Source organism: Cyanistes caeruleus, chromosome Z, assembly GCF_971803275.1.
Source record: "Cyanistes caeruleus chromosome Z, bCyaCae1.hap1.1, whole genome shotgun sequence".
Lineage (NCBI taxonomy): Eukaryota > Metazoa > Chordata > Aves > Passeriformes > Paridae > Cyanistes > Cyanistes caeruleus.
In genome coordinates, this window is record NC_141732.1 from 24296905 (window position 1) to 24414820 (window position 117916).

At 38.0% G+C, this 117916-nt stretch overlaps 2 protein-coding genes across 2 annotated transcripts; one reads left to right on the forward strand and one right to left on the reverse strand.

Moving 5' to 3' along the window:
• Window positions 1–7293: 7293 nt before the first annotated feature.
• On the forward strand, window positions 7294–77882 carry SRFBP1 (serum response factor binding protein 1). Its single transcript, XM_023944364.2, has 8 exons — window positions 7294–11059; window positions 33393–33481; window positions 34435–34507; window positions 55004–55075; window positions 74324–74405; window positions 75280–76018; window positions 76420–76457; window positions 77161–77882. Exons 1-8 carry the CDS (start codon window positions 10652–10654, stop codon window positions 77349–77351), a joined length of 1692 nt encoding a protein of 563 aa, XP_023800132.2. The 5' UTR covers window positions 7294–10651; the 3' UTR covers window positions 77352–77882.
• A 3454-nt stretch (window positions 77883–81336) lies between these two features.
• LOX (lysyl oxidase) lies at window positions 81337–94368 on the reverse strand. The gene is made up of 7 exons (XM_023944365.2): window positions 93552–94368; window positions 93113–93221; window positions 91641–91778; window positions 89282–89438; window positions 86798–86893; window positions 86529–86644; window positions 81337–85050 (listed from the first exon to the last, which is right to left on the reverse strand). Exons 1-7 carry the CDS (start codon window positions 94273–94275, stop codon window positions 85044–85046), a joined length of 1347 nt encoding a protein of 448 aa, XP_023800133.2. The 5' UTR covers window positions 94276–94368; the 3' UTR covers window positions 81337–85043.
• Window positions 94369–117916: the final 23548 nt, after the last annotated feature.

The following is a 117916-nucleotide window of genomic DNA, read 5'->3' on the forward strand; positions in this document are numbered from 1 at the left end:
GGCAGTACCTTTTTGTGTATCAAGAATACATAGTCTTTTCTCTAATATTCAGGATGCAGAAACAAACCTACTGAAAATATCTAAATTTTTAGAGAATCAGAAAATGAGAATATGGCCCTTAGAAATAATATTACAAGCATAATCCACCATACACAACCCAAATCAGGGTTCTCAGGTGGAGCACACATCTTATGAGTCAATTACAGAATCATCCTAAGCAGCACACACAGAAGAAATGGGGATTTTTCGCCATTCAGACATCTGTTACAAAACCAATGCACTTATACAAGGGCTGTAGAGAAACTTCTTTGACTAAAGAAGTCATAATTTATCAATAACTTTTCTGCAAACTGTCAGACAATAATACAAAGAAAGGTACAGCAAGAAAATTTTTCTTTTCTAGATGTTCTTCCAAATGTTGTTCTACAGAATAGGAAAGTTGGTTTAAATGGTAAGTGGAAAACTGGTGCAAATAATCATTATTTTAAATTTACATCCAAGTAATATTGAACTTTTCCTTCAGGTTTCTGGCTTGACACCAGGGCACAAAAATGAATTTTTCAGAGAGTGCTTTTCAAGCTCTGTGTGCAAGGTGAATGTCCTCATTCCTCTTGTTGTACTTGCACAGTTCGTGGATGCCCATGTATTACTTTAATGACTATATAAACATTCAAAAAGCAGTGTGGAAATTGGCTTCTGGTCTTTTTCACCAATTTTTCATTTTAATGGTATCATAAAAGACCTCATCATCTCTGAAAATATCTCCTTGTGGTAGTTGAAAAATCCCCATTGGTCTGATCATCATAATGAGACTAACCCTGTGCCCATCCCAAACCCTTCAGCTCCACTCTAGAGTAACCTTTATTTTTGAGCTTTAATGAGACACTTGAATTTAACTTGCATAAAAAAGATATGGCTAAGTGGATGAATTACTTACATGAGCTGAAGCCAAACTTTTTATGTGTGAAGCCTAGGCACAAAGGTGCTTTTGCACAGCAGGTTTCCAATATGATTTCAGCCTAGATTTTCTCGTTCCCAGGTGAGCTAGGCTCAGCAAGGAATTTTTATCAGTTTTGAACATCCAGCAGCCCTGCAATTGGCTTTCTTGACCTTCACATAAATTTAAGCATTGTAATAGCCTGCTGCCACCAGCTGCAGAAAAGAATTCAGTGGCTAACGACCATCCTGACCTCACTTCTTTCCCAAGGAGCTCCCATGTCAGGGTAAGGAGTACAATCAGAATCCATTACCATTAATTAACCCTCAGAAGCTATGCAGAAAAGTCACATGGAGGCCGAGCTATCAACTTTCTATCTGCCTTTCAAAACTATTGCACTACACAAATGTCAGGTTTTCACCTATCAACAAAATGAATGAGAAATCAGAAGGACTGACATAACCCTTCCCTTGGAAACCAGAGCCTAAAATGTTGCTAATGCAGTAGATAGGCCACAAAGCTAAAAGCATAAACCAAATTTATTTCCTTGCTTGATAGAAATTTGAGCAAGAATGTTGAGCAAACCAAGTTTGTGAAGTCTTAAAAGACCTTAACATGTATTTTATGACAGTCTTTCTCTCTGAAACTTTTCCAGAGGTCAGTATTCATCATTGGGCATCAAGAAATCAGATGACAAGATTAATTTCACAGAATTTTTTACTCGTATATTCACTTGAAAACTGCACTTTAAACAAGCTTCTCTGCGATTGAAACATCATGAACACACTTGTTTTTTTCCAGGCATGATGCCATGAATGGAAGAATTGCAATTAGGTATTGATCAAGATATTACTAAGGGTTGTAGAGATTTTGTGCATTCAGTGGAAGAGAACTTAAAAAGTTCTCTATGTACATGCATTTCTTCCTAAAATATCTGCTATTCATTCAGAGTGGTAATCACCCCAACTGCCTTCCACTTATGGATATTCACTTCTGGTGACCATTTTCAGAGGAATCAAATACAAATTTACTTACTGTATAAAGCCAGTCATCCCAATAGAACACCAATAAACCCCAAAAATACTGTGACTGAAAGATTGCCTGACACTGTCGTCGACACCATTGAGAGTTTTCTATTGCAACAGATTCAACAGAAAAGCCAGGTTATTCACCAAGCTCCTTTTCTACTCTATCTACTTCAAAAGAAGCAAAATCTGTGAAGAGCTGTGTCTGCACTAACTAAGCCATGTAGAGGCTGTTAATTAGTCCTATGGAGGCCTTGTAAATGAATTCCTTTAAATTTATCTTAGCAGTGCAAAAGGCTTTTCTATTTATTCTCTTATGCAGAATCAAACCAAAGTCACAGATCCACAACACACATATGCACACACAGAAACACACAGAAACACACACAAATAACAAAACAGTAAAAAAAAACCCTACTAATGTTTTATTAGCAAGCTAAAAAAAATTTCTACTGCTAAAAAACAAATAAAAAGGCAAAGAAGAAATGATAATATTCTTCCTACTGTTATAATAAATTAAAATGCAGAGGTTAATAAAATTGCTGGAGTGCTTATTAGAAACACCAATGAAAAGCAAGAAAAATTAAGAAGTCCAAGCCAACAGACATAATTACTTTCCTATTCTGTTTCACAGCTTATGGCTTCTAAGACAAGCTTTTATTTCAGAAATGGAAGTTAGACCAAGAACTGATGTATATAACTCAGACAGTTTGAAAAAGACAGGAAGAAAAAACAGGAAGTACCTGACAATCCCTATGGTGGAATCCTATTCAAAATAGTTTTCAGTGGACTGAAAAGCCAGGCCTAATTTGGAGACTGTGAAGAAAACCATACCAGGTGCCTAATATATTCATGCAGTAACAACATCCTTGAGTCTTACATGTTCTAGCATATTATTATTTTGCTACAAAAAAGAAAGTCCACCTTCCTACAAAATCACATCAGAAAAAAAAAAAAAAAAAAAAAGGAAAGCTTTTTTGTTCAAATCATTAAAGTCTGTTGGCTAACATATTTTCATCACTCTTGCACTGTTCTTGTGACCAAAATACAAGATTCTACCATTAATGTGTCCCTTCAAGATATGACAAATTTCCTGACAAAACCCGAAGAACTGAGATATAAACATTGATCAGTTAGGAATGGCAGACTTTTCTTCTCATCACTTATCTGTATCAATATAGAATAATATACACCAAAAACTTGCTTTTACACCAAGTTTTGATATTATTATCAGTTTGCACACACTGCCTCTTGTCCTATCACACAGTCATTGGCAAGATCCCCCTGTGCTTTCTCAAGGCTGAGCAGTCCCAGCTCTCTTGCATGCTCGTTGCTGATATGGTCCCATAGTCATCCTCCACTTGACTTGATCCAGGATGTCCACGTCCTTCTTGCACTGGAAAGCCTAGAGCTGGACTGACAGTTTCAGATGTGTCCCACGTGTGATAGAGGGCAAGGAACACTACCCTCAACCTTCCAGCAGGCAACGTCATTCCTAAAGTAACCCAGGATATCTTCTGGCCTTCTTTGCTATGAGGGTGCATTCCTGGCTTATGGTCAACCAGTGTCCATCAGGACACCAAAGTTGTTCCTGCCAAGTTGCTTTCTACCATGTCAGCTCCAAGTTTGTAGAATTCAGAAAATTATGTTGGTTTTAGTGCTTTCACAGCAAACATTCAACAACAGCTTTGACATTGGAAAGAGACCAGATTTTCTCCATCATTTTGTTGCTTGAAAGCTCAGTATGTGTAATCTTTGCCAAAGCATCACATGTTATATAAACTCTGGGTATATCACATAATGTACTCTCTTGCAATGACATGGAGTGCTTTTAAATTAAACACTTTTTACTGTTTGTGCTGGTTCAACAACCTTGTAAATTAAAAAGACTTATTAATTTTATCTGTATTTTTCAATTCCACTTTTAAAAACGTTGAAATGCAATTCTGCTAATGGTGCTGGAGCTACAGATTCATTAGTCAGAATTTTCACCACAGACTCTTACTCTCAAATTTGCATCATAAAATAATGTCTAAGTATTAACATTAGCCGTCTAAGACTAACTGTAAGCTAGTTCTAAGTCAGGAGCACATACCAAAAAAAAAAATTAAATAAAAAACAGCCACTGTCCAACTTCCAACTTTAAAGCATATAAGTCTCTCAGCTTTTTTTGTATAAAACAAAAAATCAGCCTGTTTCATAAGCCATATATTGAAGAGAAATTACTGAAAATTGTTTCATTTTGATGGAAGAAACAATGCAGTTATCCTTGAAAACTTGATGCTACTAATGAGTATCCATTGATTGGACTCCCCTATGTGCAAGTAGATCTTTCTGCTCTCAAGTTGTTCCAATCCATCTGTTATATTATATGTATCCTGAAATTAGCCAGTAATGTCCTTTCCTATTCAAAGATGTAACAGATTGTCAGGTGAAGATACATAAGGACAGCTTTTGAAATATATATGAGATCATAAAATACAATATGCACTTAATATTGCAATGTTTACTCATGTTCTTGGCTACCCAAACTTTTTAGAACTTCCATTAGTTCTACAATCATGCTCATAATCTAAGTGACAGCAGCTGCTTCTTTAAAGTCAGAAGACCAGTGACAGAAAATTGGAGTGTTCCAAAAACTACTGCGCATAACTAATTACTTTAAGAAAACGTATAGTGCATTCCAAACTTTTGTTTATGCTTTGCTGATTTTCATGGCAACAAAAAACAAATTTTTTTCTAGAAAAAGATTACTTTAAGAATAGGATATGAAGAAACAATGCCTTAAAAAAAACTCAGGTTAAAATACCACAATCTTTTCCTCATTCTGGTAAAAATAACTGTTAACTAGTAGCCTGAAAGAAATTCAGAGAACTTACATTGTTAAAATTTGGTTTTGTATGTCTTTTGTCTTTCTCATATATCAAAACTATTAGTATCAACACTGAACCATGATTCTCATTAATCAACACATAACAGTATTGTGTAAATATGCAATTCCCAAAGTAGTACTCTTTGTACTTTATTAATTTGATTTACCAAACTAAGCTTCATTTTAGAAGTGAGGAAGCTTCACAGATCACCTTCTGATCTGTGGAGTTTGATGAGTTCCTTGGACTGGATCTCCTGGAAGGAGGAATACTACCTGAATTCTGCTCAGTTTCAGACTTAACTCCTAGATCTGTTCCAAAAGGAAAAGAAAACAGAGAGCAATCTTGATCAGTCAGGTGCCAACTCAGAATACACCCAGAGACTCCAATTCCTCAGCTGCTTTTGTACATGAACCTGATGAAAGATGACACTGACTCAAAGGCTTTTCATTACTGCAGGAAGCACTCAAGAATCACCTGGTTGTATCTGGAGTAAATCACATCTGTTTATGATTTCAGACTTAGGAAGACTGTAACTACAAGTTTCTCTCTCTGTATCTCTGAGCTTTTCATCACAAATACAATGGCATCTGTGCCAAGAGTCATCCTAACTAATTTTTAATTCAGGAACTTGGGTTAAGAATCTAGTCACCCTAGACTTCTGTTACCTTTAGCAAAACAAGATCTTATATAAGTCTTAAGTGCTCCACAGAAGCATCCCTGTGTCTCCCTCTGAAGGGAATGGAAGTAACAAATAATCCTGATTTGACTCTCCTGCCTGTTAACACTTAGTCAGGATGTGTCTGGCGGTGAAAAACTTTGGCCTTCAGACTTTTCTATACAGAAAATTTATACTTACCAAATCTAAATTCTGGAACAAAAAAAAAAAAAATCTGAATTGTCAGAGTAAAATGAAACAATGCTTTGTTTTGTATTTTGACATAAGTACCTAAAATTATTCTATGGATGCAAAATTGTCTTCCATTTTAGCCATGAAGTTTCTCCTCTACTTGTCTGTTCACACCTCTCCATTAGTCCCTGCACCATTTGCAATAAAGGCAGCAGACAGTCACATTAATCCCATCAGTCACTCCAGTACTATCCCATAGGCCCCCCTCCCCATCCATTTCTAAGCTACATCACCCACTTCCAAATTCCTTCTCAGAGTCTTGGTACAAGGGCTCATCCTACAGCTCTAACTGTAGACATCATGGATGTGCACTCCCTGTGCGTCATTTACTGTGAATTCCAGCAGCCTCACTCTGTGAATGCGTCAGAACCCACTTAATTCCCATCCTTCCCTGCACATCTGTTGTTTGAGAGCCATGACAAAGACCCACTGTCCACCATTTGCTCATGTGATCTCTTCAGAGTGCTTCTGCAGTTTATTTTCAAGTGTTCCTCCTGCAAAGCATCAGAGGAAGCTTGGTCTTTTGTCTTTTTCTCCCCCTGAATCTTATCTTTGAATGGTCTTTTCTGCTATCATAAGTTCAGCAGTCATCTCTGGACTGAAACATAGAGGTGTGTTTTTTCTGCTCCAAACTCACTGACCAGGTTGTAACAATCTTTGGATATGGAATGTTTTGAGTTACCCACAACAATTTAATGGGATTTTTTTTTTTTTTTTTTTTTTTTTTTAATTCATATTAGTACTTAAGGAATCTAGCAGATCTTAGGATGTCATTTTTACTTAACACTTTGCCTGTGGGTAATAAGAGAAAATTTTGGCCTCATACAACAAGTAACTGAAATAATCAGCTGAACTACTAGAACTGCTTCTTAAAAAAGAAAAATGTAGGATATAGGAATAATTAAGTGATGCATTTAGTATGGGTTGTAGAAGAAAACAATGTGCTTTACACATTTAAGCTTAATATCCTAGGCTGAAGTTCACCACAAAATCTTCTTTCTAAGCACTGTTTTCATACACATTAAAATAATCATTAAATTCAGGTATTTTTTTAAAATTTAAATTCTAAAAGTGCCACTGAATGTTGAATGGATTCTAAGTAGGAAGGAATCTCAATGTTAATTCTGATTTAATCACAGAGGGATTCGACTACTTATGATGTAAATATAGTGCATTTCAGCAAAGTGTGTATTCTAATGCGTACATAAAGACGGTAACACATGTAAGTGTGTATGAAGACTGAAAAGTGAAAAAAGTAATAAGGAAAATATCTGCAATAACAAGAGCAAATTTTTCTATTCTATCTTAGAAGTCAAAACAACTCATTTCATAGAACATGTTTATAGAGGATGAAGGAATGTTTTACTGTATATTTTTTCAATACTTTTCCTATGTAAATAAGAATTCCTATCTTGGGGAAGAAGCTGACACCATTTTCCCTTTGTCTCCCTACATGTGGTCAGCAGCGGGGGCCACCGTCTTGGGAAGGGGCAGTACTCCACCATTTTAAGAGTCTCCCTGTTCCCATGGGGTTAGCAATTTTTCTTTGTTTTTTTTTTCTTCTTTTTTTTTGCCTGTTGCTGTTTTGCATGTTAGTAAACCACTGTTTTTTATCTTATATCTACTAATATTTGTTGCTTGTAGGTGGAAAGGGATTGGTTGAAATTAGGGGGAGTTAACTCATTTTAGAGTGTCCACTTCTTTAAGTTGTCATGATAAAAAGAAAGGGAGCAAGCTCAGAACAGATGTCTTGGTATCAGTAAAAAGAAATTCCTCTGGTGAAAGTCAAAGCACAAGCTGCAGGAAACAGTAAGTTGCAGAAAACCTTCTGTTTTTGCTGTCCTCAGTGTCTAGTTAGCATTACTGGCACTTCTGTCTATGAAACTTCTTAAAGTTTAAAGCTGATTCACAAAACATTAAAGATTAACAGAAATTTCTAAAATTTACTTATTGGCATTTTCAACACAAAGCAAACTTCACATATATTTCATTACATCTGTACTGAGCATACAGATGCAAGTGTCTGCAATAATCACATATTTCAGCAAGTATTCCAAGAACATAACTTATAGGCATTGCCTCCAGGATCAAGTTGTAGCCACAAGATGGTCTTCACAGCTGCTACCACATCACATGAATCTGGAGAGTGCCAAGATAAAGGGAGAGAAATAGGACCCAGCCATAACCCCCTCTTTCTTTACATAGTTTTCCATTTCCACTCCCTTGTATTGTTCTGCAACATCGTATGTTGGAATACCCCAAGAATCACACTACATTCCTTAGAGCATTGTCCAAACACTTATGGACTTCTGTCAGGCTTGATGCTGTGATCACTTCACTGGGGAGCCTGTTTAGCCATCTTCTGGGTGAAAAACCCTTTTCTAATGTCCAACCTAAAAAACCACACCTTCAGGCCATTCCCTCAGGTTCAGTTACTGTCACCCCAGAGCAGAGACCAGTGCCAATTCCTCTTCCCCTCACAAGGAAGTTGTAACTGCAGTGAGGTGTCCCCTCAGACTCCCCTTCTCCAGGATGAACAGACCAAGTGACCTCAGCTGCTCCCTGTATGGCTTACCCCTCTAGCCCATTCACCATCTTCATAGCCCATAAGTATATGCTGCCCTGCAATGCGCACATACAGACAGTTTTTCTCAAAGGAGAGAAAATAGCTCAGAAAAATGCATTCCAACAATGAGAATATGTGCCAAAATACTGCAGTGAAATACTGACATGACAGAAAGAAATGTCAGAAAAAAGCATCAAAGTATATAAGTGTTATATGGGGCAATGCCTCAAAGAATCCTGGCTGTGACAAGCTGACAAGAAAATCTTGACTTAGAATGCATTTAAGTAAAAAATAGTATGACAAAGGGCCAACAAGGAAGCTATGAGGCACAAAGATTCTTAACTCTGGAAGGCCACTGAGGTTTAAAAAGGGAAAAGGGAAAAACCACCTATCTTCAGCAATAACTAAGTGAGAATAAAACAAAATCATTGGATGAAGAAGGGCCAGAAGTATGTCATCAGGTCCTAGAAGACACTTTCAAAGAAAGTTACTTCAGTGTTCAGAGGAAATGGAAAGGAAAATTGAAGTTATGACCCAGTAGGCAACACAGACGGATTGATGTGAGGCCAAGCTGGCACTGGTTGGATTCACAGAACCAGAGCTGGCTCCCTGCTCCTGCTTTTCTCTTTGCTAAGATGCACAATGGAACTTAAGACTGGCGTATCTAGGGATTAGTTTTGCATGAAATATCAAGACAAAAGGAAGGAGCCCTTTATTTTCCTTGAAGATCCTTCCTTCAGTTTTTTTTTTTTCATTCAATTTTACACTCATTGCAAACAAATACAACCTAGGTGTAAGATTATATCCAGTAATTCTTAAAGACATATTGACAGCATTGTGTATATCACATCCAATACTAATCTATACTCAGATATAGTGAAATTCACCTCCTCTTTCTGTAGATCACTATAGCTGCCTGACATTGGTGGTACTACAAAGCAAAATTCATTCTTTGATGGTTGGCTGACTTTTGCTAAACTGGATTTAACTGCCCAAGCCAGAATTTTTATGAAGCAGCAGCTGTGATAAACACCCCACATCTGCAGTGAGTCGCAAAGCAAACATATACTTTAAATAAAATTCAGCTCCTGTTGGTACAAAATTCCTTTACTACAAGATGAAGGGATGAGTTTGAAGTATTTCCAGTTGGCTCTTTACACATCCAGATGAAACCTAGACTGCTACTGAACATCCTGCACCACCTTCAGAAACATCCTAAATGGAACTCAAAAGCAATACTTTGAAAGGACAAGTTTGGCCTAACCTCACTTGCACATAAAGCATGAAAAAAAGTGCAGTCAAGGGTGATTTTGCTGCAGTTCACTCACAGGAGATGCCTAAGCACCAGTTAGAAATCAAACGCTAAAATATAACAAGATCCAAATGCTAGGTCCTGCAGATAAAATACATTACAGAGACAGCTGACAACAGTTGTATTTGTTTAAATATTCAGACTTCAAAGCAGAATTCTAGGCACAACAGTGCCATCCAGGGGTCAGTTAATTGCTGGTAAACATCCAAAGAATTTTCTGAAATTGTTTTTGGTTTTTTGGTTTTTTTTTTTTTTTTTTGTTGTTGTTGTTGTTGTTTGTTTGGGGTTTTTTTGGGGGGGGGGTATAGTTTTGGGGGTTCGGGGGGTTTTTGTGGTGGTGGTGTTTTTATTTTTTTTGTGGGTTTTTTGTGGGTTTGGTTTTGTTTTTATTGTGTTTGGGTTTTTTGTGATGTTATTGGTTTTTCTTTTTCTTGTTTTTTTTTTTTTTTTTATAAACAGAACTCAATTTGTTTAAAATTATTTACCCAAATATTTTCAAATATGATCTCAGTTTTTTTGAATACTGCAGAAAATAAAAGGGAATGTGGAAAAACTCCAGTTCATTCTCTAGACATACCAAATTTTGCTTACATTTAAGCAAGTTTTGCGAAAGTTTCAGTACAGTATTTGTAGCAATTTAAATCACAAGAATTTCTAGCACAAGAAACTGGCAATGATAAGGAAAGTTCTGATGAAACTTTGCCCAACTTTTCAGACTAAGACATCACTCAGTCCAAAACACATGCTCAGTCATGCTTCACCGAAGCTATTTAAAATGTATTATGTATATAAAATTTCATACAGCCAAAGCTTCAGAACGTACAGTTTCTACCCAACCCTAAATCTTCCTACTGCAGAAATGGAAAACACAATCTGAAAATTGTAAAGCACTTTGAAAATGGAGGATGTTTTGTCATTGTGGGGATAGGGTAAGTTCTAGAGGTACGGCAGCGGTCTCGGTTTACTCCTGTGACACTCAGCAGCAACAAGGGGACAAAATAAACTCAAAATATTCCTAATATTATAAACTAATGGTGGGGTCAGAGACGACTTCAGTTAAAGGATTTACAAGCGTACATCCCTGCGGCTTTCGCTTCAGCCGAGCACGCCATCCGCGCCTCAGCACGGGCCACAGCTCCCACCCTGTGCGAAGCTGTTTAGGAACGGCCCAGACGCCTCGGGGTAGGCCGGGTTCGAGACCCGCCCCCTGCCCACGCCGCTCATCACGGGCGAGCACCAGAAAAAAGCACCCAATCAAAGCTCCTTCACCCCATTTCTGCAGGAGGGTTCCGGGGCGGGGCAGGAGCGGCCCCTCAGCGCTTGCGCGCGGTTTCGGTTCCTGCGGTGGCGTGGGGAGCGCTCGGAGCGGCCCGGGCACGGCGGGGCCTGCGGGGCTTTGCGGCGGCGCCATGGCTCCCGTGCTGAACCTCAACAACGAGGTGAGACACCCGCGGCCTCGGGGCGCCGGTGGAGCGGGCCACGGGGGCTCGGGCCGGGAAAGGCCCGGCGGCTTCCGGGGGAAGGGCCGGGGCAGCGGTCAGTGGCGGCGGATCGCCCTTCGAGCGAGGCGGCTCGGGGCCGACCCTCCCCGCAGCCGGCGTGGCTGCCTGGAGCCGTAGGGAAGGCCCCAGGTAGGTGCCGTCGTCCCTCGGCGGTGAGGGAAAACATGGGCATCCCATCGTGCTGGAGCTCAGCTGTGATGAAAACAACGTGAAGTTAAGGGGGGGTGGCACTCGATTTCGACACGTGTGCCTCTGTGCGACGTCCTGTCCCTAAGTGTCGTTTCATCAGCCTATCTTGCTGTGTTTGTGTTCACACCGAAGTTTTGCAGGTGATCTGGCGGACCCACCAAAGCCGCAGCTGCCTGTCTCCTGGATGACAAAGATACTGCCTTATTTTCTTGGACACTGAGGGACTGAAAATGAGAATTTAATGGGTTACAGCTAACTATTTCCTGTTCTGTAAGAAATCTGGTGTTTCATATTTATTTCGGTATATCTTTTTTCCTCTTTATAGTGTGAATTCGGTTATGAGTGTTTCACTTGTGTTGGATTTTGGTTACACATTTGAAAGTCATTATGCAAAATAAGCCTGACACACCTAAAGTAACCTCTTTTTAGGTGTTGCACCAACAGTTTAGAATAGCTAGCAGTTCTGCTCAGCTTGTGTGGTGTGAGCATCTGCACTTGGCACTATACACTTACATAATTCCTACATAATTAGCAGCTTTAATTGCAGTTATCAGCAGAACAAAAATTTCCGTGTTTTACACATATAGTAACTTGAGAGGGGTTGATTTGCAAGTTGACTTCCTGGTCAAGAATTTAGTGAAGTGTAGCCTCTTCACCAGGAAAAATGTTTGATAGTACATAAAATTGAGATATTTACTCAGTGATTTTTGGTTCTTACTGTTAACAAGTGTAAGGTCAGAAATAATTGATTTGACATTGAAATATATCTGTAAATTGCCAAGGAAAGAAGAGGGTATTTAATTCATTGTTGTAGTGTGGAGTTGTGATTGATTCGAGTTCGGGTGCTGTTTCATAGTCCTTCATCACAAAAATGCCAATATAACGAGGGATGAAAACAGAAGCATTGACTGAGGAGTTCTTCAGAAAAAGAGTAACACTAAATTTCTGTACAAAAGATTTCAAAAAGGACACTGAGAATGTCTTTTCATCTTATAATTCAAACATAACCTTCTCCTAAGAGGAAACGGAAAGTTCTGGAGGAGGTAGTTTTTACCAGTTTCTACAAAAAGTAGACACTCTGTAATAATATCTGAGATGTAAGGTAGGACAGAGACCGAAATCCTGGATGCCATCTCTTCAACAGGGACAGAAGGTCAGTCTGGCTTAGAGTAGGATGGAGACCTATCAAGAATAGATTAAAAAGTGTTTTACATTTCTATGCATATGTCCTTTTGTAAGTGTCAGAGCTGTATTAATAATTATGGTGTTTGGTTATGAAATGTGAAATAAATTATTTACCAACACCTGGATATTTCATATCTCTGTAACATATATCCTCTGTGTATTTGTTACAGAGATGCCCTTGTAAGAAAGCATTTTAAGAATAAAAATTGTCTTCCTCTAATAAGCGATGAAGTGAAGGAATTTTATTAGGACCATGTTTAAAGGAATAATTTTTGAAAATGCAGTCTATTAAATAATATTTCTTGTGTATTTTTCCAATTTGCTCAGGGAAAGCAAATTACAGAGCAGCTCTATTCTGTTCACTTCAGCTTTTTGCAGTTAGGCAATACTAGGGATCATGTGGGTTTATCCCCATTAGGCCATATACAGTAGGCATGAAGGTGTTTGTTGCAGAGACAACCTTGTGACCCTTATATGTCTTTGCTGGATTTATGGGAGTCCAGTATCTGAAGGGAGTCTACAACAAGCCTGGAGGGAGACTTTTCTCAAAGGCATGTAGAGATAGTGCAAGAGGGAACGACTTTAAATTAAAAGAAAGTAGATTTAGATTAGATATTAGAAAGAAATTCTCTGCTGTGAGGGTGGTGAGCCATTAGCATGTGTAGGCCTGTGAATATGTGGATGCACTGTCCCTGACCAGTCTGGTGCAGTGGAAAGTGTCCTTGTCCATTACAGCAAGGCAGGAACCAGGTGGTCTTTAAGGCCCCTTTCAACCCAAACCATTCTATGAAATTCTGTGGTATTATATTTATATACTTCAGGTTTTAATTCTAGTAAACAAAGAGTTCTGCTTTAATTAACAAAAAATACCATGTGCTGCTAAATGGTGGAATCTTAAGGCATTCTTAAATGATAGATTTCAAAATTTTTTTTACCAATTTATGTTCTGTTTGTAGGAAGAACAAATATTCTTAAGACCAGTGTTTCTCAGTGATATGAACTGGAACTTATCTTAATGTTAATTGACCTTTATTTTAATTACTTACTGGTTTATGCTGGATTTTAGTAGCTAACAAATAGTTATAGGTGTCAAAAAACGTACTTGTTCTGCAGTGTCTACTACATGAGTTGTATATGTGCTTTGAAACTAGAGGACATTTAATTGTTTGATGATTGATGATGATTAAGAAAATCCTCCAGGGAAATGAGACAAATAGTGGACTGTGATGCCTGTGTCCATTCTGATAGCTTTTGAACTCATTGGATAATTTCAAAGAAGTTGGAAAGGAGTGGAGACCTCAAAAGTTGTTGGGCTTTAGGGTTTTTTAAATGATGATTTCGTTAAAGAAAACTACCTCCCATAGAGCAATATTGTCACAGCTGTTCTGATCTATAAGGAACAAAGAAGGAAAATGTACTGTTTAGGTGACTGTATGAATGAGAGATTTAAGGTAGCTGTACAATGTTAGGGACCCAGGATGAAAAGAAGAAATTGCAGTTGGGATGAGGTGAAAGACAGAAAATAATAAAAAACCAATCATAATAAATTATTCACAAATAATTAGGTTAGGGATTTCATTAATCTTTCTTTTCATTGAAAGTTTCTACAGCAGTGTAAATGCTTCAGAATGTCTCATTATTTCCACGTTAACAAGTAGGACTTGTGCCAAAATTGTATAAATGTTTGCTTTATTTTTCCTAATTGAATATATACCTAGATAATAAGAGGAAAAAAGCAAGGTCTTGGCAGAACCCACAGTGAGCAAGGTCCAGTAACTGTAGGAAGCCATATTGCTGCTGGTAAATAGCATGGAACAGTTTTAGTGTTGCTGCACTAAATTGAGATTAAGAAGGATTAAGAAACAATTTTTTTTTTTTTTTTTTTTTTTTTTGTAATTTGGGCATTGTATTACTCTATAGGATTGCTGCCTTTTGATTACTGCCCAAGAGGGAATTGGGCAGGAGAAGGAGAGAGGATGGGTGCAAAGGAAATAAAAAACATAGAAAAATGGAACAAAGTGAAATAGTGAAGACTAGAGTTTTTGGGAAAGAAGAAAATGCAGAGTTTCTTACCATTTTCTACTCATTGAGTTCATTGAAACAAAGGAAAATGTAAGTCATAGAATGAAAATTTCAGTTTTGCAATTCTATATTCACTGCATATATGGTCTTACTTTTGAACGGTTTGTATGTATTAAGCCTGGTTGTATTCTCCAATTGTGCTTACTCTTACAAGCATGCAGGCTGAAGGAATATTTTTAAAAACCTGTTGCTGTCTTGAATATGTTTCCTGTTTCAAAAAGCTTTCTAAGACATTTCAGGTGTCTTGCCACAGAATAGCTTCCAAAGTTAAACTTTCTGGAAACATTTGCTAGATGGCAGCACATAATCGTCAGCTACCATGGATATGGGCAAGTTTAAAGGGAGATATCTCATGTTTAATGTGAAAAATTATCCTTGTTAATCAGCAGTACACAGTAGTGTGAAACGGGGGCTGTTGAATGGGAGCTCTACAGATTTATAGGGGTTTTTTTTCAGAACCTGTGCTTCTTAAGCTATGCTTTTCTGTTTTCACTATCATAATCTGCTATCAATATTGTATTATTACAACAAATACAGTTATATTCATACCTTTTTATTTTGAGTAGTATTCTGTTTGCAGATGAATGCAAACAGATGCATTGAAGTATGTATAGTTTTTTTAAAAATAAGTGTTCTAATATGTACCTCCATGAGTGCTGTAATGACTGAAGATGAATAATAGTAAGGCATCATATTGTATAAAGCAAATTCTTAAGAGTTGAGACTCATTTCTGTCTGTGGGACATGTGAATCAAATTTTCTAGGCTTGGTTGGATATTGAAACTTTGGTATCAGGTGAATTTTTCTCTTACATTTGGAATAATTAGTCACATGCAGACAAAGTAATTTTTCTCTGCATTTATAAAGCTACAGGTTTTAGGTAATAAAAACTGATGGCTGCATAATGCTTGTCATCCATGTTGGGCTTGTTTGAGTTTTTTTCCTAAGAAGGTAGAACCAACATAAAACCATATCTTTGAGAATGATGTGTGTGCACAGATGTTTTTCAGCCTGCTAAGCAAAGTCCAGAATTAAAAATGTTATGTTGGGAGCTTAGTAATGAAGCTCAAGGTGATAAATTCCATTTATAATGTTTTGGGTCCCAGTACTCTGTGTTGTGATGCTCTGCATGGCAACACTCAGGTCTTCTACTCTTTAGATTTAGGGCTGACATTCTGACCTCAGGTTTAGCTGGGCAACAGTTTAGGTAATGGCATGTTTAGAAAGCAGTCTGGATATGTAAATTAAGAATTTAGTTCAGTGTATGGCAAAGTCAAGTATGAGTAGCATGGCTGATAATGAAAAAAAGTCAGATCAAAAGCCATGTGGAATAGTCTTAGCTTAGGGAGAAAGACTGACATACACTCTCTGGAAGTCCAAAACTGCAGTCTTGAGTTTTAGCTGTAGTTCAGTAATTATACTATATGATAGTATAGTATATATCTATACTATATTATGAACTATATCAGTAGTTACTTAATCTTTTTATCACAGCACAAACGGAAGTAAATGTATATGTGGAGGTGCTTATATAAAGGCTGAGTTGTCTTGGTGTAGCATGGGTATGTGTTGCGTTTATCCTTAGGTGTTCAGACACAACTAAGATAAAAAACAAAAAGGAGAGAGCTATTGAAATTGCATTTATACATGCGTTAATTCACAAATTGAAGAAAGTTCAAGTGCATCCTTTCATAAGTAAAAATTTTTGGGTACCAAAAATTTCTGTATAGCAGTAAAGAGAATGTTGTCTGAACGGAAGATCAGGCAAGATTAGGGAGGGGGGAATTTTAGTGGGTTATTCATTCTTCCTGAAGCTGAATTGATTTCTATAACCAAGAGCTGCCTTTTAATTTTTGTAGGGTGCACTAGATGTGAAAGATCTGAGTATTTACCCATTCTAGTTCTTAGTGTATTATTTATTTCTAGTTTTTATACATTACGTCCAGACAGTTGAATAAATATTTCTGAACTGATACAAAATAAAATTTCCATGAAGTTTTTTAGTCTTTGAATGGTCACCATTTTTGCAAGAAGCATTCTGTACAAAGTGAGGTTTAAAACTTCACCGTGTAATATCATCCTTGTTTTCAGCTTTCTTCAGCATTATGTATGACTAGCTTGTAACTCAGATGTGATATACCTCTCTTTTTATTGACTTAGGCATATATAATAATTTATAATTGATTTTTAAAATTATATTATTATTATTATATTACTAATAATTATGATAATGTAATATAAATTAGACTAATTCATGTAACATAATTCAAAATCTTGTTTATTTGTGGTCTGGTTTTTCACACGCATTCTATTCTATAGAAACCAAAAGAGTTTTTAACATTGAAGTGCCTTTCATATAAGGCGTTTTGTGGAGAATTGCTTTGCAGTTCAGACAGATGAGATGTGCCCTTGAAAAGGTGTGTGATTCTCCAACTGTGTTTTGACAAGTATTTGGACTTGCTGCTTCTGAGTCTGGGGCTTCTCATTCACCCATTCCAGCCACATGGTCTTGCTTCACTCTTCTGTGATCATAAGAAACTACTAGAGTAGTTTTCTACTACAGATTTATGGTAGCAGGGTCTTAAAAGCAATGGAATTCAGCAGGAATGTGGGATCTGAGGTGAGTGGAATGGGCACAGAGGTGGAAAGATGGACTATCCCACCACAGTGAGTGAGCTGTTTGGTTGGCTGATAGAGCTGTGCTGTTTTTCATCTCACTTACGTGTTTCTCTTTAAGCACTGTCTTTCTGTGAAATAAACATAGGCTTTAGGGAGGGTATTGAACCAGAAAAACTTAAAATAGGGTGACATATAATGTGCAGTTATGTTGTCTGGCAGGTGTTTGTTACAGAAGTTAACTAGTGGTCAAAGCTGTAGAGGCAGGAGAATTAGAGGGTTAAAAGGGGAAGTCAAAGAAGCTCTTATATTTGTCTAATCTTGATAGCTTTACATAGTTCATAGGAGACTAGTTAAAAATCAGCTTGAAAGAAGAATCTTAGCATTTCAGTGGTGTCTAGGTATACAGGTGCCTAGGATGCTCTGTGGTCAGAATTGAAGCTGTGGCTGGATAATGGTGCTGCCAAGATCTATTTATCCCTGACAATTTGTGATCTTAAATACTTCCTTGAACCTGGTCATACAGTCTCTTTATTTGTCACTAGGTTTATATTCACTTTTTGGGAATGTGACTAAGGGTGAAAAAAAGTGGTCTCTTACCTGTTGCAAAAGACCAAGTTGCAGTCCGGTAATAAGTAGAGGAAAATGTAATGTTTGAGTTGTATTCCCAAAGGTAATTAAGAAATTAACACTTGGGCCTTCATGGGCTCTCATTCAGAATGCTTTTTTCTATCATGGGCAATTTGATGTGTGCATTCATGTTTTTAGTGTACTAGATCCAAAGATCCAAATGGCTTTTATTACCTAAGGTCAGTTACAATATTTTAAAGCTATGATATTCTTAAGCCTTCCTTACAGTGATGAAAAAGAATCCTAGATAGGAACTTACAAAACAACACTGACAGAGTGCTGTAGACGCTACTGTGTGTAAAGCAGTTCAAAATACTGGGCAGCCAGTCCAGTGCAGTGATCCAATGTCTCACTGAAATAAAGTACGTAACCCCAAAGATCTCTTTTTATGCTGTCTCCTGGCTATGTGGTGATCAAGGAATCCCTTAGGGCAATTCAGTATTTGTGTCTGCTCTCTTTATATAAAGAGGAAATGAGACTTGAGGTGAGGCATCTGACCAGTTACCTGGTATTGGACTGAGCTGTGAGATGTCTTAATGCTCATAATTCAAAATATAGTCTTGTCCTTTAAGGCATGAAGCTGTCTGATGGAGGAAAATGTTTTGTTTGATGGCTTAGTTGTTATAAAGCTTCCCAGTAATTGAGAAAGCTGATGTATAAGTTCCCTCAGTCTGAAGTGGGTTGAATCCCGTGAATCTCAATGACCAGCAGAGTGCACTAATCACGGATATTAACAAATACTGTTGCTGGGCTACTGTCTGGCAAGGAAAGGTGATTTTATGGAATGAGGGGAGCCTGGTCATGTATTTTACCAGTGGGAGCATTTCCGTAGGAAAAGTCCTTGACCGTACTCCAAGGGCTGCTTATCCAACAATTAGCATAAAATACTTGAGCTCCCTGAAAGGAAAAACTGGAACTCAGAACTCCTGAGAAAATTCTTCTTGCTTGTCTATAGATAAGTTCTCTTTTGCTATTTTCTCTGTGGTTTATGAGCTGTATTTCATCCAGCACCTATAAAGTATGCTGGCCAAGCCATTTTCTTTAAGTAGAAGTTTTTACCCTAGACTCTTACACTAGGTTTTTCAGTACTTCAAGTGCCCCAGCATCTAGGCTCTTCCTCAGATGGTGGACACCAGTTCTTGTACTCTTCTGAGCTATCTGCCAGTATGGTTTATATGTATCACAGAGTCTCTGTCTCTTGGTCATCTTAAGCTGGCTTGAAGTTCATCTGTGACCACTTCAAAATTATTCTTAAGGTAGAGTGGCTAGCACTTGGATACTTTTGAAAAAGTATGGGTGTCTAGGATGCTTTGTGGTCAAGTTGGAGCTGTGGATGATTATTGGCACTGCCAAGATCTGTGTATCCCTGGCTCACATAGGTCTTAAAGGCTTCTGTGAAGCTGGTTCTGCATTCTCTTAAATGTCACAAGTCAGTCTAAAGTCTTGGAAAGGCATATAAACAAGTTATGAGAACTGAGAAAAGATAAATTTCTGCACTATTCAAAACTAAATAGCTAATCTTTTCCATCAGTTCATTTCTTAGTATATTGGCAAATCACTACTTTTTTTCTGTATGTTACAAGTCTATGCAAAGTTGGAAAGCAAACACGGGTTTCTTTTTAAACTCTGGAATATTTGGCAGCAGTCATTTTAGCTCTGTGGAAATGCAAGTAAAAATTCTTGCATTAGTTGTGTTACTAATAAATAATTGTAGGCACAACAGTTTCTTGAAGAAGAAGGTTGTGCTACACAGGGCTTGATTTCTGCTTAAAACGGTTCAAGTGTTAAATTGCTGACATTCTTTTACAGACCATGTAAATGTCCTAAGGAAAAAGTCTTTTGAAAGCTATGAAATTTCCAAACTTATACTCTGTGAGATAAAATTCTGAGGAATTGTGGCTTTTTTTTTTCCCTAGGAACACTTCCAGCAGCTGTTTCTAAAGTTTCTAGAGTTGCCACATCATCAGTTTTACTAATATTAGCAGCAAATTCTGATCTGCTTGCTCTTCACACAGTTTTTCAGCAGATTGCTGAAGCAATTAACCAAGGCTAACAAGGCAGTTTACTTCTGACGGTATTGTATACAGCCATTGTTGGACTACTGTACTTCAGGACAGTAATGAAAACTTTTTCTTAGCTCAAATGGTTTATATAAAGTGTGTGTGGTAGGCCACGTAGGCTAGTAAGATGCTCTCATAAAACAAAAACATCTGTGGTTCCTTGGTGTGGTAGTGTACAATAATGAAAAAAACATGCAAACTGTCATGGGAAACTTAGTAACTTTTACTTTAAAGGAACTGTGAGGTACTTGGAGTACACAGTGTAGTTTTTTTTATTAAATGTAATTTATGGCTATATATGCCTGAGTAAAACACAATTTAAAAATGGTTCTGTTACAGTAAATGTGCATGCATAATTGCTAACTGCTGTCCTTGCAGAGGTCTTTCAGCAGCCTTTACATTGCTGGGTCTGGAACTCGTTGCTAAATGAAGATGGGAGGAAGGCTGAAATGGGTGTAAAAGGGAAGGTGTGCTGTTAGGCTTTTTCATAATAGAATTTGGAGGCTTGGGGGAGGAGATGTTCTTAGAAGGAGAATATTAGTCAATTGTGAATTCGTTGCAAATTGCATATTGGTACACAATGATAAAATTCTCTGCAGTTTGTCTTGTCCTGCAGAGAGGTCAGTAGTAAAGAGCAATTAACAGAGAAGTAAAGTGACCAAGTACTAAATTTAGTGAATTTGAATGTCATTCAAGTAATATAAAGGGATTTAAATTTCCTCTATTGATTTTATATTAAAAAAAATGATTTCCTTTGCAGAGAAGGGTCACAGTGATACCTGTTTATTCATATGGCATTTAATACCACAAGAAACTGTGCATAGAAAAAGAAGCTGAGGCAGACTGCTCTCTACAGCTACCTGAAAGGAGGTGGGGATTGGTCTCTTTTCCCAAGTAACAGGACAAAAGGAAGTGGTATCAAGTTGTGCCAGACTGTCTTTCAGGGAGGATTTCTTCACCTAAAGTGTTGTCAAGCACTGAAACAGGATGCTCAGGGTAGCGGCTTCATTCCTGGAAGTATTTAAAGATGTGTAGATGGGGCACTTAGGGACATGGTTCAGTAGTTGGCTTGGCAGTGTTTGGTTTATGGTTAGGCTTTGTCATCTTAAAGGTGTTTTTCAATGTAAATGACTCTGTAGATCCTCTTTGCTGTTTTATGAAGACACATATGAGAAAACATAAGGTCATGTACAGGAAGAGATGAACAGATAAAAGCTGTTTTCAGGAGAGGCTGGTAAGAACTGTTTCGAATAGCAAATGGTTCAAAGGAATGAATGGTGGATTTCATCCAGAGGCAGGTGTCATTGAGGAAATGCTGCAGAGGTTGTGAATAGCACAGGGGAGCATACCTTACATGGGTAAGGGAGAAGTTCTAAACAATAGAAAACAAAAGGGCAGTTAAGCTTGCTCATGCAGGGAAGGGGAGGAGAAGGGAAAAAGGAAAGACGGAGCTTGTAAGCATTTAAATATTAGAACAGACAAAAATGATGTGTGTGTGATGAGGGGTTGAACAAAATGAAATAGATTGAGGAATGAGGAGGTTTATAAGGATGGAAAAGGGGAAATCAGTTTGATAAGAAAAACTAGAGACTGAAGAAGGAGGTACCAAGCTTCAGAAGAAGAAGACCTTCTAACAGAACCAGCACTTGGTGTGGAAGAGAAGTTGTCAATGGCTGGATAGTGAACATACCTGGGCCACAGGTGAGAGTACTTGTTCTGTCATTACATAGAAGATTCTGCAAGAACCTTTTAGCATTGCTCCAAGTTGTTTGTAAGTAATACTGGGATAGTTGTGTACAAATCTCTTGTAGATTTGGCATCCTGGCAACCGATGGAGGACAACTTGTGGAAAGGTACTTAAATTAATGCATAGATGTCAGACATCTGGCAGGGATATTTTAAGTGCTTTATTCCTTCTACTTTTCATATTTGTCCTTTTCCCCATTTGGTATTGATGTCATGAAGAAACTTTGAGGAAGAATGCAGATTATTAAGACTTTTGGGGATTTTTTAAACACTGACTTTCCTGTGTGTTTGTGTTTATGAATAATTCTCATCATTAATTTTATTTTTTTTTAACTGATACGAGAGAATGAGGAACACCAACTGGTGTAGCAGGGTAATTCTCCATTCCCACTAGCAAGAATTCTTCTCATCCTTCTGAAAAGACTGAAGACTACCTTATATGGTAGTACCACTTAATTTATTTTTTTTCTTTGCATTAATCTGTAACGAATGACTGAGAGAAAATTCCCACAAAAAATGTAAGTTGTAGAGATGTAATAACAGAAAGCACCTTAAGAGTTCATCAGGCCAATAATACTGCAGCATGTTTGAAGTGAATGGAAGTTTACCTCACATTCTGGTGATGTTTGTACTCTTTGGCTGATCATTGGTCCTGTTTGGAGGTGTAATTCAGAAGGATCTGTGATGCAAATTTGGATTTCCTTTATATGATGTTTTTATCAGGATGTGTTTCCTGAGACCATGGCTTCTGCTGGTCACTGGCATATCCTGGGTCTGAACAGGGGTTGTGTTTACTTGTGCTCACTGGATGCATTTTAATACTTTTTATATACACGTCAGATATCTCTGCTAGGGGCACCGTAAGACAGACGAAAAGTTAGACCTGATAGTCTATTAGTAAAAGTTTCATGCTTCTTCAAAGAAATTTGGAATTGGTAGCATTCTTCTGAATAAGAAGGCAGACCTTTGTTTAAAGGAGAAAGGCAGAAGTACCAAACACTTTGAAATTCAGAAAGCACAAACACATCTTTTCTGTTCTTTCCCAATTTTCTTCTTCTCTTTTCTTTTTTAAACAAAGGATTTTTTCTTTTAAAAATGTGGATACTATATCTTTATTATTTGTTTCTCAATAGCTTTTTTCCCAGGCATAAGAAGAAAGTGGTTATGGTTTTTTCAGGGGCCAGTTTTTTTGGGTTTTCTCTTTGGGTTTCTTTTGTTTGTTTTGGTTGGGGTTTTTTGGGGGGTTGTTTTGTTGTTGTTTTGTTTTTTCCTCCTGAAACTCAGCTCAATCATTTATTCAGTGTTTTGGACTTAACATCATTCCATGTTTTTCTTATTGTGCTGTGTAATTCCATGACATACTACTGTACTTCCTTCCTGTGTGAAGATTTTTGTTACAGTTTTGGGATGCTATTTATATATCTGATTTCTTTCTAAACGTTATACATATCATATCAGAACATCAGACAAGAAAACACACTCCTGGAAGTTACAGATTAGAGACGAGAAAATTCTAGTGTTAATTTAAAATATACTTGCACAACTGAAATTTCTTAAGGTTGTGAGGAGAGTGTAATGGAGGAAGCTGCTGATCCCTTCAAAATGTATCAATACTGGTGATGTTTACTTTTATCTTGAAAATTAGCTGTAACAGTTACAAGACATAACTTGAGGCCTGGTTTGCTTCTGTCTAGAACACTGACTTCTGCATGAGGAGCAAAAGTTGACAGCTGTTCCTTTTGTTCATAGTTGACCATTCCCTTTTTAAATGGGAATTTTCACATATCTGAATAGCCTTCCACCCTTTTTCCAGTACTTAGGCCTCTTCTTACTTGTGTTGACAAAGGACAACCTTTACAGAGGAGGAGTTTGAAGACAAATAGTTTAAAAGTTATTTTTCTTACCATAGGAAGATAAACTACTTTTATAATGCAGCCTAAATATATATTTATTGTCAATCTAAAAATTGTTATATTTAGCTAAAATTTTTATTTTTCAGATTTAGGGAAAAATGGAAAACGTTTTAATAGCTGTTTCTTCAACTTCACCACTCCCCTCCTGATGCTGTTTTGCTTCATTTAATAAACTTGAAGAAATTTTTCCTTAATTATTCATTTATGCATACATAATAATAACAACTATATAGTGATATTGAAATACAGATTTTGAAATGGATGAGTCTTACTACAGAATGAGTGTTTGTGTTGAATGGCAGATAATAATAATAATAATGATGATACATTTCCTGGTAATATTAAAATACAAATATTTGTCAAATATTGTGATGCTGTAACATTGCATAGGCTTCCCATTTTTTTCCTGGCCTCTTGGTGTGTGTGACAAGTGCAAGCTGAGGGCAATTGAAGTAGCTCTGAAAGTATCTTTTTTTAATGAAGTGTCTTGCACAGAAGCAGCTCTCTTTCTTCTGTCCCCTTCAACAAGTTGTCAGTGTTCTAGTTTTCCTTGAAGTTTCAATCACCAGATTAAATCATCAGTACAAAAAATGTGGTAAAAATAATAAAAATTATGTGTGTAAGTTGAGAACCGGTGATGCCTAGCATGTTACAGCTTTGAGTCCAGTATTCCATAAAATTTTATATAGATATCATCAGTTACTCCGCTCTTTAGTTTTCAGTGTGTTATTCTTGGGGTTACTCTTTTAGAGTAACTTGGATCAGTAACTTTAGAGTAACTCTCAGTAACTATAGTTATGACCTATGTTTCCTACCAGTTTTGATAGTCATGAGAGGGTGTTCTGTGGCTGGTTCAGAGCCACATGTGCTGGCAATTGAGTATGCAATCAAAATGGAAGAAACTTGGATTCTGCTTGTGTATTTCTTCCATGCTAGCCATGCTGATGTTAGTTCACAACTCCTACATGGCTACTAGTTTTCACAAAACATGTAGGGGCTCTGGCCTGTGATGATTGGTCAACCTTGATTTCAGTTTAATAAACCCAAAAGTTACCAGAGATGGATACTGACAGACAAACTGTATGCCGACAAACCTAAGCCTGAGAAACCAGGCTAACAGATATAATTTCAGAACACACAGTTTTGATATTTCTCTAAGAATAGCTGAGAAAAGTTGCAACATACTAGCACTCAAGACTTGGAACGCAGTGACTTAGGAGGGTGTACCACCGTCTCTTAATCCCAACTCAAAGCAGTCACGTCATCAAATACACTGCCAAATTAATACTGGAATAACTGTGATTGAATTTCTTTATTTGTTATGGGGAAAGATTCTTACTGAATTTTGACACAATTATCTTTTCATGATGGCAGTTGAACTCTACAGATTTGGATCATGTTTGTGACTTTATAATTAATGTAAAAAATTACAGAGATTGTTTGTGAGTCATTGTAGTCAAGCTGTGGTGTCATGCCTCAGATTATGCAAATAATATAGAGATCCCTAATATTGCCTTGTGATCTGTGCTCTTTTCCAGCTGCTTAAAAGGTTCACCATTTGAAGAAGGGTAAAAGCCCTCAGCGCTCTTACTATTTTTTCATGTGTGTTCACCCTTGTAATTCTTAAGTCACTACTAGAGCTTCTGCTGTTACTGTCGTTCTATAAAGTCAAAACTTAAGGAGTCATGAAATTCACATGTGACTTCTAGCTAGAGCTCTGGTCTAATTAAGAAGTCCTAGACAACAAAGTCAATTGATAAAAGCTTGTCTGTATTGGATGCCTTGATGACATCCTCCTTCAACATTCCATGGAAATACTTTTAGCAGAGTGATAGCTGGGGTTTTTCAGACTTGTATTCAGCTGATCAATTAAATACAGAGTTAAAAATTACCTTGAGGTAGTCCTCTGTTTTGGAAAACATGTTTAGTTTCTACTTCCACGTGGTTATATATGCAGTGATATGTCTAATATAGCATCTTGAGGCTGGTTTTTAGCAGTTATTATCTGGACATTTACAACTACTAATGTGTATTTAGGGTTTAGAAATGTGTCTAGCCATCTCATGATCCTGGTTTGGACTTGAATGCCTTCTGAAGTACTGCATAGAGTCTGACTCCATCCAATGAGACACTGACTTTGAAGCAGCAAATCCATTAAATTTTGGTCTTTGGCAATGATCAAGTAATTCTAGGCTAGCCTTACTCCCTCCCAACTTTTTTCAAAACCTTTAGATGAAAATCATCTTTTCGAGCATTTCTGAGTACTCACTGTGGTTTCCACTTGGAGAAATTACGCTAGAAACGACAACTGTTCTCCATGCAGGAGGAAATACAGTGCTATATTGAACAAAGAAACTCATATTTCAGTGTTTTGGTGGAGAAAGTACAAAGAAAGCAGCATGGGCAGACTGTGGAGGAAGGGTGTGACAGTAACTCACAAGGGATATGTGGATTACTTTTCCTGTGAGGAAGGTGGAAATTCACCCAAGTGTGCAGTGTGCTTTTTTTCATTCATCCTTAGCAAAGCCCGTGGGAAACCTGACATAGTGAGTACCCAGAGGCCTGAGATGCTGCAGGTGTTTCGCTTTCTGGATGCTCCAGCTACCGATATTTCTGCCTGCTTTGGGTAGCTGCATGCAATAGTTCAGTCCATAAGAATTTACCTCATGTTTCAAGAATTTTTGTATGTTTTGGTAATTGTATTGGGATAGAATTGAATCCACTTGATTCAAACCTGTTCTCATGTAGCTGCAGATGGCAAATGCAAGATTAACACCATATTGGAATGGCACAAAGAGTAACTGAAAAACTGATTTCCTTACCACTTTCTATATTGGGATTTGATCTTTATATTAAATAAAGGGATAGCTCATTTATTGTAGTCTGCTTTGTTGTGGTCCATCTCTCTGTCTTCTGTGTGTACTTACTTTGCTCTTCTGTGCTGGAACTAGCTGACATTCATGTGACCATAAGGGAAAACAGTTCAGGAAACTGATCTGGCTGAAAATTCACCTTGTTTTGGTTTTTATATATATTCTTTTTTGCAGTATATATTTGTACAAAACTGTTCCAGAGCTGAACACTGATATTCCACACAGGTGTGTTTATGTTGTTTCTTGCTGCTTTTGCCACCCTACTTAGATATGTTTTTATAATGCAGATGCATGAAGCTGTATTAAGTCTTTCTGCCTATTTCCATGTATTTTGATATGTATAAAATATATATTGTCATACAGGAATTCTTTTTGTTAAAAGAAAGCAAATTGCCAGGTTTCCTTTTTTCCTAACTTTTCCTAAAAATCTAAAGATCATTAGATCTTTGAAGCTGGCATTCCAGATAATAGAGAAAAATATTTGTAATGACGTTCCAGAAACATTTTTTCACTTAGATTATTCACTCAAAAGATTATGTACTATTGTTAGTTCTGGCTAATATGTGATCCAACTGCAGGTGTTTCAAATTTTAAAACTCTTTGTTGCCAAATAACACCAAAATTAACATTTAGAATACTGTGTTACCATGGTGATTTCTTGGTTAGAAGAATGCCAAGTAACTATAAAGTGAAACCAATGCTTTTGATGTGCCCTAAAACGAGGAAGGGAAAAGAGATCAGTGAGAACTGAAACATTACTGAGTCCATGATTTTTTTTTTGGTAGGTATTAGAGAGACCCTGAATATTCAACTTAAACACATTTCACTTTGTTTTTATTGTTTCATTTGGGTTTTTTTAAGATGGATTTCTTGCTTTGACACTTGTTGATGTGTAATTTAAGCACTTAGAAAAAAATTTGTAAAAATGGCCACTGTGCAAAGCACAAGTGATTTTGTTGTATTTTAGTGACTTCTTTCCTTTCTACTTTAGCAGCACTATTCAAACTTGACCGATTCAAAATTAAATCTCTTGCTGCATTAAAATCTAAAATCTATTGTGTACCTATGGGCATATATTAATAATTTTTTCCTTTTGCTTTGAGCCATTTTGATCCTGGTAGATCAGGCTCTCATTTCAACCTCCTAGGCTTCTCTTGGCATGAATGGAATGTATGAAGACTGAGGTATATCCTGTACCTGCAATTTCATATTTTTTCTGTCATTCATTCACTTGATCCTGTTGTATGGTAGTTTGTCATTAGCAATATGGTAGGCTGTATTTAAAATAGACTCTTCCTGGGACAGAATTGACAGCCTTGGTTCTTGATGTTTTCTGTTTGTTATCCCACTCTAACGTGTGACCCTCGTGTCAGATAAATCCTGTTAGCCTGGAGAGTACAGGAAGAAACTGAAATGGAAAAGTAAGCTCAGAATTATCCTCCTTTTTTCCAGGCATCAAGTGATAGAAAAGATATAAGAAATCTTTATTGCATGGTGGATTTGGATGTGTCTGCATAAAATTACAGAACATTGCTTTAGGAACATCATTTTCAAATTGTGAAAGAAATATTTTTGCAGTTGTGTCTGCAAAATTGTCTTGTTGAAGACAGTTTTTATATAGGAGAGACCTTAGCATGTTCAGGAAGAGGCTGGAGGCCTCTGTTCAATGTGTGTGTATTTGTTCAACGTTATGGATATTTGACAATGTTACAAACATTCAAGATTAAGTTCTTTTTCACTAGATGAAGTTAGATGTAGTGTCCTTCCTTGTAGAGAACAGATGACTTGTCTTTTCTGGTTGCTTGTACCAGAATTAGGAGTAGACTGTGTGCTGGCATTAAGCAGAAGTGGATGAAGAAATTCTGTCTGTCTAGTGCGGGTTGTTTAAGGATTTAATAATTTAAGTGCATTATTGGGTCAAGACCAAAATATTCAGTACCTCATGGGCTGAAGCCCAAGAAGAACAGTTGTATGTGCTTCAGACTGCTCTGAAGAAAAGGACATGTCAATCAGTTTATTGGCTTTAATGCATTTTGGATAGCTGGGACAGACTCTGTAAGTTAACTTCTATTACCTTTAGTTAAGAAGAATTTAAGACATTCTAGGTCCTTCAGGTATTTTCATATACAGTATTAGCTTTTGTATGTGGTAATGTAAAAAAATCCAACACTTTTTCTTCACAGTTGTTCTAGTATTTCGGTGTTTTTTTGAATAAAATGCATTCAAACAAGTCGTAAGCAGAAGCATATTAGTGCTTCTCTTAATCCATTGGATTTTTTTTTTTTTTTATAATTGCTTGGGTTTGGGATTTTTTTTTGTCAAGTACAGTTGATACTATAGTTCACAGTAGACACGTACCTCTCTTGATACATCTACAAATCTTTAGTCACACTTTCCTTTTTTTTTTTCTAATTGGCTGAACACTAGCTTAGTTTGGAGTCATGTTGCTTGTACAGACCTCAAAACAAGTTTCAGAAGTGGCCAAGTATAACATTTTATTCTAATGTAATGTTCGTTTAAGAACTTTGCTGCTGTTGTCTTTAAAAATGTGAAGGCAAGTATCTTTGACTAGTCATGTGAATTTGAATGTATAATTGTACCTACACTGTCATTTTATTCACATTCCTTGCTGTGTTTTTCTTGCCATCTCTAATATGAGGACTGTTTTGTAGTAATATAGACCTTCAGAACCTAAACTAGACTTCTTGATATTGTTTTATCTAAAAATGCCTTAACGTTTCTCTTAAAGAAACTTGAAAATTTTCAAGCAAGTTTTTTTGGAACAGCTTAATTATGTGGGAGGCTCTTAAAATAACTTTTTATTCGACTGCACATGTGTTTTGTCTTGTGCTATGTACAATAACAGTGTCCCATTAATTTGAAAAGGATAATGTCTGTGATCAGAAGCCGTTTCCAGACAGTCTAATACTGATTTAGGAACTGATTCAGCCCTTCCAAGACTTTTGTTAGTCTAAATTAATTTGTAACTATGAGTGAAATACCAGTGTCAAATCGGAACTATTTCATGAAAAAGACCTAGAGATCAAAGGCACAATTAAGTAATCCTGTGTCAGTTTCTTTCTGGGCACGGGGAAGGCTTGGACATGCTAAGGATTGGAAAGGTCTGATTGGACTACCACACAAAAAGGCGCAAATCTCTGGGAATGGCTGTTAACCCTTTGGAGCCAGCTATAACCTGAGATAGAAAGGCAAAGTAGGTGAAGCTATTAGTTTCTCCCTTTCTTAGCTGTGAATTCTGGATTAAATACAGTTCTTATGATGTCTTTAAACATACATCTGTTCTTTATTATTTGCTAGAAATCACCCTCTTGGTTTGATATGTACCCTCTCTGGTGCCTTTGTACTGTGTCAATAGTACCCATCCATTAAAGTTGGGGTTTTTTCGTTGCCAGGATTGGACTGGGAGGATTGAGCTAAATATCACTTTAATGTAGTCTGTGCTGAAGACAGCTGTTCCTATTACAATCTCCCTCAGTAATGTGCACTCCGTGGAAAAGGTGAATTCCAGGAGAGTTTCTAGATCTTGTCTGGCTTGTTATTTGCTAATCCTGTACTGTGCTCTTTGTTTGACCTTTCTGGAAGGGGAGCAGCAGCTGCCATCTGCCTGTGGCTTGTAATGGTTTATGTGCAGCTGGCTGGTACCTGCCATGGTTTGTGGCAGTGCTTGCTGCAGGTGGCAGGCTGTTGAGTTGATGGATGCCTCTCTGTGGAATCCCATCAGCTAGGGAATTTTTCAGGATTTCATCTTTGTTTAGCATCAGTAGTAATACAAATACAAATAATTATAAAAATTCTGTGAAAAGGCACAATGCCAAATGGATGATTTTTGTTCATAAGCATATCTTTTGAAATATGCTTATGTGCATTCATGCTAGTATATGTTACTACCTAGGCTTGATTTCAAAAGTGAGTTAATTTCTTTAATTTTTTTTTTGTATTTAATAATTGATATGTAGTCTGTTCTTACTTTGATATTATCTATTATTAATAATTTGTGAACACAGACATATGGTAGCATTAATGAGTAGGAATGGCTCAATTGTCTCATAAATAGTATTTCCCAACAAAATAAAGAAGTCTTTTCAACAAAGGAAAGCATGTCTCATTCTTTGTTCAAAGAAGTCCTTGAAGTGGTTATTTCCCCATAAAATTGCAGACTTCCTTAATTTCCAGGAATCCTAGATCCTATTGATAGAAGAAATTGTTTGGTTTGTGTTTTGCTTGTTTATAATTATTCTTTTGTGCTTACTGTGACTGCTGAGTAGATTAAAAATCCTTATTGCCTAGCAGTAAGCTATTGACCAGACTTAAAGCATAAAGTCTGATTCTGACTTATACTTCAGCCTTTTTATGTTTCAGTGCAAAGACTTCTCCTTTTTTTCCTGTCTTTTCTTGAACTATTTATAAAAAATACCTTATTATGAATACATATTTGTTATTTTTTGAAAGTCATGACTATTCTTGGTGGGGGGTTTTTTTGTTTCGCTTGGTTTAGTTGATTTTTTTTTCTAGTGGTGGCAAAGTTGCCTCTCTCACTTCATCATACAAGAGACCAGGGCCTACCCTGGTGGTCTAAACCCATTGTTTAAGGCACACTGTAAATCTGAAGCTAAACTTTTTTGATTTCTTTCCCGAAGAGCTGACTGTTTTCTTGAGAACATTATGAGTACTTCCAAGAACAGAGTTGATGCATACTGTCCCGTGTGAAAGAAGTGACTGGATTACATAAATTGATACTCCTAGTCTGCCAAAGAGCAAATACCTTCCCTCATTCCTTCTGTCATGTCTATACAGCCTTCATTGGCTGGCAGCAGAGGAGGCTGAAGTTTGGCTCTTGTAGGCCCTGGAAACATGCTGTGTGTGCATTAATATTTCTATTAAAAAGTACCTGACAAAATATTTTTGAGAGAAAGTTAAATATACTTAATGTTTGCGTACACAGTAACTAATATGTAAAGTATGAGTTACTTAAGTTCCAGTATGTTTCTAGCTTGTGGATGTTTTAAGTAGTTATTAAAAAAAAACAGAGGATAAAAAAACCCAAACTCAAAACAATCTCCCCTCCCCAGACATTCTAAGAAGGCATATCAGGTTTGCATCTGACATTCCAAACTCATTGAATGTACATAGTATCAAAGAGGAGTTCAGTCAGAAGCTGCATTATTTTCTTTCTTCCTTTTAGAAGACGATGTACCATAGGGACCTATGATAATCTCATTCACTGTCTTATAAAAAAGAAATATCTGCATGCCTTGATGGCAGGTGGTGATGTTACGGGTTTTGTCCTTAGCATGTAAAGACTTGAGCAGTGCTGCTGTGTAGCAGAAACTTGGCACTTGATCCTTTTGGCATGTGGTTTCTGTTGTTAACTGAGGTAGAATGCTTTTATAGGTAGACCTGTGTGTACAGTTTCTTTTACTAGGGTAACTAAGGTAAGTACTGACCTTTGCTGTAACACTTTTTGGAACAGGAGACCACTTTTAGGTCAGTTGTTTTTGGCCCAAAAACCTTTACCTTTCTCTTTCTCATAGTGCAAGTGACTAATCACTGCTCCCCATACATGCCCCCTTCCATTGCTTCTCAGAGGAGTACTGCTTCACATGTTCCTTTCCTTGCCTGGCAGAGGTCAGGCTAACAATCAGCACATGCCCCTCTCTAGCAATTGTTTTGCTCAGATTCAGCTTTCATTTAAGCCACTGCTGAATACAGTTGAGGGCTTAACAACTTGATTGAATCAGTAACCTAAGCTACAAACATAATCAGTTATGCAAAATATGTGTTCTGCTTTTCTTTTTTTTTTTTTTTTTTTTCAAGCTAGATGTAGGTTTGTAGCACTAATATTCCTCATTGACCTGACTAGGTGTGCCATCATCATCATCAATCTGTTACTTTTATGTTATCTCTGAGAAATTAGGATAGAAATCTGATGTAAAGAACTTTATTGAGAAAGAGGTGCCAACTTAATTTTGAAATTTATCCCACTTGATAAATTTAAGATAAATTTGGCTTTTGTCTGGAAGGCTGATTTTTGTTTTGGTATTTCATATTATTCAAAGTTTAATTGTTAAATACAAAATCTTAACAGACGTAGTAAGATATACATGAATAAGTAAGGAGGAAGTTGAGTTGTAAAAAAAAAGGGTCGCTATTGACTCCCTGTATCTCTGTGTCCTGGAGTGATGTTCATCAATAGACAGCACCTGGGTTTTCTGTTATGGAATTTAATTGTAAAAGATTGGAAAGATTTCTTTGTTCATCCTATCTTTCTAATAATAATAATAATGAGAATTCTCTTTCTTTGTTATTGGGGTAAGACAAAAATATCATTGCCAGATTTTCTTTAAAACTGCCTGCTTTAAATTTGGGAGCACAGTACTGGGTAGGATGGCAAGTTGAGACAGACTATAGTGAGTTAGAAATCTCTTGGATTTTTGTTTTCAACAAAAATGAATTCAAATATATGAAAACAATTTAATATCTCAAATTCTGCTCTATAATAATGTTAATTTTGAGGGTCGTTCCTTAACACTTCAAGATGTTTCATTATGAAAATGCTTTTATGTATTATGCACCAATGGGCATAATGTACTGCTGGTGTTTCAGTGGGACAAAAATAAGCTAAGTGAAGGCAAAAGGTGAGACTTCTCAAATCTCTAGCTCAGTCTTGCTCTAAGAATAATATTAAATGGCTAGTTAGGAATGTCTTGTCTTCTGTTTAGACCTCACACATTTTTAAGCTGTTGGTTGTTCTTCCTCTGATGCTTATGGAAGCAGTTTGATTTTAATGGAAATCTGAATTCAATTGAAATGGGATTTGGTTAGCAGGGAAATGCACTCTATTTTCAAAGTAGTTCTCTTTGTTCAACTAATTTCTAAAATTTAAGTCAATATAATGTATTATATATGGAATGTAATTAAGGAAAACACTTTATAATGTCTTCCATATTTCTCACAGGTTGTGAAGATGAGAAAAGATGTGAAGAAGGCCAGAGTCCTCACTATTCGCAGACTAACCAGACACATCGGGAAATTAAAATCAAAAAAGTCAGTTTTAAGTAATAATTTTTTTTTTGTGGTTTATAAATGAGGCAGTATTTTAATTGTTTTCACAAAAATGGAAGATGGGAGAAAAATGTACTACATTTAAAACTTGAGGCACTAAAACACATAAATTCTATTTGTCTTATTTTTACATCATTTTAGACTGAAAATACTATCTAAAAGGAGTTCCATAAAACAGAATTGGGGTGGCTTTTTTTAATGGGATATAGTGTATTGGAAGGTAATCTGAATCAGTTACAGAACATTTTACAGCATGTCTGAATGTGTGAGTTTTCATCTTCTAGGTTATTCTGCTGTTGAATTTAAGTTACACCAAGTTTTCTCACTGTAGCTGTCTTTCAGGATTGTGTAGCAAAAAATACTTTGTTTGCATAGATACAGATCATACTTGATTTTTAGTAATTACTATTAATTAATTTTTATATGAACAGTTTAAACAATATTTTGTAGATTGTTTTTAAAGATTACTGGCCTGAAATAACATAGCATGCATCTTAGAGATGGTGTGAGATACATATGTTACTGTGTTCATAGTGTAAATTGAGCATGCTCTCACAATTTTAGCAAGTTGTCCAAAATAAGAAGCAAGCCCAGTGAACTGCCATATTTAAATATTACAGATCTTAATATATAGTTATATTTGAGGCACTCATGTCACCTATTCTTTATATGAATTGTGGTTTAGTATTTTCTAATACAGTAACATTTGTTTTTCACATTGTTCTGCTAAATCCTCAGTGTTTCTTCTGCTGTTCAGTATACCAAAAAAAGGATTAGGCTATGTTCAGCTCTTTGCTAAAACATTCATTTGCCAATAAAGTATTGTGTTAATGAACCATCTCCTGATATTTTTAATTTTGCTGCTTATTATTGCCAGAAAGGAAATAAAGTAACTAAACTGAGATTTTCTTAATAAAGATAGATTTCATTTGCAGGGGTTCAGAAGACTTGAAATTAAAGAACCAAAAACGAGTTGAGAGATTGATAGAAGAAATCCATGCCATGAAGGTAATTCCGTGTTTATATAATTCAATATTAGAGACAATTATTTTAGTAACTGAAAGCTTTGTCTGTTTTCTGCAGCTGCATTACTGAAACTTCAAATAATTTCAGAGTAAGACCAACATAACTAGCAAACTATGAGTGCTTGTGTTTGTCAAGGTGTTAAACAATTTGAGTCTTAAGCTTTCCAGGCTAAACATGAATTTGCTTAGTAGTGTGTTGTATTAAAAGTTTTTACTGTAACAGTTAAAGCACAGAATTTAAAGTTCTTGTGCCACTCAGGAGTATGGGAAGGCATTTTGTGTGTCTGACAATACAATATCCTCATTGTCTGCAAGCTTTAAATACCATGCCATTTGTATTTGGTTCTGTAACAGTTTCAAATTTTAACTGCAAGGGACTGGTTATGCTTGAGTCAGATTTTTTTTTAAATTTAATTTAATTGCTGTTAATTGACACAGTGTTTGTATCTTACATGTTATGGACATCAAGAAAATGCTTCAGAAATTTTATAACTTCTTAATGATTTGTGCTAGTCTCTCAATTTTAGTGATACTGCATAAGATTATGTGTGGTGAAATGAGTTCTGAGTTCCAATCATAGGGCTTGAGCATAAGTCATGTATCGGTCGTGACAAATGTTTTTTTCTCACAATACTGCTGTTTTGATTGCTTCCTTGGTAAGTGTAGTTGATAACTGTGGTTGTCCATGACTACTACTATCCAAGAGTGATACTACTCTTACTATTGTGTGCTGTTCTGGGAGGTTTTTTGGGTTTTTTTAACACTTCTTTCTTTTTTTCCTCAGCATTGCAGAGATCTTAGTCTTCAAAAAAAGGCTAGTAACAGGAAAGGTTTCATTGACCAATTCAGATGTGCCAGATGGATCAGGCAGAACCATAGGGATTTTTAGCTTCATACTTCCAGTAAGAGTCTTCATAAATGAGTAAAAGGGAAAAGAAAGTGGTCAGCACTGCTCAAACACCATGACATTAACATTGAGGCACTCTGCATTACTGACTTGTCATCAGTCTTAAACTTGGTCATGTATTTGCTCCTTTTTCTCTCCTTTTTTTGTTCTAATTTTTTAATTGTTTTTAAATGCCATGTATGTGTGTCTCAGTTTGTAAGAGAATGATCAAGTGATGACATGTGTTACAGCACTGAGCTCAGAAGCCCATGTTTTATGGGGCTTTTGTGAGTGTCCTTGAGATGGTTTCACTGAAAGTTTTGTTCCACATGCATTTACCAGGAGTGTTTGTTTTGTCCACATTGAGCTTTTTCCTTCCAGGATTGGCTCATGCAGACATCTTAAAGCCTGCCTCCGCTCAGGACTGTATTGGTCAAGTACATTCAACTCCTCCTTCAGTTGGCTTGAATATGTACAGGGCTTGTAAGTGGTAGCTTTAAGAGTGATTGTCAGGGGAGGATAGATCTGTAATCTAGAGTAGCAGTCCTGCCCAACCTGCTGTAATTTAAGTCCCACCCTTAGGGAAAATAGTCTTCTCAAACTACATGGCATGGGTCATTTTAGTTCATGGGATATACGTAGTCTTTTAAGGATAAGCTGTTCTAGTTTGGAAGCAAGATTCCTCTCTATTTGGAAGCAAGGATCTGCTCTCTCTGTTGGGGTTTCCTACTAGATTACAGCTCTTCAACATCCACCTGCTCCAACATGAGCACCTTTTCTCACAGGCTGCCAGTGGATCTCTGGATGCCCCATGCACTTCATGAACTACAGGGAAAAAGTTTGTTGTATTATAGTCCTCACCACAGCTTGTAGAAGAATCTCAGCTTGAACTTTCAAAGCACTTTCTCTCCCTCCCTTCTTTCAATGGGCTTAGTTGTCACCATGTTGTTCCCCTCATGTGTCTTCACCTTTTCCTTTTCTATGACTAAGGAGAAAATTGTTGTCTGTAGGTTCATTTGTTCTCAAGCTCTATCAATTGTTTCAAAAGTTTTTGAAGGGTTTTGTAGCACTGAAAGGTTGATCTTGTCTGGGCTCAGTACTGGGGAATTGCTTGTTATGCCCCTCCCTGCTGGCCACGTGAGCCTCACTGGCACTGCATGGGCTGTGCCAGCCACCACGGTGCTGGCACCATTCCACACCTCTCTTACTGTGTAGCACTAAAAAGGAGAAGCAGCTGCTGACACCTCTGCCCCTTCTACCTGTAGCGCAGCTGGCTAAAGGCAGCTAAGCAGCCAAAGTTCACTGCAAGCTGTGCAGTCCCAGCAGCCGCTTGAAGAAGAGGAGGGACTGTGTGTGTTGTTTTCCTTCTTAAATATGTCATTGCAGAGGCATTACTAACTACTCTGATTGGGTCAACAACATGTCTATCATCAGAGCCTTCAATGATTGGCTTTGCTGGGCATAGTAGAAGCTTTGAGGAGCTTCTCTCGGAAGCCACTTCTGTGGCTTCCCCCACTCCCACTTAGAGCTATTGTGTTAAACAAATGCACAAAGCCATCTCTTTTAAACATCAGTCCTTTTTCTTCCATCATCAGGAACAGACCCAGACTTCCTTTTTCCTTATCATATATCCAGAAGAAATGAAAAAGCCACCGGAGAACTGTTAGCAGCAAAGTCTTTGGAAGGACTTTATGTATTCTGATGACCTCAGAGCAGTTATTAGGGGATTCCATTTTACAGGGAATTTGTTTCAGTCTTGGGGGAGAAAGACTGAAATTCTGCAACCTTGACACAGTTGTCTGTTTAACTGAAGTTTTTAATGCAATGGCTTAAGTTTCTCTTATTCAGAAAAAAAAAATCTAATGGTTTGAGATCTTAATCAGGGAGAATCCTTTGCTTTCTTGAGAATTACGTTTGTCAGTTCAGCTGCCTGTAAACTCACAAACTTTTTGAGCCTGTAACTCAGCAGGATTTTTCAGAATGAAACAATTTTGAATTTCCAGTTACAAGATTTTAACTTGTCTTTCTAATTTATATTTTTTCTAACTATAATCTGACACAACAGGAAGGACAAAATGCTTGCTGTTACCAGCAGTAGTATCACTAGCTCTCCGGGATGCTATTTTCCCATCATCAAGTAAATTCTGAACAGACAGTGCTGGCATAATATCACTTTAAACACATTGGTTTGTGGGAGTGAGATGGTATAAGATACTTTTACTTCTAATCTATGAAGAGTTGGTGCTGGGCTGTGTTGAAAAAACCTTTTGTTATTTGAATTTGCAAATAGTATATATTGTAATATTGTTAGACTGACATGTAATTTTTTTCTTCTCTATATTTTCATTGTTAGAACTGAAGAATTAAAAAAAAACTTAACTGGCAAATAAAAGTTCTCAAGCACAACAATCGGAAGTAAACATTGTGAGAAATTAGAGCAGTGTCCTGCATTGTGGATGGAGGAACTGGGTTAATGGTTTACAGGAGTTCTCAAAGCTATTAGAATAATACACCAGTTTTAGAATTCTTCAGGTTTAATATTTCCAAAACTGCATAAAATATTTATTCAACCATTCACAAAAGATGGGGAAAGAGAATGGAATGATCCTTTCTAGTCCTCTAGTATGATACTACTTCTGTGAAATACAAAACTCTGTATACTTACAGGTATTTCTTTACTTGTTTGTCAGGCTTGATGATACTATCAAAATGGATTCATTATCCATGTAGAGTACAACTTCCCATATTTAAGAAGCTATTATTTTTTTTAAAGTTTCTTGGCACAAAAAAAACAGGTTGTCTAGTGATTTCTTAGCAATGTGTAGCTTTCCTTGAGTTGTTGGAGTTTTTTGGCTGAAGATTTTAATATAACTGTTGTTTCTTCACCATGTCTCTAGGAGTACTTTTGCTACTTTTTATCTTAAAACAAAAACCTTGGCATTATGGAAGGTGTTGCTATATCATGTTTGGGGAATGCCCATTAAGAAAGTAAGGACAAAAGGCAGTTTGCAGTGCTTGAAGGGAAAATGCCTTCCTTTTGTCAGGAATGAGCAGCAATTTGTTTCAGCCATTTTCAAGTGTCTTGAAAAAGGAAAGATGCATTTTCTGTCCTGAAAATTATCACTGGAGAAACAGATCAGTTAATACAAAGAGGGTTTTTTAGTACACTCAAACCACAGTATTTATCACAGAATAATGAATTTAGTACAGTAGATACAGGAAAAAAATAATGTTTTCCATTATTTTTTCTTAGTTTTGTATTCTAGGAAGATGTTAATGGAAGTAGACCTAAATATGAACTCCATTATTAAGCTTTTAAAAGCCAAATTATTTTATAAAAGTAGAACCTCAGTTTAATGTTTTCATACTCATTGTCCTTGGAAAAGTCATTCCATTTCCTGAAAGTAATAGAGGTAAGGTTGAGAACAGGGCTGGGTAACTGATAATTATTGTAGTAGGACAGTTTAAGGAACTTGGTAGGTCTGTCTTTTAGTATGGCCTTTTTGCATGGAAGTTTTATATCCTGAAATACCAGGCTTTTAAAAAAATCCTTATAATTTCCTTCTAGCAGTGGTGTTTTCTTTCTTGGTTAATGGTTTCATCATATGTAACCTGGCTTTCAGTTAACATCTTGCCATTAAATGGTCTTAAGTCAGAGTGGAAACTAATGCAGTTTTTTGCTTTTTCTTTCTCTTGGCATGTGTTTCCAACAGTCTTGCATATCTTCTTTTAAAATCGGTAGCAAACATTCATCCTTATGTTATAGAATCTTTAACCTTTAAAAGTTTTGTAAGAGTAATGGGAAGTGCTTAAACTTCAGTGTAATCAGCCTAGGAACTTCTCAACAAAAGAAGTTGAGCTTCTCAACAAAAGGCTGAGGCAGGAGTGGGTCAGATTTTGCAATGGTGTGGGCCAGATGCCACATGTAGACCATTTTAGGGAAGGAGGAAGGAGCAGAATTTAAAGCTATTCCACTTTTAGTGGAGCAGTCCAGATCCTTGCTTTGGTGCATGTGTCTGACTTTTTATCTGTGCATGATGCATTCCTCTGCAGTAATATAGGAAGCCATGGGGCTTTGAGTGGCAGATATATCCATGTGTGCATTGGTTAGGCATACACACGCAAGGAGTCAAGCACTATTAGGAAACAAAAGTTGGCTGCTTGTGCTCTTAACAGCACATTCTACTTTGCTTATGGCAGTTCATGGCTGTTCTGGACAACATATGCCTTATTAGGGAGTATTATTTTTGTTGAACTGCATATTAATTCAGTGGCTATCTAAAATTATGTCAAGGTTGAAGTAAAAGCTCTACCAAATAAGCAACACAATGTGAAGACCACTTAATGTAATGGAGAAGGTGGTATGAAGATTTTCAGTGTGTTCCTGAGTCCAAACATAACCAGAAGGTCCACCAAAGGTGGAAGCAAGAACAGCAAGCCTGTCAGGAATGTAGAAGACACTGCCTGAATGTGCAGAGATTGTTAGTAAATACAAAACTGATGGATTTTCAAGTAGTGAGGAATGGGAAGCACTGCACAAATGGATTCTGTAGGTACACTCCAGCAGAAGTAAGACTAAAGGAAAATAAGATTCCACTGCTCCGTGTGAAGATAAGGAATAAGGTGAGGTATTTAATGTTTGGGTTTTTTTTAATTGATGGATAAGAATGAGGAAGGAATGCCTCATCAGGAACCTACATAAATATGTCTCCTCAGTGTACCCACTTTACTTGAATATTCCTATCTATATCCTTTTTTGATTCTCAAAATAGTGAGAAGGCATGTTGGTATAATCACTGTCTGTGTTTGGTTCCTTATCTTCATAGCATTTCATGCTCTTTTCACTGATACATTGCTTCCTTCCATATTTATGCTAAAATGAGAAACTCGATACTTTATATTCTTCTCTGTTTTCCTAAACTAGTCTCTTGGTTGCTTTTCACACAGGGTCAAAATTTGTTGAATGAGCAATCTCAGCATAAGAAAACTATAGAATATACTTTTCTTTTTCTATATAGCAAGCATAAAAGGATACTTAAAACTGTAAGAAAGACAGAAAAATCAGTGTGGGATCTTGTACTGTACGGTTGTAATTTGAAGGAATAAAATAGCTGACAGCTATTTATTTTATTCTTACTGTTTTATTACATTATAATAGCAGAAGTTTTTTGATTTTTTTTTAATATATTGAAATACTGTCCTGGATTACATAAAAAAATGGGCTGCATTTCTTAAAAATAAAAGTCAGTAAAAATATCATCAGCCTCATTTTGAAAACTTTATTGTTGACAAGATACTTAAATAGAAGCAGCTATCGTGGGGTTTTTTTAATGCATTAGATTCCTAGTTACAAAGTCAAAACAGATCACAAGGGCAGCTTTTTGTTGGATTTGAGACAACTTAAGGAAAATATTAAAGTACGTTCTAAGTGCAGGTTGTCAGCTGACTTAAAAATATGGCTTGCAGATGAAGCTTTTTCTGATCAAGTCTTGCATAAGAATTTTACTATCTTATTTTTTGTAAGGATGCAGAATAAGCCATTTTCACGTTTTGAAAAAATAGGGTTTGCAGATGTGTATTTTCATTGTTTATTTTAATAAAGAGGCAACCTTTGCAATAGTATTTAAAAAAAAGTAATGCAACTCATATGCCTTTATGTGAAAATAGGCCAGTGGCAGCAAAACAAGCCACTTACTATTAATCAAAATAATGACAGAATTGTCAGCTTGTTCTGCACTCATGTTGAAAATACTTGTGTTTTCAAAATAGATACTTTTTTTGTTGTTGACTCTTTCATCATCCCAACATGCATTTCACTTTACTGAACCAACTTGGGCATTTTCTTAAATGTCTCTGTAATTTCTGAGAATCTGAAAAAGAAGATAACATTTCTATAAGTACTACATAGATTTCCTTTTCCTTCGGTCATTCTATGCTGAGGTATGGTAGTTGTCAAAATAAGATTATCCTCATGGGATCTCTGAGGCAATTCTAATTAATTTCATGCTGTATACTAGCTGGTCTTTGTACTTAATTTATTCTGGAGAAATGAAGAATAATATCTACAGTAAATAGTGAATCTACTTAGTATGGTGGATCAATATTAAACTATCTAAATATCCTTAATCAACTGTCCTTTTTTGTCCTCTTTCTTCTAAAGAAATTTTCCACAGAAGTTATGTTTTTTCCCTTCACAAAGAGAAATCCTTCTTTAATATTGTGGTAAAGGTTTTATTCCTATTTCTTCTAATTGAAGAGTTTGTGGTAGGAGAGAAAAAGAGATTGAGATCGCTGTATCTTTATAGTCACTTGGAAATTAATTAATTCGGAATGGCGACTGCATGAATGGTGAGTTGCTATGACTCCTTATTCCAGCTGATGCTTTTGAGTGTAAAATCTTATTTCCCCCATGGCTACCTCCTGTGTAAAAAAAAAAAAAGAAAAATTAAGTCTTTTTGGGAATGTAATGCTAGTGTGAATATGACTCATATGACTTCAGTGCTGGACAGATGTTTTGGCACTTATTATTTATTTAAGTGAGGATTTAGTGAGCACATGGATGAATAGTAAGAGGTAGAATAATGGTACCTTTAGGAGATGATAGTCATGCCTGGCAAATCAGTGGGAATTCTTTGAAGGAGTAAGTACATAGTAGATATTGTTGATTGGGTCTGTACAGTGTTTTGTATTAAAAAAAACCAAAAAACAACATCATTGTCCAGCTTTCATCCAAAGGCTCTAGTGGTTTTATGTTGTTTTAGTTTGGCTTTTCTTTTTTTAAAGTTGTTCATGGATATGAATTTTCTTCTTTTAGTCACAGAGTTAAACATAGTAAGCAAAAGAGAAGAATAGATGCTTGGCTTTCATAGTGTTGGAAAGCTAACAGCGGAGATTTGTGCAGATCAGTGCTGGAAATTATTCAGAAAAAGTGAATGAATGACAGAACTTTATGATTCCAGAATTCTGGGGTAATGAAGATACTGATACTAAAACACTGCTGAGCTGATCAGCTGAGCAACAGAATGACTGAAGATATTCAGTGGTGATAAATATTTAGTACTTGTGGTGGTGGTGAGAATTACATTTCCAGTAGTTCATTTTTACTGGATTGGAAGAAATTGTTTTTTGCTGATACTGCTAGGAGGTGGATATCGGAGTTTCCATAGATATTTGTGAAAACGCTAGGTTGCTCTTCCTTGTCTTCAGAGAGAAGTCAGTCTCTTCCTATTAAAATTAATTATTTTACTGTATACTGCATAAATCATGTTTGTGTGTGTAAAAACCCAAATAAACTAGTGAAAGTATAAAGAAGGGTGTCAATAACAATCAGATATGGCATGGCATCTATATAACGTGTAACAAAATTGGAAGAGGATTTGCCGGGATACAAGGTGAACTACTGATGTTTGAGTTTCAACACAATTCACGTATTTGTCCTGGATAGATATTGTGTACTAGTATTTTGCTGAGGAGGTTTTAACAGCCAGTTTGAAAATCTGCATATACTAAAAAAGTAAAAACCTCTTTTTGTGTTTTGTTACAATCTCTTTTTTTCACCTTTACTCCTCACCCTGGGCAAATCAGGTGATAGGTTTGTCTTGCTGAAGTTTCAAGATCTCTAGGAAAGGACAAAAACTAACTTTTTTTTTTTTCCATGGAGCTTGAAGAAAGGACTGGAGGAGGAGTAGTTTTCCTGGTGACAGTGCATACTGGGAAAAGGAATGGAAACAAGTTCTTTTTATCTGAACGATGTCTAATCTTTGAACTCTTTTGCCCTCTGGAAGCAGACCAAGGGGTTGTGCAGACGGGGTCTGTATTCACGTGCTTCTGCTTCACACTGTATCTCTCCGGGTTCTTCTGTCCTCGCTACTTGTTTCTGTTTCCGCGTCTTAATTTTCAAATCCGAACGTAGCGGGTGGGGAGTTACTACGCGGATGGCGCCCATTTGTCAGTCACTATCTCGTCGTTAGGGAACGCTGCGAGCATCCAGCACGTCCTTTCGCTGGCTGCCTCGGTGGCGCCTTGCTGGCTGTCGCTGCTGCCGGGCGGGAGCGGGGCCGGGGGTGCCCCGCGCCCTCTCCTGGCAGGTAGCGCCGCTTTCCTGCCGCTCTCGCTCAAGCCGCGCTGCTGGCACCCGCCGGCGCTGCTGGCAGCCGCGCCGAATACCACGGATAGTAACTCAAAACCCCAGGCGCTTCCAGCCAGCAACAGGGCTGCTTGGAAATATGGAAACCCTCAAATCGCATGTGGTTGTTATTTTAATATTAGGAAAGCACTGTGGAACAAATTGTGTCAGTACAATGAAATTACAGATTGCATTACAGCGCAAGTGAACGCTGACATTCAGAGCTAAGAGATGTTTGAAGAAAAAAAGAATACTCAAGTAATAATTTTTGGCATCATGCTTGCTGTGCTTCTAAGTTGTTTTTTTTTACTTCTCTTTTCTTTATTATTTTTAATGCTTGTAATTGTAGTTTACTTTCATAGTACCTTCTACTTCTGAAATTGTCACAAAATTGTAGACTTGCTAATTGCTTTCTGTATGCTATGGTGAAAACGGTGACTGCTCTCTGAAAGTGACTACTGAATCAGATGTGAACCTCCGAAATGAAACAATTCATTTAATCTAATTGACAGAATAAAATGCCAAGTTCACAGTGTTCATCTCGGTAGACTGATGTAATTGCTGGCATTTGACTTGCATACCTCTTGAAATATTAAATTAGTTTATAAACGTGGCAGAAAAGAGCAGCCTATACTTGCCAGATAAAGTTTGGGTATTTTACAAGAGCTCAAACAATTAGCCCCATGTTAAGTGTTCTTTTGGAGAGTTGTTTATTTCATTATGTTTTGTTATTAAAGCATGAATAAGTAGTCTTTCCCTCATCTGCTTGTTCTACTTTTAGAAAAGGTTATGCAGTGTAGAGAAATGAGGGCAATTTAGCAAGAGGAAGGTAACAGTTTGTGCAAAACTGTGTTCACAGGATTATGATGTACTTTTATTAGATGAGTATTTCTGTAAATTTAATTTACCAGAAAACAATAAGCCCAAAAAACAATAAAATTTTGTATTGTGAAACTTACTAGATGAAAATTCACAGGTTGACAGTGAATTTCACTTGGATCTAAACTGAGACAGCAATACTGTAGACATTTAGTAATGTTTAAAATTGGTGCCAGCAAAAACCTGACACCAGTGCAGTTCACAAAAAGAACAATTGCTAGACAAGTTCCCCTAGAAGTACATTCTTACATTCCCAATGATTAACTGTGATTTTGGAGTATTCTTCTTTTTTTTTTTTTTTTTTCCCTTTCTGTTTTGACAGGTTAGGAATAGTTAATTCCCATCAAAATGAATTGTGCTATGTTTGTCTAAAGTGATGTGGTTCTCAAGCTTCTGATTTTTTTGGGAAGCTATATTCTGGTTATTTCCTCTAGTGATGTCTTTGGTTTTGTTATTTTAAAATATTAATTAAATTTTACTATTTTTTTTTTAATGTGTTTTGTAGTATTTCTCTCCAAGTTGTTATTAATCCAACAAAGTTGAAAGTTAATGATTTCAAGAAAGGTTATTTTCTTATTTGGAGAGGTCTTATAGTAAAATTAAAGAGCAGTTAAAACAACATAAAATTCACCAAAACTTTCGAAAATATAAGGCAGTTGATAAAGCATGCAAAGTTATTAAAAATGCATTAAATGTCTTTGGTGCATACCTCAGGAAAACTAGAAACTGTAGCACCATTTCTTCCTAAGCTTTTCTTCCTCTTTGTAGTACAGACCCTAGATAATTTATAAATTAAAAACTCTTATTACTTTTGAACATCATAATAATCTTAAACCCAAGTGATCCAGGGCACTGTATTTAAAATATAATTCACTTAACCTGTCTCCAATTAGAGAGAAAATGTCTTCATTTCTACTGGATAAGACCTCTGTTTTCAGTATATGGTGAAACAGAACCAAGTCATGCAGTCAGGTTGCCAGCAAAAGCTTTGTTGGCTACACTGGTTAAACAAACAAACAAAAAAATCCATGGAATTTTTTATTATGCCTTTGCTTTCCTGTAGTTGCCTGTCCTTTATGACACAGATATGTACAGTAAAACTTGACTTCCATGGAAAGCTGCATCTCTACATACATTTATTTTCGGACATTTATCAGACTTGCTGCATTGACTATAAGCTTAGCAAAGGCTAACTTGTTGAACTTGCTAACTTGAAATTATTTATCAACAGAATATATGTTGTTTCTGAATATGTGTAAACTTCTGAAATAGTATTTATTCAAGCAGTATTAGACTTCTGTTTGAAATCTGTTAGTACATATATGTCTTTGGTAGTGAGAAGCTTCCACAACATGAAGAGCATTACTTATTAGAAAGATATACCTGCCCCCATTGTAATGTGGTATCTAATTTTCTTGGAATAATGAGTACATTAGTAATATGCTGATCTGTTTTGTTTGTATTAATTTTGAGTGCACATATGCCTCGACAGACAGTCTTTTTACTTTGTCACTATATTACACTATATTAGATAAAAAGGTCTTCCCAAACACATGCACCCCACAGTGGTTAGTTACTATCTTTTATGGTCTCTTATCACTCAGTTGAGTCATGTGTATTTTAAAAATATTTACATGTTAGCACCTCTTAGATTTTATGTCCATCTGTAATTTAAAAAGCAAGAATTTATTCCAGTGAGTCACCAAAGAAATCATGAAAATAGCTCCCAAAAATAGATTCCTTTATTTGTTCTATCTGAAAGTGTAGGCTCTGGCATAAATGTGTGCAAACATTGAAAATCCTAAATGTTGTCTTGCCAGGAAGAATGGCAAGTCAAACTGAGTGAGGCAGAGAAATCTTTAATCTTTGTGTGAATAAATTAGGTATACCTTGTCTTTTCCTTTCTTTTCCTAAGAACTTTGTAAATGTTTCTGTCCTTTTTGAGTATTGAAAGCAATGGGTTTAATGGCATTTTATTTAAATACAGCATTAACTGTGTCTTAGGCATAGCAAGGCCATTCCCTATGTGGTATGAGTGGATTGTGGTAACATAGGGGAGCTGAAGTGCTGAAGTTTCCCAGTACATTCTCTGCCCTGAGCCCCAAGTGTGGTTTACCCAAGAATGAGTCCGCATTTCCACTGCATGGGACATAATGTGAGCTGACGCTTTCAGATGGACATGCAGGTTTTTTCCTAGTGATGGTTAAAAAAAAAAAACTATCAGGAAAGTTTTTAGCATGGAGATGCTTAGATATTTAATATTTACTAGATTCATGAAGGATTATAGTATTCTTAACGAGTGACTTGTCAGTCTTCATAATTTTTTGGATATTAGTCAGCTTCAGCCCTAGGAGAGGGGTGGCCCTAACAGCACCATCCTGGACTTTCTGACAAATCAGTCTACCTTCATGAGTCTGGTACTGGCCCCCACTGGATTCTCGCCTGTGGGTTGAAAACCTCAGTTCTTCTCAGCAGGAAACTCTTGGTGTGTAATTCTTTCGCATCCAGAGATGTGTCTGCTGCAAAAGGAGGCAATGGCGGGTCTTTTTAGAATTGCTTTAAAAATGCAATGAATTCAACATCTTAATGATTATCCAATCTATTTCTTTACACCAAGTAAATAAATGGAGCAATTGCATCATTTGAGCATTCTCATTCAGCCAGGGTGGGATAAAATGTTACTGGGAATTGCCACAGTCAGAAAAGCGGCAAATCATTAAAACAAAAGTGAGTTCTTAGCTAAAAAATGCTGTACTGCAGAAGGTGCAGTTGCATACAAGTGGGAGGTACAGCGTTCAGAGTTTACCTATCGTTAGGGTACAGTTAGGGAAATTTGGGACAAATCAGTAGGCCTCTCTGGAAGGATTTTATGTAATTTACAGGTAATGGATAAAGATGAGAATGACCTGGATTGCCTGGATTCCATTGAGGAAAAAACTAAAGCCAAATGGAAGATGAAATTTCCAGGGCTAAGACTACAGACTTCTGTCTAGGATTAGACTTCTCCTGTGCAATATTACCAGGAGATATACTGCCTCCCGTTTTATTCTTGTTTTAAAAGTTGTAGTTAAAAAAATGAGAGCAAATACAGAAAATATCTAGAGACCTTACAAATCTTTAAACTTTTATTCTGTGGTAGGGGATGTTCAGGACATCTAATTACTGAGAAGAGAGCTTCAGAGGTGTTTTAGTAATCATTCATCAAGACTTGGCAGTAAGGCAGGCAGCTATTTGAAAGTGCTTAGCACTGTCTGTGGTAAAATTACGTAGGGATTTTATAATGAAGCAGTTATGTCAACATAGCACTGACTTGTTTAATAAACAAGTCTTAATAAACAAGACTTGTTTAATAAACAAGTTATTAATAAACTTAAGTCACACTTAACTAGACAATGTCATACTTTATTTACCGGATCAATTTTTTTGTTATTCTGTTTATTAATTTTATCCAAGTTTCTCTTATGGTAGTACTGTTCATCTTGGTTCCACATCTAGTAAAATGGGGCCTTGAGGAGATAGAGGTTTGGGAATAATTTTTTTTTTTTTTTTTTTTTTTTTTTTTTTTTTTTTTTTTTGGTGTTTAGGCAGAGTGCCATTTACTTTGGTGCGGTGATCCACTAATGCAACTTAGGTCACATCTACTGACAAAGGATTTGGTCTTTATAAACTGCTAGGGAAAGAAAATATTCTTTTTATTTATAATCAGTTTGATAATAATCAGTTACAGCAATGCATTTCTGGAAAACATGACTTTGTAACTTAAACAAATTTGTACTCTTATAATGGATTTAGTTTCATTTTGGAAGCTGGATAAACTTTCAGGTGCCCATGGCTGATTTCTTGCACTACTTTGAAGATATCCTATTTTTGTGTATTTTCACAATGGTAATACTTACTCATAAGTGTAAGACTACTCTTTTTCTGAATGAGTAAAATACTGAACTTCTAAAGACTTAGAGGAGAAAATTGGTTGTGACAAAAAGACATACAGCGATTAAATTACAGGGGGAAAAAAAAGCTGAAAAAACGTTCTGGAATTTTTTTGTCTTATATGTTTTTCCACACTAAGCAACCTAGCAAAATGACAGTAGCAAAATCAGACTGAATGCTGTGGAAAAATATAAGAAACTTTGTGAGAAAGTAGTCTGAAACACAGGTTTAAGAGTAAAAATTATGATTATGTTTTAAAAGCTGAAGATATTATTGGGTAGCAAACTATAGCTGAGATTTTACCAGAAATACGACTTTTGGTAAGGTTGTTCTGTTCCTGTTTCTATATACCCTAATTCTGGTGCTTACTGTTTGGAGAAGCTTCACCATTTTGAGAAGTCATGTTTTCATACAGAAGGACTTAAAACTTGCACAACTAAGAAAATGTGAAAAAATAATGATGAGAAGTAATGAATTTTTATGATAAAGGTAAACAAAAAATACTACTCAAAACAAAATTGAAATTGTGTAATTTTTAGTAGTCTGAGGACTCCTAAATTGTTTCCACAGGCCACTGGCAGACTTTAAGGTTTTTTCCTGAGTCATTTAAAACTGCCTGAGACAGCATAGCTGGGAATACATTTTGTGTGAAAAATCTTGCATTTCTGAGATGTGTCGAAGCCTCATTTGACAGCGAATTTTTTGTTTTTGCTGTCTTCCAGAGGCTGTTCAATAAATTACATTTCCATGCCTTTTAGGTTAGGACCTCTCTCTGACTCAGTATCACTTGGATACTGAGTCATCTGAGCTGCCACAATCAATATAAACATGAAATCCTATTTTCACATACCGCTTATGCTTGACATACTTCAATATAGTCTTGTCTTTCTGTGTAAGACAGTTACGGTTTATTTTAAAAAAAAATCTCCTAACATTGCTGTTCTAAGTTTCTGTAAGTACTGGGGTGAGCTCACTGCCTCCCGTACTCTATTCAGAGATGAGTGCCCACCCCATAGCTACCCATTCCTGTGCCCCAGTGCTCACTTTTCCCAGACCACGCCAGTCTTTGCCCACTCCAGTCCTTGCCCATCTATAGTTACTTTTTCCATAAATTTGGTATTTCACTGTAACTTTGTGTGCAGTGTTGGCTTCATGTGCTGTTACTAGCTCAGTTACCTTCTTAACAAATGTCCACCCCTGAAGTCTGCCCTGTATTCCACCTTTCCATGGAGCTTGTCTTGTTTTTGTGTAACTCTGCCCTAATGATCTGTACAGCCATTCTGCAGCTTCTTGCATTATCTATCACATCCAGCAGTTCTCTTATGTCCAGTAGTTTTTCACGTCCTGTTTATTCATCTTAACGTCAGGCCAAGGCCTGGTCATCTGCCTGCAGGCCTGACAGGATCCAACTGGCTGACCGGCCAGTTCTCCTGACATCACTGCCCACTAGAGCAGCTGCCTGGGCAGTGAATGCCCAGAGGAGCATCATCCCCAGACTGTTGGAAAAAATTGCTGATCCTACTCCTTTGCCACCTCTTTCCAATGTCATCTTGGCATTCCAGTGGCCGTTTCAGGCCGAAGCATCAGGACAAACAGCTACACCATTGTGCTTTGTGTCATGTGCATGTACTGCAGAGTGTTTCCTCGCTTGTGCCCCTGTCTCCAAAGGATTTCATAATAAATATTGAGATAATGGTGCAGTTTATAAGTAAAAGAAAATTATCTCTTCCATTGTTCCTTACTGCTCATTATCCACCAGTTTACCAGCTAGAGCACTAATGCCAGTAGTGCTGACAGTGTATTACCTCTAGTAGTTGTCTTATCTCCCATGAGAGAAAACATGGTCAATCTGCAAAGGAGAAGGGTCTCTTGATCTCAGCAGGTTTTTATCATCCCTCCATAGGCAGTCAGTATGTCAGCACCTTACTTTTAAGGTTTTGGCTTGGGGTATTTTTAGACATTTGGGGAGATAGGGAAGATTTTCAAGGCAAAAGAGTCTGTGCATTGGTTTTTAGGAGACCTTTGTCTGTATTTCCCTAACCTGAGATTGTTGTAGTTTGTATACTTCATAAAGTAGCATATTTATCTTGTTTCCCCTTAACTTTTGTATTCCTTGTTCACTGGAACGTAGCATCTCTCTTGGAAACCAAGTGGCATAGGTCATGACACCAAGCATTAATACGATTTCAGAAAACGGCTGTAATCTGTGAGAGTATTTGGAAGGCAATGAGTGTTCTTCATTAGGGGCCTCCATAACTGGATCTTTGCAGTGCTAAAGGGATAGACAGGAAAAGGGGAAGGGGTGAAGCAGACAGTAAAAGAGCTGGTGGACAAGGGATAAACAGACAGGAACAAAGGCAAATCATCTCCACTCACAAATAATGGACCATTAAAAAAACTACTGATACTGCTTTGCAGAAGGCCAGCCTTGAGTTTGTAAATGATAAGGGAGAACAATAGGAACATAAGGATTCAGGGACATTGGGAGGACCTGTGACTAAGCAGAACTTAAGCAGCACTTAGAGGGGCATAATTGGGAGTGAGCATTTGAGGGGATAATCTCAGCCAGTTCTGGTCAGTAAATTTACCTGACCAGGCAGTGCAACTGATCAACATAGTCTGTCACCTTTTTTTCTTTCCTTACCTGTTTGTAATCTCACATCTTTGTCCTCTGCCTGAAAATGCAGTAAGGACGAGGTACCAGCTACTGGGGTGTCCTGGTTTAGAGCAAATTTTGGGAGGAAACCTCTGAATGAGGCCCCTCCAGAAAGCAAATGGAAACAGCCCCTCTCCCAGCTGGTTTGGGAAAAGTGGGGAAAAAACTGTTTATTTAACAAGTAAAGTATTCACAAGCATAAAAAAAAAATATATTAAACAATAAAACCTCTTGTTGTTCTGAAGAGATGGAAAATTAAGAAATTTCTTGTGGTGTGTAGCTGGGTTCTCTCAGTCTCTTATCAGTCCCTTTTGTTCTGGAAAATACCACATCCTAGCCCTGGTGGCCCCCAGGTTTGAGCTCCTGGTGTTTGTCTGGGTTTTCAGTTCAGAGCAGGTTTGAACAATTCCAAGAAAAAGAAAAACCACTGTCCAGGGAACTTCTCTGCCTCAGCTATCTAAAAACTAACTAAAAGCACAGGAGAGCTCTGTCCCACTGTCTGTCCATGCTGCAGACAGCACAGTTCAGGAGCAGAATGCAGGGGAGTGAGTGCAGTTTCTGAACACAAACTCTGCGCTAGTCTCCCTGCTTCACTCTCAGAACTCCATATCCAGCATAAACAGACAACTGGGGATACAAGCATCATGAAGTCACCCCAGGACATGGGTGTATGGGGCAAAGCAGTAGGAGTGAAGGCAGGAGTGTAGGTGCCCCAAGCCTGGGGGTTCAGCAGCAGTTGGTGGGGGGTCTCAGCTCCAGGCACCGGCAGTAACAGCATGTGCAGCAGCAGGGAGGACAGTCAGTTTGTGTCCTACATGTTTCTGCGGGTGAAACTGGGCTGAGTCATGCCTGTGAAGCTCTTGGCACATCTGGACTGGGCTGCTGCTCATGGCCTGTGTGCTAATGCTGATGGGGCAGGCAGACTGTCTCATATTCATGTCCTTTGACTCTGGGTGTATGTCCCTTTGGCATGTGCAGTTCACTAGCAAACCTCAAACTGGAGTAACTATGTGTGGGAGAGGGACTTTTTACAAGGGCATGTAGTGATAGGACATGGGGTAATAGCTTTAAACTGAGAGTACGTTAGGATTGGGTATTAGGAAGAAATTCCTTACTGTGAGGGTGGTGAGGCACTGGCACATGTTGCCCAAGGCAGCTGTGGCTACCCCATCCCTGGGAGTGTTGAAGGCCAGATTGGGCCTGAGGGTCCTGAGCAGCTTCATGTAGTGGAAGGTATCCCTTCCCATTATGAGGGCTGGAACTAGAGGATCTTTAAGGCCTCTTCTAACCATTCTGTGTTTCTAAGGTTCTGTCATCTGGGAAGGGGTATCAGGTGGCCTGAGGGCCCTTGCTGCTGCCTGTAAGGTGGGTCTTTGTATCTGCCTGATAGTGACTTGCTGCCAGCCAGCAAGTAGGAGGCGCAGGAGAGAGGCACAAGAGTTATGGACCCAGGCCAAGAGGTATTAGATGGACAGAGGTATCCCTGTCTGCACTGATACTGAGGGATCCACAAGTGTGTTTGTGCCTTTTGAGGGGGTGGGAGGTGGCATACTCTCAATAGTGAACTTCAGCCCTGATCAGAAAAGAAGGAAGAGGCCTTGGCTGGCACTTCTGCAGTTCATGTGAGTCCTGGGAGTGCTACATGCTGCATAGCTGAGCTTCACTACTGGTTGAAACTGTCAGTAAGAAAGCATCTGCTGTATCTGTGGACCTGGGACAGACACCTCTGTGTCTCTGGACATACTGGGCTGGGCTGCAGCATCAGGACAGGTGGAATTCCTAGACTGGTCTCAGAGATGCTGGAGGGGGCATCCATCTGTAACATCCCTTAGCACAATTGGAAAGAGGGTTACATAATAGATATTCAGTACTAAGGTTTTCCTTGTGAGACAGGTTCATCTCGAAGTTGAGAAAACTGTGCTGGGAAAAATACCACTATCTCCATTTTCTATTTTATTGTCTGGCCATTAATAGAGACACCATTAATAGAGACTGAATAAACGTGCTTATTACAGTAACTTGACTCATGTGACTATGTTTACTAAACCAAGGTTCTGTGGAAGAGCATTTAAGTGAAAAATACTTACTTTGCCTTAAATCTAGGAGAAGTGAAGGAAATAATTTATAAATTTGGAGATTTAAGCCTGAACAGAAGGTTCTTGGCCTCATTCTGTATCCTAGGCATTTCAGAGTGGCTTTCATGACTTCACATTCCAAAGTGTAATTCATTCTCCAGTATTATTCATGATTCTGCAATGTCTTGGGAATTCTGCAATATTGTCATATCAAAATTAAACTTCTGACATTCTCATGGAGGGATCGCTGAAGTTTGTCTGCCTCTGCCCTGAACCCTGTTGCTGCATTTAAATCCTAAGGAGACAGGAAATAGGCAGTTTTATTTGGGATGAAGATCATAGGAATTATCTTTTTGTGGTTGTTTTTTTTTAATAAACCAACAGCTTGATTTAATGAATAATGTTGGGTTCCAGATCTTCATTCGTAACCCCCAAGCTCCTATGTGACAGTAAGCATGTCACTTAACCAGCATGTCCTACTTTCACCATCTGTGAAACACTTTGGAAAGTCATGAAAAACTGAATCATAGGTCTTTTCCATCTCTATTAGGTCATCCAACTGTTCATCTGCCAGTAGAAGATTGTTTCCTACATCTACCAGTGTTTTTCCAGTGTGGATCCTGTCCTCTCAGTGGCTTCCACTAGTACCTTTGGGAGATGATTTTGCAGTGTTCTAGATCTCATTGTCAGGAAGCTCTTCTGACATTCACAAAAAGAGGTTGTTGTTGATTTAACTAAGTTCTCTTATTTTTTCCCATTACTAGATAATTGTTTACAGTTTTGAGACAAGCAAGTCATGCAGTACCTTAAAGGTCTAGATAAATTGCAAGTCTCTGTAAAGTGTCTTAACTATACAAAAAAAGAAAAACATAATTTTGAGATGCAAGATATGACCTTTTATAAGAAGGTAAGCTACGTGGTTCTTCCTGAAATCATGTCCAAGGAAGTATACTGCTCCAGATTTACAACAGAAAAGGGATAGAATATGGAACTTAACAGTGGAGTAAAAATGAAGGTATTGGAATGGGTTTCAAGAATGCTTAAGCAGGAAAATAAAGAAATTAACAAATACAATATAGTTGAACACGAAACCTATCAGAATAATTAAGTTACTTTGTACAGAATTTAACTTTTTAAAATGCATGAACATTATTCGAGTCTGGCATAAGAATAGTTAAACTGCTTTTAAAATGGCCATCTGGGAAACAACTGGTAGATACCATGATTTTTTGTTTCACTGCCCTAGGAGCAAAATAATGTTCAGTTAATTCAGTTGATGAGGTTAATAGAGCATTTTGTAATGCAACCTACATGAAGCATGTGTCTTAAAATAGCAAGAAATCTGTTGTGGGGGCATGTTTCATAAAATATTCAGCTTTTAACAAAATCCACTTGTACAGGATTTTCATTCCTCTATTTCAGCTGCCAATGGAAATGCTTAAGTTCAGGAATGCAAACTGCATGTTCAGTCAGTTTCTTTAGAAAAAAGATAATATTTTTTTCATCTCAGCTTCATTTTCATTGTCTTTGACTTATATATTCATGTACATAGATAAGTTCTGATATAACTTCATTAGAAGATAAATGAGGAGTTTAAGGCCTTCCAAAGTTTATTTGTCGTAGAACAATACAGGTAATTTAAATGTTTCTGCAAATAAAACCACCTATTCTGCATACTTTATTGTTGAAAAATCCCTTTTGCTTTCAGCACTAGTATATACAGTCAGATTAAGTAAAAGGTTGTGTTTTCGAAAGGTCAGTCAGTATAAATGTAGCATTTACATACACATGAAAAAATTTGCCATATAACAAACTCATTTTTTTTCTCAGGGAGGTGTCATGATTCAAATGCTTATAAAGGAGGTGAACCTTAGAAAGACTTTATGAAGTCTGATCGTAAGAAGAATAAACTTTTCTTTCATCTACAGGAAATAAAACCAGATGAAGTTACCAGACTTGCTCTTAGGACAGAAGTTAATTTTGAAAGTGTCTGCAAAAAGGTAAGACTTGCTGGTTTTTGCTTTCCTTCCCTGCTTCTCTGAGTGTGAAAAGGTGTATACGTGGGTGCAGGTACATGGATTTGACACACTGTTTGTTGTATTGTATCTTCATTGTAGTTCTTCCTTTTCTGAGGGGGTTTGTCCACTGGGACATATCTACAGAAAAGTGAATAGCTGTCTAGTATGAATTGTCATTAGTCTGGTGGGCAAGTCCCTAGTAATTGGAACAGAATACCAGGAAACATAATAGTGATTTCTTAGTCTTTATAAATAGATTTGTGTTGTCTATATAGTATATATAAATTATTCACTTAGTGTAAATAAGTAATCTTTCTGCAACAGTTGGAAAAAGGTTCTCAATACTTTGAAATGCAGGGAGAAATTTCCACATGTAAACAAAACATGACAAACATTAGCTTGAAATGAAGGTGAAATTCTAACACCTCTGTGGCTCATTGCTTTCAGTGTAATGTTTCTCTTGAAGCCTGAAGGTACAGTATCAAATATTAACTGCCTAACTAGTGACATCTGTAAGAGATGCAATGAAGACATAGAAGTGCTTATTGAAATAAGCAGCTGAGGCTGAGAGCAGTACCATTTCAAAGAACATGCTACATTATTGATGCCAGAAAGCAATTCTGAGTTTAAAAGTGTCAATACATGAAGTTTTATGAGTTTTTTCACTTCAGCTTTAATTCCTATGAGTGGTCCACTGAAGAAGGCTGAAACCTGAAGTGTTTATAGTACACAGGCTAAGTTTTAATGTAGGATTTGGTCATTTACTCCTGTAATGGCGTCATTAGTTTGTAATACAGCTCTGCTGTTGCATATTGCAGTCATGTGTGATGTAGTTCAGTTATTAGCATAATGTGCAGCAAGTTTTTCAATGTTTTATGTCAGCAAAAACAAGTTAATAGGAAAATATCATAGGAATTTGATATTTCTGGACAAGTGTTTGGGTAGAAGCATCTTAACTGTTTTTCCTTATCTGAATGATGGAAAAGAGTAAGGAAAAGGTCACAAATACACTGTCATTAAGCTAAAAAGCATTCTTCTTTTAAATTTATTTGACCAGGATTTTCCAGTGTGAGGATGAGGTAGTCAGAAACTGCTTATTGTAATGTTAAAAATGGGGCAGACATGAAGATTTCAAATGTCTGGAGGACATGTGGAGAGGGATTTCATTCTTCAAGAAGGATGCTAAATTCGAACAGTGCCATTTTATCACTTAACCACAGGAGATTCTTCTACCAAGATTTCAAATTCATCAGGCTTATGCTGATTTCATAAAGTGAAGGACCACCAAAATGAAATTATTGATGCTATTTTTTAAAGGTGGTTTTGTAGGTTTTATTTTCTAAGGTGGCAATTTTATTTACAAGAATGATGAAGGAATATAATTAATCTTACTTTCACCCCGTTACTTTTTATATATTCATAGTCGTGAATGATGTTGTGCTTCTCATATTATTTACTTAAAGTCTTAAAATAGGCTTTAATTTAGCCTTAGTTCTTGAAAACATATAATGCACGTATCTTCATGGAATTGTTTAGGGGTTTTGATCTGTTGTTTCTGTTACTTTCTGCTGCTGGTCCTCTTTTTCAGGGGAATGGAAGTCTGTTAATCTCACGGTTTTTAGTGGATGGAACTTACATTTCATATCAAGCTGATGGATGGATGGATGGATGGATGGATGGATGGATGGATGGATGGATGGATGGATGGATGCTAATGCTTTTTTTTAAACCCATAGAGGGTTTTAATCTCACTGCAGTAGAAGAATAAGTACAATTGTGTGACAAGTGGTGGCTGTGCATATCCCCAACATAGGCATCCCTTCTGTGCCTAAACAGAAATTAATTCTCCAATATTTTGTTTCTTATTTTCCCACCGTAGGCATTAAACATACAATAAAAAAAATTCTTATTATCTATCCTTAGCAATATTCTGTAGTCTCATGAAATACAGACCACACTGTTTACCTTTTCATTAACTTGAGTTTCAAAATATTTGAAGGAAAACATCCTGTGGCTGTTTTCATTTTCAGAATAGGTTTGTTTTCATTGACAAAAGGCAATCTGCTTTTAATTCACTGTGGAATGCTGGATGTTAGTTTTGCATAGTGGTCATGTAGTCAAGATACTTTTTTAATTGCTTCTTGTCACTGAGCTTTTATGTTCCATTTCTATTTCCCAACATTTTTCAGAGTAAGTTAAGTATACTTTTCTATTTAAAAAAACTTTGCATATATTTCAATCAAGTACTATAAATTCATGCGAAGTATTTAGCAAGTGGCAATTTACTGGGAGTTCCTATGATTTAGATTTCAATGCAGCTTTATTGATAATAAGCAGATCAGATTCATCTAGTTGCAGGGGTTACTGGTGGGAGTCACCAACCCCATGACAAATGACTTTTTATGAAAACATTACAAGAAGCAGCAGGTGAACAGTTCTTCATGCATGTCTGCTGAAATGTTTTTAATCCACTCGACTATTGCTGCATCTGGCACCATTGTTACCAGCAGGTGATAAATTCTGCTGTAAAAATTGTAATAAATATTACCATGGAAGTTTGACTAACCTTTATATTGTTGGTTCTATTTACAGCTGTTTTAAAACAGGACCTATATTTTGTAGGTTTTCTCCAAGTCCTTGTGTGCTTTTTGTACCAAGTTGTACATTGTCTGCTGCAAGAGTATTTGACAGACATTACTAGAATTAGAAAAACATACCATAGAACTCATATTTTAAACTCACATTTGCAGCTGTGACAGCATTTTGAACTGTTGCACACAGCATATATTCCTGCAGTGTATGGGAAGCTTGATTCACTGTGTTGTACTCCAGGACACTGAAGGTATAAATTGGAAGCTGATCCTAATAATGCGGTTCATTACAAGCAGAAAACCAAACTGAGCACTGGCAAAGTGTTAACTATTATCTTCAGCTTGTTGCTAACACAGATTTAGGGTAATTCAGATAGGTGAAGATAGGAAGGATAAATAAGTTAATATGAATTAATGTTTTTCCAGTATTAGAAAATTATGTTTATAATCTGGGCTGTTTCCTCAGGAAAAGGGGACGTTGGTCCAACTACAAACACCTTCATCATAACCACAATTGTTGCCTTTGGTAACAGATACTAACTAACTTACTGTAGCATCTCATTTAGCTTTAACTCATTTCCAGTAAGTCTTTGGTGTGTAGCACATGAGGAAAAAGTCCCTATGCTTTAAACACTTGAGAATGACAGAATTCCAGCTCTGCTAGAAACAGTGATATGTCGTCTTGCCTCAAGTCAAAATACCTACTTTTTCTAAAGAATAAACTCTGTGTATTTCAAAATCCAGCAACTGTCTGATTTGGGAAGCAGGGTTGAAACAGAAATTAACTCTTGTATTTTACTTTGAGTGAAAAATAGACTACCAATATACATTATTATCAGAGACTGGATTGAGCATGTGCTTCTTACTTGCAGAACAAGCACTCACAGATGATAAATACCACCTATATTTTTTTACTTCCAGATGCAGTCTTCACATATCCTCAGGAGTATAGTATTCCCTTCTTTTACACTGATCTTTAATCTGTGGTCCTTTAGAAGAAAGCCATCTTTTCCTATTAAGTCTTGTATTTCCACCTATTGCTAAAAAAAAAAAAAAAAAAAAAGTTGTATTTGAATCTTATGTAGATACTTGTGTGCAAAGAGGATTCTGCACAGCAAATTTTGAGTATACCATGATCCTCAGAGTTTTTTGTGGCCACATCCCTCTGGATCTCAAGATTACTGAAAAGCTTACTGTTTCTAAGAGTGCTGAGACATTTTTTGTAGGCTATAAATGTAAGTCATTAGTAGCTGCTTCTTTTTCTTTTCTTTTTTTTTTTTTTTTTCCCCCTAATTTAAGGTCTGGCAAGCTTATTTTGGATTGCTTCATGCACAGGAACCAACTTTGTCTTGTTTGGAATTTAAAAGGAATTCAAAAACTTTAGAAACAGGATCTCAGGCAGCTCATGAATAGCCATAGGGAGACATGCCAGGATTTAACTGAGCAACTGGGTACACAGTGTGAGTTTGATCATTTAAAATCCAAGCTGCCTGATGAGGAACTCGGCTTAGCAGGATTTTGGAGGGTTGACATTAGTGCTGTGTGGCTTCTGGTGCAGATATTTTAACAGATGCCCAAAGACTGATACATTATACTTACAAGTTCTAGGGTGAGTGAATTTAATATCTGTGGCACTTTACCTATTTGACTTTAATGAACTTGGGATGGGGGAACCAACCAAAATACTAACAGTAATATGAAAGGTTTTTTTGTCATTTATCAAACAGTACTTTGACTTATTCACATTTGCTGTCCAGGACAAACAGGAAGAAGGACAAAGTTAAAGGGCTAAATATGTATTAATTTTATTCCTATCAAAAGTGTGTTTCAATCACATTATCAAAATAGCATTTGTCAGATTCATGTCATTTTTAAATTATGCAGGTGATGGCCTGAGATTAGTCTATTAATTCACAGTCTCTCTGTCATAAGTAAACAAAAAGATGAGCAAGGGTGGAGTAGTCACAGTGCTAATTTTGTTCTTCTTTTTCGATTTATACTGAAAATGTTTTTCACACCAAAAGTAAGTGAAAAGGAGTTTATGAAAGGCTGCTAGCTTTGAGGCTTTAAAGAACAATGAGTAATTAAATGGAGCAGCAAGCATCCCAGAATAAAACATTTACACTTATTCACATGTGAGAAGAATATTTCTGTTTCATCTCCCAAACTTCTTGAATTCACTCGATCTCTGGTGTGGGGCTAAGGAAGTCCTTGGGTAAAAAGGATATGAGAAAGAGGTAGAAAGGTGTTGCTGTCCAGATGGATACAAGACATTGTTCTTGCTGAAGGAATACACAAGACATTGTTTTACTAAGTACATGTATTTATTAAGGAAATTTTCAACTTCATACTCCTAGTACTTTTGAACTTTGTGTCAGGAAAAGAAAGATGTAATTTCTGAATCAAGTAGAATTTTTGATTAAACATATCTACATCTACAGAGGACCAGTCATCTGCATTTCCTAATACTGAAAAATATAAAGGTTTCTCTTTTATCTGGTAATCCTAAATGTACATTTGGGATCTTTGCCTTCATTCATTTTAAAAATGTACTTCCTAGTGGAAAATATCTAAACAAACCCCTCTGCATGCACTGTAGATTTAATCTGAGGAAATGTACTAAATCATAAAAAGGGCCCCTGAAAAGGTTCTTTTGCATTTTAATTGGAGGCTTGCTGTTAACTTCAAAGGCTTTGGATGTGACACAGAATAGTTGCTGTCTTTCGTTTGGGGTTTGGAGGATTTTTCCATAACCTCCTATCTTCTCCTCCCCCCAGCCCTCCTGAAGAATTCTACTCACAACACAAACGTACTAATTAGGATAGATGTTACTATTTATTTATGTAGAAGTTCTGTTCCTGTTGTTAGTACCTTTAATAGTAGATTCTTATGTACACAGATTTTTAACATTGCTTATGGAAATATTTTGTTTGCAGGACATAAACCATAGGGACGAGAGTATTGTATGAATCAGTTTTCTTTGTAATACTGATGTGATAGTCCATAAATATTGAATAATATGCTTATCATTAATAATGTTGCAATTTTGCATTTTGATTTTGACTGTGTGGGGCAAATGGCTGGTGTTTTTGAGGAACCCATGAAAAACTTCATTCTTTTTATCTAAGTTTTGGTTGTTACACTGATGATTTAATAGCCTTCCTGGATTTCATAGATAATCTCCATCTCATTCCCTGCCTCCTTCTCTATAAGTATTAATTATTAGAAACATTGTTATGTTATTTCCTTTTGCTCCAGAAGGAATGTATTGCCTTACTAGGTACATGGATGTACATTCTCCAGCATGTTTATGCTGAAATTAGTAGAATAATAATATTAAATTTACTGTTCTACATGTTAAAATGTTACCTTCCCATCTTATTTCAGTATGAAACAATAGATATTCATTTGCATATTAGATGCCAGATTGACTTTTCTCTCTGTAATAGATGTATCTGTCAACATGTTAATGTTGGCATGAACATATGGAATGTGTTGCATTAATTTAATAGAACAATTTCCTACATCACAGACCAAAATAATTGTCTTTATGCTGGGCATCAGTGTTACGGAGTTGAATTCTTTTTGTCCTGAATATTTTTACTCAGTTTGGATGGAAGTTACACTAAATGTATGAAGCCACAGTTTCCTGAGAATTTTCCATGTCAAACACCAGATGTTAGTGTTAAACAGGAATGTCTGTAGTCTTCCTAAGACTCCTGATGAAGTGAAGAATTTTGCATTCATTGATGAATATCACATTCAGGTGTAAATACTTTCCCTGTGTGACTGATTGTTCTTTGCTGTCTTTTCCTGAAAGTTCCTCATCTTCCAAGTTTGATCACTTGAACTCCAAGGTGTTTAGCATGGCCTTTATATATACCAGGCTATATTTTAGAGTTTAGAATCCATTGCTGTGACTGCAACTGAAATTTTATGTCAGTATAAACGAATTCTGTCAATTTTTGACAAATCTCTCTCCAGTCTTCTCCCCACTTTGCACTTGTCCGTCTGTCTGCTGGCCTAGCCACTCTCAATCCCTCTCCAGGCTTCTAGTGGGAGAGTACAGGGTTGTACTGGGTTCTGTCCGTGTCGCTCCCACCTTTGGTTAGCCATTCCTTCCCTGCACCACACTCTTCCCTTACTGTCTCTGGAATAATCCATAGGTAGCTTCTCCAGTTGTCCCTTCACATTCAAACTAGTCTGCCATACATACACACTCCACTTATTGCCACTGTTTGATAGCAAGGAGGTAGACTATACCAATGCTAGCATCAACTTCAACATCAGGGTATCAATTGCAATGAGCTCAGTTTAACCACAGCTTTGATTTTTTTCATTCTGGAAGGAGTCTTCTTTTATGTTCAGTATTGAAATAAACTGCTAGTAACTTTGGCAGTGTTTCACAGGGATATTGTTTATCTCTGACACAAAAGGGCTGTCTCCTTTCAGATTTTAAATTGCTAGTCCAAGAATCTTTCTACCACTCATTTACATTCCTGTGAGGCTGTATTTCTAAATTTTGTTGCCTGGCTGAACAGTTCAAATTTGCTAAAGTACAGTCTTGTTCCTAGACAGGGCCCAGACTCTGAAGTGGTGTGATTGCCTTTGATTTGAATGTGCTCATTTCACTTACTTGATGTGCCAGACCAGATTGTGGGCAAGCATATCATAGTTAGTAAAGCTCAGAGGAAGTTGATTCACATTTTTGTGAGTGATACTTGGCTTGGATCCCTCAGGTAATTCAAACACAATGACTATGTTTGTGAGGGTATTATGGATGAAAAGGTGTGTGGGAACAGTGCTGTTAGATAGGCCTGTGGTAGTGGTGTTGTGATTTATAGTGCTGCACATACACATGGCTGTACTTCTTCAGTCCCAGAAAGCTTTGTGTTACAGCACTCACAAAGACAAGCAACTCACAACTTTCCTTCCTATTTTAAATGAGTATTTGAGTGATGAGTGATCAGTATCTTACTGGATATGAGTTGTCATGGGAATAGAGGAGAATATTAGAAGTAACCTTGTTTCTATGCTTTCCTTGAAGAAAATACAGGGAAAATGGTATAACAAGAGGTTCTCAGTGTATTGTGGTTGATTTGGCAACCTTTTGGTCTGGTTTGCTTTGGTTTGGTTTTTGTTGTTTTGGTGTTAGTTTGTTTTTTTTAAACTGAAGGAAGGCCAAGTTACTGATGGCCACAATTTTCTTCTCCAGAATATTGTTCAGACTCCCATGCAATGATTATGAGACAGAATATCAGTGCCTTGATGAGTGTATGGTGTAAAAATGAGACACATAGGCATTTGTAGTGTGTTTGGGGCCAGGAAAAGCTGGACATGAAGGATGACATGCAGCATAATCAAAATTGCACTGGACTCTCAGCACTGAAAATTTTAAAGGACGTAAGGGAATTTTTTAAAACACAGGGAAGGTTATAGGCATGGAGGAACATCAAATTAACAATGACATGACACACAGGAAGCACGTGGTTACTTTTCAGGATGTCTCTTGCAGGCCAAGGACAGAACAGCTCAATCCAGCAAATAAGGAAGGGAAATCAGGCTGGCTACAATGGCAGTTGATTGTCTCCTCCAATACTAAGGGAAAGAGTGTAAATTATGAATGTTTCTATATTAACCCTTGCACTGAAAACAGTAATGGCAGGGAGCTAGAATTCCTGGCATCATCATCACAGATAATACAGATACCCTCCTTCCACCAGTTTTTCAAGATACTTAATGCAGTTTACCATCTTTACAGGGATAGTGGGGTGTGATGTACATGGGTGAGAATAGTATTTTTCTGTGAAGCACTGCAATTGAACAGCTCAAAGGCATTACCAGAAAAAAAAAAAAAAGCACTTAGAAGCATTTTGAATGGAAGTTCCAAGTGTCACAAAGTTTGATACCAGTAATGTACTACAGGCGCCAGTGAGAATGGTAATGGTGAGCAGAAAATATTCAATGAGTCTAGAAAGCCGACAAATTTGGGACAGTTAGTAAGAGTCAGTGTTTTCAGTTATTCTTAATTCCTTTGGGTACTAAAGACAAAATCTTTGAATTTTGTCTTTTATGTGCCCATAGGGAAAGTAATCAGTTTGTAAAATTAATCCACATGAGAATTATGATGAGGCAGGGAGATGGATTTGTGCAACCAAATGACAAAGCAAAATGTTTCCTTTGTCTTGTCATCTATCTGTATATCCTTTGATAATTAATACTCATTAAGCAATTTCCACCTTGGTTCTTATAGCTGGTTTCAAGAGCATTAACTTCCAGCAAGAAGGCTTTTTTGTGTGTATGTGTGTGTATGTGAGAAATAAAGATGAGTGAAACCTGGAGGGGAAAATGGCCATCGTTTATTACACTGATCTTGTTTTGGGAAGCAGAATAGAGTTGGCATTCTGTGATTGTGTGCCAAGTGAATGCATCCCTATCAAGAAGAAAAGTGTAAGGAGACAACATAAGGTGGAATTTACATGAGTTTAAGAATTATCTTGGTTGCTTGCATAGAGATTTTTAAGTGTTAAGATCTTTAATGTTATATAAACAAGTGTGATTACTTGTTAAATGATGTTAAATGATGTTGAAGACTAATAGGTCCTTGTGCATTATTAACTGGAAAAGCTCCTGTATATTTGCTTTGTAGTGTGACTCAGAATTGCATTACAAAATCAGAAAAAAAAATCTGATATTCCTGATATTTCTAAAACTTAAAAACAGCTGCCTGATGTATTATGCTCCTTCTGTTTTTACAAATGAAACTCTATCAGTTTTTCACTATATATATATATATATTATGTAAAAATAAAGTAAAATATTCTGATTTCTCCCCATCTGTCCTAGCCAGGTAAGTTTTTCAGGTGCCCAACTGAGTACTAAGAAATTGATACTTGTAAAAATCAAAAAACTAAAACAAGGATTATGGAATTAAGCAGGCTCTTTCAGCTCATTAGGATGCCCATCAATCTGTTGTTAACACTGGAAAACTAGAAGAAAAGTGCTAGAGCCACTGTTGCCTGAAGCTGTTGGAGATGTTCCTGAATTACTGGAATTCTGTTTAGAAAAATTTTTCTATTGGGATACCAGTGAACATAGCTGCTAAGATCACCCACGTGTAAAGGTTATAGCTTGGTAGAATGACAGCATAAGTTTACAGCACATCGCACCTCTGGCAATATTGGTTGGTAAGACAAATATGGGAAACTGGAGGAATCTAGTCACTTAATGGAAATACAACAACGTTAAATTTCAAGTGGTGATAATCTAGCTTTTCTTGGGTTTGGAATTCAAATAACTGCCAAATGATTGGAGTGGTTCAATGGTTGCACATTAGGAAAACAGCATGCCAAAGTTAAGTAATAACAATAGCCTAGAAGATGCCTGAGAGCCTCTAAGCATAAAGGTTCTGTGTGTCATATACTGAAATACCTGCTATAAAATCTGAACAGGATTACCATTCATTTTACATCCATACTCTGCTGATGTGCACAAGTAATACCAAGGATTACATATTCATCTGACGTGTGTTTATCACTAGAGTAGGTCTTGAATGCATTAAGTCAGTAGAATTAATGATGGAAAATCTATGTTTTGTTGCCAGAGGCATGTTTATCTCTGATGTTTTAATAGTTTTTCAATGAACTGAATTTGTATTTCCATTGTATTTTTCAGAAAAAGTCTGAAAGACATATATATTAAAAAAAAAAAAATCTGTTTTCAATCATGCACGCAAATTATGATGTGATGCCAAAAAATGCTGTCTTGAGAAGCTTATTATAACATGGCCTATCCTTGGCTCTCTTAGTTCCTTCAACAGTGCTTTGAACAGAAGTACTTCTCTCCTGAGAGTTTTATCTGAAGACATTAACCTGGCAATACTTTAGTTACATATAAGTGTGTTCCCTGTGGTAATGCTTGCAAATCTAAAGGTCTGAACAAAACAAGGTTCGTCCACAGGGATACTTATTTTTCCTTTATGTTATGAATTATCTGAAATATACCTGATTAAAGTGGTGCTTGTTTATGAAACATTTTGCCTAGCTATTTTTGAAGCATTACATCTGTTTTAAATTTGAAGAACTCAACTACGTCTACTTTCTCTGCTATAAACTTAAGTTTATATGTGCTTATACTTATGGCACAGTGTCAAGCTGCATCTGACAAGTTATAGTTCGAAGTTTGAGCATCTGTTTTGAAGTGAAATATTGTAAGGATATCTCAAGATTACACCCCTGATAATTTGGTGCAGAATTTTGTCAGCATATTGGCATCATAGGGAGAGCAGTGAATATCTCAGTTCTGAAACTTCATTGGTTCATCCAAGACAGAATATTTTTTGGCCCAGTATAATAGTTTTAATAATGGAGAGCTCATCCATGTATCATTGCTACCATGTTGCTGCCATGAGCTCCACTAAATCTTTAGACAAGCCCATGGTACCGAGCTGACTCATGGGAGTTCAGATGCATTCAAGTTAAAGTGGAGTCAGAGAACTCTGTTTACTGCTTGGTTTACAGCGCTGCCCAAGTGGTGTCGGTCTTCTTTGTGTTTCTGCTCTCTTTTCTATAACAAATACGTATAAATAATATTAATTTTTTTTTGCTAAGAAATGGTTCTTTCAGATTTCCTTTTTATATAATATCTAGCTTAACTCTCTATTCAGGGTTAATAAACAATTGTCTGTTTTAATTTTTCAGACCCTCATTAAAGATGGCCTGTTACAAGAAATTATCTCAACTTCATTTTCTTGTAAAAGTCAATTGTAATTTCAGATCAGATACATAGTTGATGTCCAACTAACTATGATGTTTCCTCCAAATTTAATTTTCTTCTCTTAAGACTATTAATTTTGTGGCAAAGAACTTTCTCTTTCTGACAGATACTGCCTGTTATCCAAGATGTATTTCGTTTTTACTCCCCCTGACAGACATCTTTTGTTTCAGGGTTTCTATTTCATCTTATTTTGCTTTCCAGTTTAATCTCTCAATATGATTGTCTCTTGCCTTTTTGTGTGGAATGTTTGCTTGGTTTTCTTATGTGGGGTTTGAGTGGTTTTTTCTAGTGCCATCTGTGCTTTCCCCAAAAATTGTTTATGCAGTTTGGCAAGGTGCATGTATTTTATGGCAATACTGTGCCTCAACCAAATGTCAAAATATATGAAAGGCATATATTTTATAGAAAGCTATATATACAAGAAAAAAGCAAAAACATGTTGACTTTATATTGTTATATTTTATGTGTTTGATTTTATGTTTGTGTAAGTCAGAACTGCATGTATTTTATCCTGCTCAATTGTCCTGGCTGTACTATTTAAATTATGTAATATTTTTAGATTACTGATATTTCTTAATAATATTTTTGGACTCTAACTTAGGGAGCACTCCTTTCACGACTGTTTTCCACTCGGAATTTGTCCGTAGCTTTCTACAGCATAAAGTAATGTTCAGTATTCTCCTAGGTTTTCTTTAGGAGCCAGCAGTGGTTTCAGTGTTGGTATGAATTAGACTATCACAACTCAGGGAGGAGTTGTCACAGTGCTCACTTTATGTCCTCTTTCATAACCTTAAGAAGTTGTTTGTTTGGGTTTTTTTTTATGTGCATGTTGTTTGTGTGGGATGCCAGATCGAGATGATTAGAGACACATAGCCTTACTAGCCTTGGAAAAAATGAAGATGAATTAGGAGCATTTGAATTTTCTCACAACTTTGCTGTTTCCACTTACACCTAGAGTTGACCCTGTTCACCATAAGGAAATAATTAAGAATCCATGCGTACTTTAATCTTAACTTTTTTTTTTTCTGACTTTTCTTTGTTGAAACAATCATAGGAATTGTTTATTTGCATAAAGAGAAAAAGGGAAGAAGTGTAGAAGATTAGGTACATAATTTGTACTTGGGCAGGTCTGAGGTCTATGCCAGGCTCTGCTGTAGATCACTCTGATAGTTTGGCATGAAAGACTCCATTTTTCTTCAACCATTTCTGAATCTGAAAAATAAGAATTTACTTCATACATCTTTGCCTGGCTAAATTAATTGTGATAGGTTAGTCCGAAGAAACTCTATTGATTTTTTTTATACTTACATTAAATATGGTCATCTACAACATGGTCTGCAACATTTGCAGAGTGCTAAGGCTTTTTAAAGAGCCTGTGAACTTCTTAAAATGCTTAGATAGTAGGTATTTTTTACCATGCTTGTAGTAAAGAACAGCAGATAATCTGTTTTTGTTTTAATCTTTGACCTATTTGGAACTCCTATTTTAAAAGAAGAGGATTGATAGGAACATGTTTATACATATATTTCTTTTTGATAAAAGATAAGCCAAAAAACAAGAAAAGATAAACTTAATGTGAAAAGGAATGTGAATCTAAGTAAACAAATTTTTGGGAAAAGGATACCTTTGGTCCAGACATTCAGATAAAATTAGAGCAGTGTAAGTACCTTGGTAGTATTTAGAAGAATCTCATGCTCTTCCCTGATACTGGATTCAAGGGTCTGTGGTAGGCAGTGATGAGTGGAGTCAGTGCTGCTGATGGCAGCCCAAGCTCAGATAGATTTTCCAGACTTCTGCTTTCTACTGTGTGCAGTTTTACATATGAGCAAAAAGATTGTCCACGTTGCTATGGTCTTCAGTTTCATAATGTTTTTCATAATGTTCTTCATAATGTTTTGTGTTGTGTTGTACAGCAAGATTTTGGTAGATGGGTTGGCTATAGGGGTGGCTTCCATGAGAAGAGGCCGGAAGCTTGTCCTGTGTCTGGTGGAGCCAGTGCCGTCCAGTTCCAGGGTGGACCCACCACTGGCCAATGCTGAGCCCTTCAGCAGTGGTGGCAGCACTTCTGAGATAAGAGAGTTGAAAAGGAATGGGGGGGAATGCACAGGAGCTGTTGCAGCCAGGGAAGAGAGGAGTGAAAACGTGTGGGAGAAGGAGCCATGAAGAAGAAGGGGAGGAGGTTCAGGCACTGGAGCTGAGGAGGGAGCAGCAGAGAAAACGTGTGGACTGATCCACAGACCCCCATTTCTTATCTCCCTGTGCTACTCTGGTGGAGGAGGTAGAGAAAATGGCAAGTGATGTTGAGCCTGGGAAGAAGGGAGGAGTTCGGGGCGGGGGGGGAAATGTTTTGAGATTTCATTTTTATTTCTCACTACCCTATTCTTACTTGATTGGCAATAAATTAATACTTCCCCAAGCTCAGTCTGTTTTGCCCATTGTGGTACTTGGTTAGTGATCTCTCCCTGTCCATATCTCAGCCCATGAATCTTTCATTGAATTTTCTCACCCTTGTCTGCTGAGGAGGGGAGAGATAAAGCAGCTTCAGTGGGTACCTGGCATCCAGCCAAGGTCAACCCACCATCCATCAAGATAAATAAAGTAAATATCTAAATACTTACATAGTTGAATTGCCATGATAAAATAAAACAATGTAAATTAATAGAAACTGTGACAAGCATTGAAAGGAAAAATAAAATAGTTTACTTGTGTATCTTGATGTTTTGTAAGAAATTCTTCAGTTTCAATTCTAGTGGCTCTATCACAAAACATTGTCTTGATAAGTTTTTGGAAAGGTTTTATATCTGTTAAGACTTTTTTTAAGTTCAGATGGATATTTTTCATCAGCCCATTTTTAAAATTGTGTATCATCCAGTTTTAAAAAAAATTCTGCTTAAACTTGGACAATTTCCTGAGATCCGTAAAGAATTGATTTCTATAAGAACTTCTCACCTGTCATGCTGTTAAGCTTTTATAACTTCTACTTTATTACACCTGAACAATCATTTTGGTGTTACATTGAAAATAGTTAAAGCTTGGGTGAAAACAAAGTAGTAGATTTTTATAAAAATGAGAGGTTTTGGCAGATGATGAGTAAATAATTTGTCATAATTAGTCATCATTAATGTGAGATGCAGTCAACAACCAACCCTTTGCTCTCAGGAGCTGAGAGACAGCAATGCTGCCACGAGTGATACCATTAACCACTCGCCTCCCATACCAAAATCTTCACCATGTTTGATGGCCACAAATCATATGCTGTATGTTTTACAGACATAAAGCAAGACGGAGAACTAGCTGCAGTTCAGTCTAAAAGTAACTTCTCTGAAGTCTTGTTCCAAAGTAGTATGAGGTCATGGTATGGACTTGGGTGGTAGTCATGGTTTGGCACCTTCAATCACCCTGTGACTTCACATTAATCACATCTGCTGTTATGAAGGACAGCTGTAACTAGTTAGAGTTCTGTAAAGAATGTGTGGATTAACAGGTCTTCTGGTTTTTTATTTGTTTTTTTGCTGTTTTTTAATAGCGCTCTTCTCCCAAGCTGCTATAAAGGGTATTGAAATAATGTCTTTTTTTGGCCCAGAATTTGGTGTTACCTTTTTATGCTTACTCTAGTTAGTATTGATTCTTTTTTTTTCCTTCTTCTTCTTCTTCTTAAAATCAGGGTATTATTAATGTTTGAAATTAAACTGGACTTCAAGAAACTAGTATGACATTCTCCAAGGTTGGTTTCTGTGTCATGTTTTTTGCCATGTACTGCTTACTTCCCAGTGGGGTTTCTTACTGTCTCCATTTAAATTTCATTATTTTAAATAGCTGACTGTTGACAGACACAGAGCCACAAAGCATTACCAGTTTGGTAGCACACTCGCCCAGGTGAAACTCCAGTTGTTGTCCTTATAGTAGTATATGCTTCTAACAACAGTCTTGTTTCTGATGAGATCTGTAATGAGGCAATTCCCTTTTGTGCAAAAGTCAGCTGAAGAACAGAAGTATGACCTCTTTCCTTTTATTGATTATAACTATAGCAGACAGGGTACAGACAAAAGTAGTCTTGGAACAGAAAGATTATTCAGAATGAAGCAATGGTCAAAAGTCTACATTTCATGTTCTCAGATTAATCACAGGTATCTGCCCTTCAGTTCATCCTGAAGCTCTGCTTGTCTCAGGCATACTACCAAGGCATACCATTCAGCTCCTGCAGTCCCATCTGCTTCAAGACCATGAGACACTCAGCTTCTCATTCTCACATTCCTCTTTTTGTCCCCTACTTCATGTACTGACCATAATGTCAGAATATCTGGAATGTCTGGAATATCCCTTTGGTCAGCTGGGGCCACCTGCCCCAGCTATGTCTTCTACCAGCCTCCCAGGCATTCCTCACCAGTGTGGAAGTGAAAAAGCAGAAAAGGCCTTGGCTCTGAGTAAGCCCTACTTAGGAGTAACAAAAACCTGTGTTTATTATCAGCCCTGTGTCCAGTACAAATCCAAAACACAGCCCCATACCAGCTGCTCTGAAGGAAATCAGCTCTACTCCAGCCTCAACCAGCACAGTAACTTAAAATTTCTGACTGTAAAGTGTGACTATACACTGCTCTATTGCTTTGTTCACTTTCCAGTGCCTCAGTTGCACACTGAAGGAGGATGAATGTTCCTGTAGAAAGTAATAGCACATTCTTACATAAAAAATAAGTAGTGCAAAATAAAACAAGAAGTAACAGGAGTATGTCATAATAAAAGTGTGCAATTCTAGTATCTAATTAAACATCCAGGGGAAGTGGGGGGTGAAGTGTTCTTGTGTTCTTGCTTGTAAAGACATTTCTTCTCTTGCTTGTAAAGTTGACATTTCTTTGTTAGGTTTTTTTTTTCCCCTGTATTGTCTATATTTCTGTAAGGTTTTATATACTGGAAAATACTTGATGGAAAATTAATTGAGCACAGGCTGTGCCAAGAAAGCCCCAAACCAAAGCAAAACCAGAAAACTCATACACTGAAAAATGAGAAATTTGAGAGAATGTGAATATCATATTTTGCGTTTGTTAACTGGTGGCTATCAGTATGAGTAGTGTTTGTGAAGTATTTTGCTCTAAGGAAAAAAATGTGGTTATTCCGTATGGATTGGCCTATATATGCTTAAAATCATTCTATAGATATTTAAATTAAAAGACACCAGATGTTGAACAGAAGCTGCTGCTTCTGCTTTTTGAACTTTATGGTATATTCTTTCAAAACCCACAGGAAGTAGCTGAGGGAAAAAGTGTATTAATTAAGTTCAGAAATAGATTTTCCAGCTATAGGAAAATCTCCAAAGAAAATAGCATATGATCTTCAGAAATGTGAGCTTTCTGTCCCAAGAATCTGGTGGCAGCATGAAGCACTGTCACATGGGGATAGAAATTCAGATTTCAAGTTTTCAGAGCTAAGCTAGCCTGAAAATAAGCCAGTCTGTGGCCCTTGGAAATGGACCCATCTTTTGACCTGTCCCCTCTGGCCAGTGTTCATCGTTCCATAGACAGTCTTCAGCAAGATCATTTTTCCAGGTTTTTTTGACCTGAAGAAATAATGTTTTAGTAGCAGAGACATGAGGGGAAAGGAAAGTACTAGAATTTCCAGATGCTCTACACTTCAAACATGAAATATGGCTGAGCATAGAGTATATTTTATAAGCTCTAAAACGATGGCAAAATAATTACAAAATGGGATTTGCTTTGCACTGGTTGAGGAAGAAGATTTATGGTTGGCAAACCAGTTAAGTATTCCTGCATTTCGAAGTACAGACTCTGGTGTATTTGTAGTGCCTTCTTTTGCTCTGTTTTCTTCAGACCAAAGCACTGAGAGTGACTCTCCCGCACTAGCAGTTGGTAGAAAGTGTTCCATCTGTCTTTATGCAATGAATATATATATATAATTGTTTATAGTTACATGGTTCTGCTGGAAGAAAATGGACATGCAAACAAGTAATATTCACCACTGAGCAGTCTTACATGGATCACATCAGCTGCTTTAAATATGAAATACCAACAGGGTATCATGTTGTGTCATGGCTTTACCCCAACCAGCAGCTAAGTACTCAGCAGCTGCTTACTCACCCCCTCCCCTGCCGAGATGGGGAGAGCATCCCAAGAGCAGAAGTCAGAAAAACTTCTATCTTGAGATAAGACATTTCAAGGAGGGAATCAAAGCTGTATGTGCAAGTAAAGGAGAAGGAATTTATTCACCACTTCCCATTAGCAGGCAGATGTTTAGCCACATCCCAGAGAGCAGGGCTTCACTTCACATAATGGTTACTTGGGAAGATAATTGTCGTAACCACAAACATCCCCATACCCTTTTGCTACCTCAAGCTTTTATTGCTAAGCGTGACTTGAAAAGGACTTGATGTCCTTTTGGTCCATGTGGATCAACTGTACCAGGCATCAGCCTGTGGCAGAGGCAGAGCAAGAAACAGAGAAGGCCTTGATGCTGTGCAAGCACTGCTCAGCAATAACTAAAACATTGATGTGCTACTAACCCTAAAATGTTTTACTCACAAATCCAAAACACAGCACCATCTTGTCTGCTGTGAACCATTTAACTCCATCCCAGGACAGGGCCAGTAGCACTTACACTCCTTGTTATCTACCAGGTAACACCTGTGGCTTGGGCTCCATCTGCTGTGGTGATTGCTTGGGTCAGGAGAGGCAGCATGCTTTGTTGAGCTGATGGCACCAAAATCAGCTCAGGTTACGTCACAGGCCACATCTCTAGCTCTTTATGAGTACCATCATTTGTTGGTTCTCGTAGCTTCTGCTGTGATACTTCATAGCACAAAGCTGAAATCACAGGAAAAATTTGAATGTGTGTCCATTGCAGTACCACTAGGAAGAAGAGAGAAAGGTATGTCTTTTGTATGTCTCTTCCACTCTCTCCCAGAGTATTCCACTACAGGCTTTAAGAAATCTTCCTGATAAAGGTGGCTTTCTTACAAATCTGTTAGACCTACTTTTCCTCCTTTCAAAAAAGAAGATAAGAAAGAAAGAAGGAAACAAACAAACAGGCAATTTCACAGAAAAAAGAATAGAAGACAAAGCTGTCTTTGGAAAAGTCTTAGATACCTTTAATTTTGTTTTTCAAGCAGAGTGATGACAAGAACCTGAAAATGAGAGCTTTTACAACGTGTCATAACTGTGATTTCCAGTATATAAAAGAGGAAGTCAGAATAGAATAGAAACTACATATTTATTTATTTATTTATTTCTATTTTATTACTATTTTTTTTTGTCGAATTGAAGCAACAAGATCATATTTCTGCTTTCTGCATTGAATCAATCTGCAGAGTTCCAGTGTTCTACCACATCAAATTTAAGGGTATTTGTCTTTATAATCAAGTTAGACCTTGCCTTTTAACATTTTACATGTATTCCTTCAATATCTGCTGTGTAGTTTTGCCAACTTTAATGAGACCAATACTGTAAATCTTGGGAGCTGTTGCATTCCTTCAAGCAGAATGCCTTCTACCAGTACTTTATTCAGTGAGTTCATGAATTTTCTTTGCTCTTGTATGAAATAGTAAATGTAAAATCAGTGAACGATGTGTCTGATACGTTTTAAAGAAAACATAAATTATGTTGTACCTGTTCAGTACCTGAGAAAAATGACATGTTGAGTATCTGCTACATTTCTGTCAATGTTTAGGCAGCCAGATTTTAATGCATCAAGAATGACGGTTATACACGAAAAATAAAGTACTTGTTAGTGTCGTAAGCTTCCCTCTCATTCAGTTCCTGGTGAGAATCACATTAGTGTGCATTGTAGGGTAACTGACACAGAACTGTGTAAGTTGACTGTTCTGTTGACTTCATGCCTTTGAATTTTTCCTGTGTAGCCAGACTGTACTGCAGCTGAGAGAGCCATGGCAAGACTTGCAACACACCCCACCTTGAAGCCTAGATTTATTGAACTTAAAGGTATGAAACATTTTATTTAATTTTCTATTATATCTGTAACTGGTGTGTTACCTTGTTCATGTATGTTTCTGATGTGAACAAAAGTAAAAAACCCACAAAATTAGGTAATTAGCCTAATTAGCTGCAGTGAACCAAGCCACAAACTTGAAACTGTTTATATGGCTTTATGTGTGACAATATGCAACATGACATTTATTTAATATAGGGTGTTGAACAAACAGAGCTTAAAATGGGAATTCTAAAAATGAAATGGAGATGTAATGAAGTGTTTCTACATTAAATAGGAACATAAATGGATCATTACCAATGGGTTTTCAAAGACACCTAAAAGGTTTTACAAATTACTTTCTTAATCTTCCTTGAAGGCTGTCCTCAGAATTCTTAGGATATCTTTCCTGGTTGTTTAGGCTTCCTCTTGTTTCCTTGAAATTGGAATTTTCCACTTAATGTTAAAAAGGATCAAGTCCTAGTAGTAACATCACAAAGTTATTTCATTAATAACAGAACATATCAAATATCCATTTAATTATATATGAACAAATTGATATTAATTTGCAATTTTAAACAAAAAGTAGTGCCCTAAGTGAGCATGATTATCAGCTGCAGATTATTTTTTGAAGGAGAAGTTCATAGTTTAACCCAAATTTTATTGTGTATTTAATTGATAATATTTTTCAAGGATTTTCCTTCACTTTTGTTGATACTGTAGTCTAAGGTATCTCTTGTCCGATGTGTTTGGTAAATAATTCATAAGGACATTCAAAGTATGCTCAATACAATCATATACAAGTTGAAAAAATGTTTTCTTATGTAAAAATAACTTGTGTAAATTCATGTGTAGCTGCAACAAAATATTTTTCTGCCCCTTATACAGCTGCTGTTAAAGCTTTTAAGGATGCAAGAAAGAACCCAGACAAAGGCACTCCTATGAAAAAGGATCAGTCAGAAGAACAGCCTAAATCGGCAGAACATTCCAACAGCAGCTTGGATGACCAAGCTTCTAAGCAGCCTCAGAAACAGCAGGGATGTGAACACAAAACAAAAACAGGCATGAAAATAGAAACTGACAAGGTGGTTGAAGAGCTCTGTGAGAGTGAATCTGAGCAGAAAACTGTGGAAACGGAGAGAGCATATGCTCCAGAAGAACCTTCATTTCAGGCAGTAAAAATGCAAACAATTACTCAAAACAAAACAGAAAAGAAACTTGGCTATCAAAAAAAGAAAGAAAATATGAGTATGAACAAATTAAATGCAATTAAAAAAAAAATTGATGATAGTGACCAGGAGCATCCCAGTGAAAAGGAGTACTTTGATGATAGTACTGAGGAGAGGTTTTATAATGAATCATCAGATTCTGACAGTGACAGCAATGATGATTTCTTCATTGGCAAAGTGAAAAAAAAGAAAAAAGTAGCAGCAGTTAATAATTTTTCTTCAACAAAAGGAAAGGGTAGTGTTCAGAAAAATGCAACAAAGACAGAAAAGACCACAGTGTCTGGGACAGCCCACGATTTGATCATGGAAGAGAGAAAGCCACTTGCAAAAGCAAGCAAGCTGGAGTCAGTGTTCTGCAGTTCTTTGTCTACCACCAATCAGAAATCTCAGAGCAGAAGGTAAACCTTTTCCCCATGCTATGTTCTCCATTCGCTCCCTTTGTCATGGTAATGGAAATGGCTGTGATTTCTAATAGTCCTTGCTAAACAGAGAATTTCAGCCCATTAAACCCTACAACATTTTCCCAGAAACTACTCACTAGTCTTCTTAAAGTTCTTTGAAAATACATATTTTTTATATTCACAGTAGCCCTGATTTATGCATAGGAATGCTAACTAGATCTACACCCAAATTCAATCACTTTTTAATTCTTCTCTTTCTACTATTAACATGGGTGGAGCACTATTGAAGGAGCTGGCATGTTATGTTTGAAAAGTTATTGCATGATGATTCTTTATTTGCAGGTGTTTGTAATCTTACAATTTTCTTGAAAAATCTTAATTTCTCATTCTTTTTTTAGAAATACTAAAGACCAGCCTTTCAAAAATGAGAGAACAGGTATGTATTACTTAACCTGGTAAAATTAGGAGAGGAAAAAACCATTTTCATCTATTCATGATGGGCGTTAATTTGTTTCTTTTCAAGTTTATGGAACATATTTTAACATTTGTTGTTAAAATGGTCAAACTGTTCAGCTTTCATTTTAATCAGTGGATATTGTGTGCTATTTTCTATTTTCTCATATTAGAAATACTTAAGGTTTACACCAGAAAATGTTTTTTCTGTCTGTCAAGCAGTTAGCGTGACTTGTGCACAGGTAAAAGTACTAGATATGTAACTAGTACCTTATCTCATCAGTAATTTCCTCAATAGCTCCTGAATATGGAATATTTAACTCCATTTATATTCTGTGGTACCATTTTGGAGTTCATTGGGTGGAGGATATAATTCCAGTCTTATTAAGTTACATTGTGTAACAGTCATTGGTTTATTGTGAAGAAAAAAGGTTAGAATGTGCTGAATGTTTGTCTACACAAATTGTGAGTGCAGTATTTATAAATCTTTACTGTCTGCAGTCTAGTTAGTGGCAATTTACCAGGCTGCAAGATGAAGAAATCTTGCTGTGAATATTCAGATGATTGTGTTCCCCATGGCTCATTATGAAATTTTTTGAAAATATCTGCAATCCCAAGGTAGTTTGCATACTTTTATGAATGTTCGTGATGTAGTTAATGGGTTTGGTTTTTTTGTATTCGCACAGGTTTCCTTAAAAATGAAACAAAGCTCAAGAAGAAACCATTTGCAAAAGCTTCAGGGGATATTAAGTGCAACAATAAGAAAGTACTTTTGGAGCAGCCTCTTCATCCTTCATGGGAAGCAAGCAGGAGACGCAGAGAGCAAATGTCTCAAATTACAGCATTCCAGGGGAAAAAAATTAAATTTGATGACTAGACTATATGTACATGGAGGTTCAAAAAAATTTTTTTTAAACTGCTGTTTGAACTTCTTTGTTATATTGTCCATATCCTTTGCAGCCTACAAAATTGCAACTATTGTTTACCATCTTAGAATATCAAGATTGCTTCATTCATTTTGTGTGCTGTCTGTTGATTAATGTAATGGCTATTTGGGGCTGGTTCTTAAGTCCAATTATGTAGTGCCACCAGTGCCAGTATACCCTAATACAAAATGTGAATAAAGGGTTTTTAGGAACATAGTTTGTGCCCTGTAGGAATATTACAGATTCTTTGGAGAGGGGTTTGGAAGGGGGTTTTTTGTATGTAAAAAAAGCTACTTACATGAGAATTTGGTTTTCAAAAGAAAGGTTCTGTATTGTAACATCTCAACTGAGACAAAGTAAAAGATTCTTCTGTTTGAAGAAACTTCATAAATTAATCAGTCTGTTGGATAGCTGGAAAAGTCAAATCAGTTGTAAGCATAATATGAAAATTTCTGGAGAGAATAAAGTATTGTGCTTTTAAATTGTGATCTCTGTTCTCTGACGATACTGCCAATTTGAAGAAATGAGAAGGTGTCTTTAAAACTTTGTTCTGGTAGGTATGTCTGGATCCTTCAACGTGTGTCTTGCACTTTCTGAAAGAATGTGAAAACCTGAAAAAAGCTTGTACACTAAGAAAGATTTGACTTTAAAGTGGCAGTCTGACATTGGGAGTTCATCTGATTGGGACTTGACATAAAAAAATACATTAAATACTGCTTCAGGTGCTTTTCCCACTACCTAATTAAAAAGAAATTCTGAACATGTAATTAATTTTTAATAGTGTTGTTTATTTCAGTACAGTTACCTTTCATAATCAGATTAATTCATAAACTTGGTAAATGACTGAACTGTGCTATTCATGTAGCATTTTGGGATGCCTAAGGAAAGCCCTGCATCACCCCAAAGGCCCATCTAACCTAGTATCTTTGAAAGTAGCCAAAAAGGGATGCTTTAAGGATAGAGGGAGCGCACCCTGATACATCATGCAAAATGCATCTCTTCAGGCTTACAGTTTTACAGCTCTGTGACATCTTGTGGTATTGTAACTTAGGGTGTTTAATAATCCTTTATCAATTTCCTTTCTTCAGATTTGTCTGCTCTTAAATCCCTGCAAACTTGTAGAATATGTCATCCCTTAAGGTGTAGATGGCCTTCCTACATATTGCAGTCTGAAAAAAACAAGTTTTTTCCAGTGTCTCAGGCAAAGCCAGCAGGCTTCTGGGCAGCATTAGAAAATGTTGCTAGCCAGTACGAGGATCCTTGCCCTGGAGTAAGCACAGATAATACTACATTATACATGTCCCATCTTGTGTTAAGCTCCTGAAGACTAAACCTTCAAGTTGGTCTGTTCTGTATTAATATTTAGGCATGGTTTGCCCCACTTAGTTAGGGTTTCTTTTCTGTATACTGAAGAAATGTCAGTATATCTAATTGTCACTACATGTAACTGTCTTTAATGATTTTGCCTCCCAGAGGAATGATAAATTCAACCAACCTTCCATTTCAAAGTGGCTTTGGTGCTGTTACTTTCACTGTACCGTATGGAACAGTATTTAAGGCCAAAAGCTTCAAAATAAAGCACAGAAAAATGTTTAGAGTGGTTTTGTAGGGTTATATTTCACAGAAGAAGCCATGCATTTACCGGCTTTCTATAAAATTCAAGGTTTTCATATGCAAACATTAATCCTTAAAGTTTTAAATAAAAAAGCAAGTAAGTCCTAGATGAATGTCACACCAAACAAAGGTTTGGTATGTGACTTCTCTGCTTCCAGTGTAAGGCAAGAGAAGTACCTTTTGGTAGATATTATCAGCTGTAACAGCTTTTCGTGGACAGCTTACCTTTCTTTTAGCAGATGAATTTAAGAATTAAAGATTGCAAATAGTTTGAAAAAAAACCTCAAGACTCTAAGGAGCTAAAGTTCTAAAGTGTTTTTTTGGCATGTGCTTAAAAGATCTAGGAGCATTATTGGTTTATCTTGTCACTTGAGCAAGTTTCTTACTGAATTATTACAGCTGTAATTGGTGGCCACAGAATTCTCCCTGAAGGAAGCCTGACTTACCAAAACAACCTTTCTTTTTTTTTCTTCAAAAGTACTTCTGAGCTCTTACTTTAAAGAAAAGAAAAAAGATAACATTCACTGAACATGAATGAGAGAAGAGAGATTAGGATACTGGCATTGCTTTGTATTTTAATGGGTTACTGCCACTTTCTGCTGGTGGTTAGTGAGTCACCTGGATCACAGCCTTAATTCATTATACAAACAAGTAGTGATGGTGGAGATTTGATAGTGTCTCTTACGTGTAACTGGGAAATTCGTTTGTGGACTGATAAACCCAGTGAACTTGCCTGGAGGTTGTTGATAAAGTTCAGAATGTTTTTTCTTCATTATAACAATATAACATGTTCAACATACATGTGATTTTAACTCATATCTATAGCACTGTTTAGACAGAGACCTCTCACAAAGTACTAGCAATTTATTTTTATAGCAACATGGGAAGTTATTTCTTTCTGTGATAATTAGATTTTAAAATGTTGAGAACTGTGCTTTTCAGTTCAGTACCATACCATGAAGAAATGTCTTTAACCAGGTACATACCAGTCAGATACTACTAGGCTGCTTCAGCTGCACAATTTTTTCACCTCAGGCTTACCAACAAGATCATCTCAGATTTTTCAGTATCTTTTAAGATAGTCATCACTAGTTTAAATATGATTGGATTTTTTTTAATACAAAATGTGTGTGTATTACTGATGGGACCATTTTGTGACTTCCAAACTGGCATAACTATCTCTTTAATCAGTTTTTATGGAATTATTAGATCAGGAAAAAAGGGTCTTGAGTGAAAATTCAGTTACAGCAGTACTTTATTAAGCAAAAGTGTTGAGCTGCTTTGCAAATGTAGACTGGTGGTAGTTCATTTTGGGATACTAGGCAGGTGATCTAATGTAAAAATGAGATAGCAGAATGGGGGTATAAGGTACTTGGGAACTGGGAAATATTTTCAATAGATTTGAATATGCTCTCTGCAATTGTCATAATTCAGTTTTTACTGCATTTATGTATTTGCACAGATTCTGATCTACTCCAGGTTCTGTTCAAATAGAGTTTGCATATTATGATCTAGTCCAGGAACAGCAGATGGAGAAATTCTCAGCTCTCAGCTCTAATAAGTAGTAGGACAAGAAGTAATTTTTCAATTGAGAAACATTACACAAAATGGGTTATAGCTGAAATAATTCTACATTTATTGTATAAACTTTAAAAGATATTACATTGGTTTTATCTCCATTTACATGAAGCCAAGAGTGCCAATTATTTGATACTGAAGTGTTTGACGACTTCATATTAGAACAAGTCTCCAAGCTTTTTAACCATGCTCTTCTGTAGCAGTCCCCCAGTGAAGGGACAAGCAATGCTTCACAACTCAGACTGTTTCATCAGTTTAGCATACAGACTGAAGAGGCAGCAGGACACTGGCTTGTACTGGGAGGATGTGAGTAACAGGATAAAATGTGTTTGGAATAACTGCAGGTTTTATCTGTTGGTCAATTTTCTAGAGTACATAGACTTCCTGCCATGTACTGCTCAAATAATCTTTCTGTGAAAGCATACTTTCGGAGCAGAAATTCTGAATGTGCTTTTTAATTCCTGTTTTTACCGAGACAGATATGATAAGGAAATTGTGTGTCCAGATGAATCATATATTTCCTCCTGTTCAGCCTTGACATGTCAATCCTTTGTGTAGTATGAGGGGTAATTTATCATGCCTCGTAATTTTTTATTTCTTCTTTCTACCTTCTTGCGACATTTTTTCAGACACCACATCAGCAAGACAGGATTTTCTTCATGTAGACATAACAACCTTAACTGAAGCCTTCTCACTGAGAGATGCATCTGGCCTGTGCAGTAAGTGTAATACTTCGACAAGTAGAACGCTTGAAACATTTTATTCAAGTCATTTTCACATAAACTTGCCATAATACGGGCATGTAACACAAGAATATGAAAGTGCAATGAAGAATACAAAGCTAGTGCCTGAATATTATAAATTAGAGCTCTTCAGATAAAGATGCAAAGTTACTGAAATTAAGACTGTTTCAAGAAAAGTGAAGGAAATAATGAAGTCTTCAAGAAAGTTGCAAAAACAAGTGGCATTTCACTGTATCTGTAGCACTTAGTTGCATAATAAAAACCTCCCAATTACATACTCTTTGGTTTTAATTCAAGTTAAAATCTTTCAGCACCTTTCAGGATTTGGAGAAAATTAAAATGCCTTTTTGGCATAAATGTGAGACACAGGATAAACCACCTTTCAATGTCTCATTTATGAAAACCACCCTGCTGGTTTTGAATGAGCACACTGCAAACAATGCATGAATGACAATAGGAAGGTACACTTGATATGTGCATTCATTCTGGAGCAGAGAAAAAAACAAGTAGACTTTTCCTAACACAAAAATATCATCTACACAATATTTTGGTTCCATGGGTGACCAGTCTGTCATTTTTGTTACACTTTTGTCTAGAAATACGCAAATATCAAATGTATTTCAGGATTAAAAAAAAATACATAACAAACCCTTCCTCTAATGAGCCTGACGTACATAATGTTCCTTATGTGCAATTCTTAAGTAAAGGTTTTAAGTGTGGGAGGTTATTGTTTCACACACATTTATACATTCTGGCTTTTCAGAAGAAATTTGAGACTGCAAGATAGCAAATTCATAGTAGAAATCTCAGAAAATTCAAATCTGGTTTTGCTCCCACTGAGGCCAATGTCAACATGCTTTTCAAAGGCGAGGGAATAAGCCTGATGTCTGGTAAAATGGAATCCAAATATAACTTGCTTTTAAAACAAAAGCTTTTACAAAGACAGTTTTTAAAAATGTTTTTGAAGAAAAATGCACACAATCCCGAAAACATATTCCAGTATGCAAAAAGTAAGGTGTCAAATCTGCAGAGCCAAGATACTGAAAATATTGGTTGGCGCTCCCCTATTTAAAACTACTTCTACACATGCTATATAATAAACTCTTCTACTTCTACTGCTTTGTGATTTACTATAGTTAGACAGGGTTAAAGTCACATTCCTTCATTTTTTTTAATCCTAAAATCCCTTGTTTTTCTGTTCATGTCTTAGGCAATTTTTGTGCTATTGTACATCAGTGTCATGTTGCTTAACACACATTTCAAAACAAATAAAATACTTTGCTACGGAAAAAAAAAGCTACATTTTTGTAGCTCCAATATCCCCAATATTCAAAGTTACAGCATTCAACACCTTTCCAAATGAGGCCATTCCCACTTGTTCCATCTACACAGGTGCTCAAGGCCCTCTGGCTCCTTGCTGACTTCAGTGGAGTTCTGCACGTGGTTTGGGCACAGACGTGTGAGCAGGTGAGTGTGTCATGAGCGAGGGGTACCCCCCTTCCTGCGGCTGCTCCGTCTCCAGTTAGTGCTCTCATATCCCACATCCAGCATCAGGCACAATGAGGTACGAGCACACCACCTCTTCCCAGGAAGCAGCCCGTGCCCACAACCTGGCTGCCATTCAGTAGCTTTTGTGTCCATTGCCAGAGCTGCTCTCAGCACTTTGACCCCAGTTTTGACCTAAGTCTGTAGAAAGGTGAATGCACTTGCATCCCTTAAAACCTCTTAAACTTAAAAACTCTTTGGGCTGAAATTTCAGAAGCCTGGACTTTAAAACAGGCCCTCATTTTTGTAGACATAGGTAACAAATGGTTTTCTCATAAATCAAGTTTCCGAATTTTGCTTCTGTTCATTGCCCGTACTGGTTACAGATTGCTAAAATGGATCTCACAGCAAACAGAAAGGGACCTGCATGTATAAATTATATTGTTCCTCACCCTCTCCCACTGGTGGGTAGTAATCACCAGGTTGCTGGTTCTCAGGTCCTTTTAAAGTTCTAATTGTGCAAATTTGTAACCAAGTTATGATTAAAGTGGAAATAAATAAATATTCTAAAGAACAGCTGATCCTTGAAGGATATTATGGTAATTCATCAAACTTCCAAATTAAATCCATAGGGTTCTAATACATAAAATATTTCCAAATACTGCCTGAAGTATTCTCAATAGTGACAATAAAACCTTTCCATACTCCTCAGATTTTTTTTGTTTTTAACTATATTGAATAGCACATTTTTTTTCCTTTTTATTTTTTAATTTATTGAGCTTCCAGTATTTCATTAGGTGTTTTGAACTGCAGATCAAATTTAATGAACACCAATCAATATTTCTAGGTCCCATTGTTCCAAAAGTAGATTCTTCATTTTACATGATCAGAAATCTGAAAAAAACCACCAGATCCCCTTGTGATATGTCATTTCACAGTTTAAAACAAAAATCACAGCTACTGTAGCTTACAGCAGGGTGCACTGCAAAAGCAAAATAATTTGGGGATGGGAGGAGTAGTATACCCAGCACCAGTTAAGCAGTTCAGCAAAAACATTAATTTCAGCTGGAAGTTTTTCCCCTTAACAATGTTGCACTTGGTTCCTGAATAGCCTAAAGTAGGATGTCAATACACTGACTTTTGCTCTTCCTCTCTATATTTCAACTTTGTTATTTTGAATACTGAGATACACATTTTAAAGTCAACTACAGTACTTAAGGGGGAAGCAGGTAGTAGGTTTTCTTCACACTAAAAATACTTTCTAAGAGATTCTGACCTACTTCTGTTTGTGGTGCCACCTGAGTTAACTGCCTGTATTATTTTGATGGTTAACCTGTTCAAGTTGGATGTTTTTCACAGATGACCGCATCAGGGACTCTTCATCATCTTCAAGAGCCCATTTCTTGACAGGTATTTTTTATCCATATTTAGTTTGCAGAAGTTTTTTAAGAGTACCACCTTGAAAAGTTTCTTGAACATATAAAGGTGGGTAAGCTTTTTCATTAATTTTCACAGATGAACAGTGTTATTTCAAAACCCCATCTGTTTTTCATTTAAGAAAATGGAAACTCTTCTAATGTATTAAAAATGTAAACATAACTTTTCTTGCAGGGGTATAACTGATATATATAATATATATGTATTTCTCTGCTATATGTTAATATTCCTTGAAAACTGAACATACTTCTCTCATATCAATGTATCGTAGCAAGAATTTTTAATGGTACTGTATCATTAGTCTTAATCTGTTTTTCATTATGGTGTTTTCTGAGATAGCTAACATTACTACTTTCTCTTGACTTTTTATTCAATTCATTTTGTGTACATTTTTTTCTACCTTTTAAAATATGTTTAACTCATTCACCAGTAAAATTCCCACTGAAGTCTGTTACCACATAAACTCCAAATCTGAAGGAGCTAAGAAATGGTCCCATGTTTTTATGAATGAGTTAGATTATCAAAATTTAAAATATCTCTACATGAAGCACCAGTTTCACACGTTTCAATAGCAATATAAGTAATGCCAATTTAGATTCTTAAAATCCAGTTAAGTTTTGGTTGAGAAGCAGCAGAAGTGCTTCAAAGTCACGTAAGGTGTGTGGATCTATCTGCGTATGTTCTGTAGTTTTGTTTCTATAGTGTTTGCATCCTAGTAAAGTTTGTATAATGATACTTCAGTTCCAAACATTTGGCACCATCTCATCCATTTTTCTTGCATCTTTCTCAGTATCTGTTGAAAGAGGAGAAATAATTTTATGCAGGTGAGCAGGCACGCAGGGGAAGAGGAACTAAACACCCACTTGTCAGCTTGAAAGCACAGGTCAGACAACAGTAACAGACTTTTCTTCCTAGCCCTGCACAAACATGTACCTGAGAGAGGTATAAAGTATGGTGTACATACATATACACAGATATCTATGGGGTGTTTGCCTGGGAGGAGGAGGCTGGGGGGAGATCTCATCACTCTCTACAACTGCTTGAGAAGAGGCCGTGGTGGGGTGTAGTTTGGTATCTTCTCCCATGTAACCAGTGAGACAGGATGGGAGGAAATGGCCTCAAGGGGGTGTTTAGATGGGATATCAGTGGAAACTTTTTCACATAAAGGGTTGTGAAGCGTTAGAGCAGCAAGCCCAGGGAAGTGTGAGGTCGCTATCCCCATAAGCATCCAGAAGTTGTATGAATATGGCACTGGAGAACATGGTTTAATGGTGAGCATGGTGGTGATCCGAGGTTGATGACCAGACTTCATGATCTAATAGGTCTTTTTCAAACCTTAGCCATTCTATTATTCTATGTACTCAGTAACACTTTCAGAGGTAGGATGGGGAGACTAGAAGTTAAAAGCATGAAATATAGGTTTGCCTCATTTTACTACTGATTTCCTAATGCAAAGGAATGGATAGGAATTCATTCAATGAGGAATGCATATTTTACAGGCTAATTAAGCAGGTCACATTAATTCAGTCTGTTTCCTTCACTGGTACTGTTGTAAAACACTACAGTGGTCATCTGTTTTACTTTCCACTTACTGCTTGGAATTTGTTTCATATGAACATTTTTACAATGTTAATACTCACTCCTTATATAATCCAAATGAAGTCTCTTGATAAGTATTTCATATGAGCAACTAACCCAGTGTTCTATGAACTGCTTACCTCTGTGTTACAGAACACTGCTTTCTCTGTTTATCTTTTTGTGTTTCACAGATACTAAGGTACAGTAGACCTACCAGGAGGACATTTATTAAACAACTTTGCCTTTTTGGAGGAAAAAAAAATGTAAAAAAGGCATAATTTTGGCATTGCTTAAACTTTTAAAAGAGCAAAACTGTAAATGGAGGGTGTGTGAAAGAACTGATTCAGGGAGGGTGGCTGCTGTGTAAGCAGCAGCAGCAAAGTAACATAGGTATGTGGGATTTTTTCAGAGTGTCTTAATGAGCACTGTTGCTGCTCAGTTGTGTGTGGGTGCTGTAAAAGGGTACTGAATGATCCCAGCAAGGTCCCAGTGCAAGTACAAAGGAGGTGTGTGAGCCAGAGGTCGTTACCTAGCAGACCAGACAGGAGCAGCAGTTCTGAAAAGTGTTACATACACAACAGCACAAGTGCAAGAGCAAAATTCCCGGAAATATAAAAATTCCCAAAACCCACAAAACAAAATACTGACAGTGGGGCACAGTGACAGAAAACCCAGCAGTGCGGAGGCACTTACGGTGAAATTGTGCAGCCGGAGGCGTAGGCGTGGTGGCCCGTGTAGCGGATGTCGCAGCGGACAATGTTGTTGGAGTAATCGGATTCAGGCACCAGGTAGCTGGGGTTTACACTCACCTGGAGGGGAGAAAGCAAAGTGCTGTCTACTGCCACATTTCAGCTGGTAACTTAGATGCCAAAGGATGCGTGCATATGATTTGCTTCTTCAAACAGAAAAAAAGAAAAACCTCCCAAAAAAACCCCAAAGCTCCCCATTCCCAATACACTTACCTTCAGAATATAATTTCCAGGTTTTACATCAGTAATATCAATCCACTGGCAATCTATGTCAGCATTGTAAGTGTCGTAGCAGCCAGGGCTCAGACCCTTAAGAATGAAGATGGATGTTAAAAAACATTAATCTTTAGAAACAGTGACACTCTAGACATTAGGGACACTCAGACTGAAGTTCACTTAACTATCACAGCTCACTTAGAAAATATCTTAGAAAATGAGTCTTATTTTTAGTTGCCATTTTATTTTTGTGTCTCTAAACTAGAACACCTATGTCCAATGTACCATGATGATGGACAGCCCTTTATTATTAATGCATAAAAAAACACCTGTAATGTTGACAGTTGTTCATCTGTGATGTATCTGCATTTTCTTATCATCACTTGTTACAGTACTCCTTTTACATAAAAACTGTTGATGTTACTGTTTCCTGTTCTTTACATAAGATCAAAATACAATGAAAATTGACCAGAGACTGGAGGTAAGCATCTATGAATGTCGAGTGAGTATCTTCTGAGGTCATGAGTACAGTCAGACTTGATCACCATGTTGGAACCTCTCTCTACCCTTAGGAATGACACAATTTTTTGCTATGGATGTACTCTGCCCAAGTGCCATCTTTGAATAGTAAGGTTAAGAGCCATTTTCACACTGAGCTTTGTATGGAAATGGTGTCTCTCCAGGCAAATAGTAACACAAAATCTGAGGGAACTGAAAATGTAGCTTTTATTCCCAATGCATCTTTCTGAAAAATTCTTTGTTGTTAGGAGTATTAGTAAGAATCCCCACATATGAATGTATCTGTGATTCAAATCTAGTGTCTTTAGGTGTGGGCTATACAGATTGCTCTAGGCAGAACTGATCTGTTCTGGAAACACACAGAGTGCAGAAAACCCAAGTCCTGCAGGAATTCCCTCTTGACCCAGCTGGTGATCAGCTCAGACTCTTGCATGTTTGTGCCAAGTCTGAGGCTGGAGGAAAGTTTTACAGTCCAATTACAAACCCCTGAAATACGGGCTTCCAGTGGAAATGCTGACACAGCCATGATTCTAGTGACACAAATACTCCAGCTGTAAAATATGGATGTTGCTTAGTTAGATGTCATAGTCTACAGAAGTAGAAAAGGTATTTATAAAACCTCTTCAAAGCCTCTATGTATTGCAGATCATTCATTATAGTTAAAATTCAAATGTGGACACGTCAGCCAGTGAAACATAGCTGTCATTTCTCTGTGACAGAATAACTACCTTCTAGATTAGAAACTGCAGAATAAGGGATACAAGTTTATGTGTACGTATGGCCACACTGAGTTAAACCACAGATCCATCAAAGCTCAGTGTCACGTCTCTGACAGTGGTCAGCAGCAGATGCTTAACAAGATCAGAACATAAGCAATGGGATGTGTAAGGCAAATTGTAAGCCAAATTCCTTCCACCAGGCATGTATTTAAGGCATGGGATACCATCAGATTTTTGTGTTTAATAACATCCACTACTTTGTGTAAATTCTTGAGCCCATGGAGATTTTTGATCTCTGCAACATCCAATGTCGAAGAACTTAATACTTCATTCATGTGTCCAAAGAGCACTCCTCTGTTTTAAAGCTGTTGCCTCACAGGTCTTAAGTTCATATATTGTCAGAAACATCAACAATTGTCAGTAAATATCAATAACTTCCTCTTTCAATTCACAACCAGTCAAGTTTTCCTCTTCTGGTTTCCCAGATGGAATAGTTTATGAAATCTCTTAGCCATACTACACTGCTGATCAACCTTGTTCTGCTGGAGTTGGCTGGTTAAGATTTTTTAAGCTGTTCTTCAGCAGTTCTGAGAGGTGGTGAAGCAATACTCAAGGCAGGGGTCTTGCATGGATTTGTCTATCATAATGGCATGTTCCATTTTCCACATTCCCCTCATCAGCCCTGGCACCTGGCTTTACGTTTGTACATGACCCATCATAACATCACACAGCTGCCACTCCCTTCAACAGCCTCCTGCTGTACAGGCACAGAAGAAAACTGAGATTTCCGTGCCAGACTGCCAGCCAGCAGCAGCAGCAGGTGTTAATGGAATCCAGCACCTTACTTCTTCAGACACCGCAAGGGAAAGAATACCAGCTATGAACCCTGGCACCAGCCAAGGACATCAGGTTGGGGGGATGAACACTGGAAACAGCTTATTTTTGGGATATCTTGAGTGCCCCTTAGCAAGCCTGACCAGCTCTACTGCCACAAGAACTTGTGGTGTGCTTCAATATAGTTCAGTTACCAGTGTTGCTACACTAGTGAGTGTCACTGCCCTTTAATAAGAAACCCACAGGTGAATTATCAGTCTCCGGGTTAGTACCTGGTCTCTATAATGGGGAATTTCAGAAGCTAGTTAGGGCATCAGCTCATTTCGGGCATCAAGTGACTGGCAGAAGAGTTTCCAGCTACAGACTAGGAAAGGCAAAGACACTTGGTTGTCTCCAACACAGCTCCTACCTGTGTGTGTGCTGTACATGCATACCGCCTGTAATATCCATAATCACAGGAAGTATCTTCAAGGCAGAAACTTGCTTTGTGTCCTTCAGCAACTTTTCTATGTGAGCTTGCATCCAACAAGTCATAGTGACTGAATTCATCCATGCTGTGATAATGTCTGTTAAACCATAGATAGATTATTAGAGGTGAATCAGATCTTATCAATAACATTTTCACATATTCCTGCTTAATCTACATCCTGTTAACTCTGGACAAATTTTATTTACTACTCAAAACTTGTGTGTTAGTAAACTTTCCCACATATATAGATATATATATATATATGTGTGTGTGTGTGTGTGTGTGTGTGTGTGTACACACACACACATATATAAAAGGTTTTAATTGGTTATAGGAAAGATTGCATAGCAGCACTGTTTTTCTAAAATTTTCTGTTTCACCTCTTTTCCAATAACAATAGCAAGTATGAAGTAGGTCATGTACCTTTAACCAGAGTTTTGCTAGGAATGCTTACCTTACATATTTACATACTATAATTTCCATGGAAGTTTGCTACTTGAAACCAACCATTTGGTTTCACATTTTCATGGCCCACAGACAATGTAACACATTCATAACATTGGTGAAGACAAAATCTGCATGAAGAAATCAGCTTCTGTGTACTGGCAGTGCAGATTTTATTCAATATCAGCTACTTTTACAGCCTATACTTAATGCTGTCTGCTTCAGAAGTGTGTTTGCTTTTGATTTGGACAAAGTGATGCATTTTTCTTGCTTTCACACGAAGTGACTTCTAGCTCTTACTGTGGAGTTTTAACACCTCATATTCTTGTAATTCCACTTTTTCCAAATGTGTGGGAAAATAAACTTGTCTTTTCTACCTGCACTGTGTCTTCGCAGCATTTGGCTGCAGTTACTTTTGAATGCTTTCAGCCCAAGAGGTATATGAAAAAGGCCTAATTGAACAAAGTTCAAGTGTAATGGTAAAACAAAGCAGCACAGGAGCCTCACAAGCAGGCCCATGCAGAACACTAAAACTGATCCACAGATGGTGATGACTAACACTGAGGTCTGATGGCTAGCCAAAGTAATTGGCAGTTAAGAGTTCATTTCCAAATGAATTTTCTTCAATGTTATGGAAATGATCATGAGAAATGTATTTTTCTGCAGGCAATGCCTTTTCTATCCAAGAACTGAATCAATATCAGAGACACTCTGCATCTGGACAGTGATAGCTGGGCTATTGTGGCACAGCAGGAAACTGTTTTTCTCAAATGGAAAACTGCTACTGCTCCCTAGCCATTTCATCCACTTATTTATCAAGTTTGGAAGCACAAGGTTGGGGATTTTTGTTTTTGCTGAAGATTTTGTTTAGGGATAGAGGTTAGCTAAAGCATTTGTGGACGTGTTTTTGCTAAGTTTGATTTAGCTTTAGCTTTTTGATGCTTACTTTAGAGATTTGTAAACTGATGAGTCTTTTTTTGAAAGAAATTGTTCTAATGATACTGATTTTTCATTCAATGCCTAAAGCTTCTGAACCTTGAGAGAAGTAATCCATTGGCTCAGAGGCCTTCACATCAAGCCCACATTGCATGCCATTTTTAAAAAGATTAAGTTATCCTTTATGTGCCTGTAAGAGCAGAGTTGGACTTTAAGTAAGGTGGAAATAAGTATTCTGAGTAATTAATTCTAATATTTTATAAATTCCCCTGCTGAGATGTAGCAAATATTGGAACAAACCTGCATATGAGTTTTCTGAAAAGCTACAACTTATACTATTCCTAAAGCAATGCTGCTATGTCAAAATATCATATTATTGATAATGGGATCAGTCAGCCCAATAGCTTTTCTTTTCCAAACTGATCAGATCATTCCTTGTGAAGACCTAGCTCATTAAATTCAGCTCAAGAAGTATGGGTCACTGTTTAAAATGATGTGGTATTATAGGAAATATGCTAATAAATGTACATTTTAGGGTTTCTATTTATTTTAACATGGTTGGGACTTTTATTTACTGATTACACTTAAATGTAAGTGAACTACGTGTAAAATAAAAGGAGAAAGTGCTACTGTCAAATCTCATTTCAGACTTATATTTATATTGAATCTACACATTGTAAGAATTTCAAACATATGGATGAGCTTTGTATCCATCCTCGTTTCATGTGTCTGTATAGAGTGATTATCACTACATGCAAAGAGTAATTACCACAATTAAAATTAATCGGATCATAAAAGGCTAAAGTTTCCCCATGGTTTCCCACTGCTTCACTTCAGTTTTAGAAAATGTCCCCTTATACGTGACAATTTGTTAGTGAAAAGCATAATTAGAAGATGCCATACTGAGCACTTCACTCACTGGTGACAGCTGTGCCACTCCCACGAATAACGGGGTCTGCTGGGCAGGAAATCCGATGTGCCTTGATTTTTCACTCTTTGGGGGAATCTCAGGAGCACCCGATTGTCATAGTCTCTGACATCTGCTCGATAAGCTGAACTGCAATGATGCAAATCAAAGAAAACAAAGGAAAAAGCCGTAAGTATACGCAAGAAATACTTTGGAAAATGCTTTCTATTGTATCAGAAGTAACTGATAGCAGAGATTTTTTCAGGCCCCATAAGCCTCATGCATTGGAGATTCACAGAGAAATTCCATATGGTGTGGAAATTCCTGGTGTCCGACCAAGACCTGACTAAAATTCAGATCTGTTTTTAATTTTATAAACAGAAGCTTGACCACTGACTAACTCTGTCTATGAAGAAGATCACTGCTGAGCTGTAAAACTACTGTGGTACCAAAAACCAGAATTTTATTAGTTGCTAAATAACTCCCTGTGCATGCAAGATCACACAACAGATGTTTGATTCCACTGTAAAAAAAAAATAAAAATAATACCTATCTGAATCAGGCTGTGTTTTCCTATTCTGCATAGCTATTATCTATACTCTTTTAAATACTGGAATATTTCAATCAACTAATAGCCAGCAAGAACACTTCAATGAGTCTTCACTGTGAAGCTACCAAAAAAAGTAATAAAAATACTGCTTCTTATGTCATGTTTTCTTTTTCTGCAAGTGAAGAGCAAGACCCTGAAACAGTCTGCAAAAAGTAATCATGCTGGTAAATAAATAAATCTGTTTTGCATGATAAGGTATCAAACATGTTAAAATGGTTAAAAACAGCCATGTTGATTTCTTTCCAAACAAAACAGGAAAAATCTCTCTTTGCCAACTGGACAAGACCTAGCTTCATAACAAAGCTGTTATTTCAACCCCTTAAGAGACTTTGAAACACTTTTCAGAGGGATTTTAGCTTTAGGAGACAGTAAAAGGCATAGGCCCAGAAACAATTAGCTTATTATAATCTTAATAGTAAATTGTGCTGGTTAAGAATAGGGGTTTTGTTGTTTAAGTTTCCTTTCCTTTTTTTTTTTTCCTTTTTTTTTTTGTTTTTTTAATGAAGTAACATATGATCTTGTGGGAGTAGAGGAGAGAGATGAAAATCAACAGATTGAAGTGGTTTTCTAGGTGCCTCCATTTCATAAAACTCAGAAATGTTCAAGTGATCCTGACAACAGAAACATGTAATACAACTTCTCACAGCACGTAGGTTCTTCAGGAGATCTGCAGCTTGTCTCCCGAATGTGGCAGGATTGCTTTCTGATGTGCGTGCTCTACCACCTGCCACAAACTTGGAAGGTTACAAAGGGCTGTGTTTTGTTTCCTTGAGCCCTCCAACCTCACCCTTCTCCACTCTTCACCGTGTTCACAGGTGGAAACAGAAGCACAGCAAGCCACAGCAAACGGGCAAAATCCCGGGACGATGCCTACCTTGCCAAGCAGTTCTCCTCGGCAGCGCATCTCAAGTTATACATGGACATCCTCTGGACGTATGTGGACGCCTGGATGTAATAGGGATCCGGGACTAAGTCAGGGAGACCTGCAGTTCATCAAACCAACCACATAACAGCAAGATCAACCCAGGACACGTTTGCAAATACTTGGCTACCATCCCAGTCGTTAGGAGACGCCGTTTCGCTGCGGACCCCTGCTCTCCGCTAACCTCGCGTTCCCCTTTGCTCAGGCTTGTCCCAAACACCTCATGGCCAGCACGACGCCCCGCGGCTGCTTATCGGCAGCTCGCCCCTCTCCCGGACCGGGCAGGGCCGGGCAGGGCCGCGGTGATCCCGCCGGGAGCGGCGTGAGCGGAGCGCGGGGACCGTGCGGCCGGCAGGGGAGGGACGGGACGGGCGGAAAGGAGGGCTCTTACCGTACTGGAAGTAGCCGGTGCCGTAGCCGGGTCTGTACCTGCTGCCCTGGCGGGGCCTCTCGTAGGTGTCGTAGTAGTTGTAGTAGGGGTTATCGTCCGTGTACTTGTAGGGGTTGTAGGGGTCGTCTCCTACCATGACATCTTCCCGGCCGGGCCTGAAGCTGCTCAGGGGCGGCAGGCTGCCGGCCCCGGTGCTGCTCCCGTTGCCGTCGGTGCCGGTGCCGCCGGCGGGGCTGGCTGCGGCGCTGGGTCGCGGCGCCCCCGGCGAGGCGCTCCGGGCCGCAGAGGTGGCGGCCGCCGGGCTCCGCTGCGCGGCAGCGGCGCGACCCCCGGAGGAAGGCTGGTAGCCGGCCTGGAACCAGTGCCGAGCGCCGGAGCCCCCGCGGCTGCCGGCGGCGGGCTGTGGCTGGGCGGCGGCGCGGGCGGCGGCTCTCCGCGGCAGCACCGTGCCGTTGTTCCGCAGCAGCAGGATGGGGCTGCCCGCCGCCTCCGCCGCCTGCCTGCGCCGCGGGGGCTGGTACTGGGAGCCCAGGCTGAGCAGGCTGTACACCTGCCCGTTGTTCTCCCACTGGATCCGCTGCCTCCAGGCGGCGGGGGGCGGCGGGGGATCCCGGCGCGGCTGCTGCTGCTGCTGCTGCTGCTGGCAGCCGGCGGGCCAGAGGCAGCTCCAGTAGATGCACGCGTGAAGCTGGGCGAGCAGGAGCCCCGGCGGCGCGAAACGCATCTTCTCCTCTTTGGTGGGCGCCGGCGGGTAGAGAGATACGGGCGAAACCGGGAGGGGAGGGGGAGAGGGGGGTGGGGGCGAGAGGAGAGCGAGGGGCGCCTTTCCTGCTCGGGATGGAGCGGGGGGGGCGGTGCGGGGAGGCCGGGGGGGTGCGGGCTGCGCCTCTGGAAGGGTCGGGCGGGCAGCGGGGTCTCAGGCGCTGCGGCACCCGGGAGGTGCCATCGGGCGGGTCGGGCCCTCGGAAAGTAAACCCGGCCCGGGGGGAGGCGGCGAGAGCGGCTTTTCTTCTCCCCGGTATTTATAGGCGAGGGGATGCGAATGGGAGCCGGAGCAAACAATCAGCCTCTCTTCGTCCTCCGGCCCGCGCTGGTGTCTGGAGCGAGGGAAGGAGGAGGAGGAGGAGGAGAGACCAGGGACTTTAAACTTGCTGGCACGCTCGCAAAGTTACACAAGCCCCGCTGGCTGGGCTGGCTGCACCCCCGCCATTTGTTCACGTAATGCGGCTGGAAACGTGCGGCCCTGACAGTTCCCCCACGGCCGCCCCCCGCCCGCCCGCCCGCCCGCCCCGAGCGGGGGCGGCTCGGGGGGAACGGGGCGGCTCGAGCCGGCGCGGCCACGGGGGCTCCCCATCCTCCCTGCCGGCCTCCCTGCCATCCCCCCTGCCCATCCTCCCTGCCGGCCTCCTGCCCTGCCCTGCCCTGCCCTGCCTCCCCCCGCGCCCCGAGCCGCGCCAAGCCGTGCCGAGCCTGCGGCGGGCGGGCGGGCGCGCTCAGACACACGTAGGCTGCCAGAGTATGCCGTGGGGCAGCGCCAAAGTATGCAAAGGAAAAATGCTATTAGCTCATCAGCGCTGGAGAGACTAGAAACGGGGTGGCGGGGAGGGGGAAGGGGCCGCTGGCGAGAGAGGAAACATGTTTCTGGAAAATGTGCTGGACTGCACATCTCCCGGGCTGGAGCAGCTGCTGGTGACCTTCGTCTCAGCGCTGAGTAACAGTCGGATCCCCTTAATGACCTCTTAATTAGGAGAAAACCTCCATCAAATAAACTCTTGACTATTGACTTTTGGGTTTTGTGCATATGAGTCACACGAGAAATATACTGGCGATGCTCCTCCTGGAGTAAGTTTTCATTGAAAAGTGAAATTTCACATGGGAGAGGCTTAGCCCCATCACCAGAACAAATAAACCTAGTTTGGGTAGTGTCTCCCCAAAACTGTGCCGGGGAAGAGGAGCAGCCTGCGGCCTGAAAGCCTCTCCCTTCCTTCCTGCTTTTGCAAGAGTTCATCGGGGCTGTGTTTTGATAAGTACAATCACCCAGTAAGGCAAATGAATTAAGGTCCATGGATTTCAGCCAAAACTTCTTTTTGGGTGTATTTTTCCAAAGGCTGTTTGCTTATGAATCCTTGCAAAGGAATTGAGGAGAATACACAAAAGTTCTCCTTCACCAAAAGTTTGGTGGCGAGGATATTTAAGTGAACCCTGTCCATGAGGACCAGCCTGGGCTGGAGGTTTTCACCTTACTCAGGTAGATTTAGGGCAACCTGGGACTGCTGCCAGCTTCCCCCAGTTCAGGTTAACAGTCCACACCTTACTACTGGCCAGGTGGATATTTGCCACTGGATTTTGATGTTCTTGATACAGTTCTCCTGTCATTTGCTGTAGTTTGTTTGAATTGCATTTTACTTTAAATGGGGCACACTTTATAATAGAAAACTAGCAAAATGTGGTCCCACATTGTGGCTGTGATGGATGGTGAAGGCTGATTTACACTGCCATAGAATTTTTGGTTGCAGTGCTCATCTTTAAAGTACTTTCACCACCCTGAAATCAGTGGTGTGACCCTGCATGCAAAAGGTCCCCCCGTGGACGGGGGTCATTGGCTCTAAATGGTGCTGGCACCGGCTGCTTGCCACAGCAGGCTTGCTGGCTCCACTCTCACTGCAAAATGGTCATTCTGAAGAGCACTGAGGAACACTGGGCACTCAAAGCACCAGTGCTCCAAAGACAGCAAAGTCTTCCTATTTGAGAACATATCCAATAGCCAAGTGGGTGCTTGTTACCATTGCTAGACAGCACCATGATATTGGGGAGCATCTGCTGGACTTCTGGCCCACAGCCAGGACAGTAACTGGTGTCTCTCTTTGTGTGTGCTAGTTTGGGCAGTCTGCTGCAGAGGTGGTTTGGTTTGGGTTCTCTTATTCATCGTATTTGCAGGCTGCTCATCCCCTGCGATCTTTCTCGGTGTGGCTTTGAAAATCCATTTACGGGTTTGCCTGGAACAATCAGTGACTAAGGCTGAGTAAAACGGAAAGGTTGAAGATAGGGAAAATGCAACACTGAAGGAATGAGGTTTCTGTCTTTTTAATCTTCCTCCAAATCTTACTAATGTTACAAACAGCAGGTTGTTGCCCAATGTGTGATATTAGACAATGTTTCCACACAGTGGGATTTGAGCCATTTTTTCTTATGCCTGATTAAGTTACTATTTTTCATGAAACTGGAGAAAGAGTATTTGAGGCTGGTATCCTCACCCATCTATCAGCCATTCACACTGTTTGCCATCTTTTCCATAGCACAAGTTTCATTTCTTAATTAATTTAGGGTTCATAATGCCTGAAAATCATTATTAGCATCCCTAGAGAGTCATGTCCTTCCCTTAGCATTAGGTGCCTGCGTCCGTTTAACTACTCTCCTCTCCCCTCAGGTTGCCTAATTACACCAGGTTTTTACATCATGGGTCTGAAAAGACCATCAAAAAACACTGTGACCTGAGGTGTGGAGGTGAAAATTTCTGCAATACTTTAAAAAAGATCACAAGCAAGTCAGGTACTGCAACTGCCTTTAAAACTGCCTTAAAAACAGTCATGCCCTCTGGTATTAAGCTTTCTCATGAGGTTGATACAGCTGCTTTGTAAAGTCCAGTTCTGATACTGATCACAGTTAATTTAGTTACTTAAGCATTTGCTTACCCTTTTCTTTTTTTGTCTGGAATGACTGGTATGCCTGGGTACTTGTTGCACTGCGGTTTTGATTTCTGTCACCTACATATATCAACTGAGAAAGTAAATCTTCCTTCGCTAAAAAATGACACAAATTAAAGCAGATGTCAGTAAGTAACTGCAGTAATGTCTCAGAACCTGGTATCAGGTGGTAACCTATATTTAAATTTACATTTAATTGTAAGGTTGTAGTAGTCCTCATTCAGATGTTACAAACAGAAAAATGTCTCCAATGGCATTAGTAGCATTTGGAGTTACCTTAATGTGTACACTACTGCTAAACTGCTAATTCACTTGTGAATCTGGGAGATGGAAAAATACTAACCTGTTCACCACAAAAATCAACAAAAGTACCCCAAGCAGAACCAAAACTATTTGAATTTGGCATGTCTTAATACATGCCCTAAGACACCCATTTTAAGGTTCTTTGATCTTACTATTTGACATGTTTATGAAAAAAGTATGATAGTGTAAAAAAGGGGAAGGAATTTTAAATGTCAGTTTACATTAATCACATTTTTTCTTGCTTTTAATATTATTTTTTAAATATCAGCTCTGCAGTTATGGGTTGGATAATTCATGTTCTTGTTTAGTCATAAACTGATATGCCTAGCTAGGGTCACTCACATAAAACAAGAAATATAAACAATTTTATAAAATCTTAACAGAAAACTAGACAAACTTAATATGAGTTAAGTATGTTTATAAATTGATGGGTTTTTTTCATTTGGGATTGAAGAGTTGTTTGTTGAGGAGTCACTACAAGAAAAATCTTGAAAAGTAGTGGTTGGTTTCAGCCTTTTCTACCTGGGAAATATTCAGTGTACTAATATGATTTATGCTTGAATAGACAAAGAATTTACTCTGATTCTTCTGTTTGCATAAACACTGAGTTGCAACTAGATTACTCAAATTTATCTTATTTTATAGATCTTACTTATAATACTTTTTATAACTTGCCATTTTTTGCATTCAACTATTACAAATTGTGTAATTTTGTTGCACACCAGAACACTGTGGATTTTTTCTGAAGCGTATTTTACAGAAGATACATGTATCTTTAGGAAGTCACTTGTAAATCCATTGGATTAAAAGGTTCCTAGTTATAATGAATTCTCCTTAATAATTTGGATTAAGATATTCTAATAAAGGTATTCTTCACAGTATGTGAACTTTTGTAGAAACTAAGAACACTGAGAACTTTCAGATTCAGGTCTGTAAAGAGCTTTTTTTTAACAACTTAATTAGAGACAAGGGCTATAGACTTTCTGACATCAGAAGTCTTTGGAGAAGACAGTTATTATTTTTACAAAAGTTAGTCTTCTAGTTAAATTTAGCTACCCTTTGTATGTCTGATTTTGAAGTCTCTAATCAGGCAACTTTCCACTGCCATAAGTAAAATGCAAAAGTAAACTTTCAGACTTTTTTTTTTTTTTTTTTCTGCTCTGAACTTATAGAGGAACAACTAGATTTTTGTTCATTCAATAAACTTGTCATTTTGCTGAAAAAAGAAAATTATTATAATTTTATTTGCAGGTAACATCCTCAATTCAAAATTAACTGACAAAAGGCCACCTGTCCCTTATCTAATATTTTGGTTTTTATCTATCTGCATTACAATACCAATCTGTGGTTGCTTTGCTTTATACACCATGGGTAGGACTGCTGAATTGCAAAAATGTGCACCTGATGAGGTAAATTAATCTCACTTGTCTGTCTCTTCAGGATCTGACAATTTGATCAGGAAAAGCAGCTACAGGACCTGAGACAGCTGTTGCTCTTTTCTTGCATGGTGAGGGCTGAAGACAAAGCCTTCTGGTATCAGTGGATTTTTTTTTGTCAAATCTGAGGTTTACAATGAGGTTTTAATAGCAGTATTTTTTAAATCTGGAGTATTGATGTGTTGCTAAAGCTGAACATGAGTGGTTTCACAGGATGCAGTTGTATGGTTTCTTTCTTGAATGTAGACTTTAAAAGAGCATAGTGAATATGAAACAAAAAGCTTTCATTTCTTGAATTTATAATGTGTTCAATCTCTGTATATTTTTTTCTAATTTTCCCATTTGTCTTCTGTCTTCCAAGATTTTTATAAAAGCGAGATTTCTAAAAATGTGAGATAAATAGATAAAAATGCAAATATACAAATTCAGTTACTGCAAATTCACTCAGAGATTTGAAAATCCACCAATGCTTTTTCTTTTCTTACATGTTAGCACCTGTAATGAAAGTTTCCCTACCTACTGTCTATGTAGTATTCATTCAGTGGTCTGCAAGTTGTCTGATGATCCATTCAAAGGAACAGAAATCCAAGACACTCAAAGTGAAGAGCCCACTATCTGTGCATTAACACCTGTGAAAGGTACCAGAGTTGGATTAATTAAGGAAGGTCAATAAAATTCAGATTAGATTAGACAGTGTATGGGTAAACAGTGCCTTATTGCTTTGGGAGTTCAGTCCTCTATTGTCTCCACAAGCTGAGCACCTGCTAAAGGACTGCCCACCACCTCAGACACAAATATCTAGTTTTATTGAAACTTGTGAATACTGAGGAGAGGTTACTCAACAAAAGACAGTTTGTGTTTGTCAAAAACACAAACTGGCAGAACAGTTTTATACACAGGTACATCTTTGTTGTGGCACTGCTCCAAAATGAGTCTTCCCTTCTGCATATTTTGTATAAAAGTAAAAAAAACCCATCTGGTAAGTTCAAGCTGAGGAAGGCTTGAGAGAATAATTACTTTTGAATTGAGACATTTACCAGATTGGGATTATAAGCATTACGTATGAAATGAGAGAAATGGATAGCTTTCCGAATCTGTCATTTTCCTTCCATCTTCAGCAGGGGATGAGTCCCTGTAAATCATACACAAAGAACAACACTGCCCAAAGTAATGTAATAATGGAACTTGTCAGCAGAAATTTTGGAACACGATTTTACTATGCATCTCATCAAAAACTCTCCTAAATACCTGGATGCAATGTTTTTTTTAAATAGCATCTTAGTCTTCATAACCACCCCTGAATTTGCATGGACATCACAGATAACTTTATGCATGGAACTTCAATGCCTGATGGAAAAATGTCAGAGAAAGTCCCTGTTTCAAATCCCAAGGTGAGTTTTCATAACTGACATTAGAAAAAAATTTGGTTTTATACCGACAAGGCTCAATTAAAACAGTGATCAGTATTGCCCTTCATAGGGCAAATGTGAATGCATAAAAAGTGGGGCACTGTTGATGATAAATAAAGAGCTGGCAGGGGAACTCCTGTGTCTAGGATTTTAATTGTCTGCTTTGTTTTCACTGGGGAATATGTACAAGGTAAAAAACAAGCAAGTTCCCTTCACTTCTGCATTAAAGAGAATGTTTGGAGGCATCAAGGACATTAGAAATACACTTTGCAGTTTGCATTCAAAAAGAAATGAGAGTAGAATAGAAGCACTTGAATGGTCCAACTTCTGCACAATGAGATCTGCTTCTAGCAGGACACAGGAACCTGACAAAGGTCTTCTGGTAAGAAAGGCAGGTTCCAGCTTGTGAGTTGTATTAGGCAAGCTCCTATAGAAAGGTATTGTTTAGGCATATATCTCTCCTGAATATCTACAGTGGTTCCAATGTCAAAATGGAAACCTGATCAGGGGCAGGATGTTTCTAAAATAAATACCTCACATTTGCAACTCAGTCTTGGTTCCTAGCATGGCAAGCAAAAATTAGGTATTATTAACACCCATTAGTTCTATTTTGCTTATCAGACAGCTGTGTTCAGAAAGTTTTATGTGCAAATTCTGAAAAAGGTTTTCTGAAAAAGGTTTTCTGTGTGGATTACATAAACATATCTGGTGCATCTTCCTGTATGATCTGTCATGGCATGGGGGTGATGAGGGGTTAATTAGAGGCAGCCAGCATGACTTCACCAAGGGCAAAATCCAAATCCAACAGGATTTGTCCAAATGGTGATCAGTAACAAAGGGTGTCCCTCAAGGGTACATATTTAGACTAGTAATGCTCAATATCTTTATTGGTGACACAGACAGTGGGATTGAAGGCATCCTGAAAAAGTTTTCTGAGTGGTGCAGTTTTCTTTGCTGGAAAGAAGGGGTACAATAGACATACTTCAAATCCTGAAACAAGCCAGCATGCATACAACAGTAGAGATAGATGCCAATTAGTCTAAAGTGATGGTCTGGACTAGTGAGCATTTCTTGGCTTCTCAGCATTTTTCTGTGTAGGCATAACTAATTAAACTATTTTAAGAAGATTGAAATAAGCAGTATCTAATGGAATAAGTCTTGGGAAAAACTGACTTTATTTATTTACCTTTCTTATAAGATGAAGAGAACACTAAACCTATTGAGAAATTGTTTGTTGTTCAGATTCTCATCCTATCAAGCACAGGATCTTGGTTCTGTTATCTTTCCTCCTTGCTACTCTTGTTTTTATCCAATTGTTATGTCCCTTTTTCCCCAAGACAGGGATCATAGCTTCCTGTGTGCCAGCTCAGTGATGCTCACAGTTGGACACTGAGTCTATGACTTTTGGCCACTGCTGCAATGTGAAGAGCAGCCTTGAATACAGAATGCTGCATTGAACAAATGTGACATTTAGAACATGTGAAAACCCTCATGCAGCTGTGTGTGTTATTGAACAGAGCTGACACTCAGTGATTCTGACTCAAATAAAACACCCATGGTGGTTTTCCCTTTGGTCTAAATTTCATCATAATATTTTGTCTTACATACCAATATTATGAACTCTTTTACTATTCTGCTTTATAGTAGATCCTTTTTGAAATACATTCCTAATCTAATCCCTGTTTTCATCCACACATAATTATCAGATTTCTCTTTAGATATTCTCAGTGATTGGGGAAAATTTTTGAAGTAAAACATTAAGTCATTCAGTTAGATTGAAAGGAATGTTTATAAAAATATGTTGAAGGTATATCAGGGCAATGACTGTAATATTTGCTTTACCAGCTAGGAGTAGAAGAATATATAGAAGTGTACGTAGAAAGAACTTGTTTTAATGAGCTGAAATAAAGTTGATGTTAAATACCTTTTTCCCTCAAAGTGAATGGGCCAAGCAGCTCCTAACTGAAGACCACTCTTTGAGGGCAAGCTCAGAACCTGTATGGTAGGCCAAGCTGATTCACTAGGTTTATTCTGAGTTGAAGTCTCACACAGTAATTGGTTTAAACTACTCTAAAGTGTGTAATTTCAAAGCATTCAAGATTATCTCAACATTCAATGGCATGTAGACAAACTGAAATTTCTGTGAAAAGAGGTACTTTATTCAAAAATTATCCTCCCCAATGACTCTATAATTAAACCCACAGTGCTTTTTCTTTTGGCCTAGTTTTACCATGGTAATTTCTTTCTGTACTTGTTTAACACAACTTTCTTTAGGCATCTGTCTATATGACATTGTATCTAGGTACAAGTAAAATTTCCCAGCATAGCTTGAACAAAATCAAATTCCTGGATCTACACAGACCATCAAAAAACCCCCACAAAAAATCCTAAACTTCAGGAGAGTTCATACTTCTGATCACTTCCATCCTTTGTTATGGGGAACTCAGCAGGGCAGCAGCTGTTCTGCAGCATGGGTTGTCTTTGCTGTCACAGTATGACAGACTACACCTTCCAGCACAACAGTCTGAAGGGGCTCTAGAGTGTGCATGCTCCAAGGTTTTCTGCTTTTTCAAGTTTCTGTGCCTGCTCCAGGGAAGTCACTGTTGGGTAAGCCAGATAGAGTTTTTCCAGTGAGTCACGAGAAATCAAAAACACATACAAAAATCTAGAGTTGGTGGCATTTTTTCACTCACTGTCATGGACCTTTTGAGGAATGAAGAGTAGAAACTACAGAAACTGCTATAGGGCTGCTGTAGAATCGTATCAGTAGAAGAGACCATGTAGAAAGACAGAACCTGATTAAGCATTGGCAGGTGTAAGAAGCAAAGATGCTGCTTGAGGAGAATGAACGTCTGGTTCCAGAAGCAGATGTTTCCCCCACAGACATGAAAGGAATACAGTATGTCTGGATTCCTTTTAAAAGTTTTGTGGATAACACTGAGTTCTAGTGAAAAACTCCCATGGAAATTGAGTTACATCAGCATGAGACTTTGCAGCTTAGAGTAGAGCATTTAACGTGTTTTTATGTGTCCTGTGATGGAATTTTAAAAGAATGAAAATTGCTCCAGGTATTGTATTTTCCACTTATTTCACAGAATCATAAAATCACAGAATATGCTGAGTTGGAAAGGACCCACAAGGATCATCAAGTCATGCTCCTGGCCCTGCACAGGACACCCCAAGAGTCACACCGTGTGCCCCAGAGCATTGTCCAAACACTTCCTGAGCTCTGTCAGGCTGGTGCTGTGACACTTCCCTGGGGAGCCTGTTCCAGTAACCAGCCACCCTTGGGGTGAAAAACTTTCCCCTGATATCCAACTTAAACCTCTCCTGACACAACTTCAGGCCATTCCCTTGTGTCCTGTCACCAGAGAGCAGAGATCAGTGCCTGCCCCTCCTCTTCCCCTCCCAAGGAAGCTGTCAGTGCAGTGAGGTCTCCCCTCAGTCTCCTCCAGGCTGAACAGACCAAGTGACCTCAGCCACTCCTCACACGGCTTCCCCCCAAGGCCCTTCACCATCCTCATGGCCCTCCTTTGGACACTCCCTAACACCTCAATGTCTTTTTTGTGTTGTAGTGCCCAAAACTATTGTAGTTCTGGCTTTGGATTTCACTTCTCATTAAAACCATAATGGTTAATAGCACAATTCTGGTGCGAAATTTTGGTTAATTAAAGTTTAAATGTATAGGAAGCAAAATCTAGGAGTCCTGAGTTAAGATGAGCAAGGTACTGTATTTCTCAAACTACTACTTGACTTGCCATCATTACTGCACTCTCCTTGCAGGTTAGTATTTCCCAAAGACTGAAAACCAGCAAGAAGAAACTTTGGTTTGTGGAGTGTCATGTCATGAAAGATTCAAAAACATGTTACAGAAATCTCTCCCATTACTGATCTTTGCACAACACGGAGGAAGAGCATGTTAACTCTGTTGCAGTAATGTAAATGACCAGTGCTGGACAAAAAAAAAAAAAGAAATGTTCTTTTATAGAAATCCCTGGGGAAATCTGTAAGTAAGATTATATGTGTTAGAATTTGGATTTACAAAATGTTAAGGCCAAGAAGGACCTGTACAGTCTGATCTTCTGCATAACACAGGCAATGGAATTTTACCCAGTAATTTCTGCATAAAGATCATAATTATCTGAGCTAAGATATCTTTTTTAGAAAGACAGTCTTGGATTAAAGAGGTCAAATGATAGAGAGCACACCACATCCCAAAGTCAGCTGATGCAATACTTTTTTCCCTTCCCTACAAAACAAAACAAACTGTGCCTTGTTTATAATTTGAACACCTCCACTGAAGTTGTCATTCAGGACAGCACCTGTATTAAGAAAAATGTTGACTAGAGACTGAAGAAAAAGAAAGCAAAGTTTTGTTTACTGTTCTTGTTCCCTCATTTTTATAAGGTCCCTCACTTTTCCCTCCTGGCTGCTTGCTTTATGAGGGAGGATGAGGTTTTGGCTGAAGAGCTGCAGCAGCTTTGGAACACCTTCAACAATGACCCCTGCCATTATCTGGTCATTGCAGTGACTGTCCTTCCCTGGGTTTCAACTGAGAATGGAGCATGTTACTTTGAAGGAAGTTTTGGATGCAGACTCTGGTGTGCTGAAAATGTATTCATCTAACTTTTCATTCTTCCTGCAAATGATGGAGTGATACTGGTCTGAGAAAACTGCTGTCAGCTGGGAGAAAGAGATCCACTTATCCCCCAGAAGCATTTTGGGAAGTTTTCATATCCATGCTCCTGAAGACAGTCTGATGTCTCCACATACACATTAATTAGGGGAAATTGCTAAGTCTTCTCTTTTGTTATATGGCTTTTGCTTGCTGAACACTGGGATTGGAATGAGCACTGCATCGCTTGAAAAAATTCAAATTGCTTCACCATTCAAAATTTATATTCAGAACACACTTATAAATGTAGCTGATAAAACTACATTTAGGATCCACATTGCAGTCAAAAAGCATGCTGGGTGGAGGGGCTTCCCAAGAAAAGCTTGGTACTGGGGGACCACAGAGCTCCTCATGTTTAGTCTTACAACGTGATTTGCAGCTTTTGCCCAGGCTTAAAAGATGTCAGGTAAACTATATTGGATACCTGAAGGAACTGACCAGGTTCCTTTCTCTGGGGTCAAAAGATAGCAAACAGAGGCCAGAAACAAGGTATGCATTTCCACTGAAGTTAGTGTGACCCAGGTAGTCCTGTCTTGCCTGTGCAGTCCCACTGAGTCCTGTGCACTGTCTCTTGCACCTCCATCTCTATGTGATAAAACCCTTACTGGAAAGCACTTCTCAAAAAAAAGCATGCAAATAAAAATAGACATTACTGGTACATTCCTTACTGTTCTTTTGAATCTTCGTGGCTGTATAGCATCTGGAGAGAATCTCTCATCTCTAGGTTTTAAAATATTGTTGAGAAAATTCGCCTTCCTTTTTATTTTGCTCCCTGTGGCAGCACCCCAATTGTAAAAGTAAGGCTCTTGTAAAAAAAAAATAAAGTTTGTCCTCTTGAAGAATATGAGATTTAATTCAGTCATTTTCTGTGACCAAAAGAACGGTCATCTTCTTCACATCCCATGAGATCATGTTTTTATAAACAGGTATTTAAAATGCATTATGTCAGAAGGATCTTCCAAGCAGCGAGCAAACTGTGTAGGTTAAGGGTGAGAAAACAATGTCCTGGAGAAACATGAACTCAACTCATTTGAACCCATAAAAAACTAAGCACTGAGGTTAAACCATAAAATGTGGTGGGCAGCTTCTCACTGCAGTAAACCACTAGACTATTAGGTATGCAAGCAATATGTGTTTGTTTGCTCCCGTGGATACTAAAAGTATTCTGAATTCCTCAGGACTTTAAATATTATGTTATAAAATATTAAACCAATACCTTTAGGACAAAAACAGAATCCAACACATGCCACCTAAATTACTAAGGTTGAAAAATAAAAAATCAGGACTTGAGCTTCAGAAGAATTTTTTTTTGGTGGAACATATTTCCAATTCAGCTATAAAAAGCCTCCAGTTTAAACCCTTGCACTTGTTTATACCTGAGAATAAAGATGTACCTTATTCATTTGCTTTTGGAGAGGGTTATTTTTGCTTCTGCTAAAGCAACTTTTTTTTTATTACAGCATCTTTGAAGTTAACAGTTACCCTGTCTTCTTAAACTAAGAAAATTATATGCTTCAATCCAGAAGGACAATTTATTGTTGTTTATGTCTGCAGTGGACTTAACAGCAACACATAGAGCAGCAAGCATTTTTTTTCTGGGGAAACCAAACAAATGCTGTCCTCCTTTTGTTAATGAACACATAGATTTTTTCAGAGTTCACCAAAAGTCAAACTTCCTGAAAGTGACTAAAATGAACTAAATAGGATTCTTAAAAAGAATATGTGCTGGGAAAGAAGCAACTCAAGAGTGCATTCATTTGAAGACTGTTGTGAAAGCAATTTCTTAGAACAGATCTTTTTCAATGGGTTTTCCAGTTCTAAATGCTGATTGTTGGGGTGGGGGTTTTTGTTGTTTTCTAATGCAAATTTCTGTGGCATTAATTCTGGGAATTTTTCCAGTTAAACACATTCTTCCATTTAGCGCAAGAGGAAATTCTCAGCAGCAATTCTGAACTGTTTTTTTATTTTAGCAAGATGGATGAGGAAACCTTTGGTTTGCTTTGGGAGACCCTTAGACCTATTGTGTGCAATGCAGTAATATTTAACCCCAGACCTGCAGGTTCTTCAGGGCCAGTGATGGTGCAAATATATATTTATCCCTTGATAAAAAAAAAATAAAAAAAATGGCATACCATTCAGTAACTTGGGCCTTTCTAGCTATCAGCAATATTCTGTGTGCTCATTGCCCTCTCCTGGTTTCCTCTGGTAAGTTTTCAGGTTTAATATATCCAAAATGGATTTCCTAAGAACATTAAGCCCTCCTTGGACAGACTTTTTGCCCTTGCCAGTCAAAGATGTCACTCATGAAGACAATTTTCAGGTAGCACAAATGACTCCTCTTATCTCATTAGGGTGCAGATACCAGGCAAGAGGCCTCACTGCAGTCACACCTGTGAGCTCTTTTCTCCCTGTGCTGCTGCAGCATCTGACTGCAACACCTACTTCGGGCCATGCAGGCACTTCTTGAATTGTCAAGTCATGACTGGTGCAGGGAAGGGGAATAGGGAGATATTTTTAAGTACTAAAAGACATGACCATTGCCAAGTTTACACTAAGATGTAATATTTTTTTTACACTAGCACATAGTTAGCTTGTGAACTTGCTACATCTGAGTAACGTAGAGGGCACAATGCTATCTCATTTCTACACACATTTCTTTTGTGTGTGTGTATGTTATGCATGCATGTGTACATGTATAAAATGTAAATACAATCAGTACATTTCATTCAGAAAGCTATTCTCTGACCTGCTGTCCTGCTTCTATGAAATGACAATGCTGAAGTAGTAAAAGAGACTTTGAAGGCCCACACCCGAGGGAAGACTCTCCCAGCCCTGGAAGTGTGACAGTGAGCAAACCAGGTGTCTTCAAGGGGAGCTTCATAAGGGTCACATCAGCAGTAAGCCTAGGGGTGTGAGACAGAGTAGTGAATCATCCCAGATTTTCTTCCTTTGAATGGCAAGACCCTGTGTTTTATAATGCAAGATCAGCATTTTTTATTTATCAAATCCTCAGTCATTTGCTCTGTTAGAAAACTTGCATTAACGTCTACAATTATTTAAGCAAAATTTTGGATCTCACAAATTCACATGCCCTCACAAACTTGCAGATGCTATGTTGTTGTGAAAGCCAAAATACTGGGACAAGTCTGAAATTTCACTTTTCCTTTAGCTATGTTATGTATTAATCTACATTTGAAGATAATTCCATTCGGATCCCAAATTGTCCAGGAGGTATGTTGGTGGTTCCAAGACCTCCCAGGAGTAAGAAAAGTCTGTAACTTCTGATGGGATGAGACTTTGAACTGACTGTTTATACTAAAGAATTTGTCTAAAATAACTTCATAGTGCTCCCAAAATAATCTGTCTGCCAGATTTAACAGACATTCTGGTAGGTTTTAGTGGAAATGTCCACATCCTGGAATCTGGCTTTTATATAACATGGTAACACTAACAGGGATTAGAGCTTCTGGTTGTCCTACAGCTAAAGATATACAGTGACTATTAGCATACTAGCCACAAGGCATCATATCCTGTGTTGTCCTAGGTAGATCCATGGCCAGAGTATAGAAGAGGTTATATCATGTGCCACCACACAGGGAGTGGCTATCTAAGGCACATCAGTGTTTTTGGGTTCAAGGTGGGAGAGTCTTGTGGTTTAAATTGAAAATAAAGAGCTATTGCACAGTGGTGACTTGTAGATTATTTGTTATGTGACTACATACTTCAGTCCAATCCAAATCCATGACAAACTACATGACTCTTCATCTAATGCATGCAAATGGCTGGAAAGGAATGTATTACTTTGCCTTTCCTTTAGTAAATCTTCCGGAGTACACCCAGTACCAGATCCAGAGTCCTCTTAAACACCTCTGGGGATGGCAAATCTACCACCTCCCTGAACAACCTATTCTGATGTCTGACCACCTAACAGGGAAAGATTTTTTTTCTGATATCTAATCTGAATCTCCCTTGTCTCAGTTTAAAGCCATTTCTACTTATCCTCTCACTGCAGGCACCTTACCAGAGACTGATCCCCACCTCACCACAACCTCCTTCCAGGAGGCACAGCAGATAACTTACCATCTCCTCCCAGATTGTGCAGGCTTCTCAGATCTCTCCATCCCCAATTTCCTTCTCAGGGAGATGAGTATCTTGAGGACAACTGGTTTTGACATTACAGACTGGGGCAAAGAAGGCATTAAGCGCCTTTGCCTTTTCCTCACCTCTCGTCACTACAGTACTTTCTGCTATCAGCAGATGACGGAGACTCTCCTCAAGCCTTCTTTTGCTGCTAATGTATTTATAGAAACTTTTTTCTTATCTTTAACTGTAGCTGCCAAATCAAATTCTAGCTGAGTTTTGGCCCTTCTAATCTTCTCCTTATATGACCTCAGGATGTTCTTACAGTTCTCCCAAGCTACCTGACCCCCCTTACAGACACAGTAGATTCTCTCTTTCCTCTAAGCACTAGCCTAACTTCTCTGTTTAACCAGGCCAGTCTTTTTCCCCTGACAATCTCTCTTTCTACAAATTTGGACAGCCTGCTCCTGAGTATTTAACAGTTCCTTTTGAAAGCACACCCTGCCTTCCTGGACTCCTACATCCTTCAGGAATGATTTTTGCTACTCTCCTTATAGCTCCAGGGTCGTGTGTGTGTATGTGTGTAAGACCAACTATTTTGATTTTTCAAATAGTAGTACCGAATGAATATTCAGGCTTTGATTTTTTTTGATCAATTTCAATCAATTTTTTTGATTGAAAGATTTTCAACATACTTTTAAAATATATTTTTAACATAATTTTGTACTCTAGGCTCATTTCTATGTGTTATGATTTATTTAACTAAGATCAGGAAGCCCACTAGATAATGAAGAGTACAAATGCTTTTCTGTTATAAAGTGCTTTAAATGTATTTAAGAAACCATGAATGCATGGTTTTTAAACAGCGATTTTTAAACAGAGAGCTGAAGATTAGCTAAAACAATACAAGGGAATAGTTGAGAACTGGTATCTTAAATGTAGTCCAGAGGAAGGCAGGCAATATATGTTCAGCTCTCTCCAGCTCTATGGAAGTACAGTGCTGTAAAGTACTGCACTACATGGTGACAACAGCCTTCTGACTGCTAACAAAGCCTGTCTTCCAGCACAAAGGTAGGAAGTGCTGTGGTGTTCAAGGTACACCATGTTACACAAGCTGAGGGGAGAATTACAGCTTAAATAACTTGCAACCATTATATGTCAAGAAGTGTTCAAGAAAGAAAGGATGTTAGCCTTGGCATAAAAGCCAAGTGATAATGTGAATGAGTAAGTACACCCACATGAATTCCCCTTTATACTCGCATCATACTTATTGATGCAAAAAACTATTTATAACTTCTTTTCCCATCAAAAGAAAGTGTATATAATAATAAATTATTATTATTGTGTATAAGCAGACAAATAGAATTTTGCAAGGCTGATATGATGGTTGTATTTCTATTTCACTTAGTCATCACCTAAATTATTCCATTCAAACAAATATTCCTAAAATATCACCTAAATTATTCAATTCTAATTAATTAATTAGCAGAATAGTGTATTTAACTCTCAATTACATAGGTCCCAGTCCAAATTAAATTCAAGAATTTTTATATAGTTGAAACCAGATATAACCCTATAGAAAGCTTTAATTATACCTGTAAATGGTACCAGGATTTTTTTCTGGAGCTGCAGTCAATCGGATGGTCTGTGATTTCTCATCAAGATGATTCTGTGCTCCTAGCCCAATAATTCTGTGCTCCTGGCTCAAAATACAAATCTGCTCTGAACTGTTCACTTTTTTATATGTATAATGCATATGAATAATGGGGTATAATGTATTGCATATTTTATGTTTTGCCATCACTTCTTTTTCCTGTGGCTACTCTTCACAATAACACACTTTAAGTGTGCATCTCTGTTAAGCCATTCTATCAGCCTCTATCAACTTTGTCCTAGCTAAATGGACACAATTCTTCCATTTTTTTGTACTACCATGATTCCCACAGTTTGACAATGAAGGGTGCCACAGGTGGTGGCTTTGCCATTCCAGACTTTTAGTCAGTATGAAACACTTCCAAAATACAAACAAAAGTAGCGTTTACTTTAGTTGACTGCCTTATTTAACAGGAAGACAACATTATTCCCAAATATCATTGCAATTTAGAGTCAAAGTAAAGCTGGCCTATTATTTGTGAAGCAAAACACACCTGTTTCAGTTAGATGTAAAGGATGAGTCACTAGATCTACACTAGATCAATGGGGAAATTCTCCAGCAAGCAATATGAAGCAAGAAATTTTGGAGCAGACAGTCTTGCAAATAGCTGTCATTCCTAACCTCATTTTAGGACAGGACATGATGCTGTATGTGTATGGCTAAGTTTCACTTCTTTCCTTGCATATGGGAAAAACAGATAAACCAGACAAAAACAGGAAAACCAGAAAAAATTTAATGCTCAGTTTTTATTAAAGTAGGTGTCACTTTACATCTAAAGCAAGTGAATAAATCATAGTTTCCCCAGCCTACTCGTAGAAGAGGACTGATAGTTTATGGCCTAGACAAGAGGTCTGTGTGGTGAATGAGGGACTGCCTGGATGCATCAAGGGGGTGGTGGCAAATAGTTCTTTCTAAAACCGGGAGCTTGGCATAAGGGGGTTCTCCCAAGGATCAATACTGGGCTCAATGCTCTGTTCAATAGCTCTGTAAGTCACTGAGGAAATGGCACCACACGTAACCTGGAAAAGTTTGCCGATAATTCTAAACTGAGTGGGGATGTGGACACTTTAGAAGAAAGAGCCGCCCCTCAGGAACCATAGAAACATCAAACATGCTGAGTTGGAAGGGGCCCATCAGGATCATTGAAGTCTAACTCCTGGTCCTGCATAGGACATCCCAAGAGTCACAACATGTGCCTTACGTCATTGTCCACATGCTCCTTGATCTCCATCAGACTGGTGACCACTTCCCTGGGGAGCCTGTTCCAGTAACCAGCCACCCTCTGGGTGAAGAACCTTAACCTCCCCTGATACAACTTCGGGCCATTCCCTCACATCCTGTCACTGTCACCACAGAGCAGAGATCAGTGCCTGCCCCTCCTCTTCCCCTCCCAAGGAAGCTGTCACTGCAGTGAGGTCTCCCCTCAGTCTCCTCTTCTCCAGGCTGAACAGACCAAGTGACCTCAGCCACTCCTCACACGGCTTCCCCCCAAGGCCCTTCACCATCCTCATGGCCCTCCTTTGGACACTCCCTAACACCTCAATGCCTTTTTTGTGTTGTGGTACCCAAAACTGCCCCCAGCATTCCAGATCTGTACAGGCTGCAAGAATGGGGTAACAAGAACTTTACGGAGTTCAACAGAGAAAAAGTGTAAAGTTTGGCACCTGGAAAAACAGAATTCATGAATGCAGCAGGGGCTGGGATCTACCTGGCTAAGGAGCTGCTCTGTGGAAAGGGACCTTGTTATCCTTGGCCTAGCTCAGTGAACAGTCCTGCTATGGCAGAGAAAGCCAGTGGGATGCCAGGCTGCATCAACAAGGGCACCACCAGCAGAGACAGAGGAGTCATTGTCTCACTCTACTCAGCACTCATCAGGCTATACCTGGAACACTGTTCAGTTTTGGCCCCTGCCACACAAAATGGAAGACATGGATAGTCTGAAGAGAGTCCAGAGCAGGGGCACAAAGAACCAGGAAGCCTGCCAGATGGCAAAAGACTTAGGGAAGACCTAATTGGTACATTCCAGTATTTAAAGGGTGGCTACAAAGAAAACATTGGAACTCCCTTTCCACAAAGAGTCACATGGAAAAGATGAGGGGCAATTGGTACAAGTTACTCATGGGGATATTCTGTTTGGACAGCAGAGGAAAGTTTTTCACAATGAGAACAATAAGCCATTGGATTAATCTCCCCAGGAAAGTCATGAATTCCCCAGCATGATTGGGTAATTTGGCTGAACATGGTACTGGGTCATCTTGTCTACACTGTGCTTTTGCCAGGAAAATTGGGCCAGATGATCCTTGAGCTCCCCTTCCAATCCTAGATGATCATTCTATACAACAGACAGTAATTAAGTTGTAAAACTACTACTTAGGAATTTAATTATTTCTATTTATATTATTTCTATTTTATGGTTTCAGCAAGAGTTGAAGGCACAAAAAATCCGATCTATGAAATCATCACTGAATGAATCACTATGAATTTTAATAAAGAAATTATTTTGATTTCTATCAAAATGGATAAATATCAGACAAATAGCAACTCTATTGCTATGACATTTAAAAGGTTGTCAGCCATATAAATTGTCTTGTCCTACTTCAGAAGAATTCATAGCAGTATCCGCTCGATACTTGGTCAATCTGTCCCTGTCCTGAACTGCAGGTGCTCTGTATTAAACTGAATTAAAATACTTTGCACTTGATCCATTGCATCTCTTCTTGTATGCCAATAAGGACTAAAAATGGGAGAGGCTTTATTTTATATATACATTGAGTGACCTCATACAAATCATGGGTCAGCAGGAAACTGTCAGACAAGTTTCTTCAGAACAGCACCATTCTTGAAACCTTGAAACATATTAGCTACACACATCCTCTTTTTCTCTTTTAAAAATATATTTTTCTCATTTCCTCCTGTTGGTATTTTTTGCTCTTCTCCTGTTTTGAGAAATATTGAGTTCTGAAAAGGCAAGAAAAAAGGAGACTAGGAAAAATAAATATCTTCTAGAATCAAATATATGAGAACTGGAAACCTCTTCCTCTGAAAACATTAAAGTGCTTCAAAAAGGCAATTAAATGTGAAAGCATTTCCTTGTTTATTTCATCATACTTCAGGATCCAGTGCAGCCACAATGTGTTCACATTGAATATGTAATTTTTAACTTTCAGAAGTTTCCCAACTGCAGATTTTTCTGTTTTCTTGCCCATATGATGCACTGCATTTTACTGCTCATAATTTGTGCAAAGCTCAGGCTGTTCAGTATTACAGGGCTGGTACAGGAAGGATTACTGACACAAAGAGTACAGAACTCATTTCAAAATCTGCGGTTTCTGTAGTCACCTTCAGAATTCCTTTCTTTAAAGTATTTGTTGTAGGTGTAATATTAAACAGATGCTGATTTTTCTGCAATGTGTTGTAGCAGCTTGGATCAAATACGCTTTAACTACCACTGTCCTCAACTGCTTTTTCAGCCAAGATCTGATACCACAAATCACTTTCCATGCCTAAAATGCTGTTATTACTCCATTAATCCTTTTTATTTCAACTCTACATTCCTCCCAGCTCTAGGACTCCAGCAGAAAAATGGAGGGACCTTGTATGGTATGGATTTACTGGCTAAGTTACAGGCAGGTTAACATTCTTTGAGTCTAGTTCAGTCTGCACCTATGCATTTGTTTTGGGGTTTTTTTTATTTTGCCATAGGTAACTGCATCTGTGGCTGTCTGAAATGCCTCATAATGTCTGGAGTGTATGTTTTTAACTTCCCCTTCTTCATGTCAAAGTTCTTTCTCCTCACTCTCTCACTCCCTATTTTCCTTTTATCATCCCTCTCTGTTTTTACACACAAGCACACAGACACAGATAGCTGTCTGACAATATTTGTTTAGATGATTAAATTGCTGTAGGTACAGTATTTCCTTTCTGTTTTAATCTTCCCATGTGGTTCAACCTACGAGTTTTTGTAAGTTCTGGAAGCTGAGAGAGGGATACAGAGAAATTAAATTTGCTGGAACAAAAAGAACACAAGGAGTATCTTCGTGAATCTTCAACATAAATACAACATTCCAGTCAAAAATTTTTGCCACTTTTCCTTCATAATGTTACAGCACAGAATGATATGACAAAACAAGTATCATGGCAGGCACTTCTTTGTACAGTCAGGAAATACAATATTGGTAATGTGTCCAAAAAAGGTTTGGGAGCACACTCTGCAAGAGGAGATCAGGGGATGCCCCATGCTGGCCACAGCTGCTCAAGGCAGCTCCAGTGGATCCACCAGAGCACACAGCTGAGCCCTTCAGCCATGCTGCTGGTATATCTGCGAGCACCTACTTTAAAAAGTGCAGAAAAAGCCATAAAATGAGAAGGTGAAAACAAAGAGGATGAGAAGCAGCACAGAGAAAAACCAAGGTCAGACAAGGAGGAGATCCTCCACAGCAGAGCAGAAATTCCCTGAAGACCACAGAAAACCCATGTTGGAACAGGTTTATCCTGAAGAATTGGAGTGCATAAAGAGTACCCACACAGGAACATGGGAACACTGTGAGGAGGAAGGAGCAGCTGGGTGGGAGTTTGACTTCTCTTTGTTTATTGCAGCCCCTGCTGTTCAGCTCAGGATGGGATAGAGAAGTGAGGAGTGAAGGAGTCAGTGTGGGCCTTGGAATGGAGGATAGGAGAGTTTCTCCCCTGATTGTCACCATGTAAATCTATTTTAATTGGAAATAAAATCAATTTATTTTCCCCAATTATGTTTTCCCCATGAAACAACTGGTAAGCAATCTCCTATCTTATCTCAACCAATGAACTTTCTCAACCTACATTTTCTCCTCCTCTGCTGGAGAGGGGTAGTGAGCAGCCGGGTGGGAGTTTGGCTGCTAGCCAGAGCTAACCCACCACAATGCATTACTGTGTTATGGTGGCATGCGGAGGTCACAGCTGTCATCAGACAAGGAATGACCCTTGACTGTAAAGATTATGCAGGAAGACCACCCTGGAGCAAGACCCAGAATTCCTGTGCCACAAGCTTATGAATCAGCTAGACAGTCACCAGTTTCTCTGAAGCTCTAAAATACATGTCACTGGGGGAAAATGAAACCCTGACATAAAGAAAACACACACGCTTAATTGGTGTAACATATAACATATATGTTACATATAACATATGTAACAAGTAATAACTTCATATAACAAGTAATTACTGATGTACATTGCTGCTCTCAAAAAACTGGACTCCATGGTCTTTCTGTGGTGAGATACTGCAGTCAGGATAACTCTGGCAGCTATGCGCACTCATCAGTTTAAAAATCAGTACAGAAAGAATCCCTTTTCTTAAACTTTCTCTAGTCAATAGCAGAACAGCACAAGAAAATTTGACTCCACTGAAATCATGATAATGGAAGAGAAGGCTGGATTTGAAGAATATTTCAAGGTAACTCAAAACTCCTCTGTATTGTCAACTAATTTTCAGCTATCTTTATGTCCTTAAAAAAAATTTTAAAAAATAACCAGAGATGCTGAAACAGCAGCATTCTTCTCATGCCCACCTTGCCAGTCAGCTTGTCCTTAGGAGCAGGCTTTCCTTTCCTTAACATCAAATGGAATTCAATGCAACTTTAACAGAAACTTCTTAAAGCACCAAAGGAAGAAGAATGGCTCATACTGTATTTGTTTCCTTGGATTTAATGTTTTTAATTAAAAAAAAAAAAAAGCGCAAAAGTTTATGCTTAGAGCTTCATTCTAAGCATATTTAAAGTGCGTGCCCTCAACAGCTGGGGATGAAAACAGTTTTGTCTTATGGGACACTGGGTAGGCAGCCTGCATTGCTACTTGTTTGGGATTGGTTTTGCACTCAGGAAATCTGTCCATCAGCTTTGGTAATGATCTGTGTTTAATCTTCTGAAAAAGAAAACAAGCTCAGATATCTTATGCTTCTCATCTTTACAACAGGTGTATCAGCATGATAAATTTATTTTCTTTTTTCAGTATTTATTGTACCAGAGATATCCTTGCTGCATACTAACGCCCTTTTTTCATGTGAGACTGCAAGTTCATTACACTGGGATGTTTTTCTTAACTTTCACCATGAGAGTAAAAGCACGTACACCTCAGCTTAAACATGTAAATCATTATTTGTCTGAGTAGTGGCAAGAAGTTTTGCTCTAATATTTCACAATAAAAAAGTTTAAAAACACACAATGAAATATATGTAAAATCACTTGTTTATCCAGCTGGACCAGGCCTTTCTTAGAAATTGTTTGAAGTGGATGGATACTCATGTAATTTTGGAAAATGCATTAAACGAGGAAAAAATGTTTTTCTTTTATTATAAGTCAATACCAAGAGGGAAGGAAATACAGTAAATTTTGCCGCAAGCAGTCTCTCAGGGGAGCAACAAAAATTGACTGCTTAATGGACATGGCCTTCAAATAAATTCAGACAAGAATTTATTGAATTTTCTAGGGATATGCAGAGACTGATTGTAGACAAAGAAGTCTGATAAAGTTTGTATTTCATGTAGATTTATATTTAATTTTATTAGGGAGAATGTTTAGTCATAGAAGAAGTCTCTCTCAATAATCAACAGTTTGATTTGGTAATCCTTCTGTAACAAAAAAAATCTTGCATAGAGCAAAGTGCTGAAATGAGAAAGATGTTTCCCATCTGATTAGTTACTGTTTTCTAAATATGTTTGTTATTGAACCTTCAGCACTTTTCTCTTGAGTACTCTTTTCACACTGAGGCTGCTTGAAGGGACTACTAGGGCGTCTGTTTGTACTTTGAATAGACAAGTGTTTTCCAAAACAGGAAAATGTTTTGTTAAGCAGTGCTGAGGTCAGACATAAAATGACAGTGGCTTCTGACTGTCTGGCTTGATGTGGCTGGGAAAACCTGGACCCTATTCTTGATGAGAAGATGAAGTGATAACCTACTCAAAACCTTTCCTTGAGGAGTATTGCCAGGAACCATCATGCTGCACTCTGCAGGATAAATGACTCAAAGACATGGAGAATAACCACTCTTTTGATGTTTATAATGTGGAATATGTTTGTATTGCTGACATTCTCTGTAGTGCCAGTGTATATGCCAGGGTCCCCTGTTGATGTC

Excerpts from the sequence above, each read along its gene's own strand:
- SRFBP1 (XM_023944364.2), top strand. The coding sequence starts at position 10,652 with ATGGTGGGGTCAGAGACGACTTCAGTTAAAGGATTTACAAGCGTACAT. Across the intron at positions 74,406-75,279 it reads TAGATTTATTGAACTTAAAG|CTGCTGTTAAAGCTTTTAAG; the intron begins GTATGAAACATT and ends CCCCTTATACAG. Across the intron at positions 76,019-76,419 it reads CAGAAATCTCAGAGCAGAAG|AAATACTAAAGACCAGCCTT; the intron begins GTAAACCTTTTC and ends TTCTTTTTTTAG.
- LOX (XM_023944365.2), bottom strand. The coding sequence starts at position 94,275 with ATGCGTTTCGCGCCGCCGGGGCTCCTGCTCGCCCAGCTTCACGCGTGC. Across the intron at positions 93,222-93,551 it reads CACCGGCTACTTCCAGTACG|GTCTCCCTGACTTAGTCCCG; the intron begins GTAAGAGCCCTC and ends GATGAACTGCAG. Across the intron at positions 86,894-89,281 it reads CATGTACAGCACACACACAG|GGTCTGAGCCCTGGCTGCTA; the intron begins GTAGGAGCTGTG and ends TTCATTCTTAAG.